This window comes from Lepidochelys kempii, chromosome 28 (assembly GCF_965140265.1).
Source record: "Lepidochelys kempii isolate rLepKem1 chromosome 28, rLepKem1.hap2, whole genome shotgun sequence".
Taxonomy (NCBI): Eukaryota; Metazoa; Chordata; order Testudines; family Cheloniidae; genus Lepidochelys; species Lepidochelys kempii.
In genome coordinates, this window is record NC_133283.1 from 4,378,895 (window position 1) to 4,520,815 (window position 141,921).

Below are 141,921 nucleotides of genomic sequence, written 5' to 3' on the forward strand. Positions count from 1 at the left end.
ATTGTTACATCAGTCAGAACAGCCTGGTTTGGTTTCTTTGCTTGCTGCTTGTTTTTCCTGATAAATTGCGGAGTGTTCAGAGAAGAGACACAGGAATGATTAAAGGCTTGAGCAGGGAGAGAAGTTTAAAAACAAACCCAGTCTTCCCTGCTCCTGCCAGCTGTGACTGCTGAGGACATTTTCCTTCTCTACTCCAGGGTCTCTCTTCTGCCAGATTCTCAACCAGTGAGGCTGCCCTGCAGAATATGGCAGAGCAGTTTCGAGAGAGGCTGCAGGACTCACCATGTAAGACTGCAGCAGCTGTCGCACCTTGACTGACCATGGGCCAAATCCTGCCGCCCTGGATGACCAGGATAACCTGAGGATGCAGAGAATTCTGTTGCAGATCCCGTAGCTTCCTCAGAGCTCGTAGGAAGCCAGGCTGTGCATGGACTCTCACATTCCCTTCCCTAGCAGCATAGAAAAAGCTCCTTTCACACATAGCAAGGGTCATCTCCTGAGGCAGTCCCATACACATGAATGCTGCATTCACAGAGTCCAGGCATGTCATGAATTCACATGGGGCTTAGAAACAAGGAAGACTTACGTAACAACGTTTCTCCCGTGTACATGAAAAAGAGGCAATGATTCAACTCCCCTTGCTGGTTTGCAGCATAGAGAGCACAGCAGAAGGTAAGGGGCAGGGGCGATGCACAATTAAGAGGGCAACAGACAGCCATCTCATAGCAGGCCCCCTAGATGCACTCCAACAGTTACCTGCCTTTTCCTGTGTAAAACCCACACCTGAGGTTCCTATCCTGCACCATGTTCCCCTGCTAAAAGGCTGCCTCTAACTCTCTCCCAGCTCTCCTGCTGACGTGGACTGAGGGAGAGAAAAGAACAAGGTCATGCATCCCAATGAGAAATTAGGGGTCCTCTCAGTGGAATCCATTTATGGTTCCAATAACATGCTTCAAAAGCCAGCTGTCTAGTACCATGTGGCCTAAAAATAAGTTGTCTTTGTCATTGAGGGTTCGAGTCCCATTACAGTTGTGCTTCTTTCGCCTTCACTTCGGCTGAAAGCCCTGCTTTCTTTAGGGCCAAATCCTCCATTTGGCCGCTGAGGCAAAGGCTCTGGCTCCAGCGGGGCTGGGGTGAGCAAAGATGAGCATGTGAGATGAGCATATGCTTTATGGGTCTGGTCAAATAGCACCTTTGGAGCCTGGGTGTTTCTCTGCTTCTCGCCAGTTGGTGAAAAGCTACTTGGGGAAAAATTTCCTCCCCCACCGCCAAAAGGAGCACCCGGCGTGAGAGGCCCCACCTGGGGGCCTGGCCCTGGTTTCCTACAGCATTCTGATGCTGGCCGCTGCATGTCAACAACTGCCCCACATGCTGGTCTGCAGTTGGCCTGCAGTGGGTGTTTGCTTTGCCAGAAGGCAGGGAGCAGACTGGCCGGGTGTCTTTGTGGCTGTCTGCAGATCACAATCAGGCATGGTCCCCGCTACTCTTTCCCCACCCTCTGGAGATCTCTGGCTTTAAGGCTTCCCTTAGAGCCACCCCTGTTCAAGGTGCCCAAAGGTGTGCTGGGCTCCAGCCTGGGACACTTGCTCCTGCTTCTCGTTCCTTGACTATGAAGCCTGGTCCTGGCACTCCTTTTAAGAACGAGGTGGGCAAGAGGAAAAGCATGGAGACAAGTGCAAAGGCAAAAGCCTGTTGGCATCAGGTGACCCAGAGAGAAACACGGACATGAGGTCAACCCATAGAACTTCAGGCATCTCTAGCCAGACTCTCAAGTTGTGGGGCCCCAAGCTATTGCATGGGTCTGTCCTGTCAAGCCAGCCCGACCAAAGACCTCCCTCAAGAGGGCATGAGTAACCCAGCAGGAGGGAAAAGATAGATTCTTTTGCTACTGAGGAGCTGTGGGGAAGGGCCTCCAGGGCTTTGCAGCAAACGAATGCAGTGTCAGGAGGACCCACCAAGATGTGAATTGGGATTGCAGGATACTGAGTCCTGAGTGCAATAGGACCATCTGGCCTTGCCTTTTCCGGAGAACACCTGTGGCCATTAGCACTCAGATGGAAGACTTGTCCACTGCTCTCCTTGGTTCTCTCCAGGTGCTCCCTCTCTAGAGACTTTTTCTATCCCATCTCTCCTTCTCTTCTCTGCTCTCTCTCTTTCCCTGCTAGCCTTGATTTTCTCAGGGACCTGACACCGCAGTTCTTTATTGTCCAATATCGTGTTTAGCTTTACAAATGGGCTTGGGCCTGGAGAATATTCACAGGTGGTTATCCCCTGTGTATATTGCAGTGATGTCTAGTGTGTACTCATGGGGAACCGGCTCACAAGAGAGGAACCAGGACCTCGTCCCCATGTATCCCCCATGTATCTGCTGTGTGGAATGAAAATTACCTCCAGCCAAGGCTCAACTGTAAATCCCCTTGCTGAATTGCAGGCCCACAAATTCACATCCCCAGCCGTGGGTGTACTTCCATATCATCTAAATAATTGACATGGGGGAGGAAGCGGACAGGGTTAAACCCTGTGGTGCTTATGGCCCACCACATGCATTGGCCTCCCCTCAGGCAGGGGACTTATAGGCCTGAGATCACCTGCACCCTACAGCCTGGACCTCTGACACACCCAGGCCCAACTGGGTAACTGCTCTTGCAATCCCTCTAGGGAAGAATTGGGAGCCATACTCCCCCAGTGGCAATATTTCAGAGGCGGCTACAGACTGTATGACAGAAAGACTGGGGCTTGTCTCTGCATCTCCCCTATGAGGAAGAAGAGAGGCTGAGGGAGGTACAAAGGCAAAAGGTGACAAACAGGCCCGAACAGGAGAGATTTTCTTTTTGTTACAATTCACCAAAATCTCATCCCTGAAGAGCTCCAGAAAGGGTGTAGCTCAGCTCACCAACCACTCAGAGGACTGCAGTAGATAATTCTGTCACAGAGACTGATGGCTCCCTTGCTCCTTAGAACACTTAGAAAGGAGGGTTTGGGGAGCAAAGATTGCAAGGGGGCTCAAAGGATGGGCAGGACTCTAGGCTCTGCTGGAGAGATCCTGATACAGAGGCTGGTGAGGGAGAAAGGATTGTGGATTTCTGCTTTCCGACCTGCACCCTGTGGAGGAGGTAATAAGTGAAGGGGGCATTTTTGATTCCTCCCCTCCTCAGTGTGGGAATTCTAGGTTCCATAGGGCCAAATATGTGCGTTAAAGCCATTTGGTTAATGAAAACCAGGGAAGGCTTGAACTCACAAATTCAGCCTGTCTCCTTTCAACACTGTCATCTGGAGCCCTTTGTCAGGGCTTTTCTCCCAGGCCCCTAGGTTGATAAAGGCAAGGATTGACTCCAAAAAATTCTAAGTAGAGTTGAGAGAGGGTCGTGACAAGTGTTGGTACTTGACAGGGTGGGTTCTTCTTAAGGGTTCCAGGCACCATTTGACCCTTTTGTTCTTCACAGTGTAACCACAGAGCTGATTAAGACTCAATTTCGAGACTTGCTGCAAACCAACAGATCTGAAATCACTGATAACCAGGTCTAAGCATTAGTCCTGCTTTGGGACAGCGTCTCTAATATAAGAAACTGCCTAGTCTGCACTAGCCGTGAGGCTCCCTCACTGACAGCTGAAATCACTGAAAGATGTGTTAAGTGGAGGTACCAAGACATGCCAGAACGGGGAGGTGGGGGACAGGACAACAAGGCCCCATGACTTTTACAAGTGGGAGGGCATAGCCTTCCCACTTTTTAATGACTGTAAGGGTGAGTGATGCTGGGAAGGGAGCAGCGAGCAGGAGGTGGGGTTTTGGAGGGAAGAGGCGGTGCAGGAGTGGGGATTTGGGGAGAAGGGGCAATTAGGAGTGCAAGAGGTGGGACGGGGCCACTGTTCGGGCACCAGGGCCTGCCACTTCTAGAGAGCTTCCTCCATTCCTGGTGGGACCTCAAGACATCTTAGACGAGAGAGGGTAGCCAGCAGAGTGGTGATCGGGTGGAATGGCAAGTGACTGGCAATGTGTCCAGACAGAGGAGCGAGAAAGGGGCTCCCCCCTTCCCCCGAGGGTGAGAGGTGAATTCCACAGATGCTACTCTGGGTTTTCACTGACCAAGGAGAACAATTGTGAGTGAGGTGCAGAGAAGGGAGGGGACATCCAAAGAGCTTTTGGTTTCTGGATATAAGAACCCAAGGCAAAAGGATGTTCCCCAGTGTACTGTGGGGTGGGTGTTTTGTTCATAGTGCTACATTATGAATTCTGATTGTGGGGTATTCCCAAATTAATACAAGGTTATTTTCCTCCTTTTTATTAAAGCTTTCTTTTCTAGACTCAGTGCCTGTGAGTTGGGAAAGTATTTCTTCTTAGAGGCACCCAGCCATGGTTATTTCCCCAGATAGGATACAGAGGGACCTAGACAAATTGGAGGATTGGGCCAAAAGAAATCTGATGAGGTTCAATAAGGATAAGTGCAGGGTCCTGCACTTAGGACGGAAGAACCCAATGCACAGCTACAGACTAGGGACCGAATGGCTAGGCAGCAGTTCTGCGGAAAAGGACCTAGGGGTGACAGTGGACAAGAAGCTGGATATGAGCCAGCAGTGTGCCCTTGTTGCCAAGAAGGCCAATGGCATTTTGGGATGTATAAGTAGGGGCATAGCGAGCAGATCGAGGGATGTGATCGTCCCCCTCTATTCGACATTGGTGAGGCCTCATCTGGAGTACTGAGTCCAGTTTTGGGCCCCATACTACAAGAAGGATGTGGATAAATTGGAGAGAGTCCAGCGAAGGGCAACAAAAATGATTAGGGGTCTGGAACACATGAGTTATGAGGAGAGGCTGAGGGAACTGGGATTGTTTAGTCTGCAGAAGAGAAGAATGAGGGGGGATTTGATAGCTGCTTTCAACTACCTGAGAGGTGGTTCCAGAGAGGATGGTTCTAGACTATTCTCAGTGGTGGAAGAGGACAGGACAAGGAGTAATGGTCTCAAGTTGCAGTGAGGGAGGTTTAGGTTGGATATTAGGAAAAACTTTTTCACTAGGAGGGTGGTGAAACACTGGATTGCGTTGCCTAGGGAGGTGGTGGAATCTCCTTCCTTAGAAGTTTTTAAGGTCAGGCTTGACAAAGCCCTGGCTGGGATGATTTAATTGGGTATGGGTCCTGCTTTTGAGCAGGGGGTTGGACTAGATGACCTCCTGAGGTCCCTTCCAACCCTGATATTCTATGATTCTATGATTACTGGGGGAAGGGGGCTTAAGCAGATTTTGTGATGTATTCTTAAAGAGGAACCCCAAGAGGGAATCAAAACCTCAATTTTCAGAGCCAGAGGTGTTTCAACTGAGCTAGCTAAGCTGTCTGAAAGCATTTACTCCGTCCACCACAAGAGCAGTCCCTGGGTGCTTCTGGGCTTCTCAGCGGCTGGGTAAAAGCTTCTTGGGGGAAAATCTCCTTCCCCAACACCAAAAGGAGCCCCTTGAGTGGGAATGGTAAGAGGCCTCACCGGGGGCTGGGTGGGGTGGCTCTGCTTTCCTACCACCTTGTGATGCTGGCTCCAGAACACATGCTGGTCTGTGGGTGGCCTTCAGTGGAGGTTTGGCTTGCAGGTGGCAAGGAGAAGACTGGCTGGGCATCTTTGTGGAGGTCCTCAGGTCACGCGTAGGCATGGTCCTCCCCTCCTCTTGCCCCACCCTTGGTTGCTCTGTGACTTTTAAGCCTTCCCTTGGAGTTGTCAGCACCAGCTGCTCTAGGCGCCCAGAGGAGAAGAGGTGCACTGGGCTCCAGCCTAGGACTCTTCCTCCCTATCGCTGACTATTAAGCCTGGCCCTGATACTCCTTCCTTTAAGTGCCATGTGGACAAGAGGAAGAGCCTGGCACGTGCAGGTACAAAGACCAAACTCGTGAAGCAACGAGAAACACAACCATCAAGTCAGCCCTCAGGAATCGCTAGCCAGGGTATCAAGTTCTAGGGTCCGAACCTATTGCAGCCATCCCATTGAACCAGCCAGACCAAAGACCTAGCTCCAGTGGGCATCAGTCACCCAATAGGAGGGGGAAAAAATCCTCATTGTGGCACACCTAGGGACAAGGAAGTCAAGCACATTGATCTCCTGGGCTTTACAGCAAACCAACACAGCACCAGGTGGTCCCACTGAGATTTGAACTCATCTTGCAGGATTCAAAGCCCTGAGTGCTGACCATTTCCTGGGGCCTGTAGCTATTGCTGTCTGTGGACACCTGTAACTCTCTGCTTATTGCATGCCGGCCAGCTCTCACTGCTTCAATCCATCTACTTCCCCTCTCTGGACTCCCTCTCCTCCTCTGTCTCTGCTACTCTCCTGCTCTAAGCATTGAACCCAGCCCTTGTTGCTGCCAACTCCAACTGACAAAAGGGTTAAATTTCTCTGAAAACACCAGAGCGAATGGCCACTTTCGTTTTCTATTTAAAAACCCAGCCTTGATAGAAATAACTGAGATGCAGAGATTATAAAGGTTGATTATGATTGTAAATGAATATCTGGCAGAAGGAGGATATAATAAAAGCCATCCCTGTGAGTTCAGAGAGTAATTGATATCCACTCTACAGACACATTTATGAATGTGTGCAGATACTATGTTGCTAGTGTGGAAGTAGAGAAAGGGAATTTGGATGCAGGCCTCTGAAATGAGCAGGAGTCAGGCTAACTCTAGCTTTAATAAAGCGAGATTTGTAGAAGCGGGGATAGTGCGAAACAAGTGGAAAACAACTGTGAAAGAAGCTATTGTGACCTTGTATTAGATAAGAATAGAATGCCGACTATAAGAGAAATGGTAAGAAAAATAAGAGATCATGAAGGAATATGTATAAACAATATGCAGCTGTTGCTTATTGTCTGTAATAAAGGTAGAAATACTTGCTCTAATTGGTTATCTTGAGAGAGACCTGCCTAGGTGGGGGAAACCTGGTGTCCTAGTGCACCCTCTCCCTGAGAGTGAGAACTGTGGTTTTCTCCGACACTAAATACGATACATTTGACAGACTATTAAAGAGCACATCTTTACATAAATGATACCCAGAAACTGCTGATATCAATATCAACTGTCAATTTCCCCCGTATAAGCAGTCATCCTTAGAAATAGCTATATGTGGCCTTATAGGAACTATCAGGCTTCCTTCTAGCACAAATAAAGGATAAATGTTGTCTTGTTTTACAGAAATTTTCACCGTACAGATAACTTACATGTTTCTCACTGTCATGATTTCCGCGGGATGTGGGGAAACTCCAGGAGATGGTTCCCCTCAGGATCATGTATCACAAGGATCCAAAGGCTGGGAGAAAACAGACACAACCTACCAATTCCTAGAAGCTCTCTCCCATGGAGAACTCAACTGAAGGGTCATGAAAAAGCTGGATGTTGGGTAATTGGGGGCAAGTGCTTAATGTGATAGGTCAGAAATTCATCGGGGTGTCCCCACACGGGTTTAAATCCTGCTGATTAGGAAACTACCTGTCTTTCTTTTTAGTGCTGTAGTATTAGTGGCCAAGCTATAGACAGAGGGACTCCAAAGCCGAAATGAATAGTGAGTGCCCTTAGCGCTCATGCTGATGTGCACAGACCAAGTGTGAAGTTGCAAATGTTTCTGTTCCATTGGCAAAGGATGAACTAATTGACAACCTGAAAAATGTTGACTACGTGGAACTCTCAGTGCATTGAATCACAGACATGTGAAATTGCTTCCTCTCTTGGATGGCAATTTGAAGGCTTACAAAGCTTGTGTCTTCAAACTAAACCTGTGGATTTTGTCAAACTTCCACAAGAAACATCAGAACTTATTGCAGCTGAGATAATAAATGTTCTGAATAAGTATGGAAGCAGATAATACAAAGACAAACTTTAGTGGTTGATATAGTCACGGAAGAGAACATTTGCACACCAAAGTAAAGATGAGCTTAAAAAGGGAAGTGATAGGCCTTGGATGCCCTGCACACATTGTGCACAAGTATACTGAATTACGGGGGATACTATCCTGGTAGACATTGAGAGCATTCTCATTAACATTTTGTATATTTTCATATAGCCACACAAACAGTGAAAAGACTGCAAAGTTTTTGTGAGAATGTGGGAAAAGAATATCGGAATACACTGGGACACATATCTGTTGGGACTATTGAAGACTATTAGAACAAAATGTAATATGGCCTGAAAATTCTCAGCATGTTTAGAGGACAACTTTCTGATTCACGAAGTTGAGGAAACAAGCAGGGGGTTATCCATTTTGGATATGGTTTTGACTAACGGAGTAAATGAGTTGGGAATGTGAAGGTGGTTGGGAAGGAAGTGATCATGATCTGATAGAATTCAAGATCCTGTGGAAAGGAGGACATGAGAACATCAAAACAAGAACACTGGACTTCCGACAGGCAGATTTCAACCAACTCAGAGAAATAGTACGCAAAGTCACCTGCAAGTTTGATCAGTATGCTCTGTTCCTACATTCAGGTAATTAATGAAGATGTTAAACAACATCAGGCCGAGAAGAGGAGGTTAGACTAGATGACTTTTCTGGTCCCTTCTAAGGCTAAGATTCTATCATTCTGTGACCACCTCTGGTCACATTTTCCGATGTCTTTCTAGAAAATGCAAGAGACCTCCATCGGTAATCTAATTAATACATTGATAAGGGAAAGGCTCCTTTGCAGAGGAGCACTGGAAAAAAGTCAAACCACGAGCCTGGGGCTGCTGTGACGGGCATTGGCAAGGCGGTTGCTTGGACTGCAATTGCTGCAACACACGCGCTTGTGATTCGCTGGGTGTGTCTGCGCACAGAGACCCTGCTAGTGCAATCTCTGTAGGTCTTGCAGGAAATGGAGTTCCTCTTCTTTCACCTTCCCTTTAATTCTCATTGATGAAAAACAGAGCAGTTAGACGAAAAGTCCCAGAAAGCAGCAATGTGGCTAATCTGGCCAAGGCCCTGTGAGTATATAGGCCTGTTTGTTAGCCTGAGATAGAATTTTGGGTTTGATTTTTGATACTCTTATATCCTTGCTAATATGTGTGAAGAAAGAACAAAGACACTGTAGGTTGCTTCTGCCCAGCCGGATCGGTTTGTTAGTATAATGGAAAAGTTAAGGGATAGACCCAAAGTGTTACTAGGTATGGTGGGAGTGTAATATACACTGGAAGGCTGCCTGGCTCCTCTCTCAAGCCAAGGTCAAGCAACCAGTTGGGAGGGGCAAGGAGGGGGAGGCAGAAGACACACTAAAAGCCAAAGAACAGCCTGGCCTTGACCAGTACACTTTAAGAATGGAGATTCCACCACCTTCCTAGGGAACCCATTCCAGTGCTTCACCACCCGCCAAGCGAAATAGTGTTTCCCACACTTCAACTTGAAACCATTGCTCCTTGTTCTGTCATCTGCCACCACTGAGAACAGCCGAGCTCCATCCTCTTTAGAGCCCCCTTTCAGGTAGTTGAAGGCTGCTATCAAATCCCCCCTCACTCTTCTCTTCCGCAGACTAAATAACCCCAGTTCCCTCAGCCTCTCCTCGTAAGTCATGTGCTCCAGGCCCCTAATCATTTCCATTGTCCTCTGCTGGACTCTCTCCAATTTGTCCACATCCTTTGGGCGAGGGGGCGGGGGTGAGGGGGACAAAACTAAACACAGTACTCCAGGTGTAGCCTCACCAGTGCCAAATAGAGGGGAACAATCACGTCCCTCGATCTGCTGGCAATGCCCCTACTTATACAGCCCAAAATGCCGTTAGCCTTCTTGGCAACAAGGGCACACTGTTGACTCATATCCAACTTCTCGTCCACTGTCACCCCTAGGTCCTTTTCTGCAGAACTGCTGCCGAGCCATTCGGTCCCTAGTCTGGAGCAGTGCATGGGATTCTTCCATCTTAAGTGCAGAACTCTGAACTTGTCATTGCTGAACCTCAGATTTCTTTTGGCCCAATCCTCCAATTTGTCTAGGTCCCTCTGGACCCAATCCCTCCCCTCCAGTGCTTGGATTCTTTACATGTTTTCACAGAGGGAAGAGTACATGTTCCATGATTTCATAGGACAGAGTTTTAGGGCTATTTTGATTCAGGGAACTATGCTATAGGGTGCCTTCCCAGGGTGGACATGACAGGTGGATCAACATAGATGCACACTGTGACCCTTCTCAGGGTGCTGAGGGCTGTGAGTCTCCTTGTTGCCACCTTCAACTAGGAAGAGGGACTTTTGCATTTGGCAGCTGGATGTTTGCGACCAAATTCATCCAGCTGGTCAGGCACTCAAGCCCCCTCCTCTGAGCTACAGCAGCCCTGCCAGTTGACAATAGAGGCACCCAAACCCCTGAGTTTCTTCCATGTGTCCTCCTCTGAGGTCCAGCCCCGATCACCAGATACTCAGAGAAATCCCAGATCCTAGCTTCCTGAAGGAACGGTATATCCCAGGTTACCAGTTTTACTGCAGACCACTTCTACTGCATCACACACAGCACTTGAGTACAGTTATTGAACAAACAGAAATTTATTTAACAAGGGATAGAGATTTAAACAGAAACAAACATGTGTGATGGAAACCATGCATTACCAACAGAACAAAATTACAAAATGCAACCTACAGCCTCTAATAGTCACCTTTCCCTATCTAAGTAGATTCTCACCTCACACTTCAGTCTATTGCAGCGATTGCCTTTGATGAAGCACCACTGGTCATCAGGGATCACCTTGGTGAATGGACCAGAGTGTTTTTCTCCACCCTGTTATAAACTGAATCCGTCTTTTTTCTTTATTCACAGAAAGGACCATCTCCTCATTGTCATAGTGTCCTTTTCACTTCCACAGAGTTTTGATGTCTAGAGTTTGTCTTTGATAGTTTTCCATTGGCTTTTCTAGGTTTGTTCAAAGGTTGACAATTGAGTAATATATCGTATAATTGGCTAGCAAGGGAGGGGTGACAATTCCCTCCCACTGGAATGGGCCGTCCACCCCAAGACAAATTATTGGAGTGACTCCCTTTCATGACAATACCATATGGGCATAATTTTCCATGTACTTCTATTACTCCTTCAGTATGACTCGTACAAAGCTCTCGTAGTGACTAGGAGTAACAATAATTTACAAGCTTTCAGCAGAGGTCTTACTGCTATGCTTCCTGAATAAATATCATAAAAGCAGTGTATTAGGTGTGGCAAGTTTGTCAGGTCTGAGACCAGAGTTGCTTGTGAATAACAGTGACCCCTTTGCTAATTGGCACCATGAGCTTTTGTCACACATACACTGAGCTATACAGTCCCACTCTGATATAATAGAACAGCCAGCACAAAAAATAGAGAAAGGAAGAAGACGACACTAAAATGATAACGGCTGAAACTCTCCACTTCTCTCAGTCTTTGGACTAATGGGTACAAAGAGCTGTAGCTACAGTTGAGGAACCAGGTGATCTGATAGCTGGCTCAGCCCTCCATACTAGGAGATTTCTCACATACAGGGAGAAAAGTCGAAATTGAAATCGAGGTCATGACTGGATTCCCTGAGAGCCACATTGAGAGCCACATCAGGGTTGTGAAACTGTACGGAAGGCTGTGCCCCCACCCCCTCCCACTTCCTGCCCCCTGACTGCCCCACTCAGAACTTCTGACCCATCCCAACTCCCCCTGCTCCTTGTCCCCTAACCGCCTCCCACCCCCGGACCCCCTACCCCAAACTACCCTCCCAGGATCCCATCCTCTCCAAGCCCCTGCTTGCCTATCCACAGCCCCACCCCCTGAGACTCCCATGCCTTATCCAAACCCCCCTACTCCTTGTCCCCTGACGGCCCCCCAAGGCTCCTGCCCCTTATCCCCCACTGCCCCCTTTCCATGCCGCTCAGAGCAGCAGGAGATCATAGCCATGCTGCTGGTGCAGCTGCCAGGGAGGAGGGACAGCAGGGGAGGGGTAGGGGTCTAGCCTCCACAGCCAGGAACTCAAGGGCCAGGCAGGACAGCCTCGCAAGCTGCAGTTTGCCCACCTCTGTCATAGGAGATCCGTCTCTCTCAGCGTATATCTACCCTTCAAACACGGGAAGCATTCTTCTGACAACCTAACCCTGTCTACACTGGGGCTCAGATCACATTAACTACTTCTCTCAGGGGAGTGGATTTTTCACACCCCTGAGAGATGTGGCTATGTCCACATAGCTTCCCAGTGTAGACCAGCCTTTAGATGGCTTTTTTCATATGAAAGGCAACGGACTTCAGCTTTTTCCTTTATATTGATGGTTGACGATTGCAACTTTCCTACCTGCTGGACACATCCTGTGACAGATGTCATGCTTTTCCTTTGCAAATTACAGAAGTGGGGAAGTCAGTGACCCTTACAGTCTAAGTGGGGAAAAAGGTTATACAACTTGTCTCCTCCAGTAGTTTTCCTTTTAATAGAAATTGACTTTGAAGCTAAGCAAAATATGTTCTATTTAAAATAGAAACAATTAAAATCTACACTGGCCCAATATTCTCTTATACACTAGTTTCAGAGTAACAGCCGTGTTAGTCTGTATTCGCAAAAAGAAAAGGAGGACTTGTGGCACCTTAGAGACTAACCAATTTATTTGAGCATGAGCTTTCGTGAGCTACAGCTCACTTCACTGGATGCATATCGTGGAAACTGCAGCAGATATTATATACACACAGAAATCATGAAACAATACCTCCTCCCACCCCAATGTCCTGCTGGTAATAGCTTATCTAAAGTGATCATCAAGGTGGGCCATTTCCTGCACAAATCCAGGTTCTCTCACCCCCTCGCCCCCCTCCAAAAACCACACACACAAACTCACTATCCTGCTGGTAATAGCTCATCCAAAGTGACCACTTTCCCTACAATCTGCATGGTAATCAAGGTGGGCCATGTCCAGCACAAATCCACAAATCCAGGGGGGGGGGGTGAGAAAGCCTGGATTTGTGCTGGACACAGCCCACATTGATTACCATGCACATTGTAGGGAGAGTGGTCACTTTGGATGAGCTATTACCAGCAGGAGAGTGAGTTTGTGTGTGTGGTTTTTGGAGGAGGGTGAGGGGGTGAGAGAACCTGGATTTGTGCAGGAAATGGCCCACCTTGATTATCATGCACGTTGTGAATAGAGTTGTCACTTTGGATGGGCTATTACCAGCAGGAGAGTGAGTTTGTGTGTGGGGGGGTGGAGGGTGAGAAAACCTGGATTTGTGCTGGAAATGGCCCAACTTGATGATCACTTTAGATAAGCTATTACCAGCAGGAGAGTAGGGTGGGAGGAGGTATTTTTTCATGCTTTGTGTGTATATAAAAAGATCTTCTAAACTTTCCACTGAATGCATCCGATGAAGTGAGCTGTAGCTCACGAAAGCTTATGCTCAAATAAATTGGTTAGTCTCTAAGGTGCCACAAGTCCTCCTTTTCCTCTTATACACTAGTTCTCACAAAAAGAACTGGAGGACTTGTGGCACCTTAGAGACTAACCAATTTATTAGAGCATAAGCTTTCGTGGGTTACAGCCCCCTTCATTGGATGTATAGAATGGAACATATCAGAAGAAGAGATTTTACACACACACGGTGGAAGTTGCCATACAAACTGTAAGAGGCTAATTAATTAAGATGAGCTATTATCAGCAGGAGAAAAAAACTTCTGTAGTGATAATCGAGTTCGCCCATTTAAACAGTTGCCAAGAAGGTGAGAGGATACTTAACAGAGAAAGATTCCTCCTGCTGATAATAGCTCATCTTAATTAATTAGCCTCTCACAGTTTGTATGGCTACTTACACCTTGTGTGTGCATGTGTGTCTCCCTTCTTACTATATGTTCCATTCTATGCATCCGATGAAGTGGGCTGTAGCTCACGAAAGCTTATGCTCAAAGAAATTGGTTAGTCTCTAAGGTGCCACCAGTCCTCCTGTTCTTTTTGCGGATACAGACTAACACGGCTGCTACTCTAAACCTGTCACTATTTCTCTCACACTTTCTCCCACCCCAACCTTTGGAGTGAGGTTTTCTGTCAGAACTCCTTACACTACAGGGGGTAAATTAAATCAAATTAACTTTTCAAGATCAGCCATCATTTCCTGTATGACTAACAAAACAAAAAACAAGACAACTTTCAGTTTTCCAAAATAATTCAGATCACACAATTAGTCTCTTACTCTTTAACCAATCACTTCACCTATAATTTCATTCTCATTAGTAACAACAACATATTCAAAGATCACAAATTCTTGTCATACATGTTCGTTTTCTTTTAATCCCCACTGCCAACAGCTATACCTTGGCTCAAGTGGTGGTTTGTCCCAACCACTTCTGTGAGTCCATATATCTCTAGTTCTTCTCCACGTGTGTTGGTGGACAAGGTCTCCTAGGTGGGAATGTTTGTATCATGAGGAAAAATACCTCTTTTCACTCTTTTTAATCTTTCAAAGTAGGAGAAGGTAGAGGAGAAGGGATGTAAATGCATACTGCAAAAGATAAAGCTGTCTGGTCTACACTAAAGACATTTATCGGTAAAAGTATATAGCTCAGGGGTGTGAAAAATCCACACCGCTGAGCAACATAGTTACAGAGACCTAACTCCCTGTGTAGGCAGCACCACATCAGCAGGAGAGCGTCTCCTGCCAACATAGCTACCACTGCTTGTGGGGGTTGGACTAATGACGTCCAACACGAGAGATCTCTCCCATCGGCTCATAGCGGTGCTACGGCAGCACGGCGACATTGCTGCAGCTGTGGCAACATCACCTTCATTGTGTAGCCGGAGGGCCAGATGCAAAACCATGGAATCAGGACTCAACATGCGAGTATCCAGGAGTCCGAAATTGGAGCCTGGCTCATTCGTTGCCTCAAAGGTTACCATCATTTCTACAGCCTGAAAGTCCTTGTTACCCAATCAGGCGGTCAGTCTGGGATCCACAGGGAAGGAACGTCCTATGAAGCTCTCTTTCTTTGGATCCAAACGGTGAAGGAGGATTGTTCTCAGTATAGCCCTAGTATCCTCTGGAACTGTAATCAGTGACACTGCACTAAGAAGTGGAGTTGTGCAAACAGTTTTCCTTGGGTCATTGGTCACCATCGCTTCCTTTTCTGGGGTGGAAACCAGGAACGGAGCGTGTACTCTTTCCACCCCAGTTCTTTCAAAGTCCATGGCCTTGGGTAGGGTACATTTACAATGCTCTGAAGTAGACTCCTTTACAAAACCACTAAAATCTCAACAGTGTTAGTGAGGAATAGCTTCCCAAAACATGCCCAGCTTTTCTTTAATTTGGTGGCACAGTTCCAGGCAAGGGACTGGATACAGGCCTGGATCAGAACCTCTTGGTTACCAGAGCTGGAGATTCTATTCAAAAATAGGGATTTTTCTGCAGCTATTACTTTTCCAAAACTGATTTCATTTTACACACACGTTTTTAGCACCCACAAAGGATAAATTCATTCAATCCTATTTCCTCAACATCTGTGTTGTGAAGGGCAGCATCTCCTAGACCATGGGATTAGCTAGGAGCGCTGTTCTGTAGGGCCTAGATTACACATGCTTTGGGAACCAAATACATGGGCATTTTGCCTAGTTCAAAATCATTTACCATGGAATTCTCTCCCCTGATTATCACAGACAATATTGACTTAAACAATTGAAATACACTGTAATCATATGCACATCCACCAATTAGTTGGGGTTCTGCTCGTTGTTCACCATTTCTGAGTGAACATTTTAAATCACGGCTGTTTCTTTGTTAGCTGTTTCTTTGTTCAACTTACTGGACAAAGAAACAGCAGTGATTTAGAGAGTTCTCTGCTGTTGACAGAACTGCACTTGAACTTTCTCCACGTCATCATGGAGGGATGGGGAAAAAGCAACGCTGAAGTGAGAAAATCAGTTTAGCAAATGGTCGTTTGTCTTAAATTCTCCAGTAAATCTGAGCTACTTCCTATCAAACTGAACTAATATCCGTTTGGCTGACCAAACGGTATTCAGGAAAGATAGAAACCCACATCACAGAGAGATAGAATACATGACAATGAAAGTGTCAAGTGAAATTTCAGAGCAGGTTACATCTGATTATTCAGAATTGGGACAAGAGATTCTCCCATCACATTCTTCTCTGATCCATTCAAACATACTTCACTCAGCACTGTCTCAAGAGTCAGTTATGTTATTTACAACATTTTTAGTATCATAGCATCCAAATAATGGGGGGGAAGGGGTGGGAGAGAGAACAGGACAGCCACTTAGCCAGAAGTGGCTTTAACAATAAATGGAACCTGGGATTTAAACTCCAAATAATCACACTGTGTTTGGGATCCATCTGAATTCCCCTTCCAGGTCTTTGACACTTTCATCTCCAGTCATAGAGACTGATATAGGATTAAAGAAGTCAAAGCATCATCTCCACGCACAGACAGCTGAGAACTCTTCCTCACATGACACTTTGAGAAGTGGATGGGTAGAACGTGATGAAGATAAACTCTGCATGGCTCAGACAAAAGGTAACCGTTCTGCAATGATGGGGAAGGAGGGAATCTGAGTCTCCCCATCTCCTTCCAGTGTCACGAAGGCTGAAATGACACTTCCCCCCCCGCCCCTACCCGTCTTCCTTTAAATATAAATTTTAAAAGTTCCCAGTATAACTGCTCTTCAGCACAACCCAGAGCAACGTGAGAACTGGCAATGATACAATCTATCATTGGTGACTCTGACAATAACTTTGCAATAGGAGGAATTGTATAAATGTGATACTCCCTGGTTCCCTGTAGGAAGGGCACACTCGAATTACTCATGGGACAATGGAGTTGATAGAAAGGACATATGGGTCAATTTCAAAACAGGGTGAATGGCAAAAATGGGCCACTCATGGGGGTGGTGGGAAGGGATAGCTCAGTGGTTTGAGCATTGGCCTGCTAAACCCACGGTTGTGAGTTCAATCCCTGAGGGGGTCATTTAGGGATCTGGGGCAAAAATTGGGGATTGGTCTTGCTTTGAGCAGGGCATTGGACTAGATGACCTCCTGGGGTCCCTTCCAACCCTGATATTCTAAGAAAAAAAGTACAGATAGCCCTAGAGGTTTTTACGGTCCTGATGTCCCTTGCAGTTTCTCTGATGTCTAACATGGGCTGAGTGCCAAGAGAAGGTATTCCCACACTCACTGCATTCATAGGGCCTCTCCCCTGTGTGGGTTCTCTGATGTTCAGAAAGGACTGAACTGCTAATGAAGCTTTTCCCACACTCACTGCATTTATAGGGCCTCTCTCCTGTGTGGATTGTCTGATGCCTAATAAGGTGCGACCTGCGATTGAAGGTTTTCTGACATTCAGTGCATTCATAAGGTCTCACATCGGTGTGGATATTCTGATGTTCAGAAAGGGCTGATTGGTGAGTGAAGTTTTTCCCACACTCACTGCATTTATAGGGCCTCTCCCCTGTGTGGATTCTCTGATGCCTAACAAGGGTCCAGCTGCGACTGAAGGTTTTTCCACACTCAGGGCATTCATAGGGTCTCATACCGGTGTGGATTGTCTGATGTTCAGAAAGGGCTGATCGGTGAGTGAAGTTTTTCCCACACTCACGGCATTCATAGGGCCTCTCCTCTGTGTGGATTCTCTGATGCCGTATAAGGGTCGAGCTGCGACTGAAGGTTTTCCCACACTCACGGCATTCATAGGGTCTCACGCTGGTGTGGATTTTCTGATGTTCAGAAACGGCTGAACGGGTAGTGAAGCTTTCCCCGCACTCACGGCATTCGTAGGGCCTCTCCCCCGTGTGAATCCTCTGATGTTCAGAAAGGGCTGAGTTGCTAGTGAAGCTTTTCCCACACTCACGGCATTGATAGGGCCTCTCCCCTGTGTGGATTCTCTGGTGTTGAAAAAGGCCTGAAGTGTGAGTGAAGCTTTTCCCACACTCACGGCATTCATACGGCCTCTCCCCTGTATGGATTCTCTGATGCCTAATAAGGTGTGAACTGTGAGTGAAGTTTTTCCCACACTCACGGCATTCATAGGGCCTCTCCCCTGTGTGGATTCTCTGATGCCGAATAAGGGTCCAGCTGCGACTGAAGGTTTTCCCACACTCACGGCATTCATAGGGTCTCACACCGGTGTGGATTGTCTGATGTTCAGAAAGGGCTGACCTGAGAGTGAAGCTTTCCCCGCACTCATTGCATTCATAGGGCCTCTCCTCTGAGTGGATTCTCTGATGCTGAAAAAGGCCTGAAGAGCGAGTGAAGCTTTTCCCACACTTACTGCATTCATAGGGCCTCTCCTCTGAGTGGAGTCTCTGATGCTGAAAAAGGCCTGAAGAGCGAGTGAAGCTTTTCCCACACTTACTGCATTCATAGGGCCTCTCTCCTGTGTGGACTCTCTGATGCCTAAAAAGATTTGAACTGTGATTGAAGGTTTTCCCACACTTACTGCATTCATAGGGCCTCTCTCCTGCATGGATTCTCTGATGCTTTATAAGGGCTGAGTCATCACATACATTTTCCCCACGCTTAGTGCATGTTTTTTCTCTCTTTCCCTGGAAGATTTCCTGCTGTGTTGTGATTTCCTTGAGGTCCTTGTGAATTCCCCGACTTGAAATTAACTTACCCTCCTCCTCCCCTGGCTGGTTTCCATGTTCTCTTTCTGGTCTGTGATGAGTCTCACAGGATTTTCCCTGCTCGTGACTCCTGGATGCATTTCTTTTCAATCTTTGCGATAATTCTCTGTGTTTATCCACTTGCTCAACATTTTCTTGCTGAGAATTCTGCTCTTCTTTCTCACACACCATTGCATCACCAGCTGTGATAGAGACAGAAACCTCAAAACAGGGACGGAAGAGGGAAGGCCAAACCAAAACAAATTCTGCAGAGAGGTCAAGTAAAAATCAGGAACTGAACTCCCCCAAACTCTTCCCCCAAATGTAGTAGTAGGATTTTATGTTTGTATTTTATAGAATTTAGAATGAAGGATAAAGAATAAGAATGTAGCATGTATTAAATGTATTTAGTGTATGATCTGATCAAATCCTGCCAGCCACCCTTTTTGAATAACAGAAAGGAAGGGCCTAATGGGCCAATGGATAGAGATACATCAGCCAGAATCTGTGTCTGGACTGATTTCAAGGCAGTAACAGACCTTTGAGGGTCACCAATTTGTTGTAGGTTTAGCATTTTAAAATAAGTAAACGAATGCCATGATTGTTTTCTTTTGCATTGGAATTTGATGTTCTTGTTCAAAATGTTGTATGTAAATTAATTCTGTTGTGTGTGTGAATGAGGAATGTGTGTGTTAAGAGATAAGTGTGAAGGCCATCGCTGAACCAGATGTATGAGGGAGGAACTGGAGACAGATGCAAGGGCACCAGGAGGCTGCAACAAGCCCCTAGTGAAATGTGAGAAGAGGGCAGATTGATGACTCTAAAGCTGAGACAGGCCCCTATCACAGGGGACAAGATAGCTGTGATCAAAACCAGCTTGGGATAACTCCCTGAGGATCTTGATGGAAGAAAAAGATAAAAGGATGAGAAGCACAATTTAAGAAAACAAGCACTCAAACACCAATTGATTACAGAATAATGGTGCAAAACTCATTGGTCCCTGTCAAGGTTCCTTCCCCACTCTGAACTCTAGGGTACAGATGTGGGGACCTGCATGAAAGACCCCCTAAGTTTATTCTTACAGCTTAGGTTAAAAACTTCCCCAAGGTACAAACTTTGCCTTGTCCTTGAACAGTATGCTGCCACTGCCAAGCGTTTTAAATAAAGAACAGGGAAAGAGACCACTTGGAAATGTCTTTCCCCAAAATACCGCCCCTCCCAAGCCCTATACCCCCTTTCCTGGGGAAGGCTTGATAATAATCCTCACCAACTGGTACAGGTGAACACAGACCCAAACCCTTGGATCTTAAGAACAAAGAAAAATCAGATTCTTAGAAGAAGAATTTTAATGAAAGAAAAGGTAAAAGAATCACCTCTGTAAAATCAGGATGGTAAATACCTTACAGGTTAATCAGATTCAAAACATAGAGAATCCCTCTAGGCAAAATCTTAAGTTACAAAAAGACTCAAAAACAGGAATATACATATTCCCTCTAGCACAGCTTATTTTACCAGCCATTAAACAAAAGGAAATTTAACGCATTTTCTAGCTAGATTACCTACTAACTTTACAGGAGTTGGAAGTCTGCATTCCTGATCTGTTCCCGGCAAAAGCATCACACAGACAGACCCCTTTGTTTCCCCCACTTCCAGATTTGAAAGTATCTTGTCCCCTCATTGGGGATTTTGGGTCAGGTGCCAGCAAGATTACCTTAGCTTCTTAACCCTTTACAGGTGAAAGGGTTTTGCCTCTGGCCAGGAGGAATTTTATAGCACTGTATACAGAAAGGCGGTTACCCTTCCCTTTATGACAGTCCCAATGAAGGAAAATCTGTATATAAACAGGGTGCCTTGCCATAAAAATTTGGGTTTGTCCTGCCAAGATTTCCCCGGAACATTGTGTAGCAACAAATGGAAATTGGCTCCTCCCTACCAGGGATCAGCCTAGCTGGCTGCTAGATCGATCCGGACTCCAGACTGGTAACTATAACATCGACTGGCGGGACAGTGTGTTTGTGTGTGGTGTGACTGAATGCATATATACTAATTACTGTATCTTCAATAAACACAGCATATTGCCTTCTCCCCTGAAAAAGATCTTGTGTGCTTCTCATAAGCATAAGATTTTTGGTGGAGAATTGCAAAAGGGTGAAAACATGCACTGTGATTGTTGAACATACTGCTAAATATTGCTAAAAGGTATACCATACATACAAAGTAATCATTCCATTGTACACACCCCCGGTCAGAGAAGATACACGCAACAGGAGTCCTAGCTCCAACCCATCTGTCGGGGAAAACTGGATAGGTGAATATACGCTCGGTCATAGCGGGACCAAGCTCAAAGCGTAGAGAGCATAGTGTTTCCCCCGCTCTGTCAGGCAGAATTCTTTTTAGTGGGTATAGACTTATGTCTTTTGTAAGTCCCAGCATGAACGTGGGCATGGAAAAGTTATAGAGGTAAAACAAATTCATAAAGGAAATGTTTAGGCAGTATTTTCTATGCGAGACCCAACTCTGAAGAATAAAGGAGTGTGGGAGAATAATGGCAGCACCTGCGTAAGAAATGTTTAAAAGGAAGCAATCCAATGACGATACTTAGTTTGAGAGATTACTCCCCTTTTAAACAGATCTTGCTCTGTTAAACCAAACTCTGAAGGATATAGGAGTTTGGGCAATGTAGTATTTTTTTGTGAATGATATTGTGATTTCCCCAATTTTAAAAGAAATGGTTAAGGAAAGGGACCAGGCGGGCCTCCTTGCTAAATTGATAGTGGAACAAAGCCTGTGTCCATGAAAAGGGAGGGTTCAGCGAGGAAAGTAGGGTCAGGCCCAGACAAGCAAGTAGGCAACAAAAAAAAAAAAAAAAAAAGGAAAACAGGTTGGAAGCCCTGAGGGCATAGTGGCAAAAAAGTATAGGCTTATGGAATTCAGATCCCTGGAACCCCACCGTATTCTTGCCAGCAAGTTAATGAAGTATGGGCTATATGAATGGACTATAAGGTGGATAGAAAGCTGGCTAGATCGTCAGGCTCAACGGGAAGCGATCAATGGCTCCATGTCTAGTTGGCAGTCGGTATCAAGTGGAGTGCCCCAAGGGTCGGTCCTGGGGCCAATTTTGTTTAATATCTTCATTAATGATCTGGAGGATGGCCTGGACTGCACCCTCAGCAAGTTTACAGATGACACTAAACTGGGAGGAGTGGTAGATACGCTGGAGAGTAGGGATAGGACAGAGGGACCTAGACCAATGAGAGGATTGGGCCAAAAGAAATCTGATGAGCTTCAACAAAGACAAGTGCAGAGTCCTGCACTTAGGACGAAAGAAACCCATGTACTGCTACAGTCTAGGGATTGAATGGCTCGGCAGCAGTTCTGCGGAAAAGGACCTAGGGGTGACAGTGGACGAGAAGCTGGATATGAGTCAACAGTGTGCCCTTGTTGCCAAGAAGGCTAATGGCATTTTGGGTTATATAAGTAGGGGGCATTGCCAGATCGAGGGACGTGATCATTCCCCTCTATTCAGCATTGGTGAGGCCTCATCTGGAGTACTGTGTCCAGTTTTGGGCCCCACACTACAAGAAGGATGTGGAAAAATTGCATAGAGTCCAGCGGAGGGCAACAAAACAAAACGATTAGGGGGCTGGAACACATGACTTATGAGGAGAGGCTGAGGGAACTGGGATTGTTTAGTCTATGGAAGAGAAGAATGAGGGGGGATTTGATAGCTGCTTTCAACTACCTGAAAGGGGGTTCCAAAAAGAGGATGGATCTAGACTATTCTCAGTGGTAGCAGATGACAGAACAAGGAGTAATGGTCTCAAGTTGCAGTGGGGGAGATTTAGGTTGGATATTAGGAAAAACTTTTTCACTAGGAGGGTGGTGAAACACTAGAATGCGTTACCTAGGGAGGTGGTGGAATCTCCTTCCTTAGAGGTTTTTAAGGTCAGGCTTGACGAAGCCCTGGCTGGGATGATTTAGTTGGGGATCGGTCCTGCTTTGAGCAAGGGGTTGGACTAGATGACCTCCTGAGGGCCCTTCCAACCCTGATATTCTATTATTATGATTCTATGAATGGTGAAATCGGAGTTGATGAAGGTGTCATTTTGGGAGATTAACAGGCGATTAAAAAAAAGACTGAAGTTAACTCTGCAGAGGCTGGAGGGAATTAAGCAGTTGAACATTGTAAAAATGTTAAAAAGGCAAAGGATTATTGTAGCAGGGCAGAGGTAAACCCTTAGATGCCCTGCTAAAAAGCTGGCTGCGCCCCGCTTTCTCGCAGGGAGGCCAGACGCAAGGGCCCAGGCACTCAGCAGGGAGCCCAGCTGCAGGCCCTAATAAGGGCTGGCTCAGAGTAATAAGCTGAGCCAAGTAGAGAGAGCTGGGCTGAGGTCTGGGAGGGCTATATAAATGCTGGAAGAAGCTCAGGAAGGAGGCTAGCCTGGGAGGAGACAGGAGGGCTACATCTCGGTCTCCTTACCAACTGACGGGAGCCTCAAGAGCCAGAAGACCCTGGGGAGGGTCTGTGAGGGAATAGCTGTTAGGGGAATTGGGGCTGCATAAAGCACTGTAAATAAAGACAGGCTGGTGAAACAGCTGAAGGTGGTGTTGGGACTCTTTATTTAACCAGCTCAAGCACAGGGCGCAGGGACAAGAGGGTGGACCCTGTGACAGTTATAGAAAGAGAACACTTGGTTTCCTTTGCAGCCATTCTGAAGGGAAAATGGGCTGTATTCCAAAGGAATGTCTGTAAATAAGACAGGCAGAGAGACAATCTCATTTAAATCATTAGCCTATGAGCAATTTAGTGAAATTCGCTAAAAGAACATAAGGGGTTCCTAGTGGAACATAACTGCCCCCAAATGTATACAAATGTTATCTATGTACAGCTGTGTAAAAATTCAAGCAGTGCAAAGAATGTTCAGAAAAAAAAGGAGTGTATAAATAGAGTGTGTAAATATGTGGAGTGTTTAAGACCTAAAGCAACACTCCTGGTTTGCAAAACTCTTGTTTTGTGGGTTTACGATGAATTGGTTTTGTTTTTAAATAATACAACTAAAATCCATTTGACTCTTTCATTCAAAGTTGCAAAACTGAGAAATTTTTTGCCAGATACAGGTAACTAGTGTTGTTTGATTTCGTATTTAGCGTTTAACCCTTTAGGTACCTTAATGCTTTATAAAGTTCAATATCTTTTCAAAAAGTTTTGCCTAATATCCAACCTAAACACCCTTCTCTCCAACTTGAGACCATTACTCCTTGTTCTGTCAATAAATGCCCTGTGCTAGGAGGAAGCAGGCAACCAATAGCTCATGCTAGTTCTGTTGTCCTCAGCACAGAAACCCCCAAATAACTGAAACCTATCATATTGGCTCTGTGAGGTTAGCCTCTGCAGAACCAGATATGGAGCATGTTAAGGCTGTCCAAATTGATGGCAGAGAATACTTGGGGCAGAGGGATACAGGGGCTCAGATCTCTCTGGTCAGAGAGAGTGTGGTCCCAAATGCCAGTATGTTGCCTGGCCAAATGGCAGAGATTGTGGGGGTGGGTGAAAGCAAATTCCTCATACCACTAGCTAAAAATCCATGTGGTTTGGGAAGTGTTTTGACTGTGGGGGTAATGGAACACCTTCTATTCTACCTGCTCCTTGGTAATGATTTTTTCCACGTAGCTCAGGTTAAAGTATTTACCTGCAGCAGGAGGGAGTGTTATGCTGGGACCCCCGAGGGAAAGGGTAAGGTCTCAGGAACTGCTGAGAGAATGGGAGAGTGTCTCCTTGATTCTTCTGCAGCTGGGGGAAGCCACATGCTTCCAGGTGAGAGGGTGGTTGAGACCAACTCCTGCACTGCAGCTGGAAGTAACACCACATCAGGAAGGGATGGGGGTGTAATGCCTGCCAGAGAAAGATCTGTCCAGGTTGTTAGCTGCCAGAAGGTCACAGCTGAAGCAGAGGGAAAAACACACTCTAGGGAGCATATGACAATGTGTCCCAGAGAAGGGGCAGGGGATCTCAGAAACCACTCAGGTGGTGAGGATTCCTGTGACTCTGTAACACAGGGAAGTAGGGTGCTTCCAAGTATGGGAGAGGCCGAGACAAGCTCCTTTCCAGCAGAAGTCAACAGGCCCTCAGGGACAGGGGCAGGAGAGGTGTCATCTGTAATTAAGGAAACTGTCCCAGTTGTTAGCTGGCAGAGTATTGCAGATGAAGAAGAGACGGATCCCTTCTTACAGAGCACAGAGAAATGTGTTTTATGAGGAGACCCAGAGGAGGAAACGGGGGAAGGAATAGTGGGAGTACAGGAATATCTTCTCACTAGTCACTTGAGGCAGGATGCCCAGGACACTAGGAGGATGGCACTCAGCCTGTGACCCAGGTTTTGAGAAGGAACTGTGTAACTGACTTCCCAGAGGGGAGCAGTCACACAGCTGACTTCTCGGGGACAGAGAAAGGGGTGGCGGAGGGTACCCCAATCCAGGTCCCAGTTTTTCAGGATGTTATTTCTGATAAGGTTTTGGAAAGCAAAGTTTTACATGAAGATGCAGCTCCAATGGCCTGTCACAGCAGAGGAGTTGAGACCAGGAAATTGCCATGTGGTAGTTTGCCAGAATACAAATGACCCAACAGACAGAGAAGGGGGTGTTTGCCCCCAGGCTGGTGAGAGACAGGGAGCAGTTATGGGAGAGCTGCTGGGAAAGGGTGAATCTGATCAAAGGGTAAACACATCTAGCCGAGACAGCACAGATCACAGCCCTCTAGGGCGCAGGGAAGGACTCAGTGCTAGGAGGGGGAAACACAAGGTAACCCCAAAAGGGGAGCTGGATTTTCTGCATACGTAAAGTCCTGGGGTTGGGAGATTGCTCCCCAAAGGGCCAGACAATGTGTAGGATCCCCATGAACAACTATCTTATCAGACCGTGAGGCACCAAAATTCCAGAAATATGATTAAATTAAGAGCTCACACAGAAGGGAACACTGGAGGGAAGGAAAAGCCAGTGACTGATTACATGGGAGAGACTCAAAGGAAACCACGGGTAATGAATAAACTAACCTCAAACTAGAATATCTGAACAGAGGGCGTGGTATCATAAAGATACTTGTAAACACCCAAAAACTTTGGTACTAATGTTAAGTTTTGGGGATAAGAATTTTGACACAGATGATAAACCTTATGATAATGCTACTTTTCAATTAAGATTTAAACCTGTTCACAGGTTATCACAGCAGAAAACCCCCTAAAAAAACCTGGTTTGCTGTGTGTGAATGGGGAAACTGCCTTTGAACTAGTCAGGGACTAATCCTCTTGCAGTAAACTAAGGGGGGAGAGGTGACACATTCTATACCTTGGGGAAGCATGCCGTAACCCCCGTTTTCCTCATTTCCATATATTCCCGATCTTATGTATAAAGCATGCCTTGTAAAGTATCAGGAGAATGGTTATGATTTGCTGAAACTCATTTCTCTATCCATACATGTATATCATTAATGCATATGATGTTATGAGAATTGTGTAGCATGGTTGTCACTAAAACATGCTGTAAGTTGGGGGAAATCAGCCAGATATTGGCTCCCCAGAGGCAACAGCAAGGAAAGTAACCAATGCCTGAGTGGGGTGTCAACCCATCAACAGCCACTGTCCAGCAAGGAAGCTCCATTGCAATGACTGACCTGCATGAGGCCACACCACAGGAATTGCTCAACTTTGCTTGGAGAGACTCATAAATGCTCACCTGACTCTGAATTGAGGGTGGGGGGGCAGGAAAGCCATGAGGGAAGAAAGGACATGATAAAAGGGAGACACATTTGCCATGCTGGCTCTCTCTCTTCCACCTACATCTACAGACATCACCAAGCAACTAAAGTGCTGATCAAAGGGGAGAGCCTGACTGAAAAGTAACCAGCCAGCCTGGGTTAGAAGCATCTAAGTTTGTAAGGACACTGAAAGTGTTAAGATCAGCTTAGAATGTGTTTTGCTGTTATTTCATTTGACCAAATCAGACTGGTTATACTTTAATTTATAATCATTTAACATCTATCTTTATAGCTAATAAATCTCTTTGTTTATTCTACCTGAAGCAGTGTGTTTGGTTTGAAGTATGTCAAAGGCTCCCCTTTAGGTAACAAGCCTGGTACAGATGAATTTCTTTGTTAAATTGACAAACTTATACAACCTTGCATCATCCAGCAAGCATTACTGGACACTGCAAGATAGCAGTTCCTAGAGTTGTGTCTGGGACCAGAGATATTGGCTAGTGTCATTCGCTTGCCAGTAGCTGGGAGCAGCTTACATGCCAGAGGCTGTGCGTGAACAGCCCAGGAGTGGGGTTTCTCACAGTAGAGGAGGGTAAGGCTGGGTCCCAGAGTCAAGGATTGGAGAGGCCTAGCAGATCACCAGTGCAGATAACACCAGAGGGGAACGTCACACCAGTGTGTTTGGATTAAAGTCTCTGGGGAATTCCATTTGGGATAACAAGGCTGGTGCATGTCATTTTCCACTGATGAAATTAAAGATTTAATATGAGCTTGTGCTGTTCAGTAATGTGCTGGATGGTGCAAGATGCACATTTCTGGGGGAAAGTCTGGCACTTGACAATTTGCTGGTGTTCTCCTGAGGTGTAATTCATGAGTGGCTGACTAGTAGCACTCAGTACTGTGTAGCTGGGAGAGAGTTACATGCTGGAGACGGGATGTTTACTGGCCAAGAGAGGCTGTTCTCACAGTCAAACAGTGGAAAAGGTACCCCAGGTTGGAGAACTGAGTGGATACAACTGTTCAACAGTCCAGACTGTACTCTGGGTAATGTCACAGAAACTCATTATAACAGAGCCTCTTACAACACAGAGAAAATAAATCCATGTCCCAGAAATTGAAGACTGCAGACAGAGGTCAAGTCTCCCTGGCACTGCTTCTTGCTGACAGAGGTCCAGACACAATGAGAGAGTCCTGGGGAAGCTGGGAACACTAAGAATGGGCTGGTGGGGTTCAGTGGAGAAAGGGAACAGGAAGGGCAGGGATATCACTGAATGCAGGATCTCAGCAGTACAACATATCAGGATAACATATATTGCAGCCCATTGGAAAACATAATCCCAACTATACATATAAAATGATCGGGTCTAAATTAGTTGTTTCCACTCAAGAGACAGATCTTGGAGTCATTGTGGAGAGTTCTCTGAAAACATCCACTCCATGTGCAGCGGCCGTCAAAAAAACAACCAGAACGCTGGAATCATTAAGAAAGGGATCGATAATAACAGAGAAAGTATCATATTGCCTCTATATAAATCCATGGTACACCCACATCTTGAATACTGGGAGCAGATGTCATCACCCATCTCAAAAAGATATTTTTGGAATTCGAAAAGGTTCAGAAAAGGGGAACAGAAATTATTAGGGGTATGAAACAGATTCCGTATATGGAGAGATTAAAAAGACTGGAACTTTTCAGCTTGGAAAAGAGACAAAGAAGAGGAGATATGATAGAAGTCTATAAAGTCAAGACTGCTGTGGAGAAAGTAGATAATGAACTGTTATTTACTCCTCCTCCTAACACAAGAACTGAGAGTCTCCCAATTAAAGTACTAGGCAGCAAATTTAAAACAAACCAAAGGAAGTATTTCTTCACACAATGGACAATCAACCTGTTGAACTCTTTGCCAGAGAAAGTTGTGAAGGCCAAGACTATAACAGAGTTCAAAAAAAGAACAAAATAAATTCATGGAGGATAGGTCCATGAATGGCCATTAGCCACAATGGACAGGGATGGTGTCCCTAACCTCTCTTTGCCATAAGATGGGCAACAGGAGATGAATCACTTGATGACTGCCTGTTCTATTCATTCCTTCTGGGACACCTGATATTGGCCACTCTCAGAAGACAGGATACTGGGCTAGCTGGACCTTTGATCTGACCCAGTATGGCCAGATTTATGTACTAGGGAATCTAATGAATCCAGCGCAATGGGAGGGAGTGGGAAAGTCCCTGGCTGTTGAGAACACTGGGAAATTAGAAGCTACAATTCAGGAACAACAGACTAAGTAGTCTGGAAAAGCAGAATGTGAAAAATAAGAATTGGGTCACGTGACTTCAGGAATGCTGCACTCCAAGATCCAAGGAATCTGCAGAGAAGAGAGATTGTGGCTACCGCACATGGTGAAGGGGGAGCATTGACTCTCCAGGTCTAAAGAAGTTTCACTAGCAACCTAGGCCATTTTCACATGCACAGGGGCTATCCAGACCTGTGAGGTGTTGCCTCATCTGTAATCCTGGGTGAGATTCAGTGTTCTGCTGTTGGAGCTCCCTTGTTTGGATTCCCCCAGCCAGCATTCAAGGTCTGTGTGATCAGTAACCCTGGACCAGCAAGCTCTGACTCCAGCAGCCTGCTTGTTATACACCAAGCACATTCTGGTCTGGGTGGAGAAGGCTCAGGATTTGAGAGAAGGTCAGGGGTAGGAACCTTCTGTTGGTTATGCTGAACCTAACCCCCAGTTTTATTTCAGCAAACAGGAGATATTTGACACTGTGAGATACTGCTCCTGTGCTCTGTTCCCGAAGTGTTCTGTAGGAGGAGAGGGTAGAGTGGTATTGTATGTGTCAGTGGCATGTTGGGGTGATGCAGAAACAGGACAGAGCAGAGGTGGCATCGTGGGGCTGGCATGAACCTTATCTCTTCATTTCCCCTTCCAAGAATCGAGGGCACAGGAATCCTTACCCAGGGAGGTCACATTCTCATAGTTCTTCTGCATGACGTCTCTGTAGAGGGCTCTCTGAGCGGAGTCCACCAGAGCCCAGTCTTCTACACAGCCACCTCCTCGAAGGTTACCGGCCCCTGAAAGAGCAAGAGTCCCACACTCAGTGCCTGCTGCCCCACTCACAGCCCCACTATTCGTGGGGGAGAGGAGCCAATCAAATGGAAGCTCTGGGAGGCTCACAGTCAACAGATTGCACCCCCATCCCACTCACAGCATCCAGGAAATGCCAGGGTGAGGGGGCGAAGAGAGAGACCCTCCTCTCTCTCAGCAGATCCATCACACTCCGACCAACCACAGACTGATACCGGAGATGGAGCCCCTAGCAGGGTCCAGGGCGAGCTCCCTGGCTGGAAGCCCAACACCCTCCTCCTTGTGAGGAGCTGGATATGAAGCGAGGGGCAGCTTCCCTGAGCCTGACTGGTGAGTGGTCCTTTCAAATCTCAGCGCTGCCGCTGGTTAGCTGGATCAGGCTCCAGCACTACGAGTCTGGTCCGTTTTCCCAGCCCCATGTAGCTGGGTTATTTTCTGTTCACCAGATTGGAGCATTTCCACCTCCGAACCTCATGGGTCTGTTCCAAGAATCTAGGCCACTTATTAAACAACTCCCAGCAGGTCTGCCACCCCCTGGCCTCCTCCCTTTCTCCACCCTGTGCATTTCCTGTCCCCGCTCCAACCTCCAAACCAGACGGTGCAAACCTTCCCCTCTCCGCTGTATTTGCTGCCCCTCTCCCTCCTGCAGGAACCCACCAGCAACTCCCCGATAATCCCTACCTGAACTGGCTCCTCTGCAGCCATTTCTCTCCCCTGTCCCATGGGAGGACGGGATCAGCTGGAGGGAAACTTGGGCGTCGTTCTGCAGCCTGGCCGGGCGAGAAGGGCCGTTGTGGAGGTTTAGGAACGGGCTTTAGTTCATTTCACATCACGACTCCCCCAGGCCCTTTCCCTGCAGACAGGCAGCCTAGATTCTGCCGTGCTGGGAAAATGCTTGTTCTCTGTATTACCGTGTAGACCGGGCCCCTCCTGCCAGGCTAAGCCCACCGAGAGATTTTCAAACTCCCTTCCCCTTCCCGCTCCCTCCATCCCGTAACAAAGTCTCTGAGCGCAAGGCTAGAGAAAAGCGGAACCAAAGGAGTCGCTTCCCCGCCCGGGCAGAGACCCGGCGTCTCCTCCCACCCCCACGCCGGGGCAGCCAGGTTGGGGGATGGCTCCGGGCTCCAACTTCCCACTGACACCGGGACGAACCGCTGCGGATAAAACGGGGGGGGGAGGGGAATCCCGCCCCCCCCCCCACGGGAGGGGAGTTTCAATGGACATGTGAGGAGGAGGGAGAGACGGGGGGGGATCAGGGGAGACCAGAGAGCGGATCAATGGGGGGGTGGGGGGGGAGTTTACAGCCGCGTGGGAGCTACCGAGAGGGAAAAGGGGAAAACCGGGGGGGCATTTGTGCCCGTGGGGGGGGGGGCACAAACAGGGACAGGATCCAATTAACTCCCCCCCTCCCCCCACTTCCCCCCCCGGGAATTTCCTGGCTGCACAGAGACAGTTCAACCCCCACCCCCCCCGCCGCCCGACACCCCCCTCCCCCCAAGGGACCCCCCCCGCGGGCCCCAGTCTCTGCCCCCCCCCAATCCCAGCCGTGCCGGGGGCAGAGAGTCACTTTCCTGCCCCCCCCCCGCGGGGTCTCCCACTCACCGGGGCGGGGGCGGGCAGAGCCCGGGGGGCGGGTCCCGGCTGGAGAAAGCCCCCCCCGGCCGGGCACGGGGGGGTTAATGACGGAGCCCCCCCCCCAACACAGACCCCAGGGCGGAGGCGCACCGGCTCGGCCGGCCTCCCGCGTCACACGCGGCGGAAGTGACGTTAGGCGCGGGGGGAGGGGGCGGGAGCACGAGCGGGGCGCGCACGGAGCATGCGCAGTAATAACAGCCGCGGAAACCCGCACCCTTACCTGGGCCGGAGAGGGCGGAAGCGGCCCCGGGGCAGGCTGGGAGATGTAGTTCCTGACTCTCTCGGAACGGAAGAGACGTGGGGAGGGGGGGCGGGGGAACCCGGCTGCGAAGGCGCCGCGGCTCTGCCGGGCTCGTGCGGGGCCGTTGGAGCCGGAGCAGGGTTTTAGGTCGCCCGGCTCTGGGCATGCGCAGATCGGGGGTGGGGGTGGGGTGGGAGTTGAGCATGCGCAGATCGGGGGTGGGCGGGCGGAGAGCCGGGCATGCGCAGATAGGGGGGAGAGCCGGGCATGCGCAGATAGAGGGAGAGCCGGGCATGCGCAGATCGGGCCGGCGGCGCTGCAGCCTCCAGGTACCGGAGCGAGCCGCGGGGGCGGGGCCGGGCGGTGACTCTGCCCCCTGTCCGGGGGGGCGGGGGGCAGGAGAAGGGGGGCGGGGGGAGACCTGAGGGAAGGGGGGAGGGAAAATGTCGGCGCAGCCCGGACGTGGCCGGGGGGGGGGGGCTGAGACCCCCCCCCGGATTTACCGCTGCCCCCTCCCCTGGGACCCCCCCCCCGCTCCCGCCCTGCCCCCTTTCCGTCCCCACAGCAGCGAGGGGCAGCCGGGGTGACCCCCCCTCCCCCCACCTCCCTGAGACGGGCTCTGCCCCCCCCCCGTACCCCGTTCCCTCCCCCCTCCGCCCGTGGCCAGTTCAGGTCTCCGGTCTGGGGCGGGGGGGGTCCCCTGCCCCCCATTTTCCCTGCAGGGACGTGCCCTTCGCCTGTGCCCCGTGTCCTCCTCCCCCCCTCTGAAATACCGACAGCAAATCCTTGGCGCTCTTCCCGCTTCCCCCCCCTCCCCCGCCCCCCCAGGGGTCGGACTGAGGTCCCCCCCGCCCCCCCCCCGGGTGCCGGGCACAGCCCCTGACCGAGTTTGGGGCCCCCTTCGTGCCAGGCCCTGCGTCAGCCCGCGGCGACATCGGGCCCCCCTCGGGCCGGGTGCCGCAGAGGCGGGGGGACAAAACCGGGGACCTCGTTGTTCCTGGAGTGGCAGAGACGTCAAGGGGGGGCGGTCTGAGCCCCGCTGGGCTCTTTAGAGACCTTGGCTGAGGTCCGTGTCCCCGTTGGGCCTGGCCCTGTGCTCAACCCACCGCTGTACGGGTATCTCTACGCTGCCGTGAAAAACCCACAGCTGGCCCCATGCCAGCCGGCTCGGGCGCCCAGGCCTCGGGCGAAGGGGCTGGTTCGTGGCAGGGTAGATGTCCTCCAGGCTGAGCCCAGACCCTGCGAGGTGGGAGGGGGCCAGAGCTTGGGCTGCAGCCCAAGCCGGACCATCGACACCCCCCACCCCCCCCCGTTCGGCAGCCCCGCAGCCTGAGCCGTGTGAGCCCAAGTCAACGGGCACGGGCCGGCCGCCGGTGCCTAACGGCAGGGTAGACGTGCCCACAGCGACGGAGATTCCTTGCCCCAAGAAGCTCAAAGGCTAAATCGTGCAAAGGGTGGGAGGCTGCTCTCCGTTTTACAGATGGGGAAGCTGAAACTCGGAGAGCTGAAGTGGTTTGCTCAAGTTCGCATGGAGAATTTGGGGCAAAACTGGGAACCGAACCCAGATTGTTTGAATCCTTGCCTCTCCCCTTAACCGCAAGCCCAGCGTGTGTGTGCGCACAGCCTTGTTTTGGTCTGTGTTTGCATCTCATTGGCTTCCAAGGGAGGTTGTCGAATTTCCTTCATGGGAGGTGTTGAAGACCAGGTTAGAGGTACACCAGTCTGGGAATGTCTAGGGATACTTGGTCCTGCCTCACCACAGGAGGCTTGCGTAGACAACCTCTCAAGCTCCCTTCCAGGCCTACATTGAATGAATTCACTTCTGTGCTGTGTCGTTCTAGCCTGAGCTGTTTTGCATGGTGCCATTTGGACCTGTGATGCACCATGTTGTGTTGCAGAGTTTTATGGAGCATTGTTTTGCCTCAGCTTGTGTGGTGCCGGTGTTGTGTTGGTTTGAGTTGAGCTCTTTTCCATTGTGTACTTTTGTCCTAGGGTGTCTTAGTTTGCCTTGTGTTGCTTTCTTTTCCTTTGTATTGTCATTTCCTGCTGTGGAGTGTAGTTTTTTTGTCTGAAGTGCCTGACATTATGTTGTGGTGGGTTTTATTCTGTATGTTGTGTTTTTATACATATATATTGCATAGCATCATAGAAATGTAGGGTTGGAGAGGACCTCAAGATGTCATCAAGTCCAGCTCTTTCTGCCGAGGCAGGACCAAGTATATGTAGATCCTCTCTGACAGAGGTTTCTCCTACCTGTTCTTCCAGGGAAAGAGACTTAGCAGCCGCCCTTTTAAAACTATTCCAGAGCTCACCTACCTTAGCTCACACAGATTTTAGTGGTGAGCAGCTCTGGAGAGAGAGGAGACCCCAGTGAGTGGGCAGCTGCTTAAACAGACTAAAGTTGGGAGGAGAAACATTGATGTGTGCCAGGTCACCCAGGACGTCCGTGACAGAGCTAGAAATAGATCCCGTACTGCTGTTGTGGGTACTGAAGGTCTCTGCCACGCTGGTGTTTTAGGCATTGGTGCAAACCCTTAGTACAGACACAATTCACACTAGTGCACTCTGGCACTGGTGCACCATGTCGCAGTTTGAAGGTTTGGAGTGTGGGTTTGTGTGGAGGGCGGGGGCAGTGACCTCACTGAGGCCTGGGGCTGGCTGAACGGTGCAGCTGGTAACGGAGGGGCAGCAGTGAGTGCTGGAGGTATGAGCCAGGAGCACAGCCCCACAGGATTGGACACTGACTTCTCCTGACCCAGGACACCCACCCCCAGCTGTGTGCAGGGACCGCAGCTGAGCTTCCCAGCCAAGACAGCCTGTGCATCAATGGACAAACCACCTCTTTCTGCAGCCTAATACAGTGGGGTCTGGGGACCTTTCAAGCTGCGGGTGACGGGGCTCTGGAGTTAGCAGGATCTGTTCCTCATTCTGTCACTGACCTGCTTGTTGACCTTGGAAGTCACAGCCTCTCTCCTTCTACCCATTGTCTATGTGGATTGTGATCTCTTTGGGGCAAGGACTGTCCCTCTCTGTCTGTGCAGTGCCCAGCACAATGGGCGTGCTGATCTCAATCAGGTTCTCTGCCATGCGCAGCACAAGAGGGCCCTGATCTCCATCAGTGTCTGGGCAACGCAAGGCACAGTTTATGGACTCACAGGCTTTAAGGCCAGAAGGGACCATCATGGTCATCTAGTCTGACCTCCTGCACATCGCAGACCACAGAACCTCACTCACCCACTTCTGTCATAGACCCTGAACCTTGGGCTGAGTTAATGAAATCCTCAAATCATTATTTAAAGACTTCAAATTACAAAAAAATCCATCATTTACATGAGTTTAAACATGCAAATGACACGTGTCATGCCCCATGCTGCAGAGGAAGGCAAAATAAAAAAACAAAAAACCCCAGGGTCTCTGCCAATCTGGGTAAAATCCCTTCCCATCCCCAAATATGGCGATCAATTAGACCCTGAGCATGTGGGGAAGAGCCAGCAGCCAGACACCTGGGAAAGAATTCTCTGTAGTAACTCAGAGCCCTCCCCATCTAGTGTCCCATCACCGGCCGTTGGAGATATTTGCTGCAAGCAGTTGCAGATTGACTACACGCCATTGTAGGCAGTCCCATCCTACCAGTCCCTCCAGAAAGGTATCGAGCTCAGTCTTGAAGCCAGTTCGTTTTTTTGCCCCCACTGCTTCCTTTGGAGGCTGTTCCAAAACTTCACTCTGACGGCTAGAAACCTTCACCTGTTTTCAAACCAGAACTTATTGATGGCCAATATCCATTTGTTCTAGGGCCAACGTTGGTGCTTAACCTAAATAACTCCTCTCCTCCCTGGTATTTATTCTTCTGATCTATTGATAGAGAGCAATCATATCTCCCCTCAGCCTTCTTTTGGTTACGCTAAACGGGCCAAGATCTTTGAGTCTCCTCTCCTAGGGCAGGTTTTCCATTCCTTGGATCATCCTAGTAGCCCTTCTCTGCACCTATTCCAATTTGAATTCATCCTTCTTAAACATGGGAGACCAGAATGGCCCACAGTATTTCAGATGAGGTCTCATCACTACTTGTATAACAGTACCAATCCTTCCCTGTGTCTACTGGAAATACCTCGCCTGATGCATCCTAGAATTGGATTAACCTATTTCACGGCTGCATCACATTGGCAACTCCTAATTATCCTGTGATCAACCAATACACCTAGGTCTTTCTTCTCCTCTGTCACTTCCAACTGATAAATCCCCAGTTTATTGCAAAAATTCTTCTTGTTAGTCCCTAAGTGCATAATTTTGCACTATTAATTTTCATCCCATTTTCTATTACTCCAGCTTTCAAGGTCATGCAGATCTTCTTGGATGATATTCCCGTCCTCCTCCAGGTTGGCAATCCCTCCCAGCTTTGTGTGTCACCCCCACTTTTTGTGCCAAGGTCACGAATAAAAATGTTGAATAAGATTTGGTCCCAAGACTGATCTCTGAGGAACTCCACTTGTAACCTTCCTCCAGCCTGACAACTCACCGTTCAGTATGACTCCTTGTAGTCTCCCCTGTAACCAATTCCTTATCAACCTTTCAGTTCTCATATTAATCTCCATCTTCTCCAATGTAAAGAATAGTTTCCCATGTGGAACTGTATCAAATGCCTTACTGATATCCAGATAGATGAGAGCTACTGCATTTCCTTTGTCCAAAAAATTAGTTCCCCTCTCACAGAAGGAGATCAGGTTTTCCTGGCACGATCTACCTTTTGTAACACCATGTTTTATTTATTTATAGTGCTGAAGGCTAGAAGGAACTGTTAGCAATAGGCTGAGAGTGGTCACATGGAAGTGGGGGAAGGGATGGCAGACATCGTGGAGGTGGGGGAAAGGGATGTGATGTTGGAGGTGTATCTGGGATTGTGTTTTGTAGGAGTCCATGTCTCTGCTCCCTTTGGCCGTGGTGCCTTCCGTACCAAAGCAGCATGTCAGCAGAGCAGATGCACACCATAGCTCCATCTGGAACATGCGGCATTCACTGCCAGATGGGATGGGTGATTTTTCAGGGGCCCAGCTTGTTATGCCTGCCTTGGGTGGATTCAGTTGGACGGGGGTCTGGGGCTCTGATAGTTTGGGATGTTCCCTTTTTGCGTAGTCAGTTCTTTCCCTTTGTTGTTTTACCCCCACCTGTGCCCGAAGCCACTCTCTTCTTAACTTGCTTTGGTTATTTCAGTTCCAGTTTTTAAATGGGATCTAGTAATTGCAAAGCTGCATGAAAGATAAACCAAACAGAACCATTTGAATTTTGGCACATAGCTGGTAGGACTATACCTAGTGAAGGTACGCTGTAATTACCTGGTTACCGATAGCATTTTCTGGTGGGGTGGATAAAGCAATGTCAAAGAGCCAAACGTGCTTTTTAGGGGCAAAAGGGCTCATCAGGTGTTTGCTCTCTAGGGAGCATGTCACCGGCCAGGGCTTGCAGACTTTCAGGAGTCGTACGCTGGATTGTATTTAGTAATCTCAAAATAAAAGGTTAAGATGGCTGGTTCACAATAGCCAATGAAATCTTGGAAACAATTATGCAAATAGATATCAATGCTATTAGAACACCATGGTATTAATGCTGATTCAAAAGCGAAAATAAAATTTTGAGATAAACGCATGAGAAATGAACTGAGCCCTAATTTCCACGTGTTAATGCCTGAAATTTTGACACTCGCTCACACCATCTTTTTTGTTTTTTAAAACGGATGCACAACACACAGTCAAGTTAATTAAAGCACACCAGTTATTGACTGCTTTGTGTTGCATAAACATCTAATTAAGCACCTAATTAAAACTGTACCACTGTAAGTGGAAATGCATCAACACAGCTTAGCTCCAATGTGTTTAAATGTGAATGAAAAGTTTCTAAGCTAAATACATGGCAGGACGGTAAACGGGGGAAAATATACAGAAGTGCCTCTACCCAGTCCTGTTAACTTCTTGTCCCAACCCCCCGTGAGTTCTGGCCTCCTGGTCAGCTCAGCTCCCAGTCCATGTTGATTTCACTCTACACACACAGATGAAAAAAATATTTATATAGGTAAAATACAGAAATGCTTCTGGAGATATTCAAGTTTGATTGAAGGATATTTACACTGTATATTTTGCATGTGACGTTGACAATTTGTGTTTGAACCATTATAAAGATTTGGCTTTTTGAATCTCAACATTTACTGAAATTAAATAATTGTTGTCTGACCACCCTCATAACTTCCCACAACGCTGAACATTGAAATTGTAAACATTGAAAAAAGGGCTTAAAAATAAATACTCATATCATCATTTGAAATCTGAAAAAAAAAAATTGGCAAAATGAATTTTGCGAAACCCACTTAACAGCAATCGCAATGTGCTAGGGGATGGAAATTCACAGCTAAGGCACCCAACCTTAATTCTGCCCTGTAGTGACTCCAGTTAATCACCATGGGCTAAGAATAAGGCATTTTACTCTATAAAGTTCCAGATTAGTTTATACTGATTTGTAAAGACACATGAGATCTTTCTCTCAGGGTATCAACTTCACTGCATTGTTTCTTTTATTGGTAATTCCCAAAAGTCAATAAATAAATACCATTCTATCAGTTATGAAGTGGCTGTTTCAGATTTCTGGCGAGTGTCTCCTATTTTGCGCTAGGGGCCAGGTCCTTAGAGCGACGGGACCTTGGTTTCATTTTAACTTGTGCATGCTCAGCAGTTTCTGGAATTTGGTTCAAAGTATTTACATGTTTCCCTGGCCTGTTCTTGAAAGTGTTGCTATAGAAAGTGAGGAGGGGCAGAAATTCACTGCAGGATGAGGAGCTGAGTCTCTTCGGCATTTATAGCTCATCGGAAGGAGGACCGGGATTGTTGGGTGTCTGATGATTTAATAATAAACACACACATATCATAGTTCGTAATGAATTTTCACCTTCTAATTCCCATAACCTACTAATTTTCCCTGGCTGCCCCCGGCAGTCTGGGGCGGAAGTACTGGTAAACTCCTTTGGCCAGTGTGGAACCTAAGGCACAAGGATCTTTCAGTGGCTGGCTCAAAGTCACCCAGAGTGAAATTCACTTCACTGGATAAATCCCTAGTTGCTGGTCTCTGCAGAGCAGTGAGGAGGTGAATTCCATCCCCCATTCCTGGGCATGGACCCCCCTCACCCACACTCTTCACCCCAATCTCAGACACGACCCCAGCCTTCCCTTGCAGTGATGGACCCACTTGATGCTGCCAGAGCCATCTACCATGGGACCTAGAGGGGGCAGAGGCTCCAGAACTGCTACCACACTCCTCATGCTGTACTGGAGTTGCCCTGGCTTTCCAGTCTGCAGATGGGTCTAGTTGTTTGGGGACCCCACCCATGCACCCACCACACATGAAGGTGGTCCCTCATATAGGACACAAGCATACCCAGGGGGCAGAAGGGATATGTAGTTTCTTCCAGGGGCTTGAAAATGTTTGGTTAAAAGTCCTGAACTCTGTCTTCCTGTTTGTCTTCTTCTGCCACTTTCAGATCTCTTGGAGAGACCCAGGTGGGTCTAGGTTTAAGAACCTATTAAAATACCTCTCTTTGATATCCTGTGACCAGCATGGTACCCCCTCCCACTTTGTACCCCCTCCCACTCTCACCTCCCCCTCAGCTGAGACTGTCCCATGTGATGGGAAAATAAGGGAGTTCAGTCCTGTCACTGGATTGGGTCTTGCCAGCACTATCAGGAGAGAAAGCCTGTGTGCATTAATGACAGCGGCAGCTCTGGGACTCGGAGACATAGGGCGAAGAGATGGGAGTGAGCAGGTGATGTTTGTGCAGGTTGTGAGTAACTCATGTGGGAATTCTGCGCCACTGCGTACGCACAGAATTCACCTCCAGTGCAGAATTTTATTTGTTTGTTTATTTTGGATGAAGAAAATACATTGTCCCCGAGAAGTGCTGCAGTTCTGCCATTTGCCCACCACAGGCCCCCGTGGCACCAGAACAGAGAGCAGGGTTCTTCTTGGTGGGAAATTGTTGCCCTGAGCTATACCCCAAATGGGAAGAGAGTTAGTGGGTGCAACTTGGGAGAGTCCTGAGACACCGGTAGCCTCTGGGGGTGGGGACAGAGTGGTCGTTCTCTACTCGCAAGAGGGTGTGGAAGGGGCACAGGAGGAGCGAGTGTCCCACATGGAGACTGACCTGCCCCCGGTCACCCAGTCCCAGCCGCTTCTGCCCCCCACCATACTCCAAACCTCTTCACCCCTCCAACTATCAGCTGCCAGTCTTCCCGCGCTGCTACCACTTCCTGACTGGCAGAGAATCTCTAAGCCGGGGGGGGGGGGGTAGGGGGGCAAACTTTTTGGCCCGACAGCCACATCTGGGTGGGGAAATTGTACGCAGGGCCGTGAATCTAGGGCTGGGGGTTGGGGTGTGGGAGGGAGTGCAGTGTGCAGGAAGGGGTTCAGGGCAAGGGGTTGGGGTGCAGGAGGGGTGCATGGTGCAGGAGGAGGCTCAGGGCAGTGGGTTGGGGTGCAGCAGGGGTAGAGCAGGTGCTCAAGGCAGGGTGTTGGGGTGCAGGAGGGGGTGTGGAGTACGGGGGGGCTCAGGGCAGGAGGCGTTCGGCCCAGTGCCACTTATCTTGAGCGGCTCCATGGTGGCTGCGTCGTTTAGTGGGACTAAGGCAGGCTTCTTGCCTCCCCTGGCCCTGCACCACTCCCGGAAGTGGCCAGCATCTCCAGCAGTGGCTCCTGGCGGTGGGTTGGGGCTGCCCTCGCCAGTGGGTACCACCCCCAAAGATGTCATTGGCGCGGTTCCCCATTCCCGGCCAAAGGGAGCTGTGGGGAACGGTGCCTGCAGGCGAGGGCAGTGAAAGCCAATTGTCTGAAGCCCCCTTTAGTCACTGATGAAGCAACATCCCAGATGGAAATAATAGAACTTTTGGAAGATTGAAATCCGTTCAGAAGGTAGAGGGGACCCTTACTTTCTGGAAATCTGTACCAAAGGTTAAATACCCCAGAGGTACAGCCCTGTAATTAATTTCGATGTTTCCCTCAACCTATATTTGCAAGTCTCTTTTCTCGACACTCAAACATGTGAAATCCAAGCACCGATCCATTTTGACAGACAGCCACTTAAGAGAACTGCTGCGTGTGAGCACAACTGAACACAAACCAAACTTCAAGGGAATTGTTGAAAGCAAGGATTGGCAGAAGTCCCACTAAGTAAAAGATTAAGTTATTATTGTTTACTATACATTATATAAGTTGATAATGTATGTGTGTGCATATATACACACACACACATGTGTATAATCGTTATATATGAATGAGGCTCTTTGGCAATGTACATTGGTAAAATCTGGCTCCTTCAAAGGCTCAGGTTTGCCACCCGTGATCTAGACCGTCACGGACAGGTGTTTGTCCATCCTGCTCTTAAATATCCCAAATGATGGAGATTCCACAACCTCGCTAGGCAATTTATTCCAGTGCTTCACCACCCTGACAGTTAGGAAGTTTTTCCTAATGTTCAACCTAAACTGCCCTTGCTGCAATTTAAGCCCATTGCTTCTTGTCCTATCCGCAGAGGTTAAGAAGAACAATTTTTCTCCCTTCTTCTTGTAACAACCTTTTTATGTACTTGAAAACTGTGATCATGTCCATTCTGTATTCTCTTCTCCGGACTGAACAAACCCAATTTTTGCAATCTTCCCTCACAGGTCGTGTTTTCTAGACCTTTAATCATTTTTGTTGCTCTTTTCTGGACTTTCTCCAATTTGTCCACATCTTTCCTGAAATGTGACACCCAGAACTGGACGCAGTACTCCAGTTGAGGCCTAATCAGCGCGGAGTAGAGTGGAAGAATTACTTCTTGTGTCTTGTTTCAGAGGGGTAGCTGTGTAAGTCTGTTTCAGAACAAACAACGAGGAGTCTTGTGGTCTGAAGAAGTGGGTCATAGCCCACGAAAGCTTATGCTCTAATAAATGTGTTAGTCTTTAAGGTGCCACAAGACTCCTCATTGTTCTTGTGTCTTGCTGACAATACTCCTGCTAATACATCCCAGAATGATGTTTGATTTTTTTGCCACAGCGTTACACTGTTGACTTATATTTAGCTTGTGATCCACTATGACTCCCAAATCCCTTTCCGCAGTGCTCCTTCCTAGGCATTTCCCATTTTGTATGTGTGCAACTGATTGTTCTTTCCTAAGTGGAGTACTTTGCATTTGTCCTTATTGAATTTCATCCTTTTTACTTTCAGACCATTTTTCCAGTTTGTCCAGATCATTTTGAATTTTAATCCTCTCCTCCAAAGCTCTTGCAACCCCTCCCAGCTTGATATTATCCGCAAACTTGATAAGTGTAATTGAGAGCCTCTGTTACGGGGAGGGTTTCACCATGTCTCACAGCGTTACATCCTGGTGGGAGGGGGCTAGACCTGTACTGGAATAAGGTCACTCTGTGCTTCACAGTGTGGCAGAACCTAGAATGTCCATTAGCAGGGAAAAATCCTGGGGGGAATTGGCTTGTGGAATGGACAAAAGCCCCGTCTGAATTCTCTCACATTCCCTTCTCGCCCTGGCAGGCTACAGAATAACGTCCACGTTTCACTCCAGATCATCCCATCCTCCCGGGGGAAGGAAATGGCTGCAATGGATCGGGCTCAGGTAAGGGATTATCAGGGAGCTGGTGGTGGGTTCTGCTTGGAGGGAGAGGAGCAGTAAATGCATAGGAGGGTGGGAGCTTCTCCTCTGGCAGGAAATATCTAGGGTTGAGAAAGGGAGGGGACAGGATGTGACAAATCTGCTGAGACTTTTGTAATCTTGGGAGTGACGGGTTGTCACCCCTGGGGTGCAGTCTGGGGGCTTCTGGGAACCACTGTGCCCTCTAACCCTCAAGGTGGGCTGGCCCTTCTCACACTGCTTTGCTGGAGTTTCAGCCAGCCTCTCCAGGCCCTCTTATCACCCAACATGACAGCAGGTGGCATCATATATCCACAAATCAGATGTCAAGAATTATAACATTCATAAACCAGTCGGAGAACACTTCAATCTCTCTGGTCACGCAATCACAGACATGAAGGTCGCTATCTTAAAACAAAAAAACTTCAAATCCAGACTCCAGCGAGAAACTGCTGAATTGGAATTCATTTGCAAATCGGATACTATTAATTTAGGCTTAAATAGAGACTTGGAGTGGCTAAGTCATTATGCAAGGTAGCCTGTTTCCTCTTGTTTTTTCCTACCCCCCCCCCCCCCCAGATGTTCTGGTTTAACTTGGATTTAAACTTGAAGAGTGGTCAGTTTGGATGAGCTATTACCAGCAGGAGAGTGAGTTTGTGTGTGTATGGGGGTGGGGGGGATGTGAGAAAACCTGGATTTGTGCAGGAAATAGCCCAACTTGATTGTCATGCACATTGTGTAAAGAGTTGTCACTTTGGATGGGCTATCACCAGCAGGAGAGTGAATTTGTGTGGGGGGGTGGAGGGTGAGAAAACCTGGATTTGTGCTGGAAATGGCCCACCTGATGATCACTTTAGATAAGCTATTACCAGCAGGACAGTGGGGTGGGAGGAGGTATTGGTTCATATTCTCTGTGTATATATAAAGTCTGCTGCAGTTTCCACGATATGCATCTGAGGAAGTGAGCTGTAGCTCACGAAAGCTTATGCTCTAATAAATTGGTTAGTCTCTAAGGTGCCACAAGGCCTCCTTTTCTTTTTATATCCAACTAAGCTACCTGAGTGCTTTACCTAAGTCACTCAAGGACAGATAGAAGACAACAGCCAATTTCCCAGCTCCCCAGTTTTGCACCCATGCTGGAGTATAAACCCAGAATTATACTGTCTTCAACCGGACAGAGATCTGTACAATATAAATTCATGAATATAGTTTTCCTTCCCCTTGATGTGGGAAAGAGCTGCACAACAAGCTTGTGTTAGCCAAGCTGAGATTTTTTTCTCCTCAGACACTTCTCTCAAAATACACTGGCTAAGATAAAGCATAAAACAAGATTATTAACTACAGAAAGATAGATTTTAAGTGATTATAACAGATAGCAAACAGATCAAAGCAGAATACCTAGCAAATAAACAAAAATGCAAACTAAGCCTAGCATGCTAGATAGATAGGACATGAATTAGCAATTTGTCACCCTGACTGTTGATACAAGCAGTTCACCAAGTTTCCATACACAGGCTAGAAATCCCTTTAGCCTGGGACCAGCACTTCTGCCAGCTCAGTCTTTGTTCCTCAGGTGTTTCCAGGAGTTCTCTTGTGTGGGGAGTGAGGCCAAGAGATGATGTCACACCCCACATTCATATAGCTTTTCCATATGGTGGGAATCCTTTGTTCCAAAGTCACTTACCAGTCCACTTTGTGGAAAAATACAGGTACCAAAGTGGAGTTCAGTGTCATGTGGTCTGGTCACATGCCCTAGCATGCCCTGCTGAGTCATAGTAGCCATTACTCATAGGCTGGCAGAAGGCTATTCACAGAAAGGCTAAGCTATTCCGTGGTCCATTATCTTTGTTGATGAGCCATCCGCACTTGTCGAGCTTCTTCGTTGTTGTACCTGAAAGGCTAGTTATGGGTATTACCCAGAGGGAGCACAATTGAAATGCAGATATATAGACAATATCGGTAACTCCAGATACAAACATGATACATGGACACAAATAGGATAATCATATTCAGCAAATCATAACTTTTCCAATGACACCGCACATGACTCATCTTGTAAAAAATGCATCATAGTTATGTGCTGATCATATTATTATCATGCCATTATGCTGAATATGGGGTGTAGTGTCAGACTGAGCCTAGTTTCCAGGCACAGGAGCTGGGAATGGAACTTCCCCTCCTTGTGGAACAGGAAATAACCCCCCAGCCAGGGGTGGGAAAACTTCCCAGACTCCCAGTGTTGGAGCCTGAATCTACTGACACTTGATTCGTTACCACCACCCCCAATCTTTGTGGCAACTGCAAACTTTATCAGTGATGTTTTTATATTCTCTTCTAGGTTATTGATAAGAATGTTAAATAGCACAGGGCCATGAACCAATCGTTGCGGGAACCCACTAGAAATAAATCCACTTCACCATGGTTCCCCATTTACAATCACCGTTTTTAATCTATTTAATGTATGCCATGTTTGTTTAGTATCATTCTAGTTTTTTAGTCAAAATATTGTGCTGAACCAAGTCATATGCCTCATAGTATATGGTATATTACATCAATATATTACAAGTCTAGGTATATTACATCAATACTATTTGCTGCAGCCAAACTTTTGATCTCATCCAATAAGGATATCCCCAGTTAGTTTGATAGGATCTATTTTCTCTAAACCTTTGTTAACGGGTACTAATTATATTACCCTCCTTTTTTTCTTTATTAATGAAGTCAAGTATCAGCTGCTCCATTATCTTGTCCAGTATCGATGTCAGACTAACACTCTTGTAATTAGCTGGGTCATCTCTTTTACACTTTTTAAATATTGGCACAGCATTAGCTTTATTCCAGTCTTCTGGAATTTCCCCAGTGTTCCAAGTCCTAATTAAAATCAATATTAACAGTCCACCACACTCCTCCACCAGGTCATTTTAAAACTCTTGGAAACAAGTTATCTGGACCTGCTGATTTAAACATGTCTACCTTTAATAGCTGCTGTTTAACATCCTCGTGAGTTATTGTTGGAATGGAAAAAGTGTCGTCGTCAACATCTTATGATATGAGTTACAGCATCTGTTTTTCCCCAAATCCAGGAGAGAAACATTTATTGAACACTTTTACCTCTTCTGCATGATTTTTGATAATTCTGCCATTTCCATCTGCTAATGGACCACTGACATTGTTAGGATTGATTTTGTCCTTAATATACTTTTAATAACTTCCTTCTTATTTTCCTTGATTCGTCATTGATTTCTGATAGCTTCCCTTACCAATTTTCTACAATTCTGACCTTTTAATTTATAGTTTTTACTATTGACGTCCCCTGTCTTCCATGTATTTTATTTGGAGAGTGTTGGGATTCCTACCAGGGAGCCACCAGCAGGGTCCAGAGACAGCATCATCTCCTATATCAAGCTCTGGGTAGTAGGTATGTGATAAATGTGAAGACCCTGCCTCCGTCTGTCAGCTGGGAGACACAAAGATTCTTTCTTTCTACCCTGTGAGGCATCCTGGCTGCTCTAAGCAAGATGGAGGTGGGACTCGGTTAACATGTGCCTCCCGGAGCATCCATTTACCTGGTGCTGCTGTTCCATGAATAGTGGGGTTGAGACTGGGGAAGCTGGTCCTGAGTGTGGGACTCTTGGTCTTTCAGGGGCTGGTGACTTTCAAGGAGGTGGCTGTGTATTTCACCAAGGGGGAATGGGCTCTGTTGGACCCCACTCAGAGAGCCCTCTACAGAGACGTCATGCAGGAGAACTATGAGACGGTGGTCTTGCTGGGTAAGGAGTCCTGTCCCCTCAGTTATTAGAAGCTCTGAAGAACCTGAGTAGTAATAACTTTATTTGTCATACAAGTTTTGACATGTTTCCTTGTCCCCCCTTTTTTTTGCCTCATCTCCCACCCACTAGTATAATTTTTTGGATATGTGCTTTTTGGTGCCATCAGTCATTTTTAAAATGCATTTAATGTATCCTTATTGGCTACATTAATAACTGTAGCTTTCCTGCCTTTTCCTCATTTTAAGAGGAAAATACGCTGCCTGTAGGATTCTAAATTGAGTAAATAGGTGTATGGCTCATGCATGGCTTGTGTGACAGTCAGATGAGCTCCTCTTTTGATAGGAGAGGGCATAGTGTTGCCGTTCAGGACCCCACGGGTGAAGGGAGAACAGAGCCATGGGAGGGGAGGAGAAGGGGAGGGAGGAGATAATCCTGGGGTGCCAGGAAATGGGGAGGGTGTGTCCAGGGTTAGAGCTAAGAAGTAGCAGGGAGGGATGAGGTACTGCGAGACGAGGAGGGAACACAAGAACTTCCCAAGGTGCCGGGAGGTGGTGCCCGCTGAGAGTAATGGGACGAAGGGGAGGGGGAGTGTGGAGGAAGGACACCCAGGAAGTAGGCTGGGTGGGTCAGTGGGAGGGAGGAGGGGTTTGGGGATCTAGAGCTGTGGGAGATCCCAGACCTTTAACCCCGAATCCCTACCCAGGCCTTGTTGGTTTAGAGCCTACACTCCAGTTTTATTTCTGTTCAGTTTCACTTCATTATACATTTTTTTTCCCAAATATTTTTATTTTAACTCTTGACCTCCCTCTCCCACTCCTTACCCCCCTCCACAAATAACCTCCCCACCTCTATGCACAGCTTTCCTGGCCACCGATCCTGAGTCCTTGCTGCATTCCTTCTTCCCATAACAGGACCACTACCCAGGCACAAATGGGCACGTTGATGATGATGTGACAGGGTGGTGGTGTAGCCTGTACAATTTTTACACCTACGTATTGGGGTACAACTTGCCCTTGTACATGGCTGCTCAGAGTTAATTGAGAAGATGAAATCTGGTGAAACACACAGAAGCTTGATTTAATACAGACAGTTATAACTGAAATCGTAGGCAAGGATCAAGTCACATAACGATTAGACTAAGGTAAGTATAGTAAAGAGGCTCTTGCACTGTGCATACTTCCAAGTTATAGACACCATTGGAAACAAAGATCGAGGGGCAAGGGAGACCATCAGAAGGGAGGCCCTCCTTCCGTTTAAACTGTCTCGGGACCCAACAAAATGAAAAAATGGTAACTCGGAGAGGTATTTTATCCGCTTTCTTATGGTAATAGATGGCTATATACCATATCTGCTCCTTTACTCTGATTACAATAATGTCAATAGCTGCCCCAACCCATATGTGGCCTTTGGGAAGTCCATAATTAAGCATCAAGCATTAATACTCATGATTTACATCACTTATTTATTAATAATTCCAATCTATGAATTAGGTCCAACTGCTGAGATACTGCATAGCAACTTAATTGCTAAAGCCCCCACCCCAAACTTTCTTCTTTCAGAATCCTGTGGCATATTGCCCCTGTTTGTGGTTACTCGGTAGTCTCTCAAAATGAGGGTGCAAAATGTCTGACCTGGGATTCTGTCTTTAGGCCCATTCAGGTAAATCCCAGACTTTAGCATAACTACTCCCACAAAGCCTCAACCTAATATAAGGCCCTTAACCGTAGCAAGCTTAACAGCCCATTTATTTATGTTCACCTACTTTCCCCTCCATGCATGTTCCAAGCTAAAAAGCAATACTCTGATAATGACATTTTACCTCCAGTGAGCATAAAATTGCCAAAAATACATGAGACTAGGTCATAGATCATAAAATCAGTTTGGTGTCAACAGGAGTGAGAGTTTGGAGAGAGTCTTATCCCCCTGCTCTCCCCATCTGCAGCAGCCACAAGCTGTCTTCCCTGCAGGCTCCTTGGATCTTTGAGCCTGGCCCTCCTGTAGTTGCACGGCCCAGTTCTTGTTTCTTACATTCTCCTTTTCCGGAAGAATTAGAGGCTGTTTCTCCTGAATTTTAGTGTTTCATTCCCCAGTCTTCTCCACGCACTAGGGGAGTTTAATTCTCCCTCCCATTACACCTGAGTCAGTAGATTTCACAATTCCCCACAATGTGCTTTTGCGATGTCACAGTTCTGGGGTAGCTAAGCCTTTGCCCTGCCTCCATGGTCTTGTTCAAGGAATGGCCTCTCAGGTATCAGGCCTCTAGCCAGCCCCTTTCTGTGGGTAGGGACCCACATGCCTCTCCTTTTTGACCAGGGTTTGAGGATTGCAGCTTATCATCCACTGTGTTCACTGCACTAACCTCCAGTTCCTGAGCTTTGCTTTCTCTCCAAGGGCAGTGAGCTGTGTGTGTTTGGTAGAGGTGGGAATTTTGGTGATACTTCTATCATGGCAATACGTACCTCAGTTTCCCTCTGTGATTGGTATTGCTATGATTAGAAAGAGCAGGAGACAGGAGGTGTTTTGTCACGTAACTGTCATGGGGTGATATGAATGGGTCATTAAGGACTGGCTGGAACCAACTTACATCAATGGAATACTGATCATTAATGATCTGGAGGATGGTGTGGATTGCATCCTCAGCAAGTTTGCAGATGACACTAACACTGGGAGGAGAGGTAGATACGCTGGAGGGTAGGGATAGGATACAGAGGGCCCTAGACAAATTAGAGGATTGGACCAAAAGAAATCTGATGAGGTTCAACAAGGACAAGTGCAGAGTCCTACAGTTAGGACGGAAGAATGCCATGCACTACTACGGACCGAATGGCTCGGCAGCAGTTCTGCAGAAAAGGACCTAGGGGTGACAGTGGACGAGAAGCTGGAGATGAGTCAACAGTGTGCCCTTGTTGCCAAGAAGGCCAATGGCATTTTGGGATGTATAAGTAGGGGCATTGCCAGCAGATCGAGGGACGTGATTGTTCCCCTCTATTCGACACTGGTGAGGCCTCATCTGGAGTATTGTGTCCAGTTTTGGGCCCCACACTACAAGAAGGATGTGGGAAAATTGGAAAGAGTTCAGCGGAGGGCAACAAAAATGATTAGGAGACTGGAACACATGACTTACGAGGAGAGGCTGAGGGAACTGGGATTGTTTAGTCTGCAGAAGAGAAGAGTGAGGGGGGATTTGATAGCTGCTTTCAACTACCTGAAAGGGGGTTTCAGAGAGGATGGATCTAGACTGTTCTCAGTGGTAGCGGATGAGAGAACAAGGAGTAATGGTCTCAAGTTCCAGTGGGGGAGATTTAGGTTGGATATTAGGAAAAACTTTTTCACTAGGAGGATGGTGAAACACTGGAATGGGTTACCTAGGGAGGTGGTGAAATCTCCTTCCTTAGAGGTTTTTAAGGCCTGGCTTGACAAAGCCCTGGCTGGGATGATTTAGTTGGGGATTGGTCCTGCTTTGAGCAGGGGGTTGGACTAGATGACCTCTTGAGGTCCCTTCCAACCCTGATATTCTATGATTCTATGACAGAGAGAAGGGAATAATAGTTCCCTGTCCATGGGAGGATCTCAGCTTGGCTGAGTGAAGCATACATGGACTTGTTATATTTTTGGGAGCAAGAAGAATTGGGCTCACAGACGCAGGGAGCTCTATAGAAGCGAAGGGAATGGACAGGCACAGTAAAAGAAAACCAAAGTGTTTTCTACACCAGCATGGCTCAAGAGCATTGGACTATATTGTCGTCTTCGCTTCTCTGTGCTAATCCAAGGACTTTCCAGTGCTGTGTTTTGGTTGACTAATAAACCCTGCTATGTTTTAAAAGTCTGCCCAATGTCACAGCAAAAACTTGCTCTGTGCATTGACTGAGGAACAGTCTCTGAAGAGGAGTGTCGTTCAGCTGGACCTGCTGGGCAGAGCTCACAGGTTGAAATAGGAGTGTTGAAGCCGGAGGCTCAGTCTCTGATGTTGAAGCTCCATGGCTCATCCTTGTGGAAGAGTGGGACCCCTTGGGGGTCTAGTGCACTCAAGGGGCACCTCCCAAGGAGTGTTTAAAAGCCAGGGCATTGCACAGATCCTATGGATCCATGACAGTGTCAGTGTGCCTTATGGGGAAAAGATATAAAACAAGAAAAGCATCTGAATACGTATTTACCATTGTCCCCTCATCAGTTCTCTTGGGAATCCCTGATAGTTTCCGAAGTATATTAAAACCTTCCTTAAAAGCTTACATCTTGGTTATCAGGTCATGTCAGTTTGTAGCCCAAAAAGATCCTCCTCAGTCAGCTCAAACTCAGCTGTTTCTCCCCAAAAAGTCTGTCGTCTTCAGTCTCCTGAAAGAGGTAAAATCAGTCACTACCCCTTTCTGCATGGGGCAAAGCTTCAAAAGCTGGAGAGCTGCATGCCCAGGCTTGAGATCTGGGGTTCATCACCCCGTAGTGACACCAGATTGCACAGGAAGCCCACCCCTCAGCCCTCCCCGGTATCATCTGGCCCATCTCAGCATCCTAGTCTGTGAAGTATTCATACTTGCAAGGGCTGCCTCAAATATACAGATAACAGTCATAACTCGTGGCAGTGTTTGCTGGCAATGAAAACCGAGTAATTGACAAATATGAACTATATATAATCCTTTAGAGGGTGAAAGTGCATTGGGGGGAGGGGACAGGAGCCAGCTGTGTGGGGGAGGTGGGGCCCAAACACTGGGCATTGAGAGCCTAGAGCCAGCTGTGTGCTGGAGAGACGGGGCATGAACCAGCTATGTGCAGGGGAGAGGTGCTGTGGATACGGCCGCGAGCAGCTGTGAGTGCCGTCCTCTCTGCAGCATGATGAGAGAGCCTGGCGTCCCACTGCCGATCCCAGACTTGTCTGAGGAGGGAAGAAATTGGCATCAAGTCTCAACCGCAGCCAGCCTGTGCCCTGGGGAGGAGACGGGTGTCTCCAGGGAGAAATCTGGGGGATTGTGACCCTGCATGCCCCACCCACCCTCTGATCAGCAATTCCGGATATTAACAGTGATTCCAGAAACAAAGAGTAATTTCGGGAAAAAATGCAGTCCTAGCGACAATTTCCGGAAAACACTGGCCCTGGTTGTAACATTAAATCCGATAGTCTCAAGATCTAGGCCTGTGTTGATCAGATCTGTCACTCTGCCTTCACGGAGTTCACTCTGCTGGTGGGTTCTACCCCTTCCCCCATTCTGTGTCTGCCTTGTCTATTTAGATTGTAACTTCTTCAGGGCACGGGCCATCAACGCTTCTCGGTTTGTACTGTGCCTAGCAAAATGAGGACCCACTGTTAGTTGGCCCTTAGGCAGTAAGGTAATGAATATGATTTATGATAATCATCTCCTGGCACTTTGAGCCAAGGAAGCCGGCCTTCGGATGTTACTACTTAAAAGTGAGCTGGGCTTAAAAGCATGGAATATTCTTTGTGACAAGTATCTGACAAATTCCACTGACCTCCCTTATTTTCTTTGCCTTGAGCAGGGTTTCCAGTTTCCAAATCTGATGTGATCTCGCAGCTGGAACGAGGGGAAGAGCCGTGGGTCCCAGACCTCCACGGCTCTGAGAAAGAAGTGCTCCTGAGAGCTGCCTGCACAGGTGAGGAATTGATTAAACCAACCCCAAAACTGTCGGTGAGTACAGGAAACATTTGGGATGCCCTACAAAGATCTTGTGAGCTCTCCAAGTTCAGGATTGTTCCCTGCAGATGTGGAATCGTTAGGCAGAGGTCACTCATGGCTTCCCACCTATCCTGACTGAAAACTGGCAACAGATTCCTCTCCAATCTCTCTTTCCCCTGAGAGTTCTGGTGAGATTCAGACCCAGAACTGATCCCTTCCTCTCTCTCCTCTGGGGAAGGGTTTGGGGAAAATAAGATCCTGATAGATTTGATCTCTCCCGCACATATTTTGGTTTGTTCACCCCTTTTTCCATTCCTCTCTCTGAGATTTCCTTTCTCTCAGGTGCAGGGAGTCACCTATGCCTGGATTCTCTCTGTCTCCCATCAGGTGATGGGATGGTGAGTGAGAACAAGGAGAAACTCCAGCAGGAAGATGCTGAACAAGTATTACCACATGAGATGTTCTCAGGAGGCTCCAAAGGGAATGTTTCCGGGAGTTGTGGACTCCCAGAAAAAGCAAAAGCCTGTGAGAGTCAGCACAGGCAAGAGGAAAACTTGAGTAGCCAGTCAGACCTTATGACATGCGAGAGAATCAACTTGGAAGAGACACGCTACACATGCCATGAGTGTGGGAAAAGTTTCAATGGGACCTCTGACCTTCTCACACATCAGAGAATCCACAGAGAAGAGAAACCCTACATGTGCTCTGACTGTGGGAAATGCTTCAATCGGAGCTCAGCCCTTATCACACATCGCAGGATGCACTCAGGAGAGACACCTTACACGTGCTCTGAGTGCGGGAAACGCTTCCGTTATAGCTCAGGCCTTACCATACATCAGCGAATCCACACAGGAGAGAGGCCCTACACATGCTCTGAGTGCGGGAAGCGCTTCAGTCAGAGCTCACACCTTATCATACATCGTAGAATCCACACAGGAGAGACACGCTACACATGCCATGAGTGTGGGAAGTGCTTCAATCACAGGTCAAACTTTATCACACATTGGAGAACCCACACTGGAGAGAAACCCTACACCTGCTCTGAGTGTGGGAAAGGCTTCAGTCGGAGCTCAACCCTTACCATACATCAGCGAATCCACACAGGGGAGACGCCCTACACCTGCTCTGAGTGTGGGAAACACTTCAACCAGAGCTCAACCCTTACCATACATCAGCGAATCCACACAGGGGAGATGCCCTACGCATGCTCGGAGTGCGGGAAACGCTTCCGTTATAGCTCATACCTTATCTCACATCAGCGAATCCACACAGGAGATTTGCTGTACGTGTGCTCTGAGTGCGGGAAAAGCTTCAACCAGAGCTCGACCCTCATCTCACATCAGCGAATCCACACAGGAGAGATGCCCTACACGTGCTCTGAGTGCGGGAAAAGCTTCCGTTATAGCTCAGGCCTTACCATACATCAGAGAATCCACACAGGAGAGACGCCCTACACATGCTCTGAGTGCGGGAAAAGCTTCAATCGGAGGTCAAGCCTTATCACACATTGGAGAATCCACACAGGGGAGACGCCCTACACATGTTCCGAGTGCGGGAAAAGCTTCAGTCGGAGCTCACACCTTATCAGACATCAGACAATCCACACAGGAGACACGCCTTACACGTGCTCCGAGTGCGGGAAAAGCTTCAATCAGAGCTCAAACCTGATCACACATCAGAGGATCCACACAGGGGCGACGCCCTACACCTGCTCGGAGTGTGGGAAAAGCTTCAATCAGAGCTCAAACCTGATCACCCATCAGAGGATCCACACAGGGGAGACGCCCTTCACGTGCTCTGAGTGTGGGAAAAGCTTTAGTCTGCACTCTCACCTTATCACACATCGTAGGATCCACACAGGGGAGAAACCCTACACGTGCTCTGAGTGCGGGAAACGCTTCAATCGGAGCTCAAACCTTATCACACATCGGAGAATCCACACGGGAGAGACGCCCTCCACGTGCTCAAACTTCAATCGGAGCTAGTGTGACCAGACAGCCAATGTAAAAAATTGGGACAGGAGGTAGGGGGTGAATAGGAGCCTATATGAGAAAAAGACCCAAGAATTGGGACTGTCGCTATAAAATTGGGGCATCTGATCACCCTAATCGTAGCTCAACCCTTATTAGACATCAGAAAATGCACATGAGAGAGAACTGTAACGAATGCCTTGACGAGGGCTGGCCAAAGATTTATTTTTTTTTTACATCACATTTGCTAATTCCCACTTAGTGATCTGTGCACCATCTTCACCGTGGTCGCTCAGCTCCCCCAGATGAGTTGCCTGCTTCTGCCTTTTTGCAGCTCACCCTTCTTTGGGGTTAGTCCTGTGATCTTTTCTATGAACTCGTTTCCTTTTAAGTCGAAGGAGCGTGTGTCCCTCCAGTCAGGAATGTTCATCAGCTCCAGGTGGGAGAGAGACGTTTGATCCCAACAAGCTACACTGAGGCAAAAACTAACCGTGCCGTACATCCACTAGGACTGTACATGGCGTTGGCTGCTCAAGTTAGTGATCTTGGTGTTAAAAGACAATTACAGTTGTCGTGCAGATGCAGCCGAGGTGCAGTGGTTGGCATTAGCTTTCCCCTTGACCTGACCTAAACGCCATCACATGTCCTAGTCTTAACAAACCCTGAGCATCACGGTTATACTGTTCCCCCATTTAAAAACAATTGTTAGTCATCAAGTTCCACCTTCGGGAAAAAATTGTTTCATTCCCAATTCCAATTGCTCTGATGTTGCTTCACGTTTTGCTGGAGAGCAGATATTTTTACTACCGTTTTCCTCACTTCAATATATTTTAAGTATAACAAAGAGCAGGAACAGGGAAGGGCTAGGGAAAAATGTCATTTCCCCTCTGTAACAACAGAAGAACATAGGGTAAATCAGAGGGATTCCCCATCGCCATCCCAATCCCCCTGTTGTTCAATTGGTAAGGTCAATATTTCCCTAAAGGGCTGGGAAGAGGATTCCCTAGTAAATGATTTGGAACTAAGCAAAACACCCATTCATTTGCCTCCCAAAGCAGTTTTGGCCCAGGCCCTGCAGGAAGTTGCTCCTGAAGATCTCCCCTTCCTCATCAGGTGCATATTGCCTATTATTTGGGAAATGCAATCCCTTCCTAGGTAGAGATGGGGAAAAATGGAAGTGACATTTGTGTTCAGCTCACTCCTGGGAGATGCTGCAAAGGTGTAGGAAATGAAATCCATGAGGAATGTGATAGAGCTGCAGAAAGACACCTATTTTGAATACATACCTGACATTTGGTGTCTTACAGGGATTCTGAGCTGCACCTGAATTTAGTCCCTAATTTAAATCTGTGCCATCAGATTAAAGAAACAAAAGGGCATATTTGGGGGAGTTCTACCTCAGTATCGCTACTGGTATGTCGTGTGGTTGGTGAAGAATTCTACGCCAGAGCCGTGTAAAATTGCTACAACTAAGGTCAAAGATTTGACAAGAACCCGGGTAGAAATTGCAGGTACTCGTGGTTGATTTTTCACCCCAGAGATGGACGCTATGGTGACCTGTGGCCCAGGTAAACTGTTTTTAGAACGCTGCTCCCTAGTTAAGTGGCATTGATCACGGTCCTAAAGGATGCCATGATGAAATTGGGAACAACCGTCCTTTACCATTTGGATCCCAAGTTTCATGAAGCACAGAGAGAAACAGCGGATTCCTTCAGAGCCATGCCATGCCTATGGGTCCCAATCTGGCTGCCTTGTTGGACAAGAAGCACTTCCATGCTGGTTAAATGATGGTAGCCAATGGGGGAGTGTATCAGATTCCAAGTTCAGGCTGCAGGATCCATGAGTGCTGAGTCCCGAGTTTGTGGTTTGGTCCGTTAGTTTTGCTCTTGAGTCTAATGCATTTGTATCACTTCTCCACCTCTTGCTACTCTGGAAGATTAGAAAGTGTGAAAGTAGAGCACAGGTGGTTTTTTCTCATGATGCAGCTTTCCCACATAGTGTGAGACCCCTTCCACCCACACTTCTGGGAGAAGACCCAGGGAGAAATGAACCCTCAGAAATGGAAGGCTCCTAGGTTATGGTAGAATGTGACTTCACATGAAGCTCATTGGGTGGAAATGGGAATTAAGAGAAAACTGCCCAAAAGGTTTATATTTTGTAATCTTTGAATAAATTCTCAGCGACAATGTAATTAAATATTAAGTTAATTAGTGTAAAGTAAGAGGCTGATTCTGTGAAAACTGTCAGTGTTACAATATAATTCAGGTTTTCTCCTAGTTCTCTCCCTGCTCCCTCCTACTATATCGGAAATGGTGGCTAATCCTGAAAAGTGAAACCTCACTCCGAAGGAATTAGAGTGGGGGGAACATATGAGAGAAATAGCATGTACGAAAATAGAGACGCAGTATAGACTGGAATGATTTTTATTTCAAATGGAATTTATTTTGATAAACTTTAAAATAAATTTTCTGTTAAGAGGAAAATTGCTCGAGAGAAGCTGTGGAAGCTTTTACCCAGTTAGAGGGGAACAGCCAGAGAGTTCCCCCGTTTGCTTGTTTGCTAAACAAAAACACATCAGGCAGGAGATGTCAGAATTTCAAATGGTGATGGATGCATGATGATTTATTTTTGCAACCAGTTATTTTTGTGGGTGCTGAGGCCCTTTTCCTTTTGAGGAGGCCAGCTGTTTGAGCCTAGCTGTTTAACCCTCAGACCTGGCCATGGAAACCTCCCCATTACTGGCCTTATGTTTCTTTCATGTTTAATACCTTTGGGGTTCGCACCTCCACACAACATGCGGTTTATGACAGCAGGTACTTTGAGAAAACTGCTGGGTTAAGCGGGGCTTTTTCAAACTGACATTGGCCCCAAACTCTGACTCACTTCAACTGGAGTGCGACACGTCTGTATTGAAGGATTCGTTCACAACTGATTTGCCCAGAGACCTCGGGGGAGGTGTGGTAAGGTAGAGTACGCTGGAATCTACAACAATAAAGGTAAGGGTGGAAGTCCTTCAGCTTTCAGATCAGCAAACATGTTGTGTTCACTCCCTCTGAAGCATCTGGCACTGGTCACTCTTAGGCTAGATGGACCATTGGTCTGACCTAGTGTAACCAGTCTTGCGTTCTATGTTATATAAGTCATCTAAGAGAGACTTACTGCCAGGATCCCAGGACTGATCCCTCTGGGGAATGAAACACAACATCGACAGGCTATGCAGCCTTCGCTAGTCTCCTTGTACCTGAAAAGCCTGCTAGGCCGACGTGCTGGACCATCTATTGCATTACCTGGTTCCTAAACTGCAGCTACGGTTCCTACTCCAGGTGAATCCAAAGATGAAGAGCTACAGAGATCCAGCCCCTTGTAATCTTTGAAATTTATTTTCCTTTTTCAATTTTTGTCTATTGCTGTTTTTTTTATGAACATGGAGCCTTCCCAGCCCTTCTAGTAGATTAGGGAGTAACAGTGTGGCTCAGTTCATGTGAGTGTGTGAACACCTCTGAAATCTACACAGGGAAGATGCAAGAGGACGAGGAGAAGTATTAACTACACAATAGTGAAAACTGAGGAGAAAACTGTAATTCGCTTTGAGGTTGTGGTCTAAATGTAAGCAATAATTTGGTTTCAGTATTGAAAAATTCAGCTGGCTAAATCTGGAATGCACTGCCTGGGTGAAAATCTCCCGTTGGGGTTTCGGCATCACTAAATATGCCCTTCTCTCCTTGGGTTGCTGTTTTTGGAATTATAAGGGTTGATTTTTCTGCTGTATTAATCTGATGGCTTGACTAAATTGATGACTTGATTCCAACCCAATATTCGGTTAACTCATTGATTTACTGATTTCACTTGAACTTTATCATTGTACTTAGTTCGCTGAGTAGTATTTATAGTCATTTAGCCTTACTGATGTGTGTTCTTGGCTTTATTCATTCGTGTTAATAAAGCATGTAACTGGGATCTTGAGTCATTTCTTTCAATAAGCAACGGGGGCTGGCACTGAGGAGACTCGAAGCGGAGATCAGCCACTCCATGTCTGAGCCTTATCAGATTCCTCTAAATTAACACTTTGTTTCCCAAAGGGGAGCAAGGGAGGGGGCATTTATCTTTGTTCCAGCTGTGGCTGGGTGGGGAGGTAGAGCTCAGACCATCATGAAGGAAAGTAAGCTTCCCTACCCAGGTTTTCAGGAATTTGGGGAGAGGGTGCAGTGTGTCTGAGTAAGGAGAGATCAGTGAGGTGGGGCTGATCTGAGTAGGGCTCAGGGGTCTTGCTCTGCAGTCTCTGCCATGGCCATGCCCAATCCTTACCCCAGTCTGGTTTGCCCAGGGGTTGGGCCTCGTCAGGCCAAGACGGGGTTGGAGGTCTAGTTGGAAGGGCTTTAAAAGGTAGTGGACAGCTTGTAGATTTCAGCCAGCAGGATGTCGGCAGAGTAAATGTGTGTGTGTTAATGGGACGTTGCTGAAAGAGGACAGGATGAAGGCGGTGCGGGCAACTGTAACTACATCTTCTGCTTCTCAGAAGCTTGAGTTTTCCAGATGTAGAGGTTCTGCAAGGGCCTGGTATTGCACCAGCCAACCTTAACTCTACATTAAGGGAGTGTTTTGCCCTTTAACTATCTCTCGGTATTAACGGGGCCATGAGGCTGACTCCAGAGCTAAATGCTTAGAAAGGAAACAATGAAACTCTCCATTGTTCATGACTCATCTTAAAAAAAAATCATGTCCCTCCTGTCTGCACTGGCGAAGCTTTACCCTGTGAATAGCTCTCATTTCATTTCTTAGTTAATAACGTTTTAGCTAGTTTCCTATAAACCTGGCTTTGGAGTGAGATCTGAGGCCTAGTCTACACTAGCCCTACAAATTGACATAAATTATGCTCGTTAAGCTACGTAAATTACGTAACTCAAATTGAGGTACCTTACATTGACTTAATGCGGTGGTCACACTGCACTAAGTCGACGGGAGATGTTTTTGTTGAGGTGGATTAATTAAGATAACAGGAAAGTGCTGTCCCGTCAACTCATCATGTCTTCACCAGACCGCTGTGTCGACCACCGTGGTGCCCTTTTAGCCACGTAGTGTAGACAAGGCCTGAGGTGCAAGTGAGCTGAAGTACGTGATTGGTCCCTCGGGACTGGATATCTTCTGATGTTTGGAGTAAAACATTTATCACACCCTTAAGCGTGCTTGTGTGGTGAGATAGATTGGAGCGCCCAAGGGGACTGGGGCTGCCCTGTGAGTCTGTCATAGCGCTTCGGGCGTTCACGGTTGCTACTGGGTTGCTGAAATCTAATCATGGAACCCAAACCGAGTTTGGGGCCTCTGCCCTGTTTTTTGACAGTCCGTTGTGAGGTTGGCACTCCCGGTTGTGAGCCACGCCAGGCAGCGTGACGCCCCCATCCCTGAGCTGTCGCTAAGGCTTGGTCTATAGCGTGAAATTAGGTTGGTATACCTATGTCACTCGGGGATGTAAAAAATCCACCCCCCTGAGTGATGCGGTGAGACCGAACAAATCCCCAGTGTACACAGCTGGGTCAGTGGGAGTGCTTCTTTGACACCAGCTCCAAATCCCCTTCATGCCCCCATCAATGCCCCCAACCCCACCCAACCTCCCATCACCAACCCACAGCCCAACTCTGCACACACACCATCACCTCTAAACCATCCCACATCCCCTTGATACCTGCACAGACCCCCATCACACCACCCTCCCGCAATTGCTGTCATTCACCTCATCAACCCCAGCCGTGGACGCACCCATTTTCCCTTCCAGCTGTCCCCAAACCTCCTAAAATCACGAACCCTCCAATGTCACATACCCCTCTCTCACTCATTGTCACCCACGTTGCACACAGCCCCATGCTGCAAACCAACCCAAATCCCCCTTACATCCTCCATCAAGCCTTTCCCTGCACATAGCCTTATCCACCCCAACCATATACACACACCCAGCACCCCCTCCCCCAAATTCCCTTCATACCCTCTATCACCTCCAGCCATGCACAGGACCCCATCACATCCAACCAGCATGACCTTACTAATACAGCCAAGACATCCAGGAAAGGGTTCCCTCAAAACTAATGAAAGGTATCTACAGATGTATGTTATAATAAACAAGACCGGGTAACCGATATGGGGTGCTGATGATTCAATTATGTTCTGGAATTGCTAAGAGTTCCTTGTTATTTCAGATGGGTTCTGTGAGGGGTGAAAAAAATGACACCTTGGAAGATGTTAACTCATTAAGAACTGTCAATTGTCGCAGCTTTTAGTAATAATGACCAGGTTAGAAATGTCCTTTTACTCATCAATCATAAGAACGGCCATACTGGGTCAGACCAAATGTCCATCTAGTCCAGTATCTTGTTTTCCAACAATGGCCAATGCCAGGTGCTTCAGAGGGAATGAACAGAACAGGGAATCATCAAGTGATCCATGCCATATCACCCATTCCCACCTTCTGGCAAACAGAGGCTAGGGACACCATCTCTGCCCATCATGGCTAATAGCCCGTGATGGACCTATCCTCCATGAACTTATCTAGTTCTTTTTTTTTTAACCCTGTTATAGTCTTGGCCTTCACAACATCCTCTGGCAAGGAGTTCCACAGGTTGACTGTGCATTGTGTGAAGAAATACTTCCTTTTGTTTGTTTTAAACCGGCTGCCAAATAATTTCATTCAGTGACCCCTAGTTCTTGTGTTATGAGGCATAAATAACATTTCCTTATTTACTTTCTCCACACCAGTCATATCCCCCCCTTAGTCGCGTCTTTTCCAAGCTGAAAACTCCCAATCTTATTAATCGCTCCTCATATGGAAGCCGTTCCATACCCCGAATCATTTTGTTGCCCTTTTCTGAACCTTTTCCAATTCCAATAGATCTTTTTTGAGATGAGGTGAGCAGATGTGCATGCAATATTCCAGATGTGAGCATACTATGGATTTATATAGAGGGACTATGATATTTTCTGTCTTCTTGTCTGTCTCTTTCCTAAGGATTCCCAACGTTCTGTTTGCTTTTTTCACGGCCGCTGCACACTGAGTGGATGTCTTCCAAGAACTAGCCACAAGGACTCCAAGATCTCTTTCTGGAGTGGTAACTGCTAATTTAGACCCCGCCATTTTATGTGGGTAGGTAAACTGGTGGCCATCAAAGAAATTCCATCCGTAATTAGAAAAACAGAACACACAATCAAATCTATTGTGCGGCAATATTTTCCCTTGTCAAAAGAAGTCTCTTTGTCTCATGCCCTATAAAAGGAGCGGGTTGGAAAGTTTGCTTTGTGAATGAGCACCGTCAGCACTATATCAGACGCAGAGACCAACTAACTTCTCTTCACCCTTGATAAAGGGCGGTGATGTACACCTTCTTTCTGTATAGTGCGGCATTAGGCTTTCATCAGATAACTTCATTTGACCTCGCAGGCTGATCTCGAATCGTTAGCCTATTCAAACCTGCCACAGACTCTTTGGTAAATCAGTGTTGAAAATAGTCAGCAGCACTGGAAAGTCCAAAGTGAGCTCCGTCGCCTGAAAACCGGGTTGGTGCTTCCGCATTAGGCAGGGGCCACTGTGGTGTAGGACAGTAGCTAGGGCTGTGGGGGGGATATCCCTGAGGGGCAGAAGGTATGGGTGAGAGCCCAGGATTAATGGCTGGCCTCTCCAAGAGATTCTTTTGTTTCATTTACCATCAGCAGGATGGTGGAGGTGGGGGGTCATCCTGGGATAATGGAAGCCACGGACCACTACTGCCCCCAGCAAGGGCATGGAGACCCTCACATCCCGCACCCACCAATACCCTTCAGCAGGGGGTGAGGTATCTCTGTATCCAGGGCACAGACTGCCCCCCACCTCAAACTCTGCTGACTAGGATCCAGCCCTGCTGCAAAAGCAACTGCTACAGGCCCGCCCCCCACTAACCCAGAAACCCCCGAGCAAAGAATGATGGGCTGCTCAGGGCTGGCCATGAGAACGTGCTTTCCGTGTGGCTTTGAGAATATGAGAACAGCCACAATGGGTCAGACCAAACTGCCATCTCGCCCAGTGTCCTGTCTTCCACAGTGGCCAAGGCCAGGTGCCCAAGAGAAATGAACAGAACAGGTGATCATCAAGTGATTCATTCCCCGTCACCCATTTCCAGCTTCTGGCAAACAGAGGCTAGGGACACCCTCCCTGCCCATCCCGGCTAATAGCCATTGATGGACCTGTCCTCCATGAATTTATCTAGTTCTTTTTAGAACCTTGTTATAGTCTTGGCCGTCACAACGTCCTCTGGCAATTGAGTTCCACAGGTTGACTGTTTTATTGTGACCCTTCCCCTCCCCCTCTATGCAGGGTGACCAGACAGCAAGTGTGAAAAATTGGGACGGGGGTGGGGGGTAATAGGAGCTTATATAAGTAAAAGACCCCAAAATCGGGACTGTCCCTATAAAATCGGGACATCTGGTCACCCTACCTCTATGGCAGTGGTTTTCAAACTTTTTTTCTGGTGACCCAGTTGAAGAAAATTGTTGATGCCCATGACACAATGAAGCTGGGGATGAGGGGTTTGTGGTGTGGTAGGGGGCTCTGGGCTTGGGCAGGGGGTCAGGATTCAGGAGCGGTCAGGGCTCAGGCCAGGGTTGAGGAGTTTGGAATGCAGGAAGGTGTCTGGGTTTGGGGGGGCTCAGGGCTGGGGCAGGGGATTGGGGCATGGGGTTAGGGCACAGAATTGCCTCAGTGACGAAGTGGGGGTTCAAGAACAGGCTTCCTGCTTGCCCTGGAACTGTGGTCCATGCTGCACCCTGGAAGTGGCCAGCAGCAGTCCGGTTCCTAGGCAGAGGCACGCAAATGGCTCCACACAGCTCTCGCCCCCAGACAAAGCCCACTCCAGCTCCCATTGACTGGGAACTGGCCAATGGCAGTGCGGAGCCAGCACTTGTGGTGGGGACAGCGCACACAGACCTGTGGCCCCTCTGCCTAGGAGCCGAACTGCTGCTGGCCACTTCCGGGGCACAGAGCAATGTCAGAACAAATAGGGACTAGCCTGCATTAGCTGGGCAGCACCACTGGTGGGAGTTTTAACAGCCCGGTCAACGGTGCTGACCAGAGCCGCCATGAACCAGTGCCTTACGTTCTACAAAGCAGTACTGGATTGCAACCCACAAGTTTTAAAATCACTGCCTTAGGATATTGTGCCACCATGTGGGTGTTTCATTTCCCTCCCCAGTTTCACACAGAGACATACTTTCCTTTGCACAGATCCATGAACAGCAAAACTTCTCTGTGTCTCTTGTCTCAGCCAGGGCATTCAATTCCATTTAAACCTTCTCTCCTGGAATGGGAATGGTCAGACAGAGGGGATGTGACCACCCTCAGCCCTGACAGTGAGATACTCACTCTCCTCTTTCTTCATGCTGCTGTTGTTATTCCATGAAAGGTTAAGGATGGAATAAAAAGCTGAGGTCACTCTAGGGTGAGGAAAGAAAGGAGCCACCAATCTCATGGCAAATCTCAGTTCCCCGGAGAAAACCTGCCCCCGTTATTGCAATCACTGATGTGCTGGCAATATGATGGGAAAGGGACTGTCTGAATTATCGAGGCAGGAAACGGACAACAATCTACAGCAACGTCATTAACCACAGACACACTCTCATCATGCTCCAGCCGGAAGGGAAATGAACAGAAACTCCTGCTATTCAGCCATGGACACACTTACACAACCACACAGCAGCGAGTGTATTGTGGAAGCTGGTCTGAAGAAACAACTGGAAATGATCACTCAGTGAGAACAGAACTAGAGTGTCGTGATAAATCTGTGGCAATCAAGTAGCGGTGGCCAAGTGGCTAAGGTAATAGACTACAAATCCATTGGAGTCTCCCTGTGTAGGTTCAAATCCTGCCAACGATGGAGGAGCTTGTGGTTCTTTAGTTTCAGTGCCTGAACATCCTTGGTGCCACCGAGAGCTAGGTCTTGTCTCACTCTCAGGCTACGTCTACACTAGAGTTATGCCATCTTAGTTAAAGCATTTTAATTAAACTGCTGTTGCATGTCCACACTAGGCTGCTTCTGTCACCAGAGCGCATCCACATTAGCAGCTCTTGGATCGCCACAGAGAGCAGTGCATTGTGGGTCGCTATCCCACTGTGCAACTGGCCTCAGGGTGCTTTGGGAAGGGTTTGCAATGCCTCATGGGTTGGTACAGCATCAAATGATCCAGGTTTCTCTATCCCATTGTTCTATGGGCATCCTCCTAGATTGCCAGCTGCTTTCCAATTACAGTGTGCAAGGTGGGGCAGACAGCGTGTGTGTGTGAGGAGAGACAGTGTGTATTGTTAGGGGGCTTATTCCTTCACCCACTTCCTTCCCTGGTCCTTCTCGCATGAACAGAGAGCAACAATACCCGAAGTCCAAAGGTGCAAACTATTCGATGTTTCTTGGGGTGAACTTCCAGCAAGCATGATTCCAGTTTCCTTCCTTAGTGTCCCCCTTCCCAGCTCTGATACCACAGAGCCTTACCTGTGTCCCTGTTCCCATTCCCCCCTTAGCAAAACATGATTCCAATTTCCCCACCCCCATTCCCTGTTCCCATTTCCCCCACTCACCCACCCACCCACTTCCTGATTGACTGCAGACAATATAGTAAAACTTGAGTTCTGCTTTGCTATGCCTTAAGCAATCATTTTCCTGAAATTTCACTAACCAATCCTAACATATTGTAACATGATTATGTAACCAATTATATCCCACCACCTTAATTAGTTTACACCCAGCAAAATTAATTACACAGCCAACAGAAACAATCACAGAACCAGACAGAGATTATACAGACAAACAATAGCAAAGTGGCAACCTGGCTGTGTGTCGGGGTGCCAGAACTGGGGGGTTGTAGAGGGCCATAGATGAATGATGGAGGGGGGGACAAGGCAGAGTCTTGGGGGGAAGAGGCGTTCTGTGGGTTTGGCCTTAGGGGGGTGGGGCAGGGCCTCAGGGAGAAGGGGCGGGTTGAGTGAGGGGTCTTGGGGAAAGGGGTGTCATAGGGGTTCCAGAGTTCAGACGCTGGTGGCCCCCCTAATGTGAGGAAGCTTCTGTCACCCTGCTCCGTGTTCGCAGTGCGGGAGGGGGCAGCATCCCACAACAGCGATTTGCTCCTGGCTGCCGGAGCAGAGCCGCCGGCTCAGACATCAGAACTTCCCGGAGCGATGAAAGGTGAGGGGCCCATGTCTCTGCAGCAGGAATGCAGGGCAGGCAGGTTCACGGCGGGCATTGTGGGATACCGGCAGAGGCTGGTTATGGTGATCTAATGACCAGAAGCGTTGACACGGACACGTTGTCGTTTTAAGTTTCCTGCAAAAAGCTCTAGGCCCCTCGTCGAGGTGGTTTTATTTTGTCACCGAAACAGGGCAGTTTTGTTACCAGACGTGGCATTGCAGTGTGTACACCAGCCAAAAGCTGCCGACCGAGGGAGCATAGTGTGTTTTTCACATGCTTGAACAATATAATAATGCTAAAATAACTTTGTAGAACAGACCTAGGGACTGAATGGCTCAGCAGCAGTTGTGCAGAAAAGGACCTAGGGGTTACAGTGGACGAGAAGCTGGATATGAGTCAACAGTGTGCCCTTGTTGCCAAGAAGGCCAATGGCATTTTGGAATGTATACGTAGGGGCATTGCCAGCAGATCGAGGGACGTGATTGTTCCCCTCTATTCGACATTGGTAAGGCCTCATCCGGAGTACTGTGTCCAGTTTTGGGCCCCACACGACAAGAAGGATGTGGAAAAATTGGAAAACGTCCAGCAGAGGGCAACGAAAATGATTAGTGGTCTGGAACACATGACTTATGAGGAGAGGCTGAGGGAACTGGGATTGTTTAGTCTGCGGAAGAGAAGAATGAGGGGGGATTTGATAGCTGCTTCAGATCAGCGGCACTGCTATGGGTACCCGCATGGCCCCACAGTATGCCAACATTTTTATGGCTGACTTAGAACAACGCTTCCTCAGCTCTCGTCCCCTAATAACCCTACTCGCGCTATATTGATGACATCATCATCATCTGGACCCATGGAAAAGAAGCCCTGGAGGAATTCCACCATGATTTCAACAATTTCCATCCCACCATCAACCTCCGCCTGGACCAGTCCACACAAGAGATCCACTTCCTGGACACTACGGTGCTAATAAACGATGGTCACATAAACACCACCCTATACCGGAAACCTACCGACCGCTATTCCTACCTACATGCCGCCAGCTTTCACCCAGACCACACCACACGGTCCATTGTCTACAGCCAAGCTCTGCGATACAACCGCATTTGCTGCAACTCCTCAGACAGAGACAAACACCTACAAGATCTCTATCAAGCGTTCTTACAACTACAATACCCACCTGCTGAAGTGAAGAAACAGATGGACAGAGGCAGAAGAGTACCCAGAAGTCACCTACTACAGGGCAGGCCTAACAAAGAAAATAACAAAACGCCACTAGCCGTCACCTTCAGCCCCCAACTAAAACCTCTCCAACGCATTATCAAGGATCTACAACCTATTCTGAAGGACGACCCATCACTCTCACAGATCGGGAGACAGGCCAGTCCTTGCCTATGGACAGCCCCCCAACCTGAAGCAAATACTCACCAGCAACCACACACCACACCACAGAACCACTAACCCAGGAACCTATCCTTGCAACAAAGCCCGTTGCCAACTGTGTCCACATATCTATTCAGGGGACACCATCATAGGGCCTAATCACATCAGCCACACTATCAGAGGCTCGTTCACCTGCACATCTACCAATGTGATATATGCCATCATGTGCCAGCAATGCCCCTCTGCAATGTACATTGGCCAAACCGGACAGTCTCTACGTAAAAGAATAAATGGACGCAAATCAGACGTCAAGAATTATAACATTCAAAAACCAGTCCGAGAACACTTCAATCTCTCTGGTCACTCGATTACAGACCTAAAAGTGGCAATTCTTCAACAAAAAAACTTCAAAAACAGACTCCAACGAGAGACTGCTGAATTGGAATTAATTTGCAAACTGGATCCAATTAACTTAGGCTTGAATAAAGACTGGAAGTGGATGGGTCATTACACAAAGTAACTATTTCCCCATGTTTATTCCACCCCTTCCCCCCTCTCCCATCCCCGCTGTTCCTCAGACGTTCTTGTCAACTGCTGGAAATGGCCCACCTTGATTATCACTACAAAAGGTTTTTTTCCCCCCGCTCTCCTGCTGGTAATAGCTCACTTCACCTGATCACTCTGGTTACAGTGTGTATGGTAACAGCCATTGTTTCATGTTCTCTGTGTATATAAATCTCCCCACTGTGTATTTTCCACTGCATGCATCCGATGAAGTGAGCTGTAGCTCACGAAAGCTTATGCTCAAATAAATTTCTTCGTCTCTAAGGTGCCACGAGTACTCCTTTTCTTTTTTTGGAGGACTGGACCCACTGCGGCTCATTGATGCCATAGCATTGTACCCCCTTTGGCACAGCGGCCGTGAGGAGCATCTTCAGCAGCAGTGGCTAACCGGGTTTCTGTGGCCCTTGAACGGCTGGCCATGGTGGGAAAAACACCCTGAGTCAGCAGCAGAGCGGAGGCGGGTGTAGGCTGGGCTCTGGGACCTGGATGGGCCTTGATTCTGTCCAGCTGGTCTCTGATTGAGGGCAGGGAAAGGGTGTTCCTGCAGCAAGTGGGAGCAGTTGGTATCCGTTCCTCCAGGTTTCTCGTAAGCACAGAGGGACATTAGCGGGTGCTCTCAATGCAGGATTGGCCCAGATGCCATCCGTACCGGATTTACCATGGTGAGAGTGGCGCCATGGCGCCGGGCCCATGCTCCAAAGGGGCCTGGCCCCGCCACTGTTCTCCGGCCCCGGCTCTCTCCTGCGGGGGCAGAAGCTTGGTGCTCCCAGCTCCTGGGGCTCCTGCTGCAGCCGGGCAGGCTCCGCCGGCAGCCAAGCTCCTCCCTTGTCTCTTCCCCTAGAGAGCCGCTCAGGGCAGGGAGCTGGGAGCACCCCCACAACCCCAGCCCACATCCCCAGCCCTCCGCCCTGACCCCTGCACCCCCTCACCCTCCACGACCCCAGCCCTGACTCCTGCACCCCCCCACACACACACCCAGCCCCCGCCACGCCCCAGGCCCAGACTCCTGCAGCCCCCCACATCCCCAGCCCTACCCTGAGCACCCAACGGGAGCTCCCGCACACCCCTCCCCCACATTCCCACCTGCACCCCTCGCAAAAAATGGGAGCTGCCCCAGGTAAGCGCTCCACACCCCAACCTCCTGCCCCAACCCTGAGCCCCCTCCCTCGCCCTAGCTTCTGGAGAGACCCTGCACCCCAACCCCCAGCCTGCTCCTGCACCCTATCTCCCTCCCAGACCCTGCACCCCCCACCCTGTGTTCAGCGCACCCCCACCCTCAGGCCAGTGCAGAGAGAGATGGAGAGAATGGGCTAGAACCAGGGAGAAGGTAGGTACCCGCTCTATGTGGGCAGGGGGGGGGATCCTGTTTACCCCCTCCCCAGCCCTGCTGTGCTTGCAGTTTACCCCCGGCCCCTCCCTTGCTCCAGGGACCAACCCTAGCTCCCACCCCACTGTGCTTTTGCCCCCGGCCCCTGCCTTGCTCCAGTCAGCGGGGACTAATCCTCCCCAAATACCCCACTGTGCTCATCTTGCCCCTCGCCCCTGCCTCACTCCAGCTGGGGACCAATCCTTCCCCACCAGGCCCCACAGTGCTCTTTCCCCTGGCCCCTTCATGCCACAGGGGGGCCCAGAAATATGTTTGGTGCAGGGACCACAAAAAGCTAATCCGGCCCCGGATAGCGTAATGTGATGGGGATGGCGTTTTCCTTTTTTTTTTTTTCCCGCATTTTCCATGGCATTTCTGTCTGTGATTTCGATTGGCTTTGTAGAACCATGTTTTCTTCTGGGGCCAATATTTAACTGAAAGAAGAAGAAGAAGAAGAGCTCATGGCACTGGATGGAAGAGCAGGCTGGGGCTAGGGCTGCTAAGAGAGCAAGAGTGGCAAGTGGGGGGAGGGATAGCTCAGTGGTTTGAGCGTTGGCCTGCTAATCCAGGGTTGTGAGTTTAATCCTTGAGGGGGCCATTTAGGGATCTGGGACAAAAATTGGGGATTGGTCCTGCTTTGGGCAGGGGGTTGGACAAGATGATCTCTTGAGGTCCCTTCCAATTCTGTTTTCTGTATTGTTACCAGCCCTCTTTTTCTTGACTAGTTTCTCTTCTGCACCAAACTTGCTCTCTCCTTATGGGAGCCTGGCTAGCTCAGTTGGTAGAGCATCAGACTTTTAATCTGAGGGTCCAGGGTTCAAGTCCCTGGTCAGGTGTACAGGAGGATCATTTTCCCTTTGTGGTGTCCCCCAAGAATATCAAGAAGCAGCTCTTTGAGGTTACTTTTTTTAACTTTTCAGGACTTGGGCTTTCCTAGGAAGGGCCCTTTACTGCCAGGGACTGAAGGGGCAACTTCCTCACACGTCCGCCGGCCTCGCAGCCTGGAGGAAGAAAGGCCTCTGGGCCGACAGCAAACCGCTGGGTGCCGACTTGTTGAGCAAATGCAGGGCTGGCCAGGGAGGCGGGAGAGGCCTTGAGCAAGGGAGGCAAAAAATTGTCCACCCAGGCTCTTCCACGCCGGAAGTCGGAACACGCCAAGGTCTGGTCCCATGGTGTCAGGGCCAGCCCCCAAGGCTTTGAATCCTGCAATCCCAGTTCAAGCCTCGGTTAGGACCTTGGCAGAGCTCTTTTGCCACCTAACCCTACTGGCTTCTTCTTGCTCTCTCTCAAATGACGTGGGAGCCTGTCTTTTGCCCGCTAGCTCTTGTGACTTGAGCGCAAGAGGGGACGTTTGATCCAGAAGGCTGGCCGCGCCTGCAGGATGCGAGCTGCCTTTCCTCTGAGCCCTGAAGCGGGGCTGCAGCCTGGCCCAGGAGGCCGCCCAATTGGTTGACCCACTGGCATGGGTGGCGAGCTCTATGGGCCCATGCTCCCTGGGCACCAGGAATCTTCCTGGCCCGGGGCCCGGGTCCAGCGATGTTCGAGGTCGGGTCTCTCCCTCGGCCCTGCCTTCTGCCCCGGGGTGTCCCCGCCCTGCGCGTGGCTCCAGGCCATTTAAAATGACCTGGGCCCCGCAGTCACCACTGGCCGAGTGGTCTCCTGCCTGCTCGCTCCACGTGGCTGCCGGCCCCGCCCTGCTGCCCCTGTGTGGGGTGGGTCTGTGTCCAGAACTCTTTGGCCCAAAGCAGGGCTGACAATAGAGGCCTTGAATGAGGAATGCAGAAAATTACCCCTACAATGCTATATATATATATAATATACTATGTTGATAGGGATTGAATTTTCCTCTTTTTTTTCTTTTTTTTTTGTCTTTCCACTGGCATTTCTGGGTGTGATTTCTTTTGCTTTATATAATGGTGTTTTCTAGCCGATGCTTTCCTAACCAAAGAAGAAGGCATCAGGGTGCTGAATGGAAGAGCAGGCTGGGGCTCGGTCTGTTAAGAGAGCGAGAGTTACAGTTTTTCTGTAGTCTTTCCCCCTCACTTTTTCTTGACTACACCAAACTTGCCCTTTCCTCATCTGAGCATGGCTAGCTCAGCTGGTAGAGCACCATACTTTTAATCTGAGAGTTCAGGGTTCAAGTCCTTGGTCCAGCAGATAGAACTTCTCCCCATGTGGCATCCTCCAAGGTCTTCAGAAGGTTATGTCCTGCTTCACGTTACTCCCTTCTTTTCAGGACTTGGCCTTTCCTAAGAAGGAACGCCTTCTTTAATTAATGCCTGGGACTGAAGGGGCATCCTCCTCACATGTCCACTGGCCTTGAAGTCTGGAGGAAGAAAGGTCTCTGGGCCTGGAGCAAAGCACTGCTTGCTGACTCTTTGGCCCAAAGCAGGGCTGACAATAGAGGCCTTGAATGAGGAATGCAGAAAATTACCCCTACAATGTCCTCCCTGTCGGAAGTCGGCAGCGCTCGAGGGGTTTCCTGCCAGTTCCATGGTGTAAGGGCCAGCGTTTAGGGCTTTGAATCTTGCAATTCCAGTTCAGTTCGTGGGGGGACCTTGGGATACTTTGCTTGCCACCTATCCCCGGTGGGTGCTTCAACGCTATTACAGTCTGTGAGTTGGAGAGGAGGGCAGGTATTGGGGCTGCTGGCTGGGATCTGGAGGCGCGTGAGAGGTCTGCAAGAGGCGTGGGGTTGGAGGGGGAGTACGTGTCTGCAGTGCCTGGGAAACTTGGGTCCAGGCCTGAGTTGTCTGGAGACCGGGGGGGAGGAGGGAGCAGAATTGGTGGAGCTGGGGAGTGGAGCACCAGGAGCCGCTCACCCCACCTTGGGGGCACTGAGCTCTCTTTGGGGAGGGATAGTGATGGGCCACCAGAGGATGGGGAGCTACAGTCAGAGGTCTTATTCAGACAGCTAAGGAAACACCCTTATGGGGGGAGCACTGACCCAGGGGTGAGCACAATACCTGTTGCTCAGCTCCCATGGTGTCCTTGGACCTGACATGAGACCGGGGCCTTTGGGAAGAGCCGGCTGAAGAGCCTTCCTAGTAACTGAGAGATCCTGGCTTCGCCTGGTAGTTTTTCCTTGCTGATCGAAACTTGACCGTTTGGGCTCCCTTTTTTGTATATCTTTCTCGTAAACAGAAAAGAAGTTCTTGGACAATCCTTGAAAGTGCTTGTTCAAGACACAGCGAGCCTCTGCACTGGGGCAGGGGGGGCCGGGGTATGGGAGGGGGCCAGGGGGGGTCATGCTTACTTTGAGCGGTGCGGTTCACAAAGTGACCGGCACACACTCCCCTCCGGCAGAGGCTCCTAGGTGAGGGGCTTGGGGGGCCAGCTGTGGAGTTTGCACCGGGGTGGGGGCAGCGTGCAGAGACACTCTTCCCCCAAGAGGCTGCAGGGACATGCCAGCCACTTCCAGGAGTGGTGCGTCATGGAGGGAGGAGGGCAGAGGGGGCGCGGAGCTGCCTTAGCCCTGCTGGCATCTCTCGCATTGCTTGGGGGGGACAGTGGGTCTCCGTGGGCTGCCTGGGGTGGAGGCAGTACCTGAGGGGGCTCCGGCCACCCCTTTGTCTCCTTTCTCTGGGCTCCCAGCTCATCTTGCTGGCTGACAGGGATTTTGGGGTGCAGGAGCGCAGGGAGCAGGAAAGGCAAACCTTGGCGGCCACGTTCCGCACGTGCAGGAAAACGGCTTGACCTGCTGGCCCCACGGAGTAAGTCACCCGGCGTCCAGCTCGCCACATTCGACTTAATGGGTTGACTTGGTGGCTAGAATTATTTCCGGCCTGGATTTCCCACCAAAGGTGCCCTACATGGGTTCAGGGTCCTCTCCAGTACAGGCCACACAGGAAGGCTTAATCCTTGAGCTGCAGCTCCCCAAGGCAGGAGAGAAGAAGACGACTCAGGCCCCGGAGGGGCAGACTGGGGCTTCCTGGATCCCAGTAGCTCACAGGCAGCCCAAACCATCAGTCATGTCCCTGGGTCGAGCACAAAGGAGCAGCCATTCTTGCTGCCTCACAGGTGGCAGGGAGTCTCTCAAGACGATTACCACACACCCAGCTTGGCCTGAAAGGAGTACTGGCCCACGACCACTCGGACTCAGCTTTGCTTGTTTTCCTTCCACACAGAACCCCTCTTCTTCTCCTGGGCTGCAAGTAGCCATCCCTGGGATGCCAAGCGGCAGGCACAGGATTCTGCCTCCCAGCAGCCAACTTCACCTCCCCAGGCTTTGGCAGAACGAATGGTGGTGCTCTAGTAACCCCACTTAGCCGCCTAGCTTCTGCCCTGCCTTCCTCAGCGTGACTTTCCTCTTTTGCCCCATTCCTGCCTCACTTCCTCCTTTGGCAAGTCACACAAAGGAGGCCAGCAGGAAGAGCCGGACTCCATAGGCCAATCTCCAAGGGCAGAGGAGGCCAAGCCACAAACCTCCGAAAGGTGACGTGCCTAATTCTTCTAGGCTCTCCAGACTGACACCAAGGCGCTTTCTCCGCTGATGTCACCACCCTCTGTCGTGCAAGGGTTGGAGTTATCCCAGGGACAGGCCAATAGCAGAAGGAGAAGTGCCTTCCTGGACAGTAAGGGGGTCCAGGAGAATGAAGCCAGGAGGTTTTGAACCAGGGGCCTTTTGCGTGTTAGGCAAACGTGATAACCACGACACAACAGAAACTCCACCCTAGTGCTCTGCCCCTCCCTTCAAATTCCATCCACTTGGCTGGCTCTCGCCCTGGCACACCCGAAGGGCGAACCTGGAGAAAGCAGTGGCAGCCCTTCGATAGGTCAGCTGGGAGAGCAAAGGACTGGAGCCGGTGCTCAGGAAGTCGTCCTTACGTCGCCCTTGTGACTCCAGCTTGAAGGAGAGCTTCTTTTTCTTCCCCTGGCTGAGAAAGAGCAAGAGAAGAACGGAAGGTCTGGTGGGGCAACTCAGTGCAGGGGCTCACGATGTCTTTTCCTGCTGCATAGCCCGAAATGAGGGCCTCATGGGAGGTAAAGACCCTGTTGCACTTTCCGAAAACAGCCCACCCCTGCACAAAGAGGGATGGAAGAGCATGCTTGTTAGAGAGCTTATTCCTTCACTCTCCCACTTCCCTGGTCCTTCTCACATGAACAGAGAGCAACAATACCCGAAGTCCGAAGGTGCAAACAATTCGATGTTTATTGGGGTGAACTTCCAGCAAGCTTAAATACAAGTTCCTTTTCCTTATTTCTGAATCCCAACTTACTTCCTGTTTGCCCCTAATTTATATAGTAATATTCTTAGCTATACCTTAACCAATCATTCTACTAAAATTTAACTAACCAATCCTAACATATTGTAACATGATTATGTAACCAATTATATCCCACCACCTTAATTAGTTTACACCCAGCAAAATTAATTATACAGCAGACAGGAACAATCACAGAACCAGACAGAGATTATACAGACAAACAATAGCAAAGTGGGAACTATAATGGCAAGACAATACAGAAGTGAGGATTTCACATCCCAGTATTGATAAGTGAGTTCTTGCCAGACAGGATGCTATCAAACTAAGTTTTCTTTTACATTTTCTAGGCACTTCCCTTTCTCTGGAGGTGATAGGAATACAATCCTGTCCTGATAGTGCCTAACAGCCCAATAGCACCTTTTTTCAATGTGACTAGGTTGGAATGTGAGGATGTGACCGTTCGCTTCCCGGCTTATGGCTGCCTCTGCTGCTTAGCCAAAGGCCTTAGCCTAAGAACAGGGCCCCAGACTGTCACAGTAAGAGAAGGACCTTACATTGGCAGACAGTGATTTTGATTCTTTCTTTTATACCTCTAACTAGCCAAGTGATAAGAATACACCTAAATTCTTAAAGTACAGGCCTTTACAGGCAGGCCTGAATATCTATATCCTAACAATGCTGAAGGTCAGGATTGAACCAGGGACCTGTAGATCTTCAGTCTGGCACTCCCCCAACTGAGCTACTTCAGCAGTGTCTTGGCTTCTTTTTGGCTTGCTGCTTTTCTGGGACGATGGCTTCTGCTTTGGCCTGGGATGATTTTGTCAGCTTTGGCACAGAAAAAGGACGTCCTTACGAGGGGCCCACGAAGGCAAGATGAACTTTTGCCTACCTTGCTCAGCTTGACTTGCTTCCTCGCCCTCTTCCTGCCTGAGTTCCTGGGTTACCTGAAGGCGACTGGGGCCCAGCGGTACGATGAGCAAGTTGGGCAGCTAGACCCTGGTGGCAAGACTCCTGCCTCCACTTGCCACCCCGCTCTCTTCTCCCAGCTTCACCTATTGGCTGCCAGGGACTTGGTGCCCAGCAGCACAACGGAAGGCAGTGGACAGAGCAACCCTCACCTTGAAGCTCCGGCTCATTGAACCATATCTTCAATCGCCGGTGGCCCCTGAGAGACCGACATCGCTTGCTGTTTTCGCACTTGAAAATGCCATTGGCCCGTCTTTGGATTTCTCTAATGCTGCATTTCAGTTCACGAGGGCAAAGACGAGAAAAGTGACCTTTGAACTAAAGCACTCGGGTTAACATTCGAACGCTGTCTCTTACTTTAACACTATTTAATATTAGTCCACCCCATGTGGATGACCGTTCGATTTCTAGATGTTAGTACGTTTCAGTTACTGTGAAAATTAAAAAGTTTCTATGGCCTTAGAGGAAATGAGTTTGTTTTATTTGCTCATATATGGCACCAATAAACCCAGGTTTACGGATCCTAGCCTGCAAATGTATCGTCTTATATGACAGAGAAAATCATGCATCCAAATTGTGCATCAAAATCATGAAATGAGCTACAAATGCAATAAAAAATAAGGTATTCAAAGATTTAACATATGGGGAGCGGGGCACCAAAGATTTTTCCTGGGGTGCCATTTGGTCTAGGGGAAGCCCCTGTCAGGGAGAGCAGGAGTTAGTTTCACATGTCTATTTTCAGGCTGTAATCTGTGGGCACCCTGCTCTGTGGGAGGGATCCCAGGAGCCCAGACTCAGGGCTGGAACAGGCCCCTGAGTTAGGGGGTGGCTGCATGGTTTACAGCGCTTTGACGTCTGAGACCATCTGTCCCTCCCAAAGACTCAGATCTGCGTCCCCAGAAGGCTCCTGGACCGCCTCCGCTCCTTTCACATTCTCGAGAAAGGAGCAGCATCGAGGGTTAGGGATGAGCCATAGGGCACTAGGTGGGTGGTAGAGGCTTCAGGAGCCCAGCGTGTTTGCCCATCTGGGGCAATTTGGCTGAGAGCTCAGGGACACATTGTGAGGCAGAATCCCAGGCATCTACATGAAAGGAGCATAAGGACATAAGGACGTAAGAACTGCCTTACTGGGTCAGACCAAAAGTCCTTCTAGCCCAGTACCCTGTCTTCCCATAGTGACCAAAGCCAGGTGCTTCAGAGGGAATGAACAGAACAGGTCATCATCAAGTGATCCATCCCCTGTCACCCATTCCCAGCTCCTGGCAAACAGATGCTAGGGACACCATCCCTACCCATCCTGTCTCATAGCCATTGATTGGACTATCCGCCATGAATTTCTCTAGTTCTTTTTTTGAACCCTGTTATAGACTCGGCCTTCACACCATGCTCCAGCAAGGAGTTCCATAGATTGACTGTGCATTGTGTGAAAAAATATTTCCTTTTTGTTTGTTTTAAATGTGCTGCCTATTCATTATATTTGGTGACCCCTAGTTCTTGTGTGATGAGAAAGAATAAATAACATTTCCTTATTTACTTTCTCCACACCAGTCATGATTTTATAGACCTCTCTCATATCCCCCCTTATCTGACTTTTTTCCAAGTGGAAAAGTCCCAGGCTTATCATAGAAGATCAGGGTTGGAAGGAACCTCAGGAGGTCATCTAGTCCAACCCCCTGCTCAAAGCAGGACCGATCCCCGACTAAATCATCCCAGCCAGGGCTTTGTCAAGCCTGACCTTAAAAACTTCTAGGGAAGGAGATTCCACCACCTCCCTAGGTAACACATTCCAGTGCTTCACCACCCTTCTAGTGAAAAAGTTTTTCCTAATAGCCAACCTAAATCTCTCCCACTGCAACTTGAGACCATCACTCCTTATTCTGTCATCTGGTACTACTGAGAACAGTCTAGATCCATCCTCTTTGGAACCCCCTTTGAGGAGTTGAAAGCAGCTATCAAATCCCCCCTCATTCTTCTCTTCCGCAGACTAAACAATCCCAGTTCCCTCAGCCTCGCCTCATAACTCATGTGTTCCAGTCCCCTAATCATTTTTGTTGCCCTCCGCTGGACTCTTTCCAATTTTTCCACATCCTTCTTGTCGTGTGGGGCCCAAAACTGGACACAGTACTCCAGATGAGGCCTCACCAATGTCGAATAGAGGGGAACGATCACATCCCTCGATCTGCTGGCAATGCCCCTACTTATACATCCCAAAATGCCATTGGCCTTTTTGGCAACAAGGGCACACTGTTGACTCATATCCAGCTTCTCGTCCACTATAACCCCCAGGTCCTTTTCTGCAGAACTGCTGCCGAGCCATTCGGTCCCTAGTCTGTAGCGGTGGATGGGATTCTTCCATCCTAAGTGCAGAACATTTAAAGAAAGGTGTGCCAGGACCAGGGTTAATAGTTAGGGCGAGGCAGGTGGGAGGAAGAGTCCCAGGCTGGAGCCCAGCACACCTTTCCTCCGCTGGGCACCTAGAGCAGAGGCAGCTGCTGCTGACCACTCCAAAAGAAGGCTTAAAAGCCACAGAGCAATCAAGGGAGGGGCAAGAGGTGGGGAGGACCGTGCCTATGCATGGCCAGCTGATGGCCACAAAGACTCCCGGCCAGCCTGCTCCCTGCCCTGCCAAACAACCGCTGAAGGCCACCGGCAGACCATCATGTGGGGCAGCTGCTGATGCTCTGTGGCCCAAATCAGAAGGCGATACGAAAGCAGGGCCAGCCCCCCTGGTGGGGCCTCTTACCGTTCCCATGCAAGGTGCTCACGTTTGCAGTGGGGCAGGAGACTTTTTCCCCAAGAGGCTTTTCTGCAGCTGGTGAGATGCGGAGAAACAGGCTCCAAAGGTGCTATTGAGCAAGCTCCCTCACGCATGGGGACAGGCGCACGTTTGGAAAAGGGAAACTACACTCCACACACTAACCCGGGCATCCACCCAATTTCTTTGGCAAATCAGAAGTGGCAAAGGCTAGCCTGGAAGCACATAGGGCTCACACCCTAGCCTTTGTGATGCCCTACCCACAACTCCTTTCCAGGGCACAACTCCTTCCCAGGGCTCTAGCTGCAGCCAGAGCATTGGCCAAGAAGAGGTTCCAGCCCTGAAGAAAGCAGAACTTCCAGCAAAAAGGGAAAACTACACAAGCAGAGATGCAAAGGGACTCAACCTTTCAATCATCCGATCTGAAGTCAGACGCCTTATCCTTTAGGCCATGCGGTCACAGAAGAAAAACCTTTTCAAGCACTTCTTTAGAAAAGATGGACACTGTGTTTCTCAGGTCATCTACTGAGGGGGCCGAGAGTCTCCAGGCACAAGAAGTAGAGTTCCCAGTGAGATTTGAGACTTAATTCTATGGACCCAGGGGCAGGACTTTGGCAGGGAGGCATCAACATGGGAAATTAAGGTGCAGTGGATGGACTGGCTGTGTAGGTGAGTAGATTTATTTGCCCTGAGGCCCAGGAGGGAGGAGGAGGAATTCTGCTGATAGGCAGAGGCCGTGGAGAAAAAGAGGAAGGGTTCCTGGGACTTTTTTTGCCTCTCTTTTGCCTGCCTGCTTGCTCTTGTCGTGGCAGGAACATCAAGCTCTGAAGGTCAAGAATTCAAGCCCCTGTCCGGGCAGTAAGAAAAGGAGGACTTGTGGCACCTTAGAGACTAACCAATTTATTTGAGCATGAGCTTTCGTGAGCTACAGCCCACTTCATCGGATGCATTCAGTGAGCTTTTAAGTTGCCTTGTGTGCCAGGAGCCAAATGATTGCTGGTGGTGTCCAGCGCCACACACGGATTCCCAGAAGCAGTGGCAGTTTCCTGGAAAGGCCCCTTTCTCCTGCTGAGTCCTTAGAAATCTGGAGGTGGGCTCACGTCCACAGGAGCAGGCCCAGACAGTGCAGTCTCCGAGTGGCAGGAAGCGCTGTGGGGCCAGGTGCTGAGAAAGCCAACGGGTGAGAGGGAGCAGCTGCGGTGAAGTAATAAGTACAGAATGCAAGTCTCAAGGGGGGTATGATCCCGCTATTGTGATGAACTTTCCTGGCTTATACACTACCCCAGTGGAATTGGCTAGGAAAAGGATCTGAGTCCTCATTCCCACCCCCTTACCCAGAGGCCTGCCTGACCTCAAGGACTCTCTTTCTACTCTCATTTGTGGCAGAGTCCTCATAACCCTGACAAGGCTGGGCCCAGGATTCCTGAGGGGTTCAACCCCCAGTCTTGTCGTGGTCACTTAGAACAGGGGCTGGGGTGTTTCTTTTACCCCGAGGCTTTGCTTATCTCTTGCTGTCGGACAAGTGGTTAAACTGTTGGCCTGAAAACCCATGGAGATTTCCCTGCACAGCTTTGCATCCTGCTCACAGTCATAGGCAAGCACCAGTTCCATCAAGACCAGTAGGGTTAGTGCTCCTCAATCACCTTGGTACAATTGAGAATCCCAACGCCTCTGCTTCTGCGGATAATCGTCAATGATAAAGGAGAAGGGGTGAATCTTTGAGCCCTGGGGGAAAGGTCCCATCTGCCCAGACTAGGAGACTCGTCTGTAAAAGGAAGCTTATTGAAACCATAGGCACCGACTCCGTGGGTGCTCCGGGGCACGGGGAAAAATCCCACCGGCAGCTCCCCACACCCCCGCCCAGCTCACCTCCTCCTCCCCTGAGTGCACTGCATGCCCGCTTTTTCTCCCTAGGTCCCAGCGCTTGTGCTGTGAAACAGCTGTTTCGTGCGGCTGGGAGGGAGGGGGGAGGAGGGGCTGTGGCGGGGATTTGGGGAAGGGGCGGAGTTGGGGCGGGGCCAGAGGGGCGCGAGCACCCACCGGCACCGGGGAAAATTGGCGTCTATGACTGAAACATCTCTGAGGGTGAGGTTTTACCTGTATTTAGTTTTATTACTGTCTCAGAGATAGATTTGCGTGTTTTATTTTATTTTATTTGGTAATTCACTTGGTTCTGTCTGTTGGAAGCACTTAAATCCTACTTTCTGTATTTAATAAAATCACTTTTTACTTAATAATTAACCCACAGTATGTATTAGTACCTAGGGGGGCAAACAGCTGTGCATATCTCTCTATCACTGTTATCGAGTGCGAACAATCTATAAGTTTGACCTGTAAAAGCTTTATACAGGGTAAAACGGATTTATTTAGGGCTTGGAGCCCATTGGGAGTTGAGCATCTGGTGAGTGTCAAAGACAGGAACACTTCTTAACCTGTTTTCAATTGAGCCTACAGCTGTTAGGGGACGTGGTTCACACCTGGGTCTGGGTTTGCGGCAGGCTAGCGGGTCTGGCTCAAACTGGGCAGGGTACTGAAGTCCCACGCTGCCAGGGCAGAAAAGCAGGGGCATAAGTAATCTTGGCACATCAGTTGGCAGTTCCCAAGGGGGTTTCTATGATCCAACCCATCACAGCAGCCTCCGCTCCTGGGTCCTCCCCAGGGACAGAATATTTTGTTGCCAAATAAAGCTTTTAATTGAAAGGAGTAAAATGAAATGGGCACACGATGGTGCCAGAGACTACGGAATGAAAAGCCCCACGTTTCCTAAATAGTAGAATCATAGAAGATTAGGGTTGGAAGAGACCTCAGGAGGACATCTAGTCCAACCCCCTGCTCAAAGCAGGACCAACACCCACTAAATCATCCCAGCCAAAGCTCTGTCAAGACGGGCCTTAAAAACCTCTAAGGATGGAGATTCCACCACCTCTCTAGGGAACCCATTCCAGTGCTTCACCACCCTCCTAGTGAAATAGTTTTTCCTAATATCCAACCTAGACCTCCCCCACTGCAACTTGAGACCCTTACTCCTTGTTCTGTCATCTGCCACCACTGAGAATAGCTGAGCTCCTTCCTCTTTGGAACCCCCTTCAGGTAGTTGTAAGCAGCTATCAAATCCCCCCTCACTCTTCTCTTCTGCAGACTGAACAAGTTCCCTCAGCCTCTCCTCATAAATCATGCGTTCCAGCTCCCTCATGATTTCCGTTGCCCTCTGCTGCACTCTCCCCAATTTGTCCACATCCTTTCTGTAGTGGGGGTGGGGGGCAAAACTGGATGTAGGACTCCAGATATGGCCTCACCCAGTGCCAAAGAGGGGAACGATCAGGGGAGGGGGTGGGAAGGGACGGAGTCGGGGCAGGCTCTGTGGCAGAGCGAGGGGCTGAGCAGCGAGCACCCTCCGGCACATTGGGAAGTTGGTGCCCGTAGGTCCAGCCCCGGAGTCAAGGAGCCGCATGTGTCTCCAGAGCCACAGGTTGGCCACCCCTGGAATAATCACCTCCCTCGAGCAGCTGGCAACACTCATATTAATGCAGCCCAATAGGCCATTAGCCTTCTTGGCAACAAGGACACACTGTTGACTTGTATCCAGCTTCTCGTGCATCGTAATCCCCTGGTCCTTTTCTGCAGAAGTGCCGCTTAGCCCGTCGGTCCTCAGCGTGTAGCAGTGCATGGGATTTTTCCGTCCTAAGTGCAGGACTCTGGACTTCTCCTTGTTAAGATTTCTTTTGGACCAATCCTCCAATTTCTCTAGGTTACTCTGGACCCAATCCCTACCCTTCAGAGCTTGGATTCTTTCTGTGCTTTCACAGAGCGAAGAGCACATGTTCCATGATTTCACAGGGCAGAGTTTTATGGCTATGGTGATTCAGACAACTATGCTATAGGGTGCCTTCCCTGTGTGGATCAACATAGATGTCCATTGTGACCCTTCTCAGGGTGCTGAGGGCTGTGACCCTCCTTGTTGGCACCTGCCACTAGGAAGAAGGAGTTTTGCATTTGGCAGCCAGATGTTAGTGACCCAACTCACCCAGCCTGTTGGCCGCTCAAGGATCCTCGTCTGAGCTATAGCAGCCCTGTCAGTTGACATTAGAGGCACCTTAACCCCTGAGTTCCTTAACTGTGTCCCTCTCTGGGTTCCAGCCCCGATCACCAGATACTCAGAGAAATCCCAGATCCTCTGTTCTCAAAGCCATGGTATATCCCAGGTCACCAGTTTTACTGTAGACCACTGCTCCTGTATCACACTCATGTTCAGTTATCGAACACGTGGAAATTTATTCGAGGGAGATTTAAACAGAAACAAACGTGAGTGATGGAAACCAACTGTTACCAACAAAATCACAAAATGCAACCTGCACTTTCTAAGTTACCTTTCCTATCTAAGTAGATTCTCACCTCATACTTTAGTCCATTGCAGTGATTGCTAGTCCCTAGGAGCCAGGGCCCTGCCTTTGATGATGCAACACTGGTTGCTAGGGATCTCCTTGGTGAATGGACCCTGAGTGTTTTTCTCCCCCTGTTATAAACTGACTCAATCTTTTGTCTTTATTCACAGAAAGGACGATCTCTTTATAGTCATAGTGTCCTTTTCATTTCCACAGCGTTTTGATGTCTAGAGTTTGTCTTTGATAGTTTTCCTTTAGTTTTTTGGGGTTGGTGCAAAGGTTGACAAAGGAGCAATACATTGCATAAGTGGTTATCAAGTGACAGCTGACAATTCCCTCTCACTTGAATGGGCTGTCCCCACCAAGACTTATGACTGGGGTGACTCACTTTCATGACAATACCATAAGGGCATAATTTTCCATGTACTTCTATTGCTCCTTCAGTATGACTCACACACGCCTCTCGCAGTGATTAGGGGTAACAATAATTTACAAGCTTTCAGTAGAGAGCTCACTGCAATGCTTCCTGCAGTCATAAAGTCAATGTATTTGGTGTGGTGAGTTTGTCAGGTCCGAGACAGGAGTTGCTTGTGAATAACGGTGACCCCTTTGCCAACTGGCACCAATAAGCTTTTGTCACACATGCACTGAACTATGCAGGCACACCCTGATATAACAGAAAGGCCAGCACAAAAAAAGAGGGAAAGGAACAATAAGATACTAAAATGACAATGGTTGGAACTCTCCATTTCTCTCAGTCTTTGGACAAATGGGCACTAAGAGCCATAGCTACATTTGAGGAACCAGGCGACTGGACAGCTGGTTCACCCCTCCATATGAGTAGCTTTTCTCACATACATGGAGATGGATCAAAATTGGAATTGATGTCATGACTTGCTTCCCATAGGGGATCAATCTGTCTAAGGCTATGTCTACAATTCAAACACTGGAAGTAGTCTTCTGACAACCTAACATTGTCTACACTATGTCAACATAGCCATCTAAAGGCTGGTCTACGCTGAAAAGCTTTATGGACTTTAGCCTTTTCCTTTATAGTGATGGTTGACAATTGCAGCTTTCCTACCTGCTGGACACATCCTACGACAGATGTCATGCCTTTTGTTTGCAAATCAGAGAAGTGGGGAAGTCAGTGACCCTTATAGTCTAAGTGGGTAAAAAGTTATACAACTTGTCTCCATGAGTAGTTTTCCTTTTAATAGAAATTGATTTTGAAATTAAGCAAAATCAGTGTCATTTGAAATACAGAAAATTAAAATCTACATTGGGCCAATAGTCTCTCATACACTTTTTCTCACACATATTCTCCCAACCCTAAGCTTTGGAGTGAGGTTTTCTACCAGAACTCCTTATGCTACAGTGGCTAAATTAAATCAAATTAACTTTTCAAGATTTGCCATAATTTCCTGTAAAAACTAACAAAACAAAAAACAAGTCAACTTTCAATTTTCCAAAATAATTCAGATTATCACACAATTAGTCTCTTACTCTTTCACCAATAACTTCACCTATCATTTCATTTTCATTGGTAACAACAACATATTCAAAGATCACAAATTCTTGTCATATATGTTAGTTTTCTTTTATCCCCATTGCCAACAACTGAACCTTGGCTCAAGTTCTGGTTTGTCCCAACCACTTCCGTGAGTTCATATATCTCAGGATCTTCTGCCACGTGTGTTGGTGGAAGGGGTCTCCTATGTGGGAATGTTTGCATCACGAGGAAAAATACCTCTTTTCACACTTTTTAATCTTTCAAAGTAGAAGGTGGTAGAGGAGAAGTGATGTAAATTCATAAAACAGAAGAGAAAACTGTAGAGTCTACACTAAAGACATTTATCCGTATAACTATATTGCTCAGGGGTGTGAAAAATCCACACCCTAACCCCCACTTAGGGAAGTGGGGAGAGCTTCTCCTTCCAACATAGCCACCGCTGCTTGCGGAGGCTGGACTAATAAAGTCTGACGGGAGAGATCTCTCCCATTGGCTCAGAGCATCTGTAATAGCAGTGTCAATATCGGAGAGGTAGCCATGTTAGTCTGAATCTGTAAACGTGACAAAGAGTCCTGTGGCACCTTATAGACTAACAGACGTCTTGGAGCATAAGCTTTCGTGGGTGAATACCCACTTCATCAGATGCATGTAGTGGAAATTTCCAGAGGCAGGTATAAATTTGCAAACAAGAATCAGGCTAGGGATAACGAGGTTAGTTCAGTGATTGACTCCCGAGCCTGATTCTTGCTTGCAAATTTATACCTGCCTCTGGATATTTCGACTACGTGCATCTGACGAAGTGGGTATTAACCCATTAAAGAATATGCTCCAATACGCCTCTTAGTCTATGATGTGCCCCACGACTCTTTGCTGCTATACTCGTAGTGCAGCTGCATTGGTGAGGCTGCGCCAACATCAGCTTTATTGTGTAGCCTTCGTGTGCATCCTGAAGTCTGAAACTGGAGCCTGACACATTCGTTGCCTCATTGGTGAGCATCATTTCTACAGCCTGAAAGTCCCTGTTACCCAATCACGCAGCCAGTTTGGGATCCCAGGGGAAGGAATGTCCTATGAAGCACTCTCTCTTTGGATCCAAACGGTGAAAGACGACTGCTCTCAATCTAACCCTGGCATGCTTTGGAACTGTAATCAGTGACACTGAACTAGGAAGTGGAGTTGCACAAACAATTTTCCTTGGGTCATTGGTCACCATCGCTTCCTTTACTGGGGTGGAAACCAAGAATTAAGTGGGTACTCTTTCACCCCCAGTTCTTTCCAAATCCTTGGCCTTGGTTAGGGTAAAATTTGCACATCTCTGAAGTAGAATCCTTTACAAAACCATTCAACATCAGTGTTCTTGAGGAATGGCTTCTCAAACCATACCCAGCTTTTCTTTAATTTGGTGGCACCGTTCCAGGCAAGGGACTGATACAGGCCTGAATCAGAATCTCCGTTAGTTACCAGAGCAGTAGTTTCTATTCAAAAATAGCGATTTTTCTGCAGCTATTAGATTTCCAAACACTGATTTCATTTTATACACAGTTTTAGCACCTACTAAGGATACATTCAACAAAAATCCCACTTCTATTTCCTCAATATCTGCATCATGAAGGGGAGCATTCCCCATACCCTAGGCTTAGCTAGAAGAGATCTTCTGTAGGGCCTGGGTTACAAATGGGCCACTTCTCTGGACAAGCTGAGGGATAACGCTGCTGCAAACGGTTCACACAGCTTTAAAAGTTACTATGTGGGAATCAGGAAAAGTATTAAAGAAAAAAAACGTATTGATAAGCCCTAGAGGTTTTTATGGTGTTGATCTCCCTTGCAGATTCTCTGATGGCTAACATGGGCTGAGTGCCAAGAGAAGGTATTCCCACACTCACGGCATTCATAGGGCCTCTCCCCTGTGTGGATTCTCTGATGTTGAGAAAGGCCTGATCTTTGAGTGAAGCATTTCCCACACTCACGGCATTCATAAGGCCTCTCTCCTGTGTGAATTCTCTGATGGTGAAAAAGGCCTGATCTTTGAGTAAAGCTTTTCCCACACTCAGTGCATTCGTAGGGCCTCTCCCCTGTGTGGATTCTCTGATGATCAGAAAGGGCTGATCTGTGAGTGAAATTTTTTCCACACTCCCGGCATTCATAGGGCCTCTCGCCCGTGTGGATTCTCTGATGACTAACAAGGTGTGAGCTGCGACTGAAGCGTTTCCCACACTCAGGGCATTCATAGGGCCTCTCCCCGGTGTGGATTCTCTGATGTTCAGAAAGGGCTGATCTGTGAATGAAGTTTTTCCCGCACTCGCTGCATTCATAGGGCCTCTCCCCTTTGTGGATTCTCCGATGACTAATAAGGTGCGAGAGGCTATTTAAATTTTCCCCACACTCACGGCATCCGTAGGGCCTCTCCCCGGTGTGGATTCTCTGATGTTGAGAAAGGGCTGATCTGTGAGTGAAATTTTCCCCACACTCATGGCATCCGTAGGGCCTCTCCCCGGTGTGGATTCTCTGATGTCTATAAAGGTCTGAGCTGCTCGTGAAGGTTTTCCCGCACTCACGGCATTCGTAGGGCCTCTCCCCCGTGTGGATTCTCTGATGAACAGAAAGGGCTGAGCTTTGACTGAAGCTTTTCCCACACTCACGGCATCCGTAGGGCCTCTCCCCTGTGTGGATTCTCCGATGTTTAGAACGGGCTGAGCTGCTCGTGAAGCTTTTCCCACACTCCCTGCATTCATAGGGCCTCTCTCCTGTGTGGGTTCTCTGATGAACAGAAAGGTCTGAGTTGTGAGTGAAGTTTTTTCCACACTCAGTGCATGTATTTCTTCTCTTTCTCCTGAGGGTTTCCTGCTGTGTTGTGGTTTCCTTCAGGCCCTTCTGAGTTCCCCAACAGGAAATAAATTTACCCACTTTCTCCCCTGGCTGGTTTCCCTGCTCAGCTTCTGGTCTGTGCTGAATCTCACAGGATTTTCCCCGCTCATGACTCCTGGACACATTGCTTTTCCATCTTTGTGATAATTCTCTGTGTTTATCCACTTGCTCAACATTTTCCTGCTGAGAATTCTGCTCCTCTTTCTCACATACCATTGCATCACCTGCTGTGATAGAGACAGAAACCACAAACGGAGATGGAAAGGGGATGACCACTTGTTTTGGTTTGGTCTAATAGAGAGGTCAAATAAAAACAGGAACTGAACTCCCCCAAACTCTTCCCCCAAATAGGAGAGAGGAGGGGGATCAATTCAACCTTCACATCCCATCCAAATTCAGAGGGAAGGGAGGAAGCTACTGCCTCGTGTCTGCTAGGATCTATAGGAAGCCATGAGCTGTATGCTAGGGACAATAATGAACCAAGAGAGCTCCCAAGGGCTTCGTAGGGCATCCCAAATGTTTCCTTCAGGCACTTACAGATTCTGAGTTGGTTTAATGTTTACTCACCTGTGCAAGGAGCTCTCAGGCTCTCTCTTTCCTCTGAACGCTTGAGGTCTGGGACCCATGGCTCTTCCCCTTGTTCCACAGCAAGCTGGGGAACTGGAAACCCTGCTCAGATGAAAGAAAAAAAGGAGTTCAGTTGATTTGATAAGACTTGGTCAGAGACATTCTATTAATTTAACTTCAGTGCTTAGTGTGAGCTGGTGTGCCTGGGGCAGTCCTCACTGAAAATGCCAAGGTAAGGGCAGGCTGAAAAAGGGAGAGCAGATGCTCCCAAAACTGGTGGTTAACACTGAAGTTAAAATCACGGACCAGTCACAAACTGTCCTACTGATCACCCACACTGGTTATCGAGAAGCTGAAAAAAGAAATCACACAGCCCCCTTTATTGCATTCCAGTTCTGACTCCCAATTGCCACCTAGGTCCAGTACAGTGAGAGGTTATTTAAAAACGCTGCTCACAAACAAAATGTTCTTCTGACATGAAAGGGTCAGCTACTTTACCAGGTCACTATAGCTTTGGATCTTACACAAAATACCACACTGCCAACCTATCCTTTAGCATCTAACAAAGACAGACAGACGTTAAATGGGAATGCAGTCAAATACAGATTTCGGAACCTGTATATCGATTCTCGTCTGGAACACATCCACAGCTTGGATGGGTCATTCAGTCCTTTGTTCAAGGCTTCAGTTTGTAGAGAAGTTGCTCCAGAGGTAGGAAGAGGGATTGAAGAGAAAATGGAGATGATGCAGCTGCCCTTTCTATTCCCTTTGCCTTGTGGCTTGTACTTCCTGTGTCCCAAACACAAGCTTCACACCACATGGCATGGAAAAGCCTTGGAGTTCTCAGTACACAGGCATACCCCTGCACGTCTTGCTGACTCAATAGGTGTATCCCCTTGGTTCTTTTCATGGGCTCATTGTACAGCTGATGACCCTTGACAGGCCAGTGAAGAGGCTCAGCAGTGCTGATGCCAGTCTGTTCGGGGGGTGTCACCCAGAAACACTGCACAAGTCTGGAAACACAGATTTCCCCACAAATCTGTAACTCACCATACAAAGGTTATAGAAACAGAAACAAAATGATCATACTTGGAAAACCATAATATTTTCACTGGTTCCTTACATGGCATATCTAGCATGATTCATTGCAATTTTATCAAAATTGGTATTAATAATAAAATAATAATATAAAGTGTCTCTCAATTCCATACAGTGTCACACTTAGTAAACCAGTGAATTCCCAGGACCAGCTCCCTGGGTCCCTGAAGATGCCCAACACTCTGCTTATGAGGGATTGAAATACCCACATATCTGCTGGGAACACACACAGACACACACTGCGTCAGTCTGTACCCCTATGTTCACTCTTCTACAAAATTATGATCAGTTTTTTACATAGTATGGCTTGTGAGGTATCATTTGAAATCATATAATCTATTGAATATTGTCCTGTTAAAATATGTGTAACAACACCGTATGTAAAGTTCTAAGATTTTACTGCATGATATTACTGAAAAAGTTACAATTCTGGGGAACATCCACAGACCAGTTCCTCAGAGACAGCAAGGCAAACAGCTGGTCAAATCGCCATTCTTCGGCAGGGGGAAGGTGTGAAGAAGACATTTACATTCCATCACAGGGACCACTTGAAGCTCATATCTACAACAGATAGCCTGTCATTATGACTCAGCTGAGAACTGAAGTTGCTTCTAGTACAAAGGACTGAATTATAAAAAGAGGGGAGGAAAATGCTTGAGACTCTCTATCTTCCCATGAGAACTCCCGAAGAACTGAACTTGGCAGCAGGGGTTGGTTAGAGGGAGCCCTGGCTGAAAGGAAAGCCAGCCTGTCTCAGCATATGGCAAGAGAAACATTTGCTTTGTATCCATTTTAGCTTGTTAACTTAGACATTAGTTTGTGTTTTATCTTGCATTTCTTTTGTAAACAATTCTGACTTTTATACCTCATTACACGTAGTCAATTAATATGTTTTTTTGCCAGTAGTTAACAATCTTGGTTTTTTGTTTTATCAAACCAGAGTGTTTGCATTAAAGTGTGTTGGAAAATCCATTTGGGATAAGAAGGCTGGCACGTGTCATTTTCCACTGATGAAATGACAGACTTCATATGAGCTTGTGTTGTTCAGTAGTGTGCTGGACAGTGCAAAATGCACATTTCTGGGGGAAAGTCTGGGACCAGAGAATTTTCTGGGGTTCTCCTGTGGTGCACTGTAATTTGTGAGTGGCTGACTAGCAGCGCTCAATACTGTGTAGCTGGGAGCGAGTTACATGCTGGAGAATGTGTAACTGCCCAGGAGTGGCTGTTCTCACAGTAAAGCAGAGTAAAAGGCAACCCAGCTTGGGGAACTGAGGGGACACAGCTGTTAAACAGTCTGGATTGTGCTGTGGTTAATGTCACAGACACTCAATTTCAAAGAGTCTCCTAAAACACAGAGAAAGTAAATCCATGTTCCAGAAATCGAAAACTCCAGACAAAGTGCTAGTCTCCATACTTCTTGCTGACAGAGAGGTCCAGAGACAATGAGAAGCTGGGAACAGTAAGCATGGGCTTGTGGGGTTCAGTGGAGAAAGGGAACAGGAAGGGCAGAGATATCACTGAATGCAGGATCTCAGCAGTGCTAGATGTCAGGATAGCACATACTGCAGCCCATTGGAAAACATAATCCCAACTATACATATAAAATGAAGGGGTCTAAATGAGTTGTTTCCACTCAAGAGACGATCTTGGAGTTATTGTGGATAGTTCTCTGAAAATATCCATGCAGTGTGCCACGGCAGTCAAAAAGTAAACAGAAAGGGATAGATAAGACAGAAAATACAATATTGCCTCTATATTAATCCATGGTATGCCCACATCTCGAATATTGCATGCAGATCTGGTTGCTCCATTTCAAAAAAGATACATTGGAATTGGAAGAGGTTCAGAAAAGGTCAAAAAATGATTAGGGTCTGGAACAGCTTCTGTATGAGGAGAGATTAAAAAGACAGGGACTTTTCAGCTCGGAAAAGAGACGAAGGGGGGATATGAGAGAGGTCTATAAAATCATGACTGGTGTGGAGAAAGTAAATAAGGAAGTGTTGTTTACTCCTCATAACACAAGGACTAGGAATCACCAAATGAAATTAATACGCAGCAGATTTAAAACAAACAAAAGGAAGTATTTCTTCAAACAACACAGTCAACCTGTGGAACTCCTTGCCAGAGGATGTTGTAATGTCCAAGACCATAACAGGGTTCAAAAAAAGAACATGATAAACTCATGGAGGACAGGTCCACCAATGGCTATTGGCCAGGAATGGCGTCCCTAACCTCTCTTTGCCATAAGCTGGGAATGGGCGACAGGAGACGAATCACTTGATGATTCTTTGTTCTGTTCATTCCCTCTGGGGCGCCTGGCATTGGTCACTCTCGGAAGACAGGATACTGGGCTAGCTGGACCTTTGGACTGACCCAGTCTGGCCGGATTTATATGCTAGGGAATCTACTGAGTTCAGTGCGATGGGAGGGAGTAGGAAAATCCCTGGGTGTGGAGAACACTGGGAAATTAGAAACTATCATTCAGGAGCAACAGACTCTAATTAGCCTGGAAAATCAGCGTGTGAAAAATAAGAATCGGGGTCATGTGACTTTGGGAATGAGGGACGCAAAAATCCAAGGAGTCTGCAGAGAAAAGAGATTGTGACTATTGCACGTGGGGATGGGGGAGGAAGACTCGCCAGGTCTCAAGTCATGTCACTACCAACCTAGGCCATTTTCAGATGCTGAGGGGCTATCCAGAGCAGTGAGGAGTTGTATCATCTGTAATCCTGGCTGAGTTTCAATGTTCTGCTGCTGGATCTCCCTTCTCTGGATTCCCCAGCCAGCATTCAAGGACGCCCTGAGTGCCTGTGTGATCAGTAACCCTGGACCAGCAGCTCTGACTCCAGCAGCCTGCTTCTTACACCCCAAGCACATTCAGTTTGAGTAGAGTAGGCTCAGGGTTTGAGAGAAGGCCACGAGTAGGAACCTTCTGTTCGTTATGCTGGACCTAACTCCCCCGTTTTACTTGTGCAAACAGGAGATATAAGACACTGTGCGATTCTGCTCCCGTGCTCTGTTCCCAAAGTGTTCTACAGCAGGGGAGGGTCGCTGGTCGTGTGTGTGTCACTGGCATATTGGGGTGCTGCTGAAACAGGACAGAGCAGAGGTGGCATTGTGGGGGTGGCGTGAACCTTATCTCTTCATTTCTCCTTCCAAGGACTGTGGGGACAGGAATCCTTACCCAGCAAGGTCATATTCTCATAGTTCTCCTGCATGACATATCTGTAGAGGGCTCTCTGAGTGGGGTGCAGCAGAGCCCACTCTTCCCTGGTGAAATACACAGCTACCTCCTCGAAGGTCACCGGCCCCTGAAAGAACAAGATTCCCACACTCAGTGCCTGCTGCCCCACTCACAGCCCCACTATTCGTGGGGGAGAGGAGCCAATCAAATGGGAGCTCTGGGTGGATCACAGTCAACAGAGTCCCACCCCCACCCTGGTCAGAGCATCCAGGTTGAAGGGACGAAGAGAGCGCCCCTTGGCTTCTCCAGGAGATCCATCACACACCTACTAGCTACACACTATAGGAGATGAAGCCCCTAGCAAGGTCCAGTAAGAGCTCCCTACACCCTCCTCCTTGTGAGGAGCTGGATATAAAGGGAGCGGAATCTCCCCTAGCCTGACTGGTGGGTGCCCCCTTCATATCTCACAGCAGCAGCTGGTTAGTTGGGTCAGGCTCCAGCACTGGGAGTCTAGTCGGTTTTCCCAGCTCCATGTAGGTGGGTTATTTTCTGTTCAACAAATTAGGGCATTTCCACCTCCGAACCTCATGGGTCTGTTCCTAGAATCTAGGCCACTTATTAAACAGCCCCCAGCAGGTTTGCTACCCCCTGTCCTCCTCCCTTTCTCCACCCTGTGCATTTCCCGCCCCGCTCCAACCTCCAAACCAGACGGTGCAAACCTTCCCCTCTCCGGTGTATTTGCTGTCCCTCTCCCTCCTGCAGGACCCACCAGCCACCCCGCCAATAATCCCTACCTGAACTGGCTCCTCTGCAGCCATTTCTCTCCCCTGTCCCGTGGGAGGACGGGATGAACTGGAGCGAAACATGGACGTCATTCTGCAGCCTGGCCGGGTGAGAAGGACAGTTGTGAAATTAACTAAAGGCTCTTCTGAAACCTCCACATCACGATTCCCCCAGGCTCTTTCCCTGCAGAGAGACACCCTAAGATTCTGCCATGATGAGAAAATGATTGCTCTCTTTGTTACAGTGTAGACATGCCCCCTCCTGCCAGGCTAAGCCCACAGACACATTTTTAACCTCCCTTCTCTCTCCCCCCATCCCGTAACAAAGTCTCTGAACACAATGCTAGAAAAAAGCAGAACCAAAGGAGTCACTTCCAAGGATTCCCTCTGATACTGACCCCATGGCAGCCACACCCCAGCAGGAGGGCTATGGAGTCAGGAACTGGGTTTTCCTCTGACTGATCCTCATCTTAGAATCATAGAATATCAGGGTTGGAAGGGACCCCAGAAGGTCATCTAGTCCAACCCCCTGCTCGAAGCAGGACCAATTCCCAGTTAAATCATCCCAGCCAGGGCTTTGTCAAGCCTGACCTTAAAAACCTCTAAGGAAGGAGATTCTACCACCTCCCTAGGTAACGCATTCCAGTGTTTCACCACCCTCTTAGTGAAAAAGTTTTTCCTAATATCCAATCTAAACCTCCCCCACTGCAACTTGAGACCATTACTCCTCGTTCTGTCATCTGCTACCATTGAGAACAGTCTGGAGCCATCCTCTTTGGAACCCCCTTTCAGGTAGTTGAAAGCAGCTATCAAATCCCCCCTCATTCTTCTCTTCTGCAGGCTAAACAATCCCAGCTCCCTCAGCCTCTCCTCATAACTCATGTGTTCCAGTCCCCTAATCATTTTTGTTGCCCTTCGCTGGACTCTCTCCAATTTATCCACATCCTTCTTGAAATGTGGGGCCCAAAACTGGACACAGTACTCCAGATCTTGTCCACAGGAAAGTGATTCTACCCACGGTGCAGTAATGCAGCTGTCTGGGCAGATTAGAGAGCTGGAAGTCTCTCTCGAAACTCTTCTCTCCTACAGCCCCTTTCAGTCTCTCTGTCTCCTATCTCCTTTTCCCATCCCCTCTCCCTGCCCACCTGGATTCTGGCAGAAGCTGATCAGGGAGAAAGACCGAAGTCAGGACTATCCCCCAGAGTCCCTAGCCAGGGACCCCAGATACCCCTCAGAGCTCCACCGGCCATGGAACCCCCACCAGACCATCACTGCCAGGCTGGGAATCCCAAAGGGTTCCCCCCACCGAGAACCCCTACCTGCCAGGGACCACCCCTCCCAGGGGAACCCCCACTGGGAATTCAGTCCCCCACTGCCTGCCTAGTACCCCCACTTGTCCTCGAGCAGGATCTTCCATACCGTTTACCTGGGACCCCCTGATGCTTTACAGTGGGACCCCTCAGTCTGCTTGCCTGGCATTCCCTGACCTAGTGCCAGGGACTCCCCTCCGACCCAGTTCTGTGCATTGGGCATGACAGAGCCCCTGGCACAGCACCAGGCAGCGTCTAACCCCCTGCCCCACCTCCCCAAGAGACCCCCACCCCCACTGGTCTGCAGCCAACAGGCCCCCAGCGATACCCACCTCCAGGACCCATAGCCTTAGGGCTGGGCACATCACAACCACCCCCCGAAACCCCAAACCCCCCAGAACCCATCAAACTCACTAGGCTGCCCCCTGCCCAGTCACCCAGAAGCCTCCCCCTACCCCAATGCCCCTTCAGCTCTAGTTCAATCTCCCCAAACAATCTTCCCTCACAGTGTCTGATAAGCGGGTAGAAAGTTATCACCACCCCCTGCTGGCCACTCACACAGGCAGAGGGAGCCCGGGGGAACACTTCTTTAACAAGTGAAGGGAAGGCAGGAGGGGCAAAGTAGGTAAGAAATTTCCATGCCCTGTCACTAGCCAATAGCAGCCATCGTGGATCCACCAGAGGTGGCTACATCTTTGCACTGCGGGAAGCCCCCCCTCACGGAGACCCTTTGTCATGGGGTTTGGGATACTTCTGGACCCACGCTGCACTCAGAGGGACCTCCTCATCCCGTGCCGGCTGAACCCTTTCTTTTCTCCAGCTAACTCTCTTGTCACCAGGTAGGAACCACTGATCCCCCAAACATGGAGAGGCCTCTGGCTTTGACGTGTATTAAATATGTATAGAGAGGAAAGTGGAAAATCAGAGGAATTTTATATCAGTTGTTGATAGGAGGTGAAAGCTGAGTGTATTTCCCACCACAATTTGGTCAATGAATAGAGCGGAAATGGGCAACACTGGCAAACGTTTGAGATCCATATTCAGGAATCTGAGAAAAGGTGTAAATCTGAGATTTTTGTCATAATTTATAATTACAGAGACAGGGAAAGCTCTCAGGGGCATATTCAATTAGAAGTAGACAACTAGAGTAAAAGTGGGGCAAACGTTGAGGGTATTTTTGAGGAATCTTTGAGACGTACAGAGAAAACGTGTCACAAACTACGCAACTGAGAACATGGGATAAACGCCAAGACCGGGGGGGCTTTTATGTGGCTATTAAAGAACTAGCTGGAAAAGGGGGGACCGTTTGTGATATAAAATCCAGCCTGTCCAATACATAAGCAGAAAGTGATGGTCCCCCCCCCCCCCGGCCCCCGGTCACCTGGGCAGCAGGGAGCCCTCTGAGGGGCTGACCGAAGGGGGCGGGGGGGGGAGCTGGAGGGCTCCCTGGGGGCGGGGAGGGGGCGGCAGTGGGGGATGGGCAGGTGGGGGGCAGGTGGGGGCTGGGGGCAACGGTGCGGCAGTTGGGGGCATCAAGTGGGACTGGGAAGCCGGGATCGGGGGCAGCCCCATGGGGGACACGTCCCCTCCCTTCCCCGCCCCGGCAGAGACCCGGCGTCTCCTCCCACCCCCACGCCGGGGCAGCCAGGTTGGGGGATGGCTCCGGGCTCCAACTTCCCACCGACACCGGGACAAACCGCTGCGGATAAAACGGGGGGGGGGGGGGAAATCCCGCCCCCCCCCCACGGGAGGGGAGTTTCAATGGACATGTGAGGAGGAGGCAGAGACGGGGGGGGGGGGGGGATCGGGGAGACCAGAGAGCGGATCAATGGGGGGGTGGGGGGAGCTACCGAGAGGGAAAAGGGGAAAACTGGGGGGCATTTGTGCCCGTGGGGGGGGAGGGGATCCAATTAACTCCCCCGCCGCCCCCCACTTCCCCCCCGGGAATTTCCTGGCTGCACAGAGACAATTCAACCCCCACCCCCGCAACTCCGGCTTCTCCCCCCAACACCCCCCAAGGGACCCCGCCCGCCGGGCCCCAGTCTCTGCCCCCCCCAATCCCAGCCGTGCCGGGGGCAGAGAGTCACTTTCCTGCCCCCCCCCTCCGCGGGGTCTCCCACTCACCGGGGCGAGGGCGGGCAGAGCCCGGGGGGCGGGTCCCAGCTGGAGAAAGCCCCCCCCGGCCGGGCACGGGGGGGTCAATGACGTGCCCCCCCCCCCAGCACAGACCCCAGGGGGGAGCCGCGGCTGCTCAGCCCGGGCTCACGCGGGGGCAGCAACGGAAGTGACGTTAGAGGGGGGGGGGTCCCCTCAGGCTCTGGGCATGCGCAGACCGGCGGACGGGCCAGACAGGGCAGGAGCGGCCCCGCGGGGCAGAGGGACTTCCTGACTCTCCCGGCAGCGGAAGTGACGTAGGGGGAGCCCGGCTGCGAAGGCGCGCGGCGGCTCTGCCGGGCTCGTGCGGGGCCGTTGGCGGGTTGTGTGGCTGCCGGCGCTGGGCATGCGCAGAGCGGGGCGGCGGCGGCGCTGCAGCCTCCAGGTACCGGAGCGAGCCCGGGGGGGGGGGGGGGGAGACCTGAGGGAAGGGGGGAGGGGAAAATGGCGCAGCCCGGACGTGGCCGGGGAGGGGGGAGAGGCGGCGGGGGGGGGAGGGGGGGCGCTGAGATCCCCCCCCCGCTCCCGCCCTGCCCCCTTTCTGTCCCCACAGCAGCGAGGGGGGGCCGGGGTGACCCCCCCCTTCCCCCACGTCACGTCCCCTGGGCTGGGGGGGGGGGCCCAGGAAGGGGAGGGAGGAGCAAGCCCCCCCCCATGGAGACTTCCCCCCCCCCAACCCAGCAGCCCCCCGCCCACCCCCCCCACCTGCTGGTCCCAGACCCCGGCCCCGCCCCACAGCCAGTGACCTTCTGGCCCCCCGCCCCACGGGGTTCCCCAGCGAAAGGGACGTCACCCGGGGCTCCCATCCCCCCCCCCCCCCCTTTCCCCCGCGTGCCGGGCGCTGCACGGACCTTGACCGAGTCTGGGGCAGGGACTGCACGGACCCCGACCGAGAGCAGGGACCTTGTCGGGCCCGGGGGCTACAGGGACCCTGGCTGAGCTCCGGGCCCCTGTTGTCCCAGGCCCTGCATCGGCACGAAGTGAAATCAGGCCCCCATTGTGCCAGGCGCTGCGGACACGGCAAACAAAATCAGGGACCTGGTTGTTCCTGGAGCTGCGGAGACCCAAGTGAGATCAGACCCCCATTTTGTGCCAGGAAAACTGAGGCCTGGACCGAGATCACGGCCCCCCTTGTGCCAGGCAGCGCACGACTGCGGCCCAGACTGCGGCCTCCGTTGTGCTGGGCACTTCAGAGACCTCCTCTGAGATCTGTGTCCCCGTTGGGCCTGGCCCTGCACGGACCCTGATGAAGATCATGCCCCACCGCTCTACTGGACACTGCACAGAACCTGACAGATCCTGCACCCACATTTTGCCAGATGCTGCAGGGACCCCAAACAAAATCCGGGATCCTGTAATGCTGGGAGTTGCAGAGACCCCAAATGAGATCAGGCCCCCTGTTGTGCAGGGCTCTGCACAGATACTGAGCAAGATCAGGGTCCCCATTGTGATGGGGGATGAAGAGATGCCAAGGGTATCTCTACATTGTCATTTAAAACCCACAGCTGGCCCATGCCAGCTGACTCAGGCTTACCGGGCTCAGGCCAAGGGGCTGTTTAATGGCAGTGTAGATGTCTGGGCTCAGGCTGGAGCCGGGCTGTAGGATCCTGCGAGGTGGGAGGGGGCCAGACCTAGCCGGACCATCGACACCCCCATTCAACAGCCCCGCAGCCTGAGCTGTGTGAGCCCAAGTCAACGGGCACGGGCCGGCCGCCGGTGTCTAACTGCAGTGTAGACGTGCCCACAGCGACGGAGGTTCCTTGCCCCAAAAAGCTCAAAGGCTAAATCGTGCAAATGGTGGGAGGCTAATCTCCATTTTACAGATGGGGAAACTGAAACTCAGAGAGCTGAAGTAATTTGCTCAAGTTCGCATGGAGAATTTGGGGCAAAACTGGGAACCGAACCCAGATTGTTTGAATCCTTGCCTCTCCCCTTAACCGCAAGCCCAGCTTCTGTGTGTACAGCGTTGTTTTGGTCTGTGTTTGCATCTCATTGGCTTCCAAGGGAGGTTGTGGAATTTCCTTCACTGGAGGTTTTTAAGACCAGATTGGAGGTACACCTGTCTGGGAATGTCTAGGGATACTTGGTCCTGCCTCACCACAGGAGGCTTGCGTAGACAACCTCTCAAGGTCCCTTCCAGGCCTACACTGAAATAATTCCCTTTTGTGCTGTGTCGTGTTCTACACTGAGCTGCTTTACATGGTGCCATTTGGAACTGTGATGCACCATGTTGTGTTGCATAGTTTTGCCTCAGCTTGTTTGGTGCCCGTGTTGTGTTGGTTTGAGCTGAGCTCTTTTCCGTTGTGTACTTTTGTCCTAGGGTGTATTAGTTTGCCTTGTTTTGCTTCCCTGCCCCCCCCCCCTCTTTGTACTGTCTTTTCATGGTGTCGAGGGTAGTGGGGTTTTTTTGTTTTTTTTTCCCCCCTGAATTGCCTGACATGTTGTGTAGGTTTTTTTTCCCTGTATGTTGTGTTTTATACGTATATATTGCATAGCATCATATAAATGTAGGGCTGGACAGGACCTCAAGATGTCATCAAGTCCACCTCTCTCGGCTGAGGGAGCACCAAGTATATGTAGATTATCTCTGACAGAGGTTTGTCCTGCCTGTTCTTAAGAACTTCCAGGGAAAGAGACTTGGCAGCCACCCTTTTAAGACTATTCCAGAGCGGAACTACCTTAGCTCTGGGGACACCTACACAGATTTAAGTGGTGAGCAGCTCTGGAGAGAGATTTCAGAGTAGCAGCCATTCGATGAAGTGAGCTGTAGCTCACAAAAGCTTATGCTCAAATAAATTTGTTAGTCTCTAAGGTGCCACAAGTCCTCCTTTTCTTTTTTCTGGAGAGAGAGGAGACCCCCAGTGAGTGGGCAGCTAGGTAAAGACACTAAAGGTGGGAGGAGAAACTTTGACGTGTGCAAGGTCATCCAGGCAGTCCGTGACAGAGCTAGAAATAGATCCCAATTCTAGTGCCACCGTACTGCTGTTGTGGGTACTGAAGGTCTCTGCCACACTGGTGTTTTAGGCACTGGTGCAAACCCTTAGAAAAGGCAGAATTTACACTAGTGCACTCTGATTGGCATTGGTGCGCCATGTCCCCGTCTGAAGGCTTTCTGGGGGGACAGTGGCCTCACAGAAGCTTGGGGCTGGCTGAACAGTGCAGCTGGTAATGGAGGGTCAGCTGTGAGTGCTGGAGCACAGCTCCACAGGACTGGACACTGACTTCTCCTGACCCATGACACACACCCCTAGCTGTGTGCAGGGACTGCAGCTGAGCTGCCCTGCCAAGACAGCCTGTGCATCCATGGACAAGCCACGTCTTCCTGCAGCCTAATACAATGGGGCCTGGGGACCTTTCCAAGCTGCGGGTGATGGGGCTCTGGAGTTACCGGGGTCTATTCCTGGCTCTCTCACTGACGTAGAGACTGCTTAGTGACCTTGGGGAAGTCACACCCCATCTCTCTGTAACGCTGTCCTCAGTAACTCGAGAGCACGAGCACCAGCCTCAGGCAGACTGGTAAGAAGCAGGGCACAAACCCCAAATTGGTTGTGAGGTCTGTATGTAGATTTCACCAATCAAGAATCCAGTGTAAACGCTTCAGGCACTGTAAGTGTATTAACGTGGAATCACAGAGAGTCCCCTTGGGTCATCCCGTAGATCTCACCATGCAGGTGAGCTCACCTTTGTGACAGATGGTCCCTTACACCAGGGGTTCTTGACCTTTTTCTTTCTGAGGCCCCCCCAACATGCTATAAAAACTCCACGGCCCAAGTGGGCCACAATAACTGGTTTTCTGCATATAAAAGCCAGGGCTGGTGTTAGGGGGTAGCAAGCAGGGTAACTGCCTGGGGCCCCATGCTACAGGGCCCCCCACAAAGCAACATTGCTTAGGCTTTGGCTTCAGCCCCAGGTGGTGGGGCTCAGGGCCTCAGACTTCAGCCCCATGTACTGGGACTTCAGCTTTCTGCCCTGGGCTACAGTGAGTCTAATGTTGGCCTTGCTTGGCAGCCCCCTTGCAACCTGCTCGCGGCCCCCCAGAGGGCTCCAGACCCCTGGTTGAGAACCACTGCCTTATGCCATGAATCACAGCAATGTTCAGGTTACTGCCAGTCCCAAAGGACCAGTCACTTACATAGGTCAATTGAACCTTAGATTTCCCAACAAAGACATCACTTGTAGCCAGTCCTGTAATAACCTTTATTAAGATTTACTTGAAAGGAAAGGAGAGTTGTTTTTAAAGTTAAAGCAGGTCATCATTTTGATTCAGATGAGTTACAGACTTAAATTTCAAAAGGTAATAGAAGCTTCTATAATAAGCAATCTCTCCATATTCTTTAGGACTAACCCAGGCTAAGCAGCTGGGGATCTCTTGCTTATCCCTAGAAACTTTGCCCCCCACAGTCCAAGCAGCATACAGATCATCAGTTCCTTCTGTATGGGTTTTTGTCCCCTTCCTGCCACGTGCTCTGAGCTGCAAACTCAGCTAATGGGAAGTCAAGAGCACAACAACAGTCTTTTGTCTTCTTTAACACCCCATAATAGTCTATCTGGTGTTGATGGACCTTTCCTGCCAGGCAGGGTGTCATGCATTCTGTTGCCAATCAGCACTTCACATAGATAAAGTCTCTCTCCTGTCTGGTGATTTACATAGCCGATGCAGCTAGTCAGATATTGACTCTCAAGCATTCAATAAAGTCTAAAGACAGGTTTCAGAGTAGCAGTCGTGTTAGTCTGTATCCGCAAAAAGAAAAGGAGGACTTGTGGCACCTTAGAGACTAACAAATTTATTTGAGCACAAGCTTTCGTGAGCTACAGCCCACTTCATCGGATGCATGCAGTGGAAAATACAGTGGGGAGATTTTATATACACAGAGAACATGAAACAATGGGTGTTACCATACACACTATAACGAGAGTGATCAGGTAAGGTGAGCTATTACCAGCGGGGGGAGCAGGGGACGACTTTTGTAGTGATAATCAAGGTGGGCCATTTCCAGCAGTTGACAAGAACATCTGAGGAACAGTGGCGGGGGGGAATAAACATGGGGAAATAGTTTTACTTTGTGTAATGACCCATCCACTCCCAGTCTTTATTCAAGCCTAAGTTAATTGTATCCAGTTTGCAAATTAATTCCAATTCAGCAGTCTCTCGTTGGAGTCTGTTTTTGAAGTTTTTTTGTTGAAGAATTGCCACTTTTAGGTCTGTAATCTAGTGACCAGGGAGATTGAAGTGTTCTCTGACTGGTTTTTGAATGTTATAATACTTGACGTCTGATTTGTGTCCATTTATTCTTTTACGTAGAGACTGTCCAGTTTGGCCAATGTACATGGCAGAGGGACATTGCTGGTACATGATGGCATACATCACATTGGTAGATGTGCAAGTGAACGAGCCTCTGATAATGTGGCTGACATTCCACACAAAGATGGACTACAAGCCGTCAGGAACAGTATCCCCGATAATGTCACGGCAAACCTGGTGGCTGAACTTTGTGACTTTGTCCTCAGTCACAACTATTTCACGTTTGGGGACAATGTTATACCTCCAAATCAGTGGCACTGCTATGGGTACCCGCATGGCCCCACAGTATGCCAACATTTTTATGGGTGACTTAGAACAACGTTTCCTCAGCTCTCGTCCCCTAACATCCCTACTCTAGTTGCGCTACATTGATGACATCTTCATCATCTGGACCCATGGAAAAGAAGCCCTGGAGGAATTCCACCATGATTTCAACAATTTCCATCCCACCATCAACCTCAGCCTGGTCCAGTCCACACAAGAGATCCACTTCCTGGACACTACGGTGCTAATAAGCGATGGTCACATAAACACCACCCTATACCGGAAACCTATTGACCGCTATTCCTACCTACATGCCTCCAGCTTTCATCCAGACCACACCACACGATCCATTGTCTACAGCCAAGCTCCACGATACTACCCCATTTGCTCCAACTCCTCAGACAGAGACAAACACCTACAAGATCTCTATCAAGCATTCTTACAACTACAATACCCACCTGCTGAAGTGAAGAAACAGATGGACAGAGCCAGAAGAGTACCCAGAAGTCATCTACTACAGGGTAGGCCCAACAAAGAAAATAACAGAACGCCACTAGCCGTCACCTTCAGCCCCCAACTAAAACCTCTCCAACGCATTGTCAAGGATCTACAACCTATCCTGAAAGACGACCCATCACTCTCACAGATCTTGGGAGACAGGCCAGTCCTTGCTTACACACAGTCCCCCAACCTGAAGCAAATACTCACCAGCAACCACACAACAGAACCACTAACCCAGGAACCTATCCTTGCAACAAAGCCGGTTGCCAACTGTGTCCACATATCTATTCAGGGGACACCATCATAGGGCCTAATCACATCAGCCACACTATCAGAGGCTCGTTCACCTGCATATCTACCAATGTGATATATGCCAGCAATGCTCCTCAGCCATGTACATTTGCCAAACCAGACAGTCTCTATGTAAAAGAATAAATGGACACAAATCAGACTTAATAAAGTCTAAACACATTCTTATAATTCTCATACATGTTTTAACAATACTAACACAGGTGAGCCAGACTGATTCCAGCTCTGCGTTTGTCCCCGTTCAATTAAGACATGGGGGCTTTTGCAAGAGCGAACACCTCATCTGCCAGTGTCACAGGCAGGATGGGCAAGAATGGTGTCTCTCGCCACTGTTTGCCGGAAGCTGGGAATGGGTGACAGGGGATGGATCACTTGATGATTACCTGTTCTGTTCATTCCCTCTGATGCACGTGGCATTGGCCACTGAGATAGATTGTTCTGACACAGTGGGCTGCTCTTAGATTTACAATCTCTATCAGGAGTCTCTACTCATTTGAACTCACTGGGGAGGCACAGAAAGAAACAAGGTGTGCTTAGGCAAGAAGGCCCAATCTCATAGCTCCCAGGGTCACGCTTTCCAAGAGCTAAAACTAGGCCCAGCCCATGAAAGGTGGCACTCCTAGGAGAGACTGTATAAAGGCTGGAGTATCAAACAACTTTATAACTCTGAGACAGCTGCCTTGGGGACAATGACAGGGAGAATCCCCCAAAGCGACTCCTTGGATTCTGTTCTTCTCTGTCCTTTGTTTCATAGAACTGTAAGGGACCTTGAAAGGTTACCTAGCCCAGTCCCCTGAACACAAGGCTGGACTAAATATTTAATCTAGACCATCCCTGACAGTTATTTGTCCAGCCTGCTCTTAAAAATCCCCAATGATGGAGATTCCACAACATCCCTAGATCATTTATTCCAGTGCTTAACCACTCTGACAGTTAGGAAGTTTTCCCTAATGTCCAATCTAAACCACCCTTGCTGTAATTTAAGCCCATTGCTTCTTGTCCTATCCGCAGGGGTTAAGAAGAACAATTTTTCTCCCTCCTTGTAATAACCATTTATTTACTTGAAAACTGTGATCATGTCCCCTCTGTCTTCTCTTCTCCAGACTAAACAAACCCAGTTTTGTCGATCTTCCCTCAAAGGTCATGTTTTCTAAACCTTTAATCATTTTTGTTGCTTTGCTCTGGAATTTCTCCCATTTGTTCACATCTTTCCTGAAATGTGGCACCCAGAACTGGACACAGTACTCCAGTTGAGGCCTAATCAACACGGAGTAGAGTGGAATAATTACTTCTCGTGTCTTGCTTACAACACTCCTGCTAATACTTTCCAGACTGATGTTTCCTTTTTTTTTTTTTGCAACAGTGACTTATATTTAGCTTATGATCCACTATGACACCCCAGATCCCTTTCCGCAGTACTCCTTCCTGGGTAGTCATTTCCCATTTTGAATGTGTGCAACTGATTTTTCCTTCCTAAGTGGAGTACTTTGCATTTCTCTTTATTGAATTTCATCCTACTTACTTCATACCATTTCTCCGGTTTGTCCAGATAATTTTGAATTTTAATCCTATCCTCCAAAGCACTTGCAACCCCTCCCAGCTTGGTATTGTCCACAGACTTAATAAGTTTCAGAGTAGCAGCTGTGTTAGTCTGTATCCGCAAAAAGAAAAGGAGTACTGTGGCACCTTAGAGACTAACAAATTTATTTGAGCATAAGTGTAACAGAGAGACTTTGTTACTGGCAGGGTTTCGCCCTGTCTCAGCGGGTTACACCCTGGTGGGAGGGGGCTAGGCCTGCACTGGAATAAGGTCACTCTGTGCTTCACAGTGTGGCAGAACCTAGAATGTCCATTAGCAGGGAAAAATCCTGGGGGGAATCGGCATGTGGAATGGACAAAAGCCCCGTCTGAATTCTCTCACATTGCCCTTCTCACCCTGTCAGGCTACAGAGTAACGTCCACGTTTCGCTCCAGATCATCCCATCCTCCCAGGGGGAAGGAAATGGCTGCAATGGAGCTGGCTCAGGTAAGAGATTATCAGGGAGCTGGTGGTGGGTTCTGCTTGGAGGGAGAGGAGCAGTACAGGCATAGGAGGGTGGGAGCTGCTAGAGGTGGTGGGAGGCAGGAAATATCTAGGGTGGAGAAAGGGAGGGGACAGGATGTGACAAACCTGCTGAGACTTGTGTAATGTAGGGTGTGATGGGTTGTCACCCCCAGGGTGCAGTCTGGGGTGCTTATGGGAACTGCTGTGCCTTCTAACCCTCAAGCTGGTCTGGCCCTTCTCACACTGCTTTGCTGGAGATTCAGCCAGCCTCTCCAGGACCTGTTATCACCCAACATGACAGCAGGTGGCACCATACACCTAACTAAGCTACCTGAGTGCTTTACCTAAGTCACTCAATGACAGATAGAAGACAACAGCCAATTTCCCAGCTCCCCAACTTTGCATACCTGCTGTAGTATAAATCCAGAATTATACCATCTTATAGTGCACAGGGATCTCTATAATGTAAGCTCAGTAAGATAGTTTGCCTTCCCCTTGATGTGGGAAAGATATGCACAACAAGCTTGTGCTAACCAAGCTGACATTTTCCCCAGACACTTCACTCAAAATACACTGGTTAAGATAAAGCATAACACAAGTTTTTATTAACTACAGAAAGATAGATTTTACGTGATTATTGTTAGAAGAAAAAAGGAGCAGATTGACCTGGAGGCGGATATGAGTACAGGCTTCTTTATTGCGATACCTGTTCCCCTCGACCCAATTATCGAGTAAGCGCTGGATTACTTACGTCACACTCCTTTTATCTAAATTAGTATGTAAATGCCTATATCTGTTACAACACCCCCAAAACCCTTATTAAGTAATAGAAACACCCATACTATTAGTATACCCACCCCTATCTATTATTCACAGCATTACGCATGTCATACAGGCATTTTTACCTTGAAAATACAGTTCTTTGCAATAATGTCTTGCCACAAATTTCCTTAATCAGCAGTTCTCAGAGGACGGAGGAAGGGGCAATGAGCAATTCTCAGGGGAGGGAGGAAGGGGCCATAAACCAGGGCTTGTTTATGTAGCTGGGAAAGGAAGGGAGGGAGAGATAACATTTATTTTACCTTCTTTCACATGAAGGGCATTCATTCCGACAACTAGATTTCTCATGCAGCTGCATCCTTATCAATTCTTACAAGCAACAGGGAAAGCAAAAATATGGCACCTTATTTATTAAGCAAAGAATTACTGCCTCCTTATGTCTTTGTCCCCTAATGCCATGTCAGCACATTAGCAGCTTCCCAGGTCTTTTACTTAACCCTAACATATCCCCAACAATTATAAGTGAGAGCAAAGAAATCAAAGTAGATTACTTAGCAAATAACCAAAAACTCAAACTAACTAAGCCTAACGTGCTAGATGGATAGAATCTGAATTCACAGTTTCTCACCCTGACTGATGATACAAGCAGTCCACCAAGTTTTCATACACAAGCTAGAAATCCCTTTACCCTGGGACCAGCACTTCCCCCAGTTCAGTCTTTCTTCCTTAGGTGTTTCCAGGAGTTCTCTTGTGTGGGGAATGAGGCCAAGAGATGATGTCACACCCCACCTTATGTACCTGTTCCATATGGCAGGACCCCTTTGTTCCAAACTCAGTTCCCAGGGAGCCACCAGCACGGTCCAGAGACAGCTCCATCTCCTCTATCAAGCTCTGACTAGTAGCTATGTGATAAATGTGAAGACCCTGCCTCCATCTGTCAGCTGGGAGACACAAAGGTTCTCTCTTTCTACCCTGTGAAGTATCCTGGCTGCTCTAAGCAAGATGGGGTGGGACTCTGTTAACATGTGCCTCCCGGAGCTTCCATTTACCTGGCGCTGCTGTTCCGTGAATAGTGGGGCTGTGAGTGGGGAAGCAAGTACTGAATGTGGGACTCTTGCTCTTTCAGGGGCCGGTGACTTTCGAGGAGGTGGCTGTGTATTTCACCAGGGAAGAGGGGGCTCTGCTGGACCCCACTCAGAGAGCCCTCTACAGAGATATCATGCAGGAGAACTATGAGACAGTGGTCTTGCTGGGTAAGGAGTCCTGTCCCCTGGGCTATTAGAAGCTGTGGGGTCTCTAAAGAACCTGAGTAGTAATAACTTTATACCTTTATTCCTCATACAAGTTTTGACAAGTGTCCTTGCCCCCCTTTTTTGCCTTATCTCCCACCCACTAGAAACTTTTTTGGACATGTGCCTTTTGGTACCATCAGTCATTTAAAAATTGCATTTTATATATCCTTATTGGACACATTAATAATGACATTAATAACTGTAGCTTTCATGTCTTTTCCTCATTTTAAGAGGAAAATATGCCACCTGTAGAATTCTAAATTGAGTAAATAGGTGTATGGCTCATGCATGGCTTGTGTGACAGTCAGATGAGCTCCTCTTTTGATAGGAGAGCGTATAATGTTGACATTCAGGACCCCATGGGTGAAGAGAGAACAGAGCTGTGGGAGGGGAGGAGAAGGGGGGGAGTAGATAGTTCTGGGGTGCTAGGAGATGGGGAAGGTGTGTGCAGGATTAGAGCTAAGAACCATCAGGGAGGGATGAGGTAGTGAGTGACGAGGAGGGAACACAAGAAGCTCCGAAGGTGCTGGAAGGTGGTGATGGCTGAGAGTAATGGGAAGAAGGGGAGAGGAGTGTGGAGGAAGGGCACCCAGGAAGTGGGCTGGTTGGGTCAGTGGGAGGGAGATTTTGGGATATAGAGCTGTGGGGGATCCCAGACCCCAAATCCCTACCCAAGCCTTGTTGGTTTAGAGCCTACACTCCAGTTTTATTTCTGTTCAGTTTCACTTCATTATACATTTTTTGCCCCAAATATTATTTTAACTCTTGACCTCCCTCTCTCATTACCCCCCTCCCCATATAACCTCCCCATCTCTATGCACAGCGACCCCGGCCACCGATCCTGAGTCCTTGCTGCATTCCTCCCTACCATAGCAGAGCCGCTACCCAGGCACAAATGGGCACGCTGATGATGTCACAGGGTGGTACTGTAGCCTGTACCTTTTTTACACCTATAAGATTACGTATTGGGGTACAACTTGCCCTTGTCCATGGCTACTCAAAGTTAATTAAGAAGATGGAATTTGGTGAAACAGACAGAAACTTGATTTAATACAGACGGTTATAATTGAAATCGTAGGCAAGGATCAATACACATAACGATTAGACTAAGATAAATATGGTAAAGAGGGTCTTGCCCTGGAGAGCAGGGGCAATGGCTTGCCCCATTCTGGCACTCCGGCCGGGGAGCAGGGTTAGGGGCTTGCCCCGCTCCACATGTGGTCTGGCTCCGCACAGCTCCTGGAAGCACCAGCATGTCCTCGCTCCAGCCTACACATAGGGGCAGCCAGGGGTCTCCACACACTGTGCCCACCCCAAGCACCACCTCCACAACTCCCATTGGTCGGGAACTGCGACCAATGGGAGCTGACTGGCCGACCCTCCGTGTAGGAGCTGGAGGGGGGAGATGCCGCTGCTTCCAGGAGCTGCTTCAGGAAAGCGCCAACAGGAGTCTGACCCCCTCCTGCTTCGCAACACCCTGCCCCAGCCCTGATCCCCCTCCCACCCGCCTAACCCCTCTGTCCCAGCGCGGAGCACCCTCTTGCACCCCTAACCCCACATCCTTAGCCCCACCCCAGGGACCGCATCCACCAGCCGGAGCTGTACCCCTCTCCAAACCCCAACCCCCTGTCCCAGCCCGGAACCCGCTCCCATACCCTGAACTCCTCATTTCTGGCTCTACCCCTGAGCCACACCCCCAGCCAGAGCTCTCACTCCCTCCCACACGCCAACCCCCAATTTCGTGAGCATTCGTGGCCTGCCATACAATTTCCACACCCAGATGTGGCCCTTGGGCCAAAAAGTTTGCCCACTCCTTGACTAGGTCATAGATCATAAAATCAAGTCGGGGTCAACAGGAGTGAGAATTTGGAGAGAGTCTTGTCCCCCCTCTCCCCATCTGCAGTAGCCGCAAGCTGTCTTCCCTCCAGGCTCCTTGGAGGGAAGCGTTGAAGCCAGAGGCTCAGTCTCTGGTGTTGAAGCTCCACGGCCCATCCTTGTGGAAGAGTGGGACCCCTTGGGGGTCTAGTGCACTCAAGGGGCAACTCCCAAGGACTGTTTAAAAGCCAGGGCATTGCACAGATCCTAAGGATCCATGTCAGCGTGCCTTACAGGGAAAAGATATAAAACAAGAAAGGGATCTGAATGCGTATTTACCATCGCCCACTCATCAGTCCTCGTGGGAATCCCTGATCCATTCCAAAGTGTATTAAAATCTTCCTTAAAGGCTTACCTCTTGGTTTTCAGGTCGTGATCATTTTGTTAGAGGGCTTTCCCTTCAGCCTCCCACTTTCTTGGTTCTTGTCACGCAGACAGCAATCAGCAAATGACCAGAAGTCCGAAGTGCAGATTATGCAAGGTTTATTGGGGTTAGTTTCTAAGCAATACTCCATATTTGGAATACTCCATATTCCAAAGCCCTTCACACCGCTTGGGTTTATGTCTATATGCCTAAAGAGTCTGTTCCCCATTGTTCCCTTTCCAGCTCTGATGCCACAGAGCATTCACCCCGTGTATCCCTTCCCAGCTCTGACACTGCAGAGCGTTTACCCTGTGTCCCTCTTCCCAGCTCTGATGCCACAGAGCATTCACCCCGTGTATCCCTTCCCAGCTCTGACACTGCAGAGCGTTTACCCTGTGTCCCTCTTCCCAGCTCTGATGCCGCAGAGCTTTGCTTGTGTCCCTGTTCCCTCCCTTAACAAACATGATTCCAATTTCCCTTTCCCCTCCAGTTCATATAGTAATATTCTCATCTATATCTTAACCAATCATTGTACTGAAATTTAACTAACCAATCCTAACATATTGTAATATAATTCTCTAACCAATTATATCCCACTAGCCTAATTAACTTACACCTAGCAAAATTAATTATACAGCAGACAGAAACAATTAGAGAACCAGACAGGTTAACAATAGAAAAGTGTGGGACATAAATATAAAGCAATACAGAAATGAGGGTTTCACAACCAGAACCATTAATAAGTGATTTCTTGCCAGACAGGATGCTATCAAACGAAGTTTTCTTTAACCATTTTAAGATCCGTTTCTTTATCTGGTGGTGATGGGAACTATTAGGACAGGATCGTCTAACAACCCAATACCACCCTATTTCAATGTGACTGGTTTGGGATGTAATGATGTGACTGTGTGCTTCTCAGATTATGGCTGCCCCTGCTGCTTAGCCAAAGGCCTTCGCCTAAGAGCAAGGCCTCAGACTATCCTAGTGAGAGAATCATAGAATCATAGAATATCAGGGTTGGAAGGGACCCCAGAAGGTCATCTAGTCCAACCCCCTGCTCGAAGCAGGACCAATTCCCAGTTAAATCATCCCAGCCAGGGCTTTGTTAAGCCTGACCCTAAAAACCTCTAAGGAAGGAGATTCTACCACCTCCCTAGGTAACGCATTCCAGTGTTTCACCACCCTCTTAGTGAAAAAGTTTTTCCTAATATCCAATCTAAACCTTCCCCACTGCAACTTGAGACCATTACTCCTCGTTCTGTCATCTGGTACCACTGAGAACAGTCTAGATCCACCCTCTTCGGAACCCCCTTTCAGGTAGTTGAAAGCAGCTATCAAATCCCCCCTCATTCTTCTCTTCTGCAGGCTAAACAATCCCAGCTCCCTCAGCCTCTCCTCATAACTCATGTGTTCCAGTCCCCTAATCATTTTTGTTGCCCTTCGCTGGACTCTCTCCAATTTATCCATATCCTTCTTGAAGTGTGGGGCCCAAAACTGGACACAGTACTCCAGATGAGGCCTCACCAATGTCGAATAGAGGGGAACGATCACGTCCCTCGATCTGCTCGCTATGCCCCTACTTATACATCCCAAAATGCCATTGGCCTTCTTGGCAACAAGGGCACACTGCTGACTCATATCCAGCTTCTTGTCCACTGTCACCCCTAGGTCCTTTTCCGCAGAACTGCTGCCTAGCCATTCGGTCCCTAGTCTGTAGCTGTGCATTGGGTTCTTCCGTCCTAAGTGCAGGACCCTGCACTTATCCTTATTGAACCTCATCAGATTTCTTTTGGCCCAATCCTCCAATTTGTCTAGGTCTTTCTGTATCCTATCCCTCCCCTCAAGCGTATCTACCACTCCTCCCAGTTTAGTATCAGTATTTAGTATTTAGTAGAAGGCCCATACACAAGCAGACTGATTTTGATTCTTTGTTTTTATACCCCTGTAACTTGCTAAGTGATAAAAATACATCTAAGTTCTTAAAGTGTAGGCTTTACAGGCAGGCCTGAATATCTATATTCTCACAGTGGGTTCTATCCCTTCCCCCATTCTGTGTCTGTCTTGTCTATTTAGATTGTAAATTCTTCCAGGAATAGGCCGTCTACTATTCTGTGTTTGTACTGTGCCTAGCAGAATGGGGACCCACTTTTAGTTGGTTCTTAGGCACTAAGATAATGAATATGATTTATAATAATAATAACTCTCCTGACACTTTGAGCCAAGGAAGCTGGCCTTGGGATGTTACTGCTTAAAAATGAGCTGGTCTTAAAACCAAGGAATATTCTTTGTGACAAGTATCTGACAAATTCCACTGACCTTCCTTGTTTTCTTTGCCTTGAGTAGGGTTTCCAATTTCCAAACCTGATGTGATCTCACAGCTGGAACAAGGGGAAGAGCCATGGGTCCCAGACCTCCACGGCTCTGAGAAAGAAGTGCTCCTGAGAGCTGCCTGCGCAGGTGAGGAATTGGTTAAACCAACCCAAAAACTGTCCGTGAATACTTGGGATGCCCTACAAAGATCTTGTGAGCTCTCCAAGTTCAGGATTGTTCCCTGCAGATGTGGAATCATTAGGCAGAGGTCACTTATGGCTTCCCACCTATACTTTGACAACTGGCAGCAGGTCCCTCCCCAATGTAGCTTTCCCCTGAGTGTTCTGGTGAGATGCGGACCAAAGGTAATCCCTTCCTCTCTCCTCTGGGGAAAGGTTTGGGAAAAATCAGCTCCAGATAGGTTTGATCTCTCCCGCATATATTTTGGTTTGTTCATCCCTTTTTCCATACCTTTCTCTGAGATTTTCTTTCTCTTCGGTGCAGGGAGTGACCTATGTCTGTATTCTCTCTGTCTCCCATCAGGTGATGGGATGGTGAGTGAGAATGAGGAGGAGAAACCCCAGCAGGAAGATGCTGACCAAGTAGAACCACATTTGACATTCTCAGGAAGATCCAAAGGGAATGTTTCCGGGAGTTGTGGACTCCCAGAAAAAGAAAAAGCGTGTGAGACTCGGCAGAGGCCAGAGGAAAACTTCACTTGCCACTCAGACCTTATTACACACAAGAGAATCAACTTGGAAGAGACACGTTACACATGCCATGAGTGTGGGAAAAGCTTCAATGGGAGTTCACACCTTATCACACACCAGAGAATGCACAGAGGAGAGAAACCCTACACCTGCTCTGAGTGCGGGAAAAGCTTCAGTCGGAGTTCAGCCCTTATCACACATTGGAGAACCCACACTGGAGAGAAACCCTACACCTGCTCTGAGTGCGGGAAAAGCTTCAATCGAAGCTCTGCCCTTATCACACATCGGAGAATCCACACGGGTGAGAAACCTTATGGATGTTCTGAGTGTGGGAAACACTTCATTGATAGTTCAACCCTCATCTCGCATCAGCGAATCCACACAGGAGAGAGGCCCTACACATGCTCTGAGTGTGGGAAAAGCTTTAGTCGGCACTCACACCTTATCACACATCGTAGAATCCACACAGGAGAGACGCCCTTCTCGTGCTCTGAGTGTGGGAAAAGCTTTAATCAGCACTCACACCTTATCACACATCTTCGAATCCACACAGGAGAGAGAGCCTACACGTGCGCTGAGTGCGGGAAACACTTCAATCGGAACTCAAACCTTATCACACATCGTAGAATCCACACGGGAGAGACACCCTACACGTGCTCTGAGTGTGGGAAAAGCTTCAGTCGGAGCTCACACCTTATCACACATCAGACAGTCCACACGGGTGAGAAACCTTATGGATGCTCTGAGTGTGGGAAACGCTTCATTGATAGTTCAGCCCTCATCTCACATCAGCGAATCCACACAGGAGAGATGCCCTACACATGCTCCGAGTGTGGGAAAAGCTTTCATCAGAACTCTGCCCTTATCACACATAGGAGAATCCACACAGGTGAGAAACCTTATGGATGCTCTGAGTGTGGGAAACGCTTCAATCGGAGCTCACACCTTATCACACATAGGAGAATCCACACAGGTGAGAGACCTTATGGATGCTCTGAGTGTGGGAAATGCTTCATTGATAGTTCAGCCCTCATCTCACATCAGCGAATCCACACAGGGGAGATGCCCTACACGTGCTCTGAGTGTGGGAAAAGCTTCAGTCAGCACTCACACCTTGTCAGACATTGGAGAATCCACACAGGAGAGAAACCCTACACGTGCTCTGAGTGCGGGAAATGCTTTAATCGGAGCTCACAGCTTATCACACATCAGCGAATCCACACAGGGGAGATGCCCTACACGTGCTCTGAATGTGGAAAAAGCTTCAATCAGAGCGCAAATCTTATATCACATCGTAGAATCCACACAGGAGACACACCGTACACATGCTCTGAGTGTGGGAAAAACTTCAATCAGAGTTCAAACCTTATTAGACATCAGAAAATCCACATGAGAGAGAACTGTAATAAATGTCTTGACTAGGGCTGGCCAAAGATTTTTTTTTTTAATCACATTTGCTAATTGCCACATAGTGATCTTTCAACCGTCTTCACCATGGTTTCTCAGCTCCCCCCAGATGAGTTGCCTGCTTCTGCTTTTTGCAGCTCATCCTTCTTTGGGGTCAGTCCTCTGATCTTTTCTATTGAGTTGTAGGAAAGTGTGTCATAGAATCATACAATATTATGGTTGGAAGAGACCTCAGGAGGTCATCTAGTCCAATCCCCTGCTCAAAGCAGATGCAACACCCACTAAATCATCCCAGCCAAGGCTTTGTCAAGCCGGGCCTTAAAAACCTCTAAGAATGGAGATTCCACCACCTCCCTAGGTAACCCATTCCAGTGCTTCACCACCCTTCTAGTGAAATAGTGTTTCCTAATATCCAATCTAGACCTCCTCCACTGCAACTTGAGACCATTGCTTCTTGTTCTGTCATCTGCCACCACTGAGAACAGCCTAGCTCCATCCTCTTTGGAACCACCCTTCAGGTAGTTGAAGGCTGTTATCAAATGCCCCCTCACTCTTCTCTTCTGCAGACTAAATAACCCCAGTTCCGTCACCCTCTCCTCGTAAGTCATGTGCCCCAGCCCCCTAATGATTTTCTTTGCCCGCCGCTGGACTTTCTCTAATTTGTCCACATCCCATCTGTAGTGGGGGGGACCAAAACTCGATGCAATACTCCAGGTGTGGCCTCACCAGTGCCGAATGGAGGGGGATAATCACTTCCCTCGACCTGCTGGCAATGCTCATACTAATACAGTCCAATATGCCATTGACCATCTTGGCAACGAGGGCACACTGTTGACTCATACCCAGCTTCTCATCCACTGTAATCCCCAGATCCTTTTCTGCAGAAGTGCTGCTTAGCCAGTCGGTCCGCAGCCTGTAGCAATGCATAAGATTCTTCCTTCCTAAGGGCAGGACTCTGCACTTGTCCTTGTTGGATCCTCATCAGATTTCTTTTGGCCCAATTCTCTAATTTGTCTCGGTCACTCTGAACCCTATCCCTACCCTCCAGCATATCTACCTCTCTCTCCCCATTTTGTCATCTGCGAACTTGCTGAGGGTGCAATTAATCCCATCATCCACATCATTAATAAAGATGTTGAACAAAACTGGCCCTAGGACTGACCCCTGGGGCACTCTGCCTGATACCAGCTGCCAACTAGACATGGAGCCATTGATCACTACCTGTTGAGCCCGACAATCTAGCCAGCTTTCTATCCACCTTATAGTCCATTCATCCAATCCATACTTTTTTAACTTGCTGGCAAGAACACTGTGGGGGACCGTATCAAAAGCTTTGCTAAAGTAAAGATATATCATCTCCACCACTTTCCCCATGTCCACAGAGCCAGTTATCTCATCATAGAGGACCCTCCAGCACGGACCATTCTTCAGCTCTAGGTGGGAGAGAGAGGTTTGATTCCCAACAAGCTACACTGAGGCAAAAACTAACCGTGCCGTACATCCACTAGGACTGTACATGGCGTTGGCTGCTCACGTTAGTGATCTTGGTGTAAAAAGACAATTATAGTTGTAGAGCAGATGCAGCTGAGGTGCAGTGGTTGGCAGTAGCTTTCCCCGTGACCTAACCTAAACTCCATCACTTTTCCTAGTCTAAACAAACCCTGAGCATCCCAGTTATACTGTTCTCCCATTTCAAATCAATTGTTGGTCATCAAGTTCCCCCTTTGGGAACAAATGGTTTCATTCCCAGTTGCTCTGATGTTGCTTCAGGTTGTGCTGGAGAGCAGATACTTTTACTACCATTTTCCTCCCTTAAAATATATTGAACTGTAACAAAGAGCAGGAACATTGCAGAGATAGCGAAAAGTGTCATTTCACCCTTTGTAACCACAGAAGAAGATAGGGTAAGTCAGAGGGATTCCCTTATTCCTCATCACCATCTCAATCCCCCCTATTGTTCAATTGGTTAGGTCAATATTTTCTCTAAAGGGCTGGGAAGAGGATTCCCTAGTAAATGACTTGTAACTAAGCAAAATACCCATGCATTTGCCTCCCAAAGCAGTTGTGGCCCAGGCCCTGCAGGAGGTCTCTCCTGAAGATCTCTCCTTCATAATCAGATGTATGTTCACTATTATTTGGGAAATGCAATCCCTATCATGGTAGAGATGGGAAAGATGGAAGTGACCTTTCTGTTCAGCTCACTCCTGGGAGATGCTGCAAACGTGTAGAAATGAAGTCCATGTTGAATGTGATAGAGCTGCAGAAAGATGCGTATTTTGAATAGATACCTGACATTTGGTGTCTTACAGGGATTCTAAGGCGCACCTGCATTTAGTTCCTATTTTAAATCTGTGCCACCAGATTAAGGAAGTAAAAGGGCATACCTGGGGAAGTTATACCTCACTATTGCTACTGATATGTTGTGTGGTTGGTGAAGAATTCTACGCCAGAGAAGTGTAAAATTACTCCAAGTAAGGTCAAAGATTTGACAAGAACTCAGATAGAAATTGCAGATACTAGTGGTTGATTTTCACCCTAGAGATGGACGCTATGGTGACCTGTGGCCCAGTGAAACTGTTTTGAGAATGCTGCTCCCTAGTGAAGTGGCATTGATCGCACTTCTAAAAGATGCCAGGATGCAATTGGGAACAACTGTCTTTTATTCTTTGGATCCAAAGTTTCCTGAAGCACAGAGAGAAACAGCTGATTCCTTCAGAGCCATCCCATGCCTATGGGTTCCAATCTGGCTGCCTCACTGGACAAGAAGCACTTCCATGCTGGGGAAATCATGGTAGCTAATGAGGGAATGTGTCAGATTCCAAGTTCAGACAGCAGGATACATGACTGCTGAGTCCCGAGTCTGTGGTTTGGTCTCTTCGTTTTGCTCTAGAGTCTAATGCATGTGTCTCACTTTTCCGCCTCCTGCTACTCTGGAAGATTAGAAAGTGTGAAAGTAGAGCACAGGTGGCTTTTTCTCATGATGGCAACCTTCCCACGTTGTGTGAGACCCCTTCCACCCACACTTCTGGGAGAAGACCCAGGGAGAAATGAACTCACAGAAATGGAAGGTTCCTAGGTTACTGTAGAATGTGACTTCACACAAAGCTCACTGGGTGGAAATGGGAAATAAGAGAAAACTGCCCTATAAGTTTATATTTTGTAATCTTTGAATAAGTTGTTACCAGCGACAATGAAATTAAACATGAAGTTAGTGTAATGTAAGAGGCTGATTATGTGATCACTTTCAGTATTACAATATAATGCAGGTTTTCTTCTAGTTCTCTCCCTGCCCCCCCCCCCACACACACACTATATCGGAAATGGTGACTAATCCGGAAATTAAAACCTCACTCCAAAGGAATTAGAGTGGGAATATGTGAGAGAAATAGCATATATGAGAATAGAGACCCGGTATAGATGGTAATTATTTCTATTTCAAATGGAAATTCAAATTGATAACTTTTAAAATAAATCTTCTGTTAGGAGGAAAATTGCTCAAGACAAGATGTGTAACCTTTTACCCAGTGTGACGAAGTTCCTGCTCTACCTTGGTGGGTCTTGCGCTTATTGGCGGATTTGCTTGCCTTGGAGCTTCACGGCAGCCCTCAGCTTGGCCGTTTTTCTGAACCCACAGTCCAGGTCGACGACTCCTGTGTCTGACCAGGAGTTGGGAGGATTTGGGGGGAACCCGGGCCCGCCCTCTACTCCGGGTTCCAGCCCAGGGCCCTGTGGAATGCAGCTGTGGAGTGCCTCCTGGAACAGCTGTGCGACAGTGACAACTCCCTGGGGTACTTCCCCATGGCCTCCTCCCAACACCTTCTTTATCTTCACCATAGGACCTTCCTCCTGGTGTCTGATAATGCTTGTACACCTCAGTCCTCCAACAGTCCATGTTCTCACTCTCAGCTCCTCGCACACACACACCACAAACTGAAGTGAGCTCCTTTTTAAAACCCGGGTGCCCTGATTAGCCTGCCTTAATTGGTTCTAGCAGCTTCTTGATTGGCTGCACGTGTTCTAATCAGCCTGTCTTAATTGTCTCCAGAAGGTTCCTGATTGTTCTGCAACCTTCCCTGTTAAGGAGCCGGAATCGTTCTTCACTCGCTCCTGAGCTATTTGCTTTCCTTTCTTTCCTAAAGCCCCCCGGCCCGGATTTTTCACACTTTTCCTTTTGCTTAGTTTTCCCCCCCCCCCGCGTTTGGGCCGGACGCTTTGTTTTTTTGGTTTCGTTTTTTCCCGTTTTTTTGAGCTGCGTCAGTGTGCTGGCCGGTTGCCAGCACCCCCCCCCCCCCCCGATGCCTGCTTTTGGACTTTGCTCCTTGCTTACTTGAAACCCCCGGAGGAGGGGGGGAGGACTGCCGACCTGCTGTCCGGAGAGGGGAGTGGACCCCCCCAGACCCAGCTGTTTTGTTTTTTGCCTGGACTTTTTCCGAGAGCCTTGGGACAGAGCCAACAGCTGTAGCAGACGCCAGAGGCCGGAGAACTCCCGGGCAGCTATGAATCATCGTGGAGAGAGGCCGTAAGACTGAGGGATTTCTTTTGAATTTCTACCCTCGGGGGGGGGGAGTTGACTGCATTTCAGCTGCGCCTGCGGCGGCACAGGGGTGTAGCAGGGAGCTACCCCCAGATCCATCGGTGCCCCCAACCCCCCCCCCACTATTACGACTATCACGGCCCCCGCTGCTTCGTCCCTGCTGGCAATCTGCCATCTGCCTTCGGATCCAGCTGTTTGCTTTGGACTTTGCCTTTTGGACCGGGCATAACAACCAACCAAGCGAGACTCTTTGGACACTTGTGGTGGGTTGTCCTCCCCCCCCCCCCCGGATTGTTTACCCCATAGCCTACCCCTACTACCGGACCCCGATTTTTGCCCCCCCCCCCTCCCAGTGTCTCCCTGTCTCTCCCTGCTTACAATGGCAGAGAAGGAGGGACACAAGGCCCCTCCACCGAAATTGGTTGCCCCTTCCCCATCTACCCTCCTGCCCACCCCTCAAGATTTCCCCACCGCCTCCATTGTTAGAACCCCTGCCACCGCCCCCGCTGGGGCATCGGCAGTGGGAGGCACCGGGGCGATTACTACTGCTGCTCTGGTTCTTGCCCCACTAGATTCTAGGAACCCCCCCCCAGTTAGACGGAAAAATCGAAGCGGGCCAAAAGGGAAGGGCCCCGCTAATGCCGCTGGACCCTCCGTGGCAGAGGCCGCCCCCACCACAGTGGCCTCGTCATCGATCGCGGCACCCCTCCCAGCTGTTCCCTCCACCAGCTCTGCGACCATCCCTCCCCCGGCCCCCAGGACGTATGCCCGGGTGGCGACAGGCCCCCCCTCACCTGCCGCCTCCTCATCTCGCCCACCCACTGCCTCCGCTGCCATTACTAGCAATCGGGGCCCTCTTCCCGCCCTGACCAGGAAGCACGGTGTCCGTTGCCTCCTAGTGCCCACCTCGCCCCACGTGGAGGCATACGTGCAGGCGTTGGCGAAAGTGGTAGGACCCATGGCCATTGTGGCGGCCTCCAAGATGTATGGGAAGGTTGTTCTCTTTCTGGCCTCGGAGACTGCCGCCCAGGAGGCGGTGGAGAAGGGCCTAGTGGTGGGGGGGGTGTTTCTCCCCCTAGAACCGCTAGAAGATCTGGGCGTTCGCTTCGTCCTCACCTCCGTTCCTCCCTTTTTACCTAATGTTGCCCTGTTACCTGCTCTCTCTGCCCTGGGGAAGCTTGTTTCTGTTATTAGCCCTCTCCCGTTAGGCTGCAAGGACCCCGCCCTCCGTCACGTCCTTTCGTTCCGCCGGCAAGTGCAGATTTTACTGCCGGCGGGGGTGCGTGACGGAGAGGCGCTCGAGGGGTCCTTCCTAGTTCCCTACCAGGGAGCCCGCTATAGGGTCTTTTATTCCACCGGAGAGGCCCGGTGCTACCTCTGCCGCTCGGCAGGGCATGTCCGCAGGGACTGCCCTTTGGCCCGGGGGAGAGGGGCACCTGAGACCCCCGAGACCCGGCGGGATATCGGCCCTGTTGTTGCCGACACCCCTGGCCACCCGGCACCCGACACCACCCCCCCCTCTCACCCGATCCACCGCTGCCCCCGTCCGGGCCCAAGAGGCACCCCTCCAACAACGCCCGGGCGACCACGGGAGTCCCACTCTTGCTGTAACCACCTCGGCAGAGCCTATGGAGGGGGGTGTGGCAAAGCTTTTACCGGGTGCAGGAGAGGGCTCGCCCCAAGGAGAACCCCCCGCCCCTAACGCTGCCTTACCGCTACCCCCCCAAACCCCTGAACCTCTGCCTCCGCGCCCCGCTCCGTCCCCTGCTACTCAACCCCCGGACGACGCCATGGAGGGCTGGACTGTAGTCCAGGGGAAGCGAGGCAAGCGGAGGGCTCGAGCTCCGCTGCATTAATCTGACGCGGAAGCCCCCCGGAAGACCAGGAAGGGAGGTACCGACCTTGAGCCTCCCGCCTCGGCCACGAGTGAGATCCATTCGCTGGTGTCGGGAGGTGAAGATAGACCAGCATTGGAGGGTGGAATCCCCCCTCCGCGGGGGACCCTCCCCTCCGAAGCCCCGGGGGAAGCCCCTTCTAATCAGATACCACCTGAATTCCCAACGAACCCCGACGTGACCGCCGAGGCGGGCCCTAGCGGAGAGGCCCCTGGGGTGGTGGGAGTTGGCCTCTCCTCTGTGTACGCAGAGATTGAAGCCCTAGATTTGACCCCGGTCACCCAGGGAGGGGATGACTTACTGCCGGCCGGCCTCAATTTGGGCAATCTCACCCCAGGCCCCCTCTCCCCATGTTCTTTCCCCCTGACTGCCTTTCCGGGTGAGCACCCCACGGAAAGTGGTTTATCACCTGAGGCCATGGCTGCCACGACCACCCCGGAGCCAGTACCTAGCATTCCTCGGAGCCCCCTCCCTTGCCCCTTCACCCCCGACCCTGCTCGGGAGGCACCTTCTTTTCGCTGCTCGCCTCCTGAAGCCCAGGGCCTTACCTCTGCCCCTGCCCCCACCCCTATTCCGGTTCAGTTTCCCTCCTCCTGCAAGGCTACCGCCGCCCCTGGGGTTATTTCTTTTCCGCCTTTTGCAGATTCCCCCCAGGGAGCAGTCTTTACGTTTTCTAGTTGCGACTCCCCAGGAGTTGCACCTTTCCCCCTGCCATCCCCGTCCGCCCCAAGGCACGAGATGGAGTTAATAACCCCAGCCTGTCAGACACCCCGTCGGCGGTCCGCACCCTGCCTACCCGCCTTAGCGGACCACGAAGCTGTATCAAAAGCCCCACCAGGGACTGCTCTGGGAATTGTAACCCTACCCCCCCATGAGCTGCAGCATGCACTACGGGAGTTCTTGAAACAATGCCGTGGTGCCCGCGATAGGGCACAGCTGGCTCTCCAGCAATGGGGGGACTTTGATCGACTCCTTCGGGCCGCGAGAGCCCTTATGAGGGAGGGTAGAAGGCAAGGGAAGGGCGGTGCCGCGGCCTACGAGCGGGCCCGCAGCTTCCGGAAAGATTTACTTACTCACGGGATAGGACACGGGTTGCTACGCGACCCGCCGGGGGCCATGAGTACCCCCACCACTGAGAACTCCCCACCCCCCCAGCCCTCCGCATGACACCTCTCATTATTGTAACCCTGAACACCAGGGGCTGTAGGATGGCTCTCCGCAGGTCCCAGGTGCTCTCCTACCTTCGGGAGGGGGGGTACTCTGTGGTTTTCCTGCAGGAGACCCACACGGACCCAACCGCCGAGGATAGGTGGCGGCTGGAGTGGGGGGACGGGGTATACTTCAGCCACTGCACGGCTTGGCAAGCTGGAGTGGCGACCCTGTTCTCCCCCACCCTGCGGCCCGAGGTGCTAGGAGTCACTGAGGCCGTGCCGGGCCACTTGTTGCACCTCCGAGTTCGTTTGGAGGGGCTCGTGGTCAATTTTGTTAATATCTATGCCCCGCAAGTGAGTTCACAGCGGCCGCAATTTTACCAGCAGGTGTCCGAATTTCTCGACACCCTAGATTCACACGAGTGCCTGATCCTGGGAGGGGACTTTAATACCACCCTCGAGGAACGGGACCGCTCGGGGGCCGAGCCGAGCCCGGCCGCCGCGACCATTCTTCGAGACATAGTCGACTATCACTCCCTAGTGGACGTCTGGCGTGACCATCACCCAGATGATACTTCCACGTTTACCTTCATTCGGGTGGAGGCCCGTCGGTCACACCGCTCTCGGTTAGACCGTATTTATCTATCCCGTCTCCATCTTTCACAGGCCCACTCCTCCACCATTCGGCCGGCCCCTTTTTCCGACCATCATTTGGTTGCCGTCACGGTCTCCCTCCGTGCAGAGGGACCGGGGCCGGCTTACTGGCATTTTAACAACAGCCTGTTGGAGGACGAGAGCTTTGTGATGTCCTTCCGGGAGTTTTGGCTGGCCTGGCGGGAGCAGTGGCATGCCTTTCCCTCGGTGCGGCGCTGGTGGGATTTAGGGAAGGTACGCGCCAAGCTCTTCTGCCGCAACTACACTCGGGGCACCAGCCGACGGAGAAATGCGGCGATAGAGCAGTTGGAACGGGAGGTCTTAGAGCTGGAGAGGCGCCTGGCCGCCAGCCCCGGGGACCCGTCCCTCTGCGGAGCGTGCCGGGAGAAGCGGGAGGAACTTCGAGCCCTCGAGGACCACCGGGCCCGAGGTGCCTTTGTCCGGTCCCGCATCCGCCTCCTTCAGGAGATGGATCGCGGCTCCCTCTTCTTCTACGCCCTGGAGAAAACGAGGGGGGCCAAAAAACACGTCACCTGCCTTCTAGCGGAAGACGGCACCCCCCTCACGGATCCGGAGGAGATGTGTGGGAGGGCCCGTGACTTCTACGCAAACCTTTTCTCCCCGGATCCGACCGATCCTGGCGCTTGCGGGGTGCTCTGGGAGGAACTCCCCACGGTCAGCGTGGGCGACCGAGACCGGCTAGAGCTGCCTCTCACCCTGGCCGAGTTCTCGGAAGCCCTCCGTCGCATGCCCACCAATAAATCTCCGGGCATGGACGGGCTGACCGTGGAGTTTTACCGCGCGTTCTGGGACATCCTTGGCCCAGACCTAGTCACTGTCTGGGCTGAGTCCTTGCAGGGCGGGGTCCTCCCTCTCTCGTGCAGACGAGCGGTGCTCGCCTTGCTGCCGAAGAAGGGGGACCTCCGCGACTTACGAAACTGGCGTCCCCTCTCACTCCTTAGCACGGATTACAAAATCGTAGCGAAAGCAATCTCGCTGCGGCTAGGGTCCGTGATGGCGGACGTGATTCACCCAGACCAGACCTATACTGTCCCGGGTCGCAGCATTTTTGACAACCTCTTTTTAGTCCGAGACCTTTTGGAACTCGGGCGGAGAGACGGTCTGTCGTTCGCCCTCCTGTCTCTCGATCAAGAGAAGGCGTTCGATAGGGTAGATCATGGGTACCTCCTGAGCACCCTGCGAGCGTTTGGATTCGGACCTCAGTTTGTGAGTTTTCTCCGGGTGCTGTACGCCTCCGCGGAGTGTCTGGTTAGGCTCAACTGGACCCTGACCGAACCGGTCAGCTTCGGGCGAGGGGTGCGGCAGGGGTGTCCCCTCTCAGGCCAGCTGTACGCTCTGGCGATCGAGCCTTTCCTCTGTCTCCTCCGCAGGAGGTTGACGGGGTTGGTGCTGCGGGAGCCGGAGCTGCGGCTGGTCCTGTCGGCGTACGCCGATGACGTCCTCCTCGTGGTCCAGGACCCGGGCGACTTGGCGCGAGTGGAGGCATGCCAAGCCATCTTTTCGGCAGCCTCCTCCGCCCGAGTCAACTGGGTCAAGAGCTCTGGCTTGGCGGTGGGGGGCTGGCGGCAGGTAAGCTCCCTCCCACCCGCACTTCAGACCATCCGGTGGAGTGCCGGCCCTCTGCTCTATCTCGGCGTTTACCTTTCTGCCACGCACCCTTCTCCGCCGGAGAACTGGCAAAATTTGGAAGGCGGCGTGATTGAGCGGATCAGGAAATGGACGAGGCTACTCCGATGTCTCTCCCTTCGGGGGAGAGCACTGGTGCTTAACCAACTAGTCCTGTCCACGCTCTGGTACCGGCTCAACACCCTAGCCCCGGCCCCGGGTTTCCTGTCCCACCTCCGGAGATTGATTCTGGAGTTCTTTTGGTCAGGATTGCACTGGGCCCCTGTTGGAGTTCTCCACTTGCCCCTGAAGGAAGGAGGGCAGGACCTGAAGTGTCTGTACACTCAGGTCCGCGTTTTCCGCCTCCAGGCCCTGCAGGGGCTCCTTTATAGTGCAGGTAGTTCGACGTGGAGCATATTGGCGCATGCCTTTTTACGCCGCTTCCATGGGCTCCGATATGACCGACAGCTCTTTTATCTTTGTCCGAGAGGTTTTCCGCGAGACCTCTCCGGGCTGCCGGATTTCTACCAGGACCTCCTCCGGGCCTGGAAACTGTTTTCAACGACCAGGTCCGTGGCGGCCATCGTGGGGGCAGATCTCCTCACGGAGCCCCTGCTACACAACCCCCAACTTTGTGTGCAGGCGGCGGAGTCCCGCACGGTGCGCCAGAGGTTGGTCCTGGCGGGAGTTACGAGGGTCGGGGACCTCCTGGACTACGACCGGGGGGACTGGCTGGATCCCCTGACGCTCGCTCGACGCATGGGGCTCTCCAGCCTTCGCACCCCCCGGCGCGTGCTTCAGGAGGTGGAGGCCGCTCTGACCCCCGCCGCTCGGGCTTATGTTAGCCGAGCCTTGTGCGAGGGCGCACCCCGCCCATCCCTTACCCCAGGCCCGCCGGACCTTTCCATCGGGCCCCTACCCTGCCGATCCCAACACACCCCTCATCCTTTCACTGCAAGCCGGCTGCATGAACTGCAACCGGTCGGTTTTCAAGTTGCATCACGGCAATATTTATATACACTCACGCTCCATACCCTTCATGCCCGCACCCTGGTGTCCCGCCCCGATACAAAGTGGCGAGATCTCTTACCACCTTTGGAGGGTGAGCAACCTCGGTGGGCCAGCCTGTACTCCACCTTGGTCCCGAGGCCCGTCGGGGACATCAGTTGGCGGCTCCTTCACGGGGCTGTGAGCACGGGCGTGTTTTTGACACGTTTTACCTCCCTTCCGGAGACTTGCCCTTTTTGCAACGTGAGGGAAACCCTGGCGTACGTCTATTTAGAGTGTGCCAGATTGCAGCCTCTTTTTCGGCTCCTCACAAATATTCTTTTGCGCTTTTGGCTTCATTTCTCCCCCCACCTCTTTATCTATACACTCCCCATCCGTGGCCCCACCAAGTCGCGGGATCTCCTGGTTAGCCTCCTCCTAGCCTTGGCTAAAACAGCCATTTATAAGACCAGAGAGCGGAGGTTGGCTCATGAGGCGTCCTGCGATTGTGAGGCCGTTTTCCGACTCTCAGTACATTCACGTATCCGGGCGGAGTTCCTCTGGGCAGCGTCCACCGACTCCCTTGACACCTTCGAGGAGCGGTGGGCGCTGTCCGGGGTTCTCTGCTCGGTGACCCCGTCCGGTTCCCTCCGTCTGACCCTCTGAATGAAGGAAAGAGCGAGAGCCGCCAGCCACAGCCGTTAGTTGCTGTGAATACCATCATTACTGTCTTCTAGGAGGGGTCCTATAATACATGGGTGTACCCCCCTCCCTCCCAACCACCCACCCCGCAGCCGTGCCCATCTTGTCGGGCACTCTCAGGAGAGGGAGGGTCGGTGACCCTGGGCGCGGCACTAGGTAACTCGAGAGGGTGGAAGACCACGAGTGTCGAGGAAGCCCCCCCGCTCTAGGCCACCAGGTAACTCAGGAGGGTGGAAGACCACGAGTGTCGAGGAAGCCCCCCCGCTCTGGGCCTGGGCTAACCTGAACACCTCTCCCTCCTGAAAGCTGTTGTATACCTTCTGATTGCGTTGTTTTGTTGCTAAGTTTTTCTTTATCCTTTTGTATTCTCTGTAATTGTTACAAATAAATTTCCTTTCTGTTTTAAAAAAAAAAAAAAAAAAAAAAAAAAAAAAACCTTCCCTGTTGGGAAACGGAATGTCCTTTGCTTGCTCCTCAGCTGTCTGCTTTCTATTCTTTCCTAAAGCCCCCTGGCCCGGTTTTTTCTTACTTTTTGCACCTGCCTTAGTCCCCCGTCCCCCCCCCCCCCCCCCCCGACTGGGCCAGACGCTTTTTTTTGTTTTCTTTTGATTCTTTGTTTTTTTTTCCCCGTCTATGTGCTTCGGCCCTTAGCTCGCCAGCGCCCGCCCCCCCCCCCCACGCTTGCTTTCGGGCGCAGCTATTTGCCTCAGCTGAGCCCCTGGAGGAGGGGGGGGAAGATTGCCGATTTTGCTGTCCAGAGTGGGGAGTGGAAACCCCCAGACCCAGCCGTTTTGCTAGCAGCTCGGACTTTACAACATTCTCAGCATGCCGGAAGCCTTGGAACACAGCCAACACAGCTGGAGAAGAAGATTTCAGAAGACAGGAGAAATAACCCAGGGAAGCTACAAATCATCGTGAAGGGGGCTGTAAGACTGAGTAATTTTTTGAATTATACTCTCGGGGGGGAGAGTTTGACTGTGGTTTACTTGCGTTTGTGGCAGCACAGGGGGTGTGCCGTGGAGCCCACCCCGATCCATTGGTGCCCACCCCCCCACCACTACTACAACTGTTACAGCCCCCCGCCGTCTGTCCCTGCTGGCAACCTGCCGTCTACCTTTGGATCCAGCTGTTCGCTTTGAACTTTGCCTTTCGGACCGGACACAACAGCCGACCAACCGAGACTCTTTGGACAAACGTGCGTGGGTCTGCACCCCCCACCCCCGGAATTGCTTATCTCACAGCTTGCCCCTATTACTGGACCCCGATTGGTTTCCCCCCGTCCCAGTCCAACCCCTTTGGCATTCCCCCCCCCCACCTGCAGCCCAGCAGGGAGGAGCGGTTACTCTGCTTCCCCCTCCCTCCTCCTCCTCCCGGTGTCTCCCCGTCTCTCCCTGCTCACAATGGCGGGGAATGAGGGGGGCAAGGCCCCTTTAATAAAATCAGCTGTCCCTCCCCCACCTCCGCCACGCCCGACCCCCAAGGTCCCCTCCCCACCACTATTGTTAAGATACTTGCCACCCCCCCCCCCCGCTGGGGCACCAGCAGCAGGAGGCACCGGGGTGATTACTGCTGCTGCTGCGCCCACCGCCCCCCCAGATTCTAGGAACCCCCCCCAGCTGGCCGGAAGAGCCAGGGCGGGAAGAAAGGAAAGGGCCCCGCTAGAACCACTAGGCCCTCCATAGCAGGGCTGCCCCCACCGCTGTGGCCTCATCATCGACCGTGGTGCCCCTCCCTGCGTTTCCCTCCACCAGCTCTGCGATTATCCCTCCCCCGGCCCCCAGAACGTATACCCGGGTGGTGACGGGCTCCCCCCTGCCTGCCGCCTCGTCATCTCGCCCCCCTCTGCCTCTACTACCATCACCAGTGGCTGCGACCCTTTCCCCACCTTAACCAGGAGGCACGGCGTCCGTTGCCTCCTGGTGCCCTTCTCGCCCCACATGGAGACATACGTGCAGGCATTGGCGAAGGTGGTAGGACCCATGGGTATTGTGGCGGCCTCCAAGCTGTATGGAAAGGTTGTTTTTTTCTTAGCTTCGGAGTCTGCCACCCAGGAGGCGGTGGAGAGGGGCCTGGCGGTGGGGGGGGGGGTGTTTGTCCCCCTAGAGCTGCTGGCAGACCTGGGCATTCACCTCGTCCTCACCTCCGTTCCTCCCTTCTTACCCAATGTTGCCCTGTTACCCGCTCTCTCCACTCTGGAGAAACTTGTCTCTGTCATCAGCCCTCTCCCGTTGGGCTGCAAGGACCCCACCCTCCATCACGTCCTTTCGTTCCGCCAGCAAGTGCAGCTTCTACCGCCACAGTCTGTCCACAGAGACTGCCCTTTGGCCTGGGAGGGAGGGGCACCCGAGACCCAGCAGGACATCGGCCCCGTCGTTGCCGACGCCCCTGGCTGCCCGGCACCTGAAACCACCTCTCCTCCTACTCGACCCACCGCTGCTCCCGTCCGGGCCCAAAAGACACCCCTCCTGCAACGCCCAGATGAGCAAAGGAGTCCCACCCTTGCTATCAACAATCCAGCAGAGCCTATGGAGGAGGGTGCAGCAAATCTATTACCGGGTATAGGAGAGGGCCCACCCCAAGGAGAACCCCCCGCCCCACATGCTGCCTCACCGCTACCCCCCGAACCATCACCTCTGCCCCCCGACACGACCCCTGCTAACCAACCCCCAGACGACACTATGGAGGGCTGGACCCTAGTCCAGGGGAAGCGAGGCAAGCGGAAAGCTCGAGCTCCACTGCATCCATCCGACGTGGAAGCCCCCCGGAAGACCAGGAAAGGAGGCACTGATATTGAGCCTCCCGCTATGGCCACGAGGTGAGATCCATCCGCTGGTGTTGGAAGGGGAAGGCAGACTGGCATTGGAGGGCAGAGTCCCCCCTCCACAGGAGACCCTCCCCTCCGAGACCCCTGAGGAAGCCCCTTCTACCCGCATACCACCCGAACCCCCCGCGGACCCCGAGGCGACCGTTGAGGCGGGCCCTAGAGGAGAGGCCCCCAGGGTAGCAGGAGCTGGCCTCTCCTCCGTGTATGCGGAGATTGAGGCCCTAGATCGGTCACCCTGGGAGAGGATGATCTACTGCCAGCTGGCCTCGAGCTGGGCAACCTTACACCAGTCCTCCTTTCCCCATGCTCCCTCCCCCTAATTGCTTTCCCGGGCAAGCACCCTGCAGAAGGTGGTCCACCACCTGATGCCATGGCTGCCAAGACCACCACAGAGCCAGCGTCTAGCATTATTGTGAGGCTTAACCCTTGACTCTGCTCAGGAGGCACTTTCCTTTAGCTGCTTGCCTCCTGAACCCCAGAGCCTTACCCCTGCCCCTACCCCCACCGCTGTCCCTGCCCAAGTCCCCTCCTCCTGCAATGTTAATGCCACCCCGGGGTTATTTCCTTTCCGCCTTTTGCAGATTCCCCCCAGGGAGCAGTCTTTGCACTTTCTAGTCGCGACCCATTAGGAGTTGCAATTTTTTCCCTGCCATCCCCCTCCACCCCAAGGCGTGAAATGAATTTAATAACCCCAACCTGTCAGACGACCCGTCGGTGGTCCGCACCCTTTCTACCCACCTTAACAGACCACAAGGCTGTATTAAGAGCCCCACCAGGGAATACCCCGGAAATCGTAACCCCACCCCCCCATGAGCTGCAGCATGCACTACGGAAGTTCCTAGAACACACTCGTGGCGCCTGCAATAGGGTACAGCTCGCTCTTCACCTATGGGGGGACTTTGACCAAATCCTCCAGGCCACAAGGGCCCTTATACAGGAGGGCAGGGGGCAAGGAAAGCACAGTGCTGCGGCCTATGAGTGAGCCCGCGGCTTCCAACATGATCTACTCATCCACGGGATGGGTCACGGGTTGCTGCGCAACCCGCCGGGGGCCCTGAACACCCCCACCAACAAGAAACCCCCACCCCTCCTAATGACGCCTCTCATTATTGCAACCTTAATACCAGGGGCTGTAGGATGGCTCTTACCTTTGGGAAGGGGGGTACTATGTAGCTTTCCTGCAGGAGACCCTTACGGACCCGACCGCCGAGGACAGGTGGCGGCTGGAGTGGGGGGATGAGGTATACTTTAGCCACTTCACGACTTGGCAAGCTTGAGTGGCAACCCTGTTCTCCCCCAACCTACGGCCCAAGGTGCTAGGGGTCACTGAGGCCGTGCCGGGCCACCTGCTGCACCTTCGAGTCCGTATGGAGGGGCTCGTGGTCATTCTTGTTAACATCTATGCCCCGCAAATGAGCTCAAGGAGGCCACAATTCTATAAGTGGGTGTCCGACTTTCTCGGCACCCTAGATTCGCACGAGTGCCTGGTCCTGGGAGGGGACTTTAACACCACCCTCGAGGAACGGGACCTTTCAGGGGCCGAGCTGAGCCTGGCCGCCGCGAATATTCTCCGAGGAATAGTCGAACATCACTCCCTAGTGGACGTCTGGCATGACCATCACCCAGATGACACTTCCACGTTCACTTTTGTCCGGGTGGAGGCCCATCGGTCACACCACTCTCAGTTGGACCATATTTACTTATCCCGTTTCCATCTTTCACAGGCCCACTCCGCCGCCATTCAGCTGGCCCCATTCTCTGACCATCATTTAGTCACCGTAACGGTCTCCCTCCGTGCAGAGAGACCGGGGCCGGCCTATTGGCACTTTAACAACAGCCTGTTGGAGGACGAGAACTTCGTGACATCCATCCGGGAGTTTTGGCTGGCCTGGCGAGAGCAGTGGCGTGCCTTTCCCTCGGTGTGGCGATGGTGGGATCTCGGGAAGGTGCGCGCCAAGCTCTTCTGCCGTGACTACACTCGGGGCACTAGCCGACGACGAAATGCGGCGATAAAGCAGTTGGAACGGGAGGTCTTAGAGATGGAGAGGCGCCTGGCCGCCAAGCCCGAGGACCTGTCCCTCTGTGGAGCGTGCCGGGAGAAGCGGGAGGAGCTCCGGGCCCTTGAGGACCATCGTGCCCGAGGTGCCTTCATTCGGTCCCGCATCTGCCTCCTTCGTGAGATGGACCACGGCTCCCTCTTCTTCTATGCCCTGGAGAAAACGAGGGGGGCCAAGAAACACGTCACCTGCCTTCTTGCGGAAGACAGCACCCCCCTCACGGATCCGGAGGAGATGTGTGGGAGGGCCCATGACTTCTACACAAGTCTTTTCTCCCTGGATCCGAGCGATCCTGGCGCTTGCGGGGTGCTCTGGGAGGAACTCCCCACGATCAGCGTGGGCGACCGAGACCGACTAGAGCTGCCTCTCACCCTGGCCGAGTTCTCGGAAGCCCTCCGTCGCATGCCCACCAATAAATCTCCGGGCATGGACGGGCTGACCGTGGAGTTTTACTGCGCGTTCTGGGACATCCTCGGCCCAGACCTAGTCACCGTCTGGGCTGACTCCTTGCAGAGAGGGGTCCTTCCTCTGTTGTGCAGGCGAGCGGTGCTCGCCTTGCTGCCGAAGAAGGGGGACCTCCGCGATTTATGAAACTGGTGTCCCGTCTCACTCTTTAGCACGGATTACAAAATCGTAGCGAAAGCAATCTCGCTGCGGCTAGGGTCCGTGATGGCGGACGTGATCCACCCAGACCAGACCTATACTGTCCCGGGTCGCAGCATTTTTGACAACCTCTTTCTAGTCCGAGACCTTTTGGAACTCGGGCGGAGAGATGGTCTGTCGTTCTCCCTCCTGTCTCTTGATCAGGAGAAGGCGTTCGATAGAGTAGACCATGGGTACCTCCTGAGCACTCTGCAGGTGTTTGGATTCGGACCTCAGTTTGTGAGTTTTCTCCGGGTGCTGTATGCCTCCGCGGAGTGTTTGGTTAGGCTCAACTGGACCCTGACTGAACCGATCAGCTTCGGGCGAGGAGTGCGGCAGGGGTTCCCCCTCTCAGGCAGCTGTATGCTCTGGCGATCGAGCCTTTCCTCTGTCTCCTCCACAGGAGGATGACAGGGTTGGTGCTGCGGGAGCCGGAGCTGCGGCTGGTCCTGTCGGCATATGCCGATGACGTACTCCTCGTGGTCCAGGACCCGGGTGACTTGGCGCGCGTGGAGGCTTGCCAGGCCATCTATTCGGCAGCCTCCTCCGCCTGAGTCAACTGGGTCAAGAGCTCTGGCTTGGCAGTGGGGGACTGGCGGCAGGTAAGCTCCCTCCCACCCGTGCTTCAGACCATCCGGTGGAGTGCGGGTCCACTGCTCTATCTCGGCGTTTACCTTTCCGCCACACACCCTTCCCCGCCGGAGATCTGGCAATATTTAGAGGGCGGGGTGATAGAGCGGATCCGGAAATGGACGAGGCTACTCTGATGTCTCTCCCTCCGAGGGAGAGCACTGGTGCTTAACCAACTAGTCCGGTCCACGCTCTGGTACCGGCTCAACACCCTGGCCCCGGCCCCGGGTTTCTTGGCCCACCTCCGGAGATTGATTCTAGAGTTCTTCTGGTCAGGAATGCACTGGGCCCCTGTTGGAGTTCTTCATCTACTCCTGAAGGAAGGAGAGCAGGGCCTGAAGTGTCTGTACACTCAGGTCCGCGTTTTCCGCCTCCAGGCCCTGCAGAGGCCCTTTTATAGTGCAAGTAGTTTGGCATGGAGCATAATGGCACACGCCTTCCTGCGCCGCTTCCAAGGGCTCCGATACGACCGGCAGCTCTTTTATCTTTGTCCGAGGGGTTTTCCGCGAGACCTCTCCTGGCTGCCGGTCTTCTACCAGGACCTCCTCTGGACCTGGAAACTGTTCTCAACGACCAGGTCCGTGGTGGCCACCGTGGGAGCAGATCTCCTCACGGAGCCCCTGCTACACAATCCCCAGCTCCGTGTGCAGGTGGCGGAGTCCCGCTCGGTGCACCAGAGTTTGGTCCTGGCGGAAGTCACGAGGGTCGGAGACCTCCTGGACTATGACCGGAGAGACTGGCTGGATCCCCTAACACTCACTCGGCGCATGGGGCTCTCCAGCCCCCGTACCTCCCAGGTGCATACTTCAGGAGGTGAAGGCCGCCTTAACCCCCTCTGCTTGGGCTCATGCTAACAGAGCCTTGTGCGAGGGCGCACCCCGCCCATCCTCTACCCCAAGCCCGCCGGACCTTTGCATTGGGCCCCTACCCCATAGATCCCAACAAACCCCTCACCCTTTCACTGCAAGCCGGCTACATGAACTGCAGCCGGTCAGCTTCCAAATCGCGCCACGGAAATATCTATACACACTCACGCTTCACACCCTCTACGCCCACACCCTGGTGTCCCGCCCCGATACAAAGTGTTGGGACCTCCTGCCACCTTTGGAGGGTGAGCAACCTCGATGGGCCAGCCTGTATTCCACCTTGGTCCCGAGGCCCGTCGGGGACATCAGTTGGCGGCTCCTTCACGGAGCTGTGAGCATGGGCATGTTTTTGACACGGTTCACCCCCATCCCAGATTCTTGCCCTTTTTGCAACGTGAGGGAAACCCTGGCGCACGTATATTTAGAGTGTGCCAGATTGCAGCCCCTTTTCTGGCTCCTCACAAATATTCTATTGCGCTTCTGGCTTCATTTCTCCCCTCACCTTCTTATCTATACACTTCCCATCCGTGGCCCCACAAAATCGTGGGATCTCCTGGTGAACCTCCTCCTAGCCTTGGCTAAAACAGCCATTTATAAAACCAGAGAGAGGAGGTTGGCCCATGAAATGTCCTGCGATTGTAGGGCCTTTTTCCGATCCTCAGTACATTCACATATCCGGGCGGAGTTCCTCTGGGCGGTGTCCACCGACTCCCTTGATGCCTTCGAGGAGCGGTGGACGCTGTCCAGGGTTCTCTGCTCAGTGACCCCATCCGGTTCCCTCCGTCTGACCCTTTGAGGGGAAGAGCGAGAGACGCCAGCCCCAGCCGTTGCCGCTGTGGTACCATCATTACTGTCATCTAGGAGGGGTCCTATAATACATGGGTGTTTACCCCCCCCCACCCCTAAACTGCCCACCCCGCAGCCGTGCCCATCTTGCCGGGCACTCTCTCAGGAGGGGGATAATCGGTGACACTGGGCGCGGCACTAGGTAACTCGAGGGGGTGGAAGACCACGAGTGTCAAGGAAGTCCCCCCGCTCTGGGCCCAGGCTAGCCTGAACACTTCTCCCTCCTGGAAGCTGCTGTGTTATACCTTCTGTTTGCATTGTTTTGTTGCATAGTTTGTGTTGTTTCCTTTGGTAATTTTTGTAAGTGTTACAAATAAACTTCTTTTCTATTTCAAAAAAACAAAAAAAACCCTTCCCTGTTGGGAAACGGGACGTCCCTCGCTTGCTCCTTAGCTATCTGCTTCTTTCCTAAAGCCCCCTGGCCTGGATTTTTCTTACTTTTTGAGCCTGCCTTAGTTCCCCCCCCCCCGCCCCCGACCGGGCCAGACGCTTTTTTGTTTTGTTTTGTTTTTTTGCCATTGTTTTTTGCTGCCGTTGAGTGCTGGTCGGCTGCCAACTTGCCGCCAGCACCTCCCGCACGCCTGCTCACGGGTGCAGCTATTTGCCTCAGCTGAAACCCCTGGAGGAGGGGGGGAAGATTGCCGACCTGCTATCCGGAGCGGGGAGTGGAAGCCCCCAGACCCAACCGTTTTGCTGTCAGCTTATTTCTGCAATTTTTCTCAGCCTGCTGAAAGCCTTGGAACACAGCCAACACAGCTGGAGAAGAAGATGATAGCAGGCAGAAGAAATCACCCAGGGAAGCTACAAATCATCGTGAAGGGGGCCGTAAGACTGAGTAATTTTTTGAATTATACTCTCGTGGGGGGGAGTTTGACTGTGGCTTAATTGCGTTTGTGGTGGCACAGGGGGTGTGGAACGGAGCTGCCCCCCGATCCATCGGTGCCCCCCCAACATTATTACAAGTTGTAATAATGTAATTACAAGTGTCACGCCCCCCCCCCCGCTGTCCGTCCCTGCTGGCAACCTGCCATCTGCCTCGGATCCAGCTGTTTGCTTTGAACTTTGCCTTTCAGACCGGACATAACAGCCGACCAAACGAGACTCCTTGGACAAACGTGAGTGGGTCCACACCCTCCCCCCTGACTGTTTATCCCACAGCTTGCCCCAATCACTGGACCCCAATTCCTGTTTTCCCCCCCCTTCCAGTCCCACCCATTTGGTAACACCCCCACCCCCCGCCTGCAGCCCAGCAGGAAGGAGCGGTTAATCTGCTTCCCCCTCCCCCCTCCTCCTTCTGGTGTCTCCCCGTCTCTCCCTGCTCACAATGGCAGGGAATGAGAGGGGCAAGGCCCCTTTACCAATATCAGTAGTTCCTCCCCCACCTCCCCCCTACCCAACCCCTGAGCCCCCCTCCCACTGTCAAAATACCTGCCACCGTCCCCGCTGGGGCACCGGCAGCAGGAGACACCGGGGCGATTACTGCCACTGCTATGTCCACCGCCTCCCCAGATTCTAGGAACCACCCCCCCCAGCTGGCCCAAAAGGCCAGGGCGGGAAGAAAGGAAAGGGCCCCGCTAAAACCACTAGGCCCTCCATGGCAGGGGTTACCCCCAACGCTGTGGCCTTGTCATCGACCGGGGCGCCCCCCCCCCCCCGCTGTTCCCTCCACCAGCTCTGCAAACATCCCTCCCCCGGCCCCCAGGATGTATGCCCGGGCGATAGCAGGCTCCCCCCTGCCTGCCGCCTCGTCATCTCGCCCACCCACTGCCTCCATTGCCATCACCAGCGGCCGGGGCCCCTTCCCCACCTTGACCAGGAGGCACAGTGTCCGTTGCCTCCTGGTGCCCGCCTCGCCCCACGTGGAGACATACGTGCAGGTGCTGGCGAAGGTGGTAGGACCCACGGCAATTGTGGCGGCCTCCAAAATGTATGGGAAGGTCGTTTTTTTCTTAGCTTCGGAGGCTGCCGCCCAGGAAGCAGTGGAGAAGGGCCTGGCGGTGGGGGGGGTGTTTGTCCCCCTAGAGTTGCTAGAAGACCTGGGCGTTCGCCTCGTCCTCACCTCTGTTCCTCCCTTCTTACCCAATGCTGCCCTGTTACCCGCTCTCTCCACCCTGGGGAAACTTGTCTCTGTCATCAGCCCTCTCCCGTTGGGCTGCAAGGACCCCACCCTCCGTCACATCCTTTCATCCTTTCATTCTGCCGGCAAGCACAGCTTCTACCACCAGCGGTGGTGCGTGATGGAGAGGCGCTCGAGGGGTCCTTCCTAGTCCCCTACCAGGGAGCCCGCTATTGGGTCTTTTACTCCACCGGAGAGGCCCAGTGCTACCTCTGCCACTCAGCGGGGCATGTCCGCAGAGACTGTCCTTTGACCCAGGGGGGAGGGGCACCCGAGACCCCCCGAGACCTGGCAGGACATCGGCCCCGTCATTGCCGACGCCCCTGGCTGCCCGGCACCTGAAACCAATCCTCCTCCTACTCGATCCACCGCTGCTCTCATCCAGGCCCAAGAAACACCTTCCCTACAACGCCCTTGCTATTACCAATGTGGTAGAGCCTATGGAGGAGGGTGTGGCAAAGATATTACTGGGTATAGGAGAGGGCCCGCCCCAAGGAGAACCCCCCGCCCCTCATGCTGCCTCACCGTTACCCACCGAACCCCTGAACCATCACCTCCGCCCCCCGACACGACCCCTGCTAACCAAACCCCAGACGACACTATGGAGGGCTGGACCCTAGTCCAGGGGAAGCGAGGCTAGCAGAAGGCTCGAGTTCCGCTGAACCCAGCCGATGCGGAAGCCCCCCGGAAGACCAGGAAGGGAGCCACTGATATCGAGCCTTCCGCTATGGCCACGAGTGAGATCCATCCGCAGGTGTCGGGAGGGGAAGACAGACTGGCATTGGAGGGCAGAATCCCCCCTCCACGAGAGACCCTCCCCTCCGAGACCCCTGAGGAAGCTCCTTCTGCCCGGATACCACCCGAACCCCCTGCGAACCCCGAGGCGACTGTTGAGGTGGGCCCTAGAGGAGAGGCCCCCGGGGTGGCAGTATTTGGCCTCTCCTCCGTGTATGCGGAGATTGAGGCCGTAGATTTGACCCCGGTCACCCAGGGAGAGGATGATCTACTGCCAGCTGGCCTCGATCTGGGTAACCTTACCCCAGCCCCCCCGTTCCCCATGCTCCCTCCCCCTAATTGCCTTCCCGGGCGAGCGCACCGCAGAAGGTGGTCCACCACTTGATGCCATGGCCGCCAAGACCACCACGGAGCCAGCACCTAGTGTCACTGGGAGCCCCTTCCCTTACCCCTTAACCCTCGACTCTGCTCAGGAGGCACCTTCTTTTAGCTGCTCGTCTCATGAAGTCCAGAGCCTTACCTCTGCCCCGCCCCCACCCCTGTCCCTGCCCAATTCCCCTCCTCCTGCAATGTTAATGCTGCCCCTGGGGTTCTTTCTTTCTTGCCTTTTGCAGATTCCCCCCAGGGAGCAGTCTTTGCACTTTCTAGTCGCGACCCATTAGGAGTTGCAATTTTTTCCCTGCCATCCCCTTCCACCCCAAGGCATGAAATAAATTTAATAACCGCAGCCTGTCAGACGCCCCGTCGGTGGTCCGCACCCTGTCTACCTGCCTTAGCGGACCACGAGGCTGCATTAAGAGCCCCACCAGGGAATACCCCGGAAATCGTAACCCCACCCCACCATGAGCTGCAGCATGCACTACGGAAGTTCCTAGAACACACCCGTGGCGTCCGCAATAGGGCACAGCTGGCTCTTCAGCTATGGGGGGACTTTGACCAAAACCTCCAGGCCACAAGGGCCCTTATACAGGAGGGCAGGGGGCAAGGAAAGCGTGGTGCTGCGGCCTACGAGCGGGCCCATGGCTTCCGAACAGATCTACTCATTCACGGGATGGGTCACGGGTTGCTGCGCAACCCGCCGGGGGCCCTAAACACCCCAACCAACAAGAAACCCCCACCCCCCCAGCCCTCCGCATGACGCCTCTCATTATTGCTACCCTGAATACCAGGGGCTGTAGGATGGCTCTCCGCAGGTCCCAGATGCTCTCTTACCTTTGGGAAGGGGGATACTCTGTAGTTTTCCTGCAGGAGACCCATACGGACCCAACCGCCGAGGACAGGTGGCGGCTGGAGTGGGGGGATGAGGTATACTTTAGCCACTTCACGACTTGGCAAGCTGGAGTGGTGACCCTGTTCTCCCCCAACCTACGGCCCGAGGTGCTAGGGGTCACTGAGGCCGTGCCGGGCCACCTGCTGCACCTTCGAGTCCATATGGAGGGGCTCGTGGTCAACCTTGTTAACATCTATGCCCCGCAAATGAGCCCAAAGCGGCCACAATTCTATCAGTGGGTGTCCTACTTTCTCGGCACCCTAGATTTGCATGAGTGCCTGGTCCTGGGAGGGGACTTTAACACCACCCTTGAGGAACGGGACCGCTCAGGGGCCAAGCCGAGCCCAGCCGCCACGGACATTCTCCGAGGAATAGTCGAACATCACTCCCTAGTGGACGTCTGGCATGACCATCACCCAGATGACACTTCCACGTTCACTTTTGTCCGGGTGGAGGCCCATCGGTCACACCACTCTTGGTTGGACCATATTTACTTATCCCGTTTCCATCTTTCACAAGCCCACTCCTCGCCGTTCGGCCGGCCCCATTCTCTGACCATCATTTAGTCACCGTAACGGTCTCCCTCCGTGCAGAGAGACCGGGGCCGGCCTATTGGCACTTTAACAACAGCCTGTTGGAGGACGAGAGCTTCGTGACATCCTTCCGGGAGTTTTGGCTGGCCTGGCGAGAGCAGTGGCGTGCCTTTCCCTCGGTGTGGCGATGGTGGGATCTCGGGAAGGTGCGCACCAAGCTCTTCTGCCGTGACTACACTCGGGGCACTAGCCGACGACGAAATGCGGCGATAAAGCAGTTGGAACGGGAGGTCTTAGAGATGGAGAGGCACCTGGCCGCCAAGCCCGAGGACCTGTCCCTCTGTGGAGCGTGCCGGGAGAAGCGGGAGGAGCTCCGGGCCCTCGAGGACCATCGCGCCCGAGGTGCCTTCATTCGGTCCCGCATCTGCCTCCTTCGTGAGATGGACCACGGCTCCCTCTTCTTCTATGCCCTGGAGAAAACGAGGGGGGCCAAGAAACACATCACCTGCCTTCTTGCGGAAGACAGCACCCCCCTCACGGATCTGGAGGAGATGTGTGGGAGGGCCCATGACTTCTACACAAGTCTTTTCTCCCTGGATCCGAGCGATCCTGGCGCTTGCGGGGTGCTCTGGGAGGAACTCCCCACGATCAGCGTGGGCGACCGAGACCGACTAGAGCTGCCTCTCACCCTGGCCGAGTTCTTGGAAGCCCTCCGTCGCATGCCCACCAATAAATCTCCGGGCATGGACGGACTGACCGTGGAGTTTTACTGCGCGTTCTGGGACATCCTCGGCCCAGACCTAGTCACCGTCTGGGCTGAGTCCTTGCAGAGAGGGGTCCTCCCTCTGTTGTGCAGGCGAGCGGTGCTCGCCTTGCTGCCGAAGAAGGGGGACCTCCGCGACTTATGAAACTGGCGTCCCGTCTCACTCTTTAGCACGGATTACAAAATCGTAGCGAAAGCAATCTCGCTGCGGCTAGGGTCCGTGATGGCGGACGTGATCCACCCAGACCAGACCTATACTGTCCCGGGTCGCAGCATTTTTGACAACCTCTTTCTAGTCCGAGACCTTTTGGAACTCGGGCGGAGCGATGGTCTGTCGTTCTCCCTCCTGTCTCTTGATCAGGAGAAGGCGTTCGATAGAGTAGACTATGGGTACCTCCTGAGCACTCTGCAGGCGTTTGGATTTGGACCTCAGTTTGTGAGTTTTCTCCGGTTGCTGTATGCCTCCGCGGAGTGTTTGGTTAGACTCAACTGGACCCTGACTGAACCGATCAGCTTCGGGCGAGGAGTGCGGCAGGGGTGCCCCCTCTCGGGCCAGTTGTACGCTCTGGCGATCGAGCCTTTCCTCTGTCTCCTCCGCAGGAGGATGACAGGGTTGGTGCTGCGGGAGCCGGAGCTGCGGCTGGTCCTGTCGGCGTACGCCGATGACGTACTCCTCGTGGTCCAGGACCCGGGTGACTTGGCGCGAGTGGAGGCATACCAGGCCATCTATTCTGCAGCCTCCTCTGCTCGAGTCAACTGGGTCACCTGCCGCCAGTCCCCCACCGCCAGAGCTCTTAAGCTCCCTCCCACCCGCGCTTCAGACCATCCGATGGAGTGCGGGTCCACTGCTCTATCTCGGTGTTTACCTTTCTGCCACACACCCTTTCCCCGCCGGAGATCTGGCAATATTTAGAGGGCGGGGTGATAGAGCGGATCCGGAAATGGACGAGGCTACTCCGATGTCTCTCCCTCTGAGGGAGAGCACTGGTGCTTAACCAACTAGTCCTGTCCATGCTCTGTTACCGGCTCAACACCCTGGCCCCGGCCCCGGGTTTCCTGGCCCACCTCCGGAGATTGATTCTAGAGTTCTTTTGGTCAGGAATGCACTGGGCCCCTGTTGGGGTTCTTCATCTACCTCTGAAGGAAGGAGGGCAGAGCCTGAAGTGTCTGCACACTCAGGTCTGCGTTTTCCGCCTCCAGTCCCTGCAGAGGCTCCTTTATAGTGCAGGTAGGTCGACGTGGAGCATATTGGCACATGCCTTCCTGTGCCGCTTCCAAGGGCTCCAATACGACCGGCAGCTCTTTTATCTCTGTCCGAGAGGTTTTCCGCGAGACCTCTCCTGGCTGCCGGTCTTCTACCAGGACCTCCTCCGGACCTGGAAACTGTTCTCAACGACCAGGTCCGTGGTGGCCACCGTGGGAGCAGATCTCCTCACGGAGCCCCTGCTACACAATCCCCAACTCCGTGTGCAGGTGGCGGAGTCCCGCTCGGTGCACCAGAGTTTGGTCCTGGTGGAAGTCACGAGAGTCGGAGACCTCCTGGACTACGACCAGGGAGACTGGCTGGATCCCCTGATGCTCACCCGGTGCATGGGGCTCTCCAGCCCCCATACCCCCCGGTGCGTACTTCAGGAGGTGAAGGCCGCCTTAACCCCCTCTGCTTGGGCTCATGCTAACAGAGCCTTGTGCGAGGGCGCACCCCGCCCATCCTCTACCCCAAGCCCGCCGGACCTTTGCATTGGGCCCCTACCCCATAGATCCCAACAAACCCCTCACCCTTTCACTGCAAGCCGGCTACATGAACTGCAGCCGGTCAGCTTCCAAATCGCGCCACGGAAATATCTATACACACTCACGCTTCACCTCCTTCACGCCCACACCCTGGTGTCCCGCCCCGATACAAAGTGGCGGGACCTCCTGCCACCTTTGGAGGGTGAGCAACCTTGGTGGGCTAGCCTGTATTCCACCTTGGTCCCGAGGCCCGTTGGGGACATTAGTTGGCGGCTCCTTCATGGAGCTGTGAGCACGGGCGTGTTTTTGACACGGTTCACCCCCATCCCGGATACTTGCCCTTTTTGCAACGTGAGGGAAACCCTGGCTCTCGTATATTTAGAGTGTGCCAGATTGCAGCCCCTTTTTTGGCTCCTCACGAATATTTTATTACGCTTTTGGCTACACTTTTCCCCTCACCTTTTTATCTACACACTCCCCATCCGTGGCCCCACAAAATCTCGAGATCTCCTGGTTAACCTCCTCCTAGCCCTAGCTAAAACAGCCATTTATAAAACCAGAGAGGGGAGATTGGCTAATGAAGCGTCCTGCGATTGTAGGGCTGTTTTCCGATCCTCAGTACATTCACGTATCCAGCGTCCACCGACTCCCTTGACACCTTCGAGGAGCTGTTGGCGCTGTCCGAGGTTCTCTGCTCGGTGACCCCGTCTGGTTCCCTCCATCTGACCCTTTGATTGAGGGGACGAGCGAGAGACCCCAGCCCCAGTCGTTGCCGCTGTGGATACCATCATCATTGTCACCTAGGAGGGGTCCTATAACACGTGGGTGTAACCCCCCACAAACTGCCCACCCCGCAGCCGTTCCCATCTTGTCGGGCACTCTCAGGAGGGGAATAATTGGTGACACTGGGCATGGCACTAGGTAACTCGAGGGGGTGGAAGACCACGAGTGTTGAGGAAGCCCTCCCGCTCTAGGCCACCAGGTAACTCAGGAGGGTGGAAGACCACGGGTGTCAAGGAAGCCCCGCCGCTCTGGGCCCAGGCTAGCCTGAACACTTCTCCCTCCTGAAGGCTGCTGTGTTATACCTTCTGTTTGCTCTTGTTGCATAAAAAAAAGTTTTGCTTTATCCTCTTTGGTGATTCTTTGTAAGTGTTACACAAATAAAATTCTTTTCAACTTCAAAAAAAAAAACTCTCCTAAAAAAAAAATAATAAATTCTCTCCTAAAGCCCCCTGGCCTGGGCTTTTCTTACTTTTTGACCCTGCTTTAGTTCCCCCCCGACCGGGCCGGACGCTTTTTTTGTTTTCCTTTTTTTTTGCTCTTTTTTTTTTGCTGCCGTTCGAGTGCTGGTCAGTTGCCAGCTTGCTGCCAGCTCCCCCCCACGCCTGCTCTCGGATGCCGTTTTTGCTCCAGCTGAAACCCCCGGGGGGGGGGTGAGGACTGCCGACCCGCTACCCGGAGGAGGGGAGTGGAAGCCCCCAGACCCATCCGTTTTGCTGTTATTTCTAAACCCGTACCGAGCTAGGAAGGTTCTTCTTATCTCTGCAACATTCTTGGCCTGCTGAAAGCCTCATTACAAAGCCAGAAGAGAAGATAGCCGACAGAAAAAAATCACCCAGGGAAGCTACAAACCATCGTGGAGTGGGCCGTAAGACTGAGTACCTTTTGAATTATACTCTCGTGTGGGGGAGTTTGACTGTGTTTTAATTGCGTTTGTGGGGGCACAGGGGGTGTGGCACGGAGCTGCCCCCCGATCCATCGGTGCCCCCCCAACACTATTACAACTGTCACAGCCCCCCCGCCCTCCGTCCCTGCTGGCAACTTGCCATCTGCCTTTGGATTCAGCTGTTTGCTTTGAATTTTGCCGTTCGGACCAGACACAACAGCCGACCAAACGAGACTCTTTGGACAAACGTGCGTGGGTCCACGTCCCATTCCCCCCCCCCCCGGACTGTTTACCCTACAGTTTGCCCCTATTACCACACCCCAATTCCTGTTTTCCTCCCCCGTCCATTCCTACCCCTTTGGCACCCCCCCCCGCCTGCAGCCCAGCAGCGAGGAGTGGTTAATCTGCTTCCCCCCCATCCTCCTTCTGGTATCTCCGCGTCTCTCCCTGCTCACAATGGTGGGGAATGAGAGGGGTGAGGCCCCTCTAACAACCTCAGTTGCCCCTCGCCCACCTCCCCCCCTGCCCAACCCCCAAGCTCTCCCCCCCACCAATACTGTTAAAATGTCTGCCACTGCCCCCGCTGTCCACCGCCTCCCCAGATTCTAGGAACCCCCCTCCCCAGTTGGCCGGAAAGGCCAGGGTGTGAAGAAAGGAAAGGGCCCTGCTAAAACCACCAGGCCCTCCATGGCAGGGGCTGCCCCCACCGCTGTGGCCTCGTCATCGACCATGGCGTCCCTCCCTGCTGTTCCCTCCACCAGCTCTGCGAGCGTCCCTCCCCCGGCCCCCAGGACGTATGCCCGGGCGGTGGCACCCCCCCGCTACCTGCCGCCTCGTCATCTCGCCCACCCACCGCCTCCGCTACCATCAATAGTGGCCAGGGCCCCTTTCCCACCATGACCAGGAAGCATGGCGTCCATTGCCTCCTGGTCCTCACCTCGCCCCACGTGGAGACATACGTGCAGGCGTTGGCGAGGGTGGTAGGACCCACTGCTATCGTGGCGGCCTCCAAAATGTACGGGAAGGTCGTTTTTTTCTTAGCATCGGAGGCTGCCGCCCAGGAGGGGGTGGAGAAGGGCCTGGCGGTGGGGGGTGGGGGGGTGTTAGTCCCCTTGGAGCCGCTAGAGGGCCTGGGTGTCCGCCTGGTCCTGACCTCTGTCTCTCCTTTTCTCCCCAATGCCGCCCTGTTACCCGCTCTCTCCACCCTGGGGAAACTTGTCTCTGTCATCAGCCCTCTCCCGTTGGGCTGCAAGGACCCCACCCTCCGTCACGTCCTCTCGTTCCGCCGGCAAGTGCAGCTTCTACCGCCGCCGGTGGCGCGTGACGGAGAGGCGCTCGAGGGGTCCTTCCTAGTCCCCTACCAGGGAGCCCGCTATCTGGTCTTTTACTCCACCGGAGAGGCCCGGTGCTACCTCTGCCGCTCAGCGGGGCATGTCCACAGAGACTGTCCTTTGACCCAGCGGGGAGGGGCACCCGAGACCCGGCAGGACGTCGGCTTCGTTGTTGCCGACGCCCCTGGCTGCCCGGCACCTGAAACCACCTCTCCTCCTGCTCGACCCACAGCTGCTCCCATCCGGGCCCAAGAGACACCCCCCCTGCAACGCCCAGACGAGCAAAGGAGTCCCACCCTTGCTATCAACAATCCAGCAGAGCCTATGGAGGAGGGTGCAGCAAAGCTATTACCGGGTATAGGAGAGGCCCCGCCCCAAGGAGAACCCCCCGCCCCTCATGCTGCCTCACCGTTACCCCCCCAAACCCCTGAACCATCGCCTCTGCCCCCAGACACGACCCCTGCTAACCAACCCCCAGATGACGCTATGGAGGGCTGGACCCTAGTCCAGGGGAAGCGAGGCAAGCGTAAGGCTCGAGCTCCACTGCACCCATCTGATGCGGAGGCCCCCCGGAAGACCAGGAAGGGAGGCACTGATATTAAGCCTTCCGCTATGCCCACGAGTCAGATCCATCCGCCGGTGTCGAGAGGGGAAGACAGAATGGCATTGGAAGG

General features: G+C 50.7%; 3 protein-coding genes and 1 non-coding gene across 18 annotated transcripts; 2 read left to right on the plus strand and 2 right to left on the minus strand.

Annotated features, from left to right (window-relative positions):
- Positions 1-13,757: 13,757 nt before the first annotated feature.
- Positions 13,758-31,353, minus strand: LOC140904226 (uncharacterized). Of its 3 annotated transcripts, none has more exons than XM_073326659.1 (4): positions 31,207-31,353; positions 30,033-30,121; positions 29,222-29,338; positions 13,758-18,715 (listed from the first exon to the last, which is right to left on the minus strand). In XM_073326659.1, exons 3-4 carry the CDS (start codon positions 29,253-29,255, stop codon positions 16,998-17,000), a joined length of 1,752 nt encoding a protein of 583 aa, XP_073182760.1. In that variant the 5' UTR covers positions 29,256-29,338; positions 30,033-30,121; positions 31,207-31,353; the 3' UTR covers positions 13,758-16,997. The 3 variants fall into 3 exon arrangements, with proteins under 3 accessions (XP_073182760.1, XP_073182758.1, XP_073182759.1); XM_073326657.1 differs by lacking the exon at positions 31,207-31,353 and adding an exon at positions 30,954-31,111; XM_073326658.1 differs by lacking the exons at positions 30,033-30,121; positions 31,207-31,353 and adding an exon at positions 30,954-31,111.
- Positions 31,354-31,497: 144 nt separating this feature from the next.
- Positions 31,498-114,910, plus strand: LOC140904217 (uncharacterized). Of its 10 annotated transcripts, XM_073326621.1 has the most exons (6): positions 31,514-31,556; positions 40,923-41,102; positions 41,788-41,869; positions 45,528-45,654; positions 51,142-51,255; positions 51,621-53,356. In XM_073326621.1, exons 3-6 carry the CDS (start codon positions 41,846-41,848, stop codon positions 53,261-53,263), a joined length of 1,908 nt encoding a protein of 635 aa, XP_073182722.1. In that variant the 5' UTR covers positions 31,514-31,556; positions 40,923-41,102; positions 41,788-41,845; the 3' UTR covers positions 53,264-53,356. The 10 variants fall into 10 exon arrangements, with proteins under 10 accessions (XP_073182727.1, XP_073182721.1, XP_073182725.1 ...); XM_073326626.1 differs by lacking the exons at positions 40,923-41,102; positions 51,621-53,356 and adding an exon at positions 110,115-114,910 and having other exon boundaries at positions 31,498-31,556; XM_073326620.1 differs by lacking the exon at positions 40,923-41,102 and having other exon boundaries at positions 31,498-31,556.
- TRNAK-UUU (transfer RNA lysine (anticodon UUU)) lies at positions 68,511-68,583 on the plus strand. Its single transcript has one exon. It is a non-coding gene; the product is annotated as a tRNA-Lys (tRNA).
- On the minus strand, positions 83,923-94,669 carry LOC140904233 (uncharacterized). 4 transcript variants are annotated; one of them, XM_073326676.1, is made up of 5 exons: positions 94,501-94,669; positions 91,079-91,167; positions 90,285-90,411; positions 86,003-86,104; positions 83,923-85,662 (listed from the first exon to the last, which is right to left on the minus strand). In XM_073326676.1, the coding sequence occupies exons 2-5, from the start codon at positions 91,157-91,159 to the stop codon at positions 84,365-84,367; spliced, it is 1,608 nt and encodes a 535-aa protein (XP_073182777.1). In that variant the 5' UTR covers positions 91,160-91,167; positions 94,501-94,669; the 3' UTR covers positions 83,923-84,364. The 4 variants fall into 4 exon arrangements, with proteins under 4 accessions (XP_073182777.1, XP_073182780.1, XP_073182778.1 ...); XM_073326679.1 differs by lacking the exons at positions 91,079-91,167; positions 94,501-94,669 and adding an exon at positions 86,618-87,041 and having other exon boundaries at positions 90,285-90,360; XM_073326677.1 differs by lacking the exons at positions 90,285-90,411; positions 91,079-91,167; positions 94,501-94,669 and adding an exon at positions 89,767-90,278 and having other exon boundaries at positions 83,923-85,659.
- Positions 114,911-141,921: the final 27,011 nt, after the last annotated feature.

Bases quoted from the DNA above. Each gene is read 5' to 3' on its own strand.
- LOC140904226 (XM_073326659.1), bottom strand. From the start codon at position 29,255: ATGCAGAAGAACTATGAGAATGTGACCTCCCTGG. The intron at 18,716-29,221 runs GTAAGGATTCCT...TCTCTATCACAG, and splicing joins TGAGAATGTGACCTCCCTGG to CTGGTGATGCAATGGTGTGT.
- LOC140904217 (XM_073326620.1), top strand. From the start codon at position 41,846: ATGGCTGCAATGGATCGGGCTCAG. The intron at 41,870-45,527 runs GTAAGGGATTAT...TTGGTCTTTCAG, and splicing joins CTGCAATGGATCGGGCTCAG to GGGCTGGTGACTTTCAAGGA. The intron at 51,256-51,620 runs GTGAGGAATTGA...CCTTTCTCTCAG, and splicing joins CCTGAGAGCTGCCTGCACAG to GTGCAGGGAGTCACCTATGC.
- LOC140904233 (XM_073326675.1), bottom strand. From the start codon at position 89,977: ATGTGCTTGGGGTGTAAGAAGCAGGCTGCTGGAGTCAGAGCTGCTGGT. The intron at 86,105-89,766 runs GTTGGTAGTGAC...TCATCTGAGCAG, and splicing joins AGCATCTGAAAATGGCCTAG to GGTTTCCAGTTCCCCAGCTT. The intron at 85,663-86,002 runs GTGAGTAAACAT...TCTCTATCACAG, and splicing joins CCTGAGAGCTCCTTGCACAG to CAGGTGATGCAATGGTATGT.